At 44.1% G+C, this 144179-nt stretch overlaps 4 protein-coding genes and 2 pseudogenes across 8 annotated transcripts; 5 read left to right on the plus strand and 1 right to left on the minus strand.

Moving 5' to 3' along the window:
* The first annotated feature begins 25145 nt into the window (after positions 1-25145).
* LOC115174024 (cyclin-dependent kinase 6) lies at positions 25146-108710 on the plus strand. The gene is made up of 8 exons (XM_029732625.1): positions 25146-25901; positions 26696-27032; positions 34382-34517; positions 40040-40207; positions 78938-79047; positions 104575-104625; positions 104764-104899; positions 105449-108710. Exons 2-8 carry the CDS (start codon positions 26809-26811, stop codon positions 105596-105598), a joined length of 975 nt encoding a protein of 324 aa, XP_029588485.1. The 5' UTR covers positions 25146-25901; positions 26696-26808; the 3' UTR covers positions 105599-108710.
* Positions 108711-113398: 4688 nt separating this feature from the next.
* LOC115174025 (protein FAM133) lies at positions 113399-119302 on the plus strand. 4 transcript variants are annotated; one of them, XM_029732626.1, is made up of 10 exons: positions 113399-113811; positions 114905-115002; positions 115316-115394; positions 115499-115573; positions 115667-115717; positions 115895-115963; positions 116213-116299; positions 116788-116877; positions 117126-117198; positions 118399-119302. In XM_029732626.1, the coding sequence occupies exons 1-10, from the start codon at positions 113788-113790 to the stop codon at positions 118491-118493; spliced, it is 741 nt and encodes a 246-aa protein (XP_029588486.1). In that variant the 5' UTR covers positions 113399-113787; the 3' UTR covers positions 118494-119302. The 4 variants fall into 4 exon arrangements, with proteins under 4 accessions (XP_029588486.1, XP_029588487.1, XP_029588489.1 ...); XM_029732627.1 differs by having other exon boundaries at positions 117126-117189; XM_029732629.1 differs by having other exon boundaries at positions 117126-117185.
* A 7077-nt stretch (positions 119303-126379) lies between these two features.
* Positions 126380-128989, plus strand: LOC115174026 (progranulin). 2 transcript variants are annotated; one of them, XM_029732631.1, is made up of 4 exons: positions 126380-126502; positions 126881-127021; positions 128062-128208; positions 128467-128989. In XM_029732631.1, exons 2-4 carry the CDS (start codon positions 126881-126883, stop codon positions 128590-128592), a joined length of 414 nt encoding a protein of 137 aa, XP_029588491.1. In that variant the 5' UTR covers positions 126380-126502; the 3' UTR covers positions 128593-128989. The 2 variants fall into 2 exon arrangements, with proteins under 2 accessions (XP_029588491.1, XP_029588492.1); XM_029732632.1 differs by having other exon boundaries at positions 128065-128208.
* A 112-nt stretch (positions 128990-129101) lies between these two features.
* clxn (calaxin) lies at positions 129102-131041 on the plus strand. The gene is made up of 6 exons (XM_029732633.1): positions 129102-129267; positions 129859-130014; positions 130148-130252; positions 130366-130517; positions 130717-130821; positions 130929-131041. The coding sequence occupies exons 1-6, from the start codon at positions 129192-129194 to the stop codon at positions 130977-130979; spliced, it is 645 nt and encodes a 214-aa protein (XP_029588493.1). The 5' UTR covers positions 129102-129191; the 3' UTR covers positions 130980-131041.
* LOC115174029 (RNA-binding protein 48-like) lies at positions 130979-133486 on the minus strand (annotated as a pseudogene).
* A 96-nt stretch (positions 133487-133582) lies between these two features.
* Positions 133583-134866, plus strand: LOC115174030 (peroxisome biogenesis factor 1-like; annotated as a pseudogene).
* The last annotated feature ends 9313 nt before the right edge of the window (positions 134867-144179 follow it).

Consider the following 144179-nt stretch of genomic DNA (forward strand, 5'->3'; position numbering starts at 1 on the left):
CTCCCTTAGCTCCACAATGAAATAGGGTGCAGGCCAGGCAGCAGGCTGTTACCCATCCTGCCAGCTTAGTGGAGTCTGCCACTAGCACAGTCAGTGTAGTCAGCTCAGCTATCCCCATTGAGACAGTGTCTGTGCCTCGACCTAGGTTGGGCAAAACTTAACATGGCGGTGTTCGCCTTAGCAATCTCACTAGAATAAAGACCTCCTCCATTCCTGCCATTATTGAAAGAGATCGTGATACCTCACATCTCAAAATAGGGCTACTTAATGTTAGATCCCTCACTTCCAAGGCAGTTATAGTCAATTAACTAATCACTGATCATAATCTTGATGTGATTGGCCTGACTGAAACATGGCTTAAGCCTGATGAATTTACTGTGTTAAATGAGGCCTCTCCTCCTGATAACACTAGTGACCATATCCCCCGCGCATCCCGCAAAGGTGGGGGTGTTGCTAACATTTACGATAGCAAATTTCAATTTACAAAAAAAAACTATGTTTTCGTCTTTTGAGCGTCTAGTCATGAAATCTATGCAGCCTACTCAATCACTTTTTATAGCTACTGTTTACAGGCCTCCTGGGCCATATACAACGTTCTTCACTGAGTTCCCTGAATTCCTATCGGACCTTGTAGTCATAGCAGATAATATTATAATTTTTGGTGACTTTAATATTCACATGGAAAAGTCCACAGACCCACTCCAAAAGGCTTTCGGAGCCATCATCGACTCAGTGGGTTTTGTCCAACATGTCTCCGGACCTACTCACTGCCACAGTCATACTCTGGACCTAGTTTTGTCCCATGGAAAAAATGTTGTGGATCTTGATATTTTTCCTCATAATCCTGAACTATCGGACCACCGTTTTCTTACATTTGCAAATAATCTGCTCAGACCCCAACCAAGGAGCATCAAAAGTCATGCTATAAATTCTCAGATAACCTAAAGATTCCTTGATGCCCTTCCAGACTCCCTCTGCCTACCCAAGGACGTCAGAGGACAAAAATCAGTTAACCACCTAACTGAGGAACTCAATTTAACCTTGCGCAATACCCTAGATGCAGTTGCACCCCTAACAACTAAAAATATTTTTCATAAGAAACTAGCTCCCTGGTATACAGAAAATACCCGAGCTCTGAAGCAAGCTTCCAGAAAATTGGAACGGAAATGGCGCCACACCAAACTGGAAGTCTTCTGACTAGCTTGGAAAGACAGTACCGTGCAGTATCGAAGAGCCCTCACTGCTGCTCGATCATCCTATTTTTCCAACCTAATTGAGGAAAATAAGAACAATCCGAAGTTTCTTTTTGATACTGTCGCAAAGCTAACTAAAAAACAGCATTCCCCAAGAGAGGATGGCTTTCACTTCAGCAGTAATAAATTCATGAACTTCTTTGAGGAAAAGATCATGATCATTAGAAAGCAAATTATGGACTCCTCTTTAAATCTGCGTATTCCTCCAAAGCTCAGTTGTCCTGAGTCTGCACAACTCTGTCAGGACCTAGGATCAAGGGAGACACTCAAGTGTTTTAGTACTATATCTCTTGACACAATGATGAAAATAATCATGGTCTCTAAACCCTCAAGCTGCATACTGGACCCTATTCCAACTAAACTACTGAAAGAGCTGCTTCCTGTGCTTGTTCCTCCTATGTTGAACATAATAAACGGCTCTCTATCCACCGGATGTGTACCAAACTCACTAAAAGTGGCAGTAATAAAGCCTCTCTTGAAAAAGCCAAACCTTGACCCAGAAAATATAAAAAACTATCGGCCTATATCGAATCTCCCATTCCTCTCAAAAAAAATTGAAAAGCTGTTGCGCAGCAACTCACTGCCTTCCTAAAGACAAACAATGTATACGAAATGCTTCAGTCTGGTTTTAGACCCCATCATAGCACTGAGACTGCACTTGTGAAGGTGGTAAATTACCTTTTAATGGCATCAGACCGAGGCTCTGCATCTGTCCTTGTGCTCCTAGACCTTAGTGCTGCTTTTGATACCATCGATCACCACATTCTTTTGGAGAGATTGGAAACCCAAATTGGTCTACACGGACAAGTTCTGGCCTGGTTCAGATCTTATCTGTCGGAAAGATATCAGTTTGTCTCTGTGAATGGTTTGTCCTCTGACAAATCAACTGTAAATGTCGGTGTTCCTCAAGGTTCCGTTTTAGGACCAATATTGTTTTCACTATATATTTTACCTCTTGGGGATGTAATTCGAAAACATAATGTTAACTTTCACTGCTATGCGGATGACACACAGCTGTACATTTCAATGAAACATGGTGAAGCCTCAAAATTGCCCTCGCTGGAAGCCTGTGTTTCAGACATAAGGAAGTGGATGGCTGCAAACGTTCTACTTTTAAACTCGGACAAAACAGAGATGCTTGTTCTAGGTCCCAAGAAACAAAGTGATCTTCTGTTGAATTCTTCTGTCTGACAATTAATCTTGATGGTTGTACAGTTGTCTCAAATAAAACTGTGAAGGACCTCGGTGTTACTCTGGACCCTGATCTCTCTTTTGACGAACATATCAAAGATTGTTTCAAGGACAGCTTTTTTCCATCTGCGTAACATTGCAAAGATCAGAAATTTCTGTCCAAAATTGATTCAGAAAAATGAATCCATGCTTTTGTTACTTCTAGGTTAGACTACTGCAATGCTCTACTTTTCGGCTACCCGGATAAAGCACTAAATAAACTTCAGTTAGTGCTAAATACGGCTGCTAGAATCCTGACTAGAACCAAAAAATTGAATCATATCACTCCAGTGCAAGCCTCCCTACACTGGCTTCATGTTAAGGCAAGGGCTGATTTCAAGGTTTTACTGCTAACCTACAAAGCTTTACATGGGCTTGCTCCTACCTATCTTTCCGATTTGGTCCTGCCGTACATACCTACACGTACGCTACGGTCACAAGACGCAGGCCTCCTAATTGTCCCTAGAATTTCAAACAGCTGGAGGCAGGGCTTTCTCCTATAGAGCTCCGTTTTTATGGAATGGTCTGCCTACCCATGTGAGAGACGCAGACTCGGTCTCAAACTTTAAGTCTTTATTGAAGACTCATCTCTTCAGTAGATCCTATGATTGAGTGTAGTCTGGCCCAGGAGTGTGAAGGTGAACGGAAAGGCACTGGAGCAACGAAACGCCCTTGCTGTCTCTGCCTAGCCGGTTCCCCTCTCTCCACTGGGATTCTCTGCCTCTAACCCTATTACAGGGGCCGAGTCACTGGCTTACTGGTGCTCTTCCATGCCGTCCCTTGAGTGGGTTGAGTCACTGACGTGGTCTTCCTGTCTGGGTTGGCGCCCCCCCCCCTTGGGTTGTGCCGTGGTGGAGATCTTTGTGGGCTATACTCGGCCTTGTTTCAGGATGGTAAGTTGGTGGTTGAAGCTATCCCTCTAGTGGTGTGGGGGCTGTGCTTTGGCAAAGTGGGTGGGGTTATATCCTGCCTGTTTGGCCCTGTCCGGGGGTATCACCGGATGGGGCCACAGTGTCTCCTGACCCCTCCTGTCTCAGCCTCCAGTATTTATGCTGCAGTAGTTTATGTGTCGGGGGGCTAGGGTCAGTCTGTTATATCTGGAGTATTTCTCCAGTACCCTGTGTGAATTTAAGTATGCTCTCCCTAATTCTCTCTTTCTCTTTTTCTTTCTTTCTCTCTCTCGGGGGACCTGAGCCCTAGGACCATGCCTCAGGACTACCTGGTATGCTGTCCCCAGTCCACCTGGTCGTGCTGCTGCTCCAGTTTCAACTGTTCTGCCTGCGGCTATGGAACCCTGACCTGTTCACTGGACGTGCTACCTGTCCCAGACCTGCTGTTTTCAACTCTCTAGAGACAGCAAGACCGGTAGAGATACTCTCAATGATCGGCTATGAAAAGCCAACTGACATTTACTCCTGAGGTGCTGACCTGTTGCACCCTCGACAACTACTGTGATTATTATAATTTGACCATGCTGGTCATTTATGAACATTTGAACATCTTGGCCATGTTCTGTTATAATCTCCACCCAGCACAGCCAGAAGAGGACTAGCCACCCCTCATAGACTGGTTCCTCTCTAGGTTTCTTCCTAGGTTTTGGCCTTTCTAGGGAGTTTTTCCTAGCCACCGTGCTTCTACACCTGCATTGCTTGCTGTTGGGGGTTTTAGGCTGGGTTTCTGTACAGCACTTTGAGATATCAGCTGATGTAAGAAGGGCTATATAAATACATTTGATTTGATTTGATTTAGTGTATTTGAGGTTTAAAAAGGCTTGATTGTAATTTCCACTTTGAAAATAGACTTTTCCTGACAAAAAATGTATCAACTCCTACAAAAACGTCCATTAATTATAATACACATAATAATTCACATTCCCTGTTCCTTCCCGCTCTCCGTAGCCGATGTGAGGAAGACCTTTAAACATTCACAAGGCCACAGAGTCAGAGGAATTACCAGGACGTGTAATCTGAGCATGCGCTGACCAACTGGCAAGTGTCTTCACTGACATTTTCAACCTCTCCCTGACCCAGTCTGTAATACCAACATGTTTCAAGCAGACCACCATAGTCCCTGTACCAATAACACCAAGGTAACCTGCCTAAATGACTACCGACCTGTAGCAGGAGTCTTATGGCTTGGGGGTAGAAGCTGTTTAGGAGCCTCTTGGACCTAGACTTGGTGCTCCGGTACCGCTTGCTAGGCAGTAGCAGAGAGAACAGTCTATGATTAGGGTGGCTGGAGTCTTTGGCAATTTTTAGGGCCTTCCTCTGACACCGCCTGGTATAGAGGTCCTGGATGGCAGGAAGCTTGGCCCCGGTGATGTACTGGGCCGTACGCACTACCCTCTGTAGTGCCTTGTGGTCAGAGGCCAAGCCGTTGCCATACCAGGCTGTGATGCAACCCGTCAGGATGCTCTCGATGGTGCAGCTTTAAAATCTTTTGAGGATCTGAGGACCATTGCCAAATATTTTCAGTCTCCTGAGGGGAATAGGTTTTGTCGTGCTCTCTTCACGACTGTCTTGGTGTGCTTGGACCATGTTAGTTTGTTGGTGATGTGGACACCAAGGAACTTGAAGCTCTTAACCTGCTCCACTACAGCCCCGTCGATGAGAATGGGGGCATGCTCGGTCCTCTTTTCCTGTAGTCCACAATCATCTCCTTTGTCTTGATCACATTGAGGGAGAGGTTGTTGTCCTGGCACCACATTGTCAGGTCTCTGACCTCCTCCCTATAGGCTGTCTCATCGCTGTCGGTGATCAGGCCTATCACTGTTGTGTCATCAGCAAACTTAATGATGGTGTTGGAGTCGTGCCTGGCCGTGCAGTCATGAGTGAACAGGGAGTAGAGAAGGGGACTGAGCACGCACCCCTGAGGGGCTCCTGTGTTGAGGATCAGCATCGCGGGTGTGTTGTTACCTACCCTTACCACCTGGGGGCAGCCCATCAGGAAGTGCAGGATCCAGTTGCAGAGGGTGTTTAGCCCCAGGGTCCTTAGCTTAGTGATTTGAGGGCACTATGGTGTTGAACTCTGAGCTGTAGTCAATAAATAGCATTCTCACATAGGTGTTCCTATTGTCCAGGTGAGAAAGGGCAGTGTGGACTGCAATAGAGATTGCATCATCTGTGGATCTGTGGAGTTAAATAAAGGTTAAATAAAAATACAAAAAATAAAATATCTGTTGGGGCCGGTGTAGTACGATTTGATCTTAGTCCTGTATTGACGCTTTGCCTGTTTGATGGTTCGTCGGAGGGCATAGCGGGATTTCTTATAAGCTTCCGGGTTAGAGTCCCGCACCTTGAAAGCGGCATCTCTACCCTTTAGTTCAGTGCGAATGTTGCCTTAAATCCATGGCTTCTGGTTGGGGTATGTACATACAGTCACTGTGGGGACAACGTCCTCGATGCACTTATTGATATAGCCAGTGACTGATGTGGTGTATTCCTCAATGCCATTGGAAGAATCCCGGAACATATTCCAGTCTGTGCAAGCAAAGCAGTCCTGTATTTTAGCACCACTTTTTATGGACCGAGTCACTGGTGCTTCCTGATTATATTTTTGCTTGTAAACAGGAATCAGGAGGATAGAGTTATGGTCAGATTTGCCAAATGGAGGGCGGGGGAGAGCTTTGTACGCGTCTCTGTGTGCGGAGTAGAGGTGGTCTCAAAAATGTTTCCCTCTGGTTGCACATTTAACATGCTGATAGAAATTAGGTAAAACTGATTTAAGTTTCCATGCATTAAAGTCCCCGGCCACTAGGAGTGCCGCCTCTCGATGAGAGTTTTCTGTTTGCTTATGGAATACAGCTCATTGAGTGAGGTTTAAGTGCCAGCCTCGGTCTGTGGAATGGCAGATACAATATATGCGTCTGTCACTCCAAGCATGGCGGTGCCTTTCATGACCCAATCAAAGTCCCTTTCCTCTGGAAATATGATATGGCATTTTACTTCTTTACCACTTATATGACGTAACATGCCAGCATTCATTGATGACTTTACAATTAGACAAGGTTTGTTGATATGAAACACGTTCGCTTTAAAACGGTTGCTACAGATGGTGACATACAGATGTAGGATCTTAATTTGAGCCAGTTTGCCACAGCAGGAAATGGAATCCTGCTGCAACAGGAAATGTGAATTATTATGTGTATTATGGACATTTTTTGGAGGGATTGGTCCATTTTTCATTCGGGCATATCAAGTCTGACATTTCAAAGTGGAAATTACAAACTTTAGTAGCCTTTTCAAATCTTGAATACTCTACAAGTTTGCATTTCCTGCTGTATCAGCAATAAAAGGGTGATCAAATTAAGATCTTCATCTGTAACAATTACTGACAAAGACAAGGTGCTTTTTTCTTTCCAGTATGGCAACACTTAACTTCACAATATGTCATAACAACAAAGGGTTGCCATGCAACCAATCTGGATAACTTGCATGTGTTGGGTTATACTCTGAGAAAAATAGGGCATTTGTTTTTCTTGTAATGTCAGTGTTACTAGTCCCTGTTTTCTTACAGTATGACATAATCCAAAGGAAACTGAGCCCTGGATTCAATCTAGCTGTTCATTACAAAATAGACTGAGAAACATATTACAGCCGTATTGATCAAATGTTTTCATTAAAAGAGTGCACAACACAACCCCCCTTTAATCCTATCTATTTTGATATGAGTGACACCAATAACATAATTAGTTACGACATGAGGTACGAACTTGGTAAGGTAGCCAGCCTATAATCATCCTCTGACTATACCTACATATCACCCTTACTGCACCAGCAACCCTACACATAGTTTCTCGTGACTGCCTTAACATCCCTAGCTGATTTGGTGCTGTGTGCCCAGATTACTCTACAAGCCTTAAATGAACAAATCTGTCAATTATTATTTGTCAGTTTTTTCTGGGTCGTTGGTTAATTTTCAGAGGAATGTGAGGAGCAGCTGTCACCTTAACACATGAATGGAGCGATGAGGAGTGGGGAGGTCTGGGGAGGAGCGGGGAGGTCTGGAGAGGAGTGGGGAGGTCTGGGGAGGAGCGGGGAGGTCTGGAGAGGAGTGGGGAGGTCTGGAGAGGGGCAGGGAGGGGGGCATCAGACTGTATCAACAGTAGACAGCTGGGCTGAGAGGGGATAATGACAGACCAGTTAATCATTAATTAACCGTTAAGGAACAAAGACCACATCGAGAGAGAGAGAGAGAGAGAGAGAGAGAGAGAGATGACTGTTCCACTTGCTTTGGCAATGTAAACATAATGTTTTCCATGCCAATAAAGCACTTTGAATGTAATTTAATTTCATTGTGTGTGAGAGAGAGAGAGAGAGAGAGAGAGAGAGAGAGAGAGACGAGAGACAGAGAGATGAGAGACAGAGAGAGAGAGACAGAGAGAGAGAGAGAGAGAGAGACAGAGAGAGAGAGACAACTATCTAGTAGAACCATGTAGTCCTGAGCATTCCACTTCCAGTACACTCCTAGAACCTAAAAGGGTTATTCGACTGTCCCTATTGGAGAACCCTTTGAAGAACCCTTTTGGTCCCAAGTATAACCCTTTTGGGTTGAATGTATAGGTAGAACCCTTTCCACAGAGTGTTCTACATTGAACCCTATTATCTATTTATAAGGCGCTGGTCAAATTGTAGTAGTGCACTATAAATGGAATAGGGTACCATCGGGGACGCAGCCGAGAGCATAGCGCCTCTGGCAGGGCAGGCTAAAATGAGGCTGGGTGGGTGGCTGGGCTGGATGGATGATCCCTGCATGCCACTTGTTGATGAGAACTTTGATGTTTCGGGTGTGATTGTGTGTGTGAGGGCAAAGGTAAATACAATGGCTGAAATGTGAGGGACTCACTGTGGTGATAGTGTTGGTGGTTGGGGATGAGATCAGTTTGTTTATAGTCATTGTGATGCTTGAAGGAAATTTATTTGAATCACAAAAGCCGAACAGTTGATTACATTCCTGCATGACTACACACAGTATTTGTTGTTGTTCTCTAATGTTTGTTGGGAAACTGTTTGATCCCTGAACTCTGGAGAGTTAGGGCAATTAACCCAAAAAAGAGGGAGTGGCTAACAATCCCAGTAATGTCGGTGTGGTTAACGATGGCTGATAAATCAGCACTTGTTCCTTGCTTTTATTTCTGTTGTGGTTCTAAAAGTGTTAACGTGGGAGGTGGCAGTCCAACATCAGCTTTAGCTTTCACTGTGACAGCCAGGGGAAGGCTTGATGGTATCGCTACCAGATTATCCAGTTGCTGGATTTCCTTGGAACCTGTTTGTGTTTACAAACTACTGCCTACACAACCAAATATCTTACTTGCACACCATTCTGGGTTTGATGAATTTGAGCTCTCATACTTGATGCAGATTCCATAGTGATGTATATATCTTCAATCTATGAATGTTAAACAGTCCATATCAGTCATTACTGTACTGCAATCTGAACCAATACTCCTAATTGCCATCATGTGATTTACAGTAAATCTGGCTGTTTTAACAGATAAAATAATGAGTAGTCAGTGAACAAGTCACGGAGGATGAGCAGACGTTCGGGACGGGGACTCATTTAAATGTTACACAACCCTCTCTTCATTATGGGGTGGCAGTGTGTCAGTGTATTTTGCAGAGGTGGCAGGTGTTCCTTCAGTCCCTTAAAGAGCAGGTTTTTATGTCCCTCCTCAAGTTAGTTGCTTGGTTTCCATGGAGATCCCCAACAGAAAGAGGCTTGTTTTGAGGGGCCTGGGCCGGGAAAGGGAAGGCTTTACTAGCTGCCTGCTCTCTGGACTTCAGTTTGGCTTGGAAAAAAGGGAAAATCAAGCCAACACGGAAAACAACGTTGCATCGTCTCCTGGTGTTATGCTGGGTATATAACAGTGGTCTTCTCTGTAGATTACATTTTTTTGCCGATTGTTTACACACTGAAAGTGAACGCTTAGACAAAAGCATCAAAACCTTAACTTTTGTAACCATGCCTTAATCAAAGGCACCAAAAGTACAAACACATTTTCTGCTTTGCACTTTGTTTGCAATTCTGCAACAGACTTTGCACCTAGTTTGTAATTCTGCAACACACTTGCAAAACACTACACACTGTTTCTTACATTAGACACTTCAAGAATGAAATCTCTTGCAATCATTGGGAAAACACTTTTATTCAAAATGCAAAACATACCTGAAATTGGCAACACTCACACATGAAAACATTTATACAGTAATTGAACACCAATTAGTCTGAGCCTTAGCACTACAAATAGACCTCAGGTAAGCTCACCTCTTTTGTGAGAACTTTACATACATGGAGGCAGTGAGAGTGAGAGGAAGAGGAAGAGAGACGAGGAGGATGAGGACGAGGACAAGAACAAAGAAGGGGACCAGGCAATAGACAGAGACATATTTCCGACGACATTAGGGCCGCTTTGGTGTACCATGTCATAAATTATGGCCTGACGGTGAGGGAGGCTGGGCAGAGAGTCCAGCCCAACCTGAGTCGCTACACGGTAGCATCCATAATATGAACATTTAGACTGGAGAACAGGTATGTCTTCAACTTTCTACACTAGACTGTAACTATGTAATTGTTGCACATCATTCTGCATCACAGTACAATACAATGTAGTTTTACAATATTAGGTCTATGCTCCTCATAGAACAAAAAAATAGGTATAGTGCTGTGAAGTACATGTAATACAGTTCTGATGTTACTGTGGACAGTATGACAGTACAGTATGTAAAAAAGAACCTTACCAATGACATTATATTCTTACATTTTCTACAGAACTGCCAGACGGCCCCCTGAGGGTGGACGGCCACGTCTGTTCACCCATGAACAGGCTATTGTCAACCTAGTGTTGGCAAACAACACCATCCGCCTACATCAACTACGAGAGCAAATTATCACAGATCACACAACATTCCATAATATCAACCGTGTTAGTATGTCGACACTCTGCCGCGTCTTGAGTCATCACCAACTTACGATGAAGCAGCTGTACAGGGTTCCATTTGAGAGGAACAGTGTTAGAGTCAAAGACCTTCACTATGACTATGTGCAAGTAAGTGTCATTGTACTATACTGTAATACAGTAATGGCAGAGTATTGTGTGCTATTGGCACTGCATAGATACATTCAGGTACCCCCATTCGTAGCTTGTAGTTTTTACAGTATGTGACCTAGGCAGGTGCCTTGCATGTAGCTTGTAGTTTTGACTGAACGTGTCTGACCGAACCCACCCCCCACCTCCACCCCCACCCCCCACCCCCATCCTCGTGTGAAAATGTAGACATTGTGGTCCTGTGTTTTGAGTTACACCATATTCACGGTACAGTGTATGAATTTTTTGTTACAGAGAGTCCTGGACTTTGATGCAGCTGCACAGCCTCATGAGATAATTTTCATTGATGAAGCTGGATTCAATCTAGCTAAAACCAGGCGTCGGGGCCGAAATGTTATAGGACAAAGAGCCGTTGTGAATGTCCCTGGGCAGCGCGGGGGAAATATCCCCTTGTGTGCCGCCATTAGTCTGCAAGGAGTTCTCCATCACATAATGATATTTCTGGATGCACTACATAATGCAATTGTACAGGACGAACCAGAGCAGCCCTGGTTTGTTGTCATCTGGTATTATGTTAGTTTCCACCGGGCTGTTCTGGTCAGGGACTGGTTCACCAACCACAATAACTTCACAGTTGTATACTTACCCCCTTACTCCCCATTTCTCAATCCGATTGAGGAATTCTTTTTGGCTTGGTGTTGGAAAGTGTGCGACTGCCAACCACATGCCCGCCTGCCTCTTCTGAAAGCAATGGAAGAGGCATGCGGAGACATTGAGGTGAGGACAGTCCAGGGTTGGATACGGCACACAATGCAATATTTTCCCCGTTGCCTAGCCAGGGATGACATTGTTTGTGATGTGGGTGAGGTGATGTGATGTGGCCAGACCCTAACAGAAGACAGGATCCATAAACCATCCACCCCATCCTTTACAATCCCTTACAATACTTTTTTGCTTTTACCATTGCACTGTAATTTTACTGTCATTATTTTTGTTTCCGTGAGTTTACAGTAACATTTTGTATTGAGTACTGTAATTCTACTTTTCTTTGTGTTTTTTTGTTGTTGTAAAAACCTTCAATGGCAATAAAATAAGCTGTATATTGTTTTTTCTGAAGCCTTTCTATTTTTGTGTTCATTGAAATGGTGCCTGTGTGCATCATTCTGTTGCAAAAATGCCATTTTGAAAAAGGATTGTTAGGTGTTGATTGCAGAGTTTCATTTTGACATAGAAGTGAAATGTTTATCTCCAAGTGCTGTGTCTTATTTGGCTTGTGTGTAGAGTTTTGACACAATGAGCCAAATTCCGCAACAAGTGTGTAAGAAATCGCGAAAGATTGGACTGTCCCAACCTCATCAGCCATGCTTGGATGCCCTTAAATCCATTTTTTAAATAAACCCATTTGACATATAGCGTATGTGAAGATTTTACACCATCATTCAGCTAGGAAATCATGATTGTTTAATAAGAAGCTATGCAAATTGAAGACCATGAATACTAAGGAAAAGCCCTCTGCACTTACTGTATAATAGGCCAAGGTATCCAATATCTTTATGGGGTTCTTACCAGGTGTGAGTCAGTCTCATGGTGACAGGAGTGTTTCTTTACAATAAAGTCTCCAATCACTGCTGGACTTCCCCTTCAGTTGTCATACAGTAGATACACCCGTGTGTGTGTGTGTGTGTGTGTGTGTGTGTGTGTGTGTGTGTGTGTGTGTGTGTGTGTGTGTGTGTGTGTGTGTGTGTGTGTGTGTGTGTGTGTGTGTGTGTGTGTGTGTCTCTGCTTGTGTGTCGGTGTGAAAGCTGATCTGAGGGGCAGCAGTTCTGGAGTACAGGGCTTGTGTGTAGACGAATGGTCCTGTGTGTGGGTGTGTGTGTGGTCTGGGAATCGGCTATCATTCTCCCCTGGATGGTTGATCAGCAGCTGCTGCCCGCCCAAACCTCTCTTGGGGCCGTGGATCACACCGTTTAGGTGACAGTGTCCCAAATGTCACCATACAGTATCCCCTATGTAGTGCACTACTTTTCACATGTAGACCCTGGTCAAAAGTCTAAAATAGTGCACTATATAGCAAATAGGGAGCCATGTGGGACACATAAAGGGTTAAACACCTAAGGTGTCCCGTGGACAGCTACACCAGAATAGATAACCCATTCATACTTAGTTGCTCACCTGTTACTTTGGGCCAGATTTAATGGCATCTGCCAAAGCACTGCAGGGTCTTTGTGTACTAAATATGTCTGATTTCTGGAACGTTCTACCTGAGAGGAGAGTTTACCCACAACTATTATCAAACTCCCTTTAGTTGCAGCCTCGACACCCAGACAGGCAATAACATGACTTAACACATTCAAGCAAACATTTCTAATAATAGTACTTGTTTGAAATAGAAGCCTTACAATAATAGAAGGGTTGTCTTTTCAAACAGTCAAACATTTCATGGACCTCAAACAGGCATGGCTACATGATGTAAGCCCCATAATTAGTACAGCAGTCTCTCAAAATGTCTGATTACAGTTGTTTTAAAGCTGGAATCCTTAACGGGGAAACAGCCACTTCCTCTGACATCATTGCACAACCGATAGAAGAGAACAATATGTGCTGCAGGTCCCCCATTTGTACCATGCTGCGCGACTCTCCTCAGCTCAGCAACAAAAACAATAACTGTGGTGGTGGGGCAGCCATTAGCACTGTTTCCCCCTACTGCAGACTCCATCTTTAACCCGTAAGAGTCTAAGCCCTGTCTAAGCCGGGAGAGGGTGGGCTATACTAAACTATATAGAATTGTTTTAAGAAGGTCATAACAAGGATCATTTTGATATTTGATTTTAAATGTTAAGACCCCTTGAAGTATAAACAAATATATAGGGCCTCCCCAGTGGTGCATCGCAGTGCTAGAGGCATCACTACAGACACGGGTTCAATCCCGGGCTGTATCACAACCGGCAGCGATTGGGATTTCCATAGGGTGGCGCACAATTGGCCCAGCGTCATCCGGGTTATATAAAAAAACATGTTTATTAAACATTATTTTTGGCCTTACTGCCATTAGCCCATGCAAAGGCATTGAATAACAGATTCCCTACATGGAACAACAGATAGCGCCCTCCAAAAAATCTAAAGGATGTTTGATCTGAAGTGTCTGTCCTATATCTGAGAGATATAAGAAAGATCAGGAAACCTTTTATTTTTTTACCCCTTATTTTTGGCACTAAACAGTCTCTAAACTGTATATACACTATCGAGTGCATTCTGAAAGTATTCAGACCCCTTCCCTTTTTCCACATTTTGTTACGTTACAGCCTTATTCTAATAATGATTAAATAAATGTTTTTCCTCATCAATCTACACACAATACCCCATAATGATGAAGCAAAAACAGGTTTTTAGAAATGTTAAAGAACAGAAATACCTTATTTACATAAGTATTCAGACCCTTTGCTATGAGACCGAAATTGAGCTCAGGTGCATCCTGTTTCCATTGATCATCCTTGAGATGTTTATACAACTTGATTGGAGTCCACCAGTGGTAAATTCAATTGATTGGACATGATTTGGATAAGCATACACCTGTCTATATAAGGTCCCACAGTTGACAGTGCATGTCAGAGCAAAAACCAAGCGATGAGGTTGAAATATTTGTCCGTAGAGCTCCGAGACAGGATTGTGTCGAGGCACAGATCTGGGGAAGGGTAAAAAAAATGTCTGCAGCATGAAAACAGTGGCCTCCATCATTCTTAAATGGAAGAAGTTTGGAACCCGCCAAGTCTTACTATAGAGCTGGCCGCCAGGCCAAACTGAGCGATCGGGGTAGAAGGGCTTCGGAGTTCCTCTGTGGAGATGCGAGAACCTTCCAGAAGGACAACCATCTCTGCAGCATTCCACCAATTAGTGCTTTATGGTAGTGGCCAGACGGAAGCCACTCCTCAGTAAAAGGCACATGACAGCCTGCTTGGAGTTTGCCAAAAGGCACCTAAAGACTATTAGACCATGAGAAACAAGATTATCTGGTCTGATGAAACCAAGATTGAATAAACAAACATTGACAGTAGAATGACCTTACTGAAGAGCCCAGTGACTTTCAATGTGGCACCGTCATAGGATGCCACCTTTCCAACAAGTCAGTTTGTCAAATTTCTGCCCTGCTAGAGCTTCCCCGATCAACTGTAAGTTTTGTTATTGTAAAGTAGAAATGTTCAGGAGCAACAACGGCTCAGCTGTGAAGTAGTAGGCCACACAAGCTCACAGATCGGGACCACAAAGAGCTGAAGAGCGTAGTGTTTAAAAAATTGTCTGTCCTTGGTTGCAAAACTTACTACCGTGTTCCAAAAAACTGCCTCTGGAAGCAACATCAGCACAAGAACTGTTCGTTGGGAGTTTCATGAAATGGGTTTCCATGGCAGAGCAGCCGCACACAAAAGGCAGATCACCGTGCGCAATGCCAAGCGTCAGCTGGAGTGGTGTAAAGCTTGCCGCCATTGAACTCTGGAGCAGTGGAAATGCATTCTCTGGAGTGATGAATCATACTTCCCCATCTGGCAGTCCGACAGACGAATCTGGGTTTGGCGGATGCCAGGAGAAAGCTACCTGTCCCAAAGCATAATGCCAACTGTAAAGTTTGGTGGAGGAGGAATAATTGTCTGGGGCTGTTTTTCATGGTTCAAGCTAGGCCCCTTAGTTCCAGTGAAAGGAAATCTGAACTCTATAGCATACAATAACATTCTAGACAAGTCTGTGCTTCCAACTTTGTGGCAACAGTTTGGGGAAGGACCTTTCCTGTTTCAGCATGACAATGCCCCTGTGCACAAAGTGAGGGCCATACAGAAATGGTTTGTCGAGATTGAGGTGGAAGAACTTGACTGGCATGCACAGAGCCCTGACCTCAACCCCATCAAACGCCTTAGGGATGAATTGGAACGCCGGCTGCGAGCTAGGCTTAATCGCCCAACATCAGTTCCCGACCTCACTAATGCTTTTGAGGAAGCAAGTCCCCACAGCAATGTTCCAACATCTGGTGGAAACCCTTCACAGAAGAGTAGAGGCTGTTATGGCAGCAAAGAGGGGACCAACTCCATATTGTCCACACACTTTTGGTCATGTAGTTTACTTACACAAATTCTTTCAACTGGTGCCGGGGGACCTTCAGACGAGTCTTGTGAGGCCTGTGGCTATCCTAGACCAAATCAACGGACATGTACGTGTTCATGAGAGTTTCACCTTTCCACAGGGGGTCATATTAGTGTGTACTGTTCAGACTCTACATACAGAAGTTGGCAGATTGGCTGTACCAACCTCAGACGAGTCTCAAGACGCCTGTCACCTTTCACCGCAGATGCGGAAGTGTGACATCGGTGGATCAAATCTAATCAAATCAAATTATATTTGTCACATACACATATTTAGCAGATGTTATTGCAGATGTAGCTAAATGCTTGTGTTCCTAGCTCCAACAGTGCAGTAATATTTAACAATGCACAACAATACACAAACATTTTAAGTAAAAGAATGGAGTTAAGAAATATATCAATATTCGGACGAACAATGTCGGAGTGGCATTGACCATAATACAGTAGAATAGAATACAGTATATACATATGAAATGAGTAAAGCAGTATGTAAACATTATTAAAGTGACTAGTGTTCCATTATTAAAGTGACCAGTGATTCTATGTCTATGTACAGTATATTGGGCAGCAGCCTCTAAGGCGCAGGGTTGAGTAACCAGCTGGTAGCCGGCTAGTGATGGCTTTTTAACAGTCTGATGGCCTTGAGATAGAAGCTGTTTTACAGTCTCTCGGTTCCTCTTTGTTTTGAGCACGTAACGTATCGACATTTTTCTTGAGTTTTGTGTACATGTTTATTTCCAGTGTGTTGAATAAACATGTGTTCGCTCCCAGCTGCGTTTTGGTCCGCTTCCTCGTTACCAGGCGACGATCGTTACAGAACAACCCACCGAACCAGGACCAAGCAGCGGGAGGATAAGGAGCGCGAGAGATGGGCTCGCGAGGGGAAGGAGTTCTGGACCTGGGAGGAGATCATGTCGGGGAAAGGACCCTGGCGGAAGGATTCCCAGGTCGAGGAGGTGATGCCAGCCGGTGGAAGGAGTCGCAGGCGGCGGTCGAGGAGGCCCGGAAGACACCCCCAAGAAATTTTTTTGGGGGGGCTAATGGGGTGGTCCGGAAGGTCAGAGGAAGAGCCCAGACCACTGCTCTCGTGGGGGATAACGGCGAAGGAGGAGGCAGAGATGTGGCAGGTCCTGGAGGACCTGCGTAGGGACAGCGTGGAGGAAGAGCCTTGGGTGGCAGAGGTGCGCACGGTATCGCCAGTGCGCCTGCACAGCCCAGTGCGCTCTGTGCCAGCGCCCCACATTTGCCGGGCTAGGGGGAGTGTTCAGCGAGGACGTGTTGTGCCGGCTCAGCGCTCCTGGCCTCCGGTGCCCCTTCTCAGTCCGATGTATCCTGCGCCGAGGACGCGCACTGTGTCTCCGGTACGGCTGCACAGCCCAGTGCGTTCTGTGCCAGCGCTCCACACTTGCCAGGCTAAGGTGGGAGTTGAGCCAGAACGGGTGATGTCAGCTGTGCACTCCAGACCTCCAGTGCGCCTCCTCGGTCCAGGATATCCGGCGCCGCTTATGCGCACTGTGTCGCCGGTGTGCGGTCACGGTCCAGCACGTCCTGTGCCAGCACCTCGCCCTTGCCGGGCGAATGTGGTGCGTGTCCACAGTCCAGTCCGGCCCATCCCTGCTCCCCGCACCAAGCCAGTGGTGCGTGTCCCCAGTCCTGTCCCGCCAGTCCCTGCTCCCCGCACCAAGCCAGTGGTGCGTGTCCCCAGTCCAGTCCGGCCCGTCCCTGCTCCCCGCACCAAGCCAGTGGTGCGTGTCCCCAGTCCAGTCCGGCCCGTCCCTGCTCCCCGCACCAGGTTAGTGGTGCGTGTCCCCAGTCCAGTCCGGCCCGTCCCTGCTCCCCGCACCAAGCAAGTGGTGCGTGTCCCCAGTCCAGTCCGGCCCGTCCCTGCTCCCCGCACCAGGTTAGTGGTGCGTGTCCCCAGTCCAGTCCGGCCCGTCCCTGCTCCCCGCACCAAGCCAGTGGTGCGTGTCCCCAGTCCAGTCCGGCCCGTCCCTGCTCCCCGCACCAGGTTAGTGGTGCATGTCCCCAGTCCTGTCCGGCCCATTCCTGCTCCCCGCACCAGGTTAGTGGTGCGTGTCCACAGTCCTGTCCGGCCCATCCCGGCTCCCCGCACCAAGCCGGTGGTGCGTGTCCCCAGGCCAGTCCGGCCCGTCCCTGCTCCCCGCACCAGGTTGGTGGTGCGTGTCCCCGGTCCTGTCCGGCCCGTCCCTGTTCCCCGCACCAGGCCCACGGCGCGTGTCCACAGTCCGGCACGGCCTGTGTCCGGTCCACCGGTGACCAGTCCTGTTCCGGTCGGCGGCTCCGCTCCGGAGCCTGAGCATGCCGCTCCACCGTGGTCCAGTCCGGGCCAGAGGGGTAGGGCTAGGGTGGAGGCAGGGGGAGAAACACGCCCGGGGTCAGAGCCTCCACCGAGGGTGAGGCGCCCACCCGGGTCCCCCCCCAATAGACTTTAGGTTGGTGCGCCGGGAGTACGCACCGTTGGAGGGGGGGTACTGTCACGCCCTGACCAGGTGAACTCTGCTATTTTGGTCAGGGTGTGGCATTTCTATGGTTTATTTTCTATGTTTTGTTATAGCCTTTCTTTGTGGTTTATTTCTATGTTGGGCTCGGGGGTGATTTCCAATCAGACAGCTGTCGCTAGTTATGTCTGATTGGGAATCACATTTAAGTTCCTTTTCCCCCACGATGTTTGTGGGTTGTTGTCTCTTTGTTTTGAGCACGTAACGTATCTACATTTTTCTTGAGTTTTGTGTACATGTTTATTTCCAGTGTGTTGAATAAACATGTGTTCGCTCCCAGCTGCGTTTTGGTCCGCTTCCTCGTTACCAGGCGACGATCGTTACAGGTTGATGTCCTTGATTATGTTTTTGGCCTTCCTGTGACATCGGGTGCTGTCGGTGTCCTGGAGGGCAGGCAGTGTGCCCCCGGTGATTCGTTGGGCAGACCGCACCACCCTCTGGAGAGCCCTGCGGTTGCGGGCAGTGCAGTTGCCGTACCAGGCGGTGATACAGCCTGACAGGATGCTCTCAATTGTGCATCTGTAAAAGTTTGTGAGGGTCTTAGGGGCCAAGCCGAATTCTTCACCCTCCTGAGGTTGAGGAGACGCTGTTGCGCCTTCTTCACCACACTGTCTGTGTGGATGGACAATTTCAGATCATCTGTGATGTGTACGCCAAGGAACTTTAAGCTTTTCACATTCTCCACTGCGGTCCTGTCGATGTGGATGGGGCGGGCTCTCTCTGCTGTTTCCTGAAGTCCACGATCCTTTGTTTTGCTAACTTTGAGGGAGAGGTTATTTTCTGTCACTACTCCACCATGGCCCTCAAATCCTCCCTGTAGGCTGTCTCATCATTGTTGGTAATCAGGCCTACAACTGTTGTGTCGTCTGCAAACTTGATGATTGAGTTGCAGGCATGCGTGGCCACCTAGTCATGGGTGAACGGGGAGTACAGGAGGGGGCTGAGCACGTACCCTTGTGGGGCCCCTGTGTTGAGGATCAGCGAAGTGGAGGTGTTGTTTCCAACCTTCACCACCTGTTGCACAGGGTGGGGTTCAGACCCAGGGCCCTGAGCTTAATGATGAGCTTGGAGGGTACTATGGTGTTGAAAGCTGAGCTATAGTCAATGAACAGCATTCTTACATAGGTATTCCTCTTATCCAGATGGGAGAGAGCAGTGTGCAGTGCGATGGCGATTGCATCATTTAAATGTCTTACTCACGTTGGCCAGGGAGTACGAGGGCCCACTGCCCTTGGGAGCGGGCCGCATGGCTGGTTTTCTCTTTGTAATCCGTGATTCTCTGTAAACCCTGCAACATACGTCTCGTCTCTGAGGTTTTGAATTGCGACTCCACTTTGTCTCTATACTGACATTTTGCCTGTTTGATTGCCTTACGGAGGGAATAACTACACTGTTTGTATTCAACCATATTCACAGTGGTTCGCGCTTTCAGTTTTGCGTGAATGCTGCCATCTATCCACGGTTTCTGATTTGGGTAGGTTTAAATAGTCACAGTGGGAACAACATCCGCTATACACTTCCTGATGAACTCAGTCACCGTGTCAGTGTATACATCAATGTTATTCTCAGAGGCTTCCCAGAATATATCCCAGTCTGCGTGATCAAAACAATTATATTATATTATTATATTTGACCATAGGAAAAAAAGAATGACATTGTACTGCGATATGATACTGCAATGTGGATTTGAGTGAATTGCGCTCTCAGATGTTCAGATACACTAAGTTTGGTTATTACCAAAGCGTGAAAGTGGACTAATACAGTGACTGTATCAGTCAAAGAGAAGAGTGAAAGCTAGGGTGCTGGTACATAAGGGGGAGAACCACATGGCTAATAAATGCACTGAAATATATCTAGTGCGACAACAAGATTATTTTTATTCAGTCAACTTCACAAGTTATACAAACAATGCATAGTTATGCTGTAGGCTGTTAACCTGAGACCCAACCTTACAGTAGATCTCTAGTTTATCTCAACACAAGGCAGGAGCGATGATCATAGTTATACTGTAGGTCGTTGACCTGAGACCCAACCTTACAGTAGATCTCTAGTTTATCTCAACAGAAGGCAGGAGCGATGATCATAGTTATACTGTAGGTCGTTGACCTGAGACCCAACCTTACAGTTGATCTCTAGTTTATCTCAACAGAAGGCAGGAGCGATGATCATAGTTATACTGTAGGTTGTTAACCTGAGACCCAACCTTACAGTAGATCTCTAGTTTATCTCAACAGAAGGCAGGAGCGATGATCATAGTTATACTGTAGGCTGTTAACCTGAGACCCAACCTTACAGTAGATCTCTAGTTTATCTCAACAGAAGGCAGGAGCGATGATCATAGTTATACTGTAGGTTGTTAACCTGAGACCCAACCTTACAGTAGATCTCTAGTTTATTCCAACAGAAGGCAGGAGCGATGATCATAGTTATACTGTAGGTTGTTAACCTGAGACCCAACCTTACAGTAGATCTCTAGTTTATCTCAACAGAAGGCAGGAGCGATGATCATAGTTATACTGTAGGTTGTTAACCTGAGACCCAACCTTACAGTAGATCTCTAGTTTATTCCAACAGAAGGCAGGAGCGATGATCATAACATAAGCAGTAGAGCTGGTGAGTTTATAACTGTTGACGACTTTATCTCTCCAGCCAGGCTTATGATATCACTGTATCCATGCTAAGCCTCGGGTTAAAGAGACAAACGGTCTAATCACCACAACCTTCAGGCCGCTAGAAGGGTGTAAATGATGTTTTATCCATAACTACCTAACTCTCTTGCCAAGATTTGTCATAAGGTGACAGTGACAGGGATGGTGCTGTCTGAAAACAATAGACTTGTTTTTTCATAGTATATCTCATTGAGGGTCAAAATCCGAAAGGGTGTGTCTGGTTAACAAACTACATTCCACTTATTTCTGTGGAAACTACTTTCATTACAGATTATGTGGTATAGTGTACATGTTGGTACAAAGGTATTCACTGTGACTGATGTTGTGTTTGAACTGTCATGTGGGAGTATTTAAATGATTAACATGGCGGTAGAGAAGGCTTTTATCTTCTTCTTCTTGAGGGGACAACAGAGAAGTTATTGAGGTCTAAACTCAAGGAGCATATAAATCACCTATTTTGTTTATCAGCTTGTGTTCCACCGTTACTATTGTTCTACACCTCTGAGTTATTACACCTTTACCTGTGTGTTATAGCACAATTACCTCTGAGTTATAAGTATTTGTACTTAGGTAGTTTACACCACTGATAACACATTTACCTCTGAGTTATAACACATTTACCTCTGAGTTATTACACCTTTACCTCTGAGTTATTACACCTTTACCTGTGTTTTATAATACATTTACCTCTGAGTTATAACACATTTACCTCTGAGTTTTACCACCTTTACATGTGTTACAACACAATTACCTCTGAGTTATAAGACATTTACCTCTGAGTTATTACACCTTTACCTGTGTGTTATAACACATTTACCTCTGAGTTATAGGTATTTGTACTTAGGTAGTTTACACCACTGATAACACATTTACCTCTGAGTTATAACACATTTACCTCTGAGTTATTACACCTTTACCTCTGAGTTATTACACCTTTACCTGTGTTTTATAATACATTTACCTCTGAGTTATAACACATTTACCTCTGAGTTTTACCACCTTTACATGTGTTACAACACAATTACCTCTGAGTTATAAGACATTTACCTCTGAGTTATTACACCTTTACCTGTGTGTTATAACACCTTTACCTCTGAGTTATTACACCTTTACCTGTGTTTTATAATACATTTACCTCTGAGTTATAACACATTTACCTCTGAGTTTTACCACCTTTACATGTGTTACAACACAATTACCTCTGAGTTATAAGACATTTACCTCTGAGTTATTACACCTTTACCTGTGTGTTATAACACATTTACCTCTGAGTTATAGGTATTTGTACTTAGGTAGTTTACACCACTGATAACACATTTACCTCTGAGTTATAACACATTTACCTCTGAGTTATTACACCTTGACCTCTGAGTTACAACATGTTTACCTCTGAGTTATTACACATTTACCTCTGTTAAAGAATCTTTACGTCTCTGTTATAACACATTTACCTCTGAATTATACCACTTTCACCTCTGAGTTATAACACATTTACCTGTGCGTTATAACACATTTACCTCTGTGTTCTAACACATTTACCTCTGAGTTATAACACCTTGACCTCTGAGTTATGACACCTTGACCTCTGAGTTATAACATGTTTACCTCTGAGTTATTACACATTTACCTCTGTGTTAAAGAATCTTTACCTCTCTGTTATAACACATTTACCTCTGAATTATACCACTTTCACCTCTGAGTTATAACACATTTACCTGTGCGTTATAACACATTTACCTCTGAGTTATAGAATCTTACCTCTGAGTTATAATACCTTGAGCTCTGAGTTATAACACCTTGACCTCTGTGTTATATCCCCTTGACCTCTGTGTTATGCCTGAATCTATAGTAATAGAATAACCACAAACAACAAACGCATAGAAGTAGAACAGATGAATGCTGACGAATTATGAAATTAATATTCATAGATTTATAGATAGGAGATTCCCAAGCGTATGTGCCCTGTGTTTACAATTCATTTTTGCAGAGTATTCATTTTTGCAGAGAATAATGTGAGAACGTTATTAATGTTTCAACGTTACAATCGCAATGAGCATGGTTATGTGTGTGTTTGTGTGTGTGTGCATGTGTGTCTGTACTTACTTACCACACACAACAGAGGAATTTAATTGGTTTGTTTTTCAGCCCAAGGAGTATGCATTCTAATGTATTAAATCTGGGGGATGGCTCTCTCGGCGTTCATGTAAAGCAAACAATGATGATGCTACAATAGAAATGTCCACGTTTATAGTTATTGGTTCAGAATGCATTGCCTGTATTGTGTGCTTTCTTTGTAATGCTAGTGATGCATTTTGGATTGGCTAGGGTGGGTGGGATTGGCTACTTCAGATTCATTTTGCCCTCCAATCCCCCCACCCCCCCACCCCCTACTTTTTCCATTGAAATCAAATTATAATCAAAAGTCTTACATTCTTATACACACTTTATCAAAATGATAGCAGTACTCAAGAGAACTTTCTGAGGAAATGTTTGTTGGAACTTTCGTCTCCTGCTCTCCTTTAATGAAAGGTATGATACTAAGGCATCTTTCATGAGGATAATCTGACATCAAGTCTCGTCATGTTATGCTCCAGTCTAAACCATAAAGGTTCAGGTAGGACCAGGATCCAGAAAAAAGTTTTTATGGTTTTGACGAGAAAGGATACAGCTTTTGTCAGATTTTACTTTTTGTAGCAGCTTAAGAGAACTTACTCAGCAGGTTAGGATAATTAACATAGCAGGTTAGGATAATTAACATAGCAGGTTAGGATAATTAACATAGCAGGTTAGGATAATTAACATAGCAGGTTAAGAGAACTTACTCAGCAGGTTAGGATAATTAACATAGCAGGTTAGGATAATTAACGTAGCAGGTTAGGATAATTAACGTAGCAGGTTAGGATAATTAACGTAGCAGGTTAGGATAATTAACGTAGCAGGTTAGGATAATTAACGTAGCAGGTTAGGATAATTAACGTAGCAGGTTAGGATAATTAACATAGCAGGTTAGGATAATTAACATAGCAGGTTAGGATAATTAACATAGCAGGTTAGGATAATTAACGTAGCAGGTTAGGATAATTAACATAGCAGGTTAGGATAATTAACATAGCAGGTTAGGATAATTAACATAGCAGGTTAGGATAATTAACATAGCAGGTTAGGATAATTAACATAGCAGGTTAGGATAATTAACATAGCAGGTTAGGATAATTAACATAGCAGGTTAAGAGAACTTACTCAGCAGGTTAGGATAATTAACATAGCAGGTTAGGATAATTAACGTAGCAGGTTAGGATAATTAACGTAGCAGGTTAGGATAATTAACGTAGCAGGTTAGGATAATTAACGTAGCAGGTTAGGATAATTAACGTAGCAGGTTAGGATAATTAACGTAGCAGGTTAGGATAATTAACATAGCAGGTTAGGATAATTAACATAGCAGGTTAGGATAATTAACATAGCAGGTTAGGATAATTAACGTAGCAGGTTAGGATAATTAACATAGCAGGTTAGGATAATTAACGTAGCAGGTTAGGATAATTAACGTAGCAGGTTAGGATAATTAACGTAGCAGGTTAGGATAATTAACGTAGCAGGTTAGAATAATTAGGCTAAGGTTAGAAAAATGGTTAGGTTTAGCAAAAATAAAAATAACCAAAAACCTTTTGACGTAAATTTGACAAAAGCTGTATCCTTTCTAGCCATGACCCACAGCTATAGGTTACTTTGTGACACTTCAATAGATTTAGAAGAAAAAAAGGTTTATCAAAGTTATAAGCTACCAGATACTAAATCTATTGTCACTGATTGTCACAAAAGCCCATGGATTCATTCTAAAGAACATGTAATGAACAGAATATCCATTGACATGCATAACAAACCAAAAAGTTATTGTTGAATTAGTTTTTTATTATTCAATTATATATCGTATTATCACAACTGAAAGATGCCTAACAGAAATCTCATAACAATTTTGGATAAATCACTTTTCATCCCACTTTTGAAAGACATAACATATTTATGTTCCTCGATATTTTATGTGCCAAAATGATAATAATATACATATTTTAATTAGATAATTTACATACCGGTATTTTAAAAAAAATCTAAAATGACTATCACCTAGGCCAGGGATGGGCAACTTTGTTGGGGGTGGGGTCCACAAAAAAAACTCATGGGGGGCATCTCACGTGAAGATGAAGCATTGAAAACATTGAAAATGACCACCCTTGAAGGGGTGCGTTGCCAGAATCCATACAGTCATTGGGAGAATCACCCCCTGACACAACCCAAGTCACTAGTCCTTGAACCGAACCTGACCTTATGGGCCAAAGGCTTGCTTGTCACCCTTCTTCCCCGCTGGTGTATTGTCAATGGAATAGTTTTCAATGGCCCGGATAGATCGAATGTTCCATCAAATAAACGTTTCTTGCCGCCCAGATTTCCCCCCTGTCGTTCTGCTGGTTTTGACACCGAGACAAACCCGAGAGAGAACTATGAATGATAAAGAACCAAGGAGGGCAACATAACTTAAAAGGAGGCGGTTAGTCTTTGTAGTCGGGAGGAATGCGGAAATGTTCCTGCTCTGTGTCAAACTTATCTGAAGGGGGTCAAGGCACATTCAGCCAGCGTGGGAAAGCGAAGAAGAGACGGAGCTCACAGGCAAGCGTTGCATATCCCGGGATAAATGGGGAAAAGAGAGTTAAAACGGGGAAAAACGGAGAAAAGCGTGGCTTGGAGAATATATCACGCTTTTGTCCTATGAACCCCCCCTAAAAAAAAGGTTGCAGTAGGCACTGTGTTGTTGTGTAAGGCATACCCCCTCCCCCCGGTATTATAGTTGCTTTGCGTGAGCTGCAGTTGCAGAGGTGGGAAGCCTACTGCTGAGGGATGGGGGTTACAGAAGCGTGCACCATCCGACTACCTGTGTGGCCCGGCGTGACAGTGAGGGATCTGTGATGTGTTGTGTCTTAGTGTGAACATTTATCCAAAGGGGGCATGTTTCATAAATTCATGGACACGACCAATTGCGACTTTCACTGATAACATAAAATAAGGTAGGCTGAAATATTCATATTTTACTTTTTTGTGTAGAAAAATGTATGTTGCATGCATGTCCTTTATTGTGATATTTTAAAAGCACGAGTTGCCAATTACGATGCTCAATGTTTTAATTGTTGTAGGCTATTTTAAACGTTTATATATTTAAAAAAAGTTGCCGTGCACAAAACGCATAGCGAAAATGTTGCATTATTAAACCACAACACTATTAATGACATGGAAAATGAGAGATGTGGTTAAATGGACTATAGGAAGTTCAGACAATACAATCAGTAGACAACCACGTGCTCGCAAAAGTTTGTCGCCTATAATAAACCATAATAGACTGGACACATTTGGGAAAAGATATCGGAGGCTGGAAAAAATATTTGTATAATAATATATAATAATTTTACTGAGTTTGCAGAGTTTATATTGTATTCTTTCAAGTTGGTTTGCTTGTTTTTCTGACTCATTCGTCTACATATCTGTGATTACGCGTGAACATAAAGATGACCTTATTGTTGTAATATGTACTGCATTCTGCACTTAGAGAACTTATGTAAAATTGTTTTAAAAACTGTATTTTTTTTTTGAGATGCCAGATGTTGTGTGATGTGAGGTAACTAGGACAAGAGATTCATACGCGTAATGAAGTGGGAGTGGATCAAGTAGAACGCATCGGGGTTGTAGTGTTGATAGTCGGAATAAAACTAAACTTGATAACACAATGTTGTGGACCTCCGTTTGACCAAAAACAGACAGACATATACGATGTTACCTCTGCTACCTCTGTCTTCCTTTAATTTAGGCATTGCATTGCGCCAAAAACTATTTTCTGTGAGGATGGCTTTGTAATAACCCTGGCTCGTTACGTTCGTTGGGATTCTCCGCAATATTCTCAACAAGAAAAAAGACGCAAAAATGGACAAAGAAAGTGTAGCACAACAGTACGAGCCCGTCGCCGAGATTGGGGAAGGTGCGTATGGAAAGGTGTACAAGGCACGAGATTTGAAGAACGAGGGACGCTTTGTAGCCCTAAAACGAGTTCGGGTGCAGACGGAGGAGGAAGGGATGCCCCTCTCGACCATCCGTGAGGTGGCGGTACTGAGGCAACTGGAGGCATTCGAACACCCCAACGTGGTCAGGTAAGAAGAGATGGAGAGGGGGGTGCATCTAACAAGGTCCCAGATGTACATTATCTTTTCAACCATATGCTATTATAACCCATGATATGTATCTCTTTAAACAACCTAGTCTCAGAGCATTTAGTATGATCTGTACGTAATACCGAGACACTTCATTTAGTATGATATGTTACGTTTGATACTAAACTATATGGAATAGTTTTAAGCCAGGGGAGGGGTGGGGTGCAGGGGGGTTCTACTAAACTATATGGAATAGTTTTAAGCTGGGGGAGGGGTGGGGTGCAGGGGGGTTCTACTAAACTATATGGAATAGTTTTAAGCTGGGGGAGGGGGTGGGGTGTATGGGGGTTCTACTAAACTATATGGAATAGTTTTAAGCTGGGGGAGGGGTGGGGTGCAGGGGGTTCTACTAAACTATATGGAATAGTTTTAAGCTGGGGGAGGGGGTGGGGTGCAGGGGGGTTCTACTAAACTATATGGAATAGTTTTAAGCTGGGGGAGGGGGTGGGGCGCAGGGGGGTTCTACTAAACTATATGGAATAGTTTTAAGCTGGGGGAGGGGTGGGGTGCAGGGGGGTTCTACTAAACTATATGGAATAGTTTTAAGCTGGGGGAGGGGTGGGGTGCAGGGGGTTCTATTAAACTATATGGAATAGTTTTAAGCTGGGGGAGGGGTGGGGTGCAGGGGGGTTCTACTAAACTATATGGAATAGTTTTAAGCTGGGGGAGGGGTGGGGTGCAGGGGGGTTCTACTAAACTATATGGAATAGTTTTAAGCCAGGGGAGGGGTGGGGTGCAGGGGGGTTCTACTAAACTATATGGAATAGTTTTAAGCTGGGGGAGGGGTGGGGTGCAGGGGGGTTCTACTAAACAATATGGAATAGTTTTAAGAAGGTCATACCAAGGATCATTAACTATTTGATAAAGAATTTTAAGACCCTTTGAAGTATAAAAAAAAATATTTGATGAAAAAAATATTTTTGGCCTTACTGCTATTAGCCCATACAAACGCATTGAATAACAAATTCACTACATGGAACAATAGCTAGTCCCCCAAAAAAATCTGTAGGAAGTTTCTTCTGAAGTGTCTGTCCTATATCTGAGCGATATAAGAAAGATCAGGAAAGTTAGCATTTTTTGTTTGTACATTTTTGTAACCCCATATTTTTGGCACAAAACAGTCTCTATACTGTAAATACACTATATATATAAAACGTATGTGGACACCCCTTCAAATTAGTGGATTATTAGTGGACTATTTCAGCCACACCCATTGCTGACAGGTGTATAAATAACGTTTGCAATTTTTTTTTTTACATGTATTTAACCCCTTATTTTTGGTACTAAACAGTCTCCATATATACTTTACTTCTGTTACCGGGGGACCTTTAGTCAAGTCTTGTGAGGCCCGTGGTTGTCCTAGAGCAAAACTGGCATGTACGTGTTTGTGAGAGTCTCATCTTTCTGCAGAGGGGTCGTATTAATGTGTATCCCAAACTGTTCGGACTCTACAGACAGAAGTTGGCAGATTGGCTGTACCGACTTCAGATGAGTCCCAAGACGCTTGTGGGGGTTGTAGAGCAAACAGAGAACACCATCGTGTTCGTGATCTTTCCATAGAGGGGTCATAATAGTTTCTAGGCCACACTGTTCAGATGCTACATACAATTTTGTCGGAAGACCGATTTTCGGGATGCCTCATGGTCTAGCTCTGTCACCTTTCACCGCAGATGCTCTAGCTCTGTCACCTTTCACCGCAGATGCTCTAGCTCTGTCACCTTTCACCGCAGATGAGGAAGTGCGACATCGGCGGATGCGGTGGATTGAGACGCATCCAATGCAGAAACAGATATTTCTGGCTTAAACTGACAGATTTGTATGGGGATTTTTGTATTATGCTAATTCGATTTATGTGGGGCGCGGACATCGACTCTTGGGGTTAACCTCCTAAACTTAACCTTAACCCTAACCCTAAACCCTAGCCTAGCTAACGTTAGTGAGCTAGCTAATGTAAGCCACCTAGCCATAGGGCAGCAGGTAGCCTAGTGGTTAGAGTGTTGGGTCAGTAATCGAAAGGTTGCTGGCTCAAATCCCTGAGCTGACAAGGTAACAATCTGTCATTCTGCACCTGAACAAGGCAGTTAAACCACTGTTTCCCAGGTGCCGAAGACATGGATGTCAATTATGGCAGCCCCCCGCACCTCTCTGATTCAGAGGGGTTGGGTTGAATGCGTTCAGTTGTACAACTGACTAGGTATCCCCCTTTCCCTAGCCACCTAGCTAGAGTTTGTAACATATCATATGTTTTGCAAATTCATAACATATTGTACATTTAGCAAATTAGTAACATATTGTACATTTTGCAAATTCGTAACATATAATACAAATTGTAATTCCTAACATACATTATCAGATGAAATAGGTGATGGACATCCACAAATGAATACATACCATACGAAACATAATATATCATACTAAATGGAGTCTTTCAGATTTACATCGAGAATAATAAAAAATGCTCTGAGACCAGGTTGCAACCAACAAATTACTGCATAATGCCTTACAGCGGTTTATGGAGTTGCCTTATTGACCTTTGGAAAAGTTGTTGTTTTGTGATGTACAACTACAAACCCCATTTTGATCCTGGTGATACTATAGTGCCATACAGTAGACTGTACATTATGTTTAATACAGCTTGGTGTGTGGAAGGATTCTTTGTGTGCAGCACCTGTGACAGACATTCTTGGGTGATATCTGTTCACCAGATTAATAACCTAAATAAATCATGGGTAAAGTCATCCCCATCGCTGGTTAGAGTGGAATTTCACAGAAAAGTCAAGGAACTGCTGTTGGGAATGATAAGAAAGAACCATTTTGTGCATCGAGTCACACTAAGAGATACTGTATTGGGCTGATTTTGCCCCCATTCCAGTAGTCTACATATAAGATGTGTTGTTTTTAATCCTCCAGGCCACAAGACAACATACAGGGGTTGTTATGCTTTGCAGCTGTATACTCCCATGGTCCAATTTGGAGGTCAGTTCAGTTCGGCAGAGAAACCACGTCATTTACCGGCCCAGCTCAAGGTCTAACCTTGCCATTTAGCTTATAATGAGAGATTGAGTGCTTTTGGATTAAACTTTTTAATAATACTGTACAAATGTTATTCTAAGCCCTGCTGGTCACACTACAGCCTCTATTATTCTCTTCATCTGAATAAATTAATATATTCTTCATAGAGATTCCGTGTATCGAAGGTTCGACAGATTTAAATGATGACACAAAATGTGTCCTTACTCCCTATACTTTGTGGTATGCTAATTTCTCCCATTCTGTAAAATTCTGGTTCCTATACGTTAGCCCAAGCTCAAATCCACACCAAAGGGCGTCTGGTCTGGTCTCTCTGTAAAGCTAAACAGCGCGGGAGAGAGTGAGCACAGAGCAGTGTGCATTCTGGACCTACTGTGTAACTACAGGCCTGCCAACCCCTGGATGTTTAAGAATGACACCCATTAGTCATCCCATATGCTCAGTGTCTGGCGAGAGGCTGCATTGTAGTGGAACAATCACGGTTCTGAGGGGCGTTTAACCCCAAGTTTCCAACAGGGTGGCTCGCTCGTTCTGTGACATCATGGGCGTATGGCAATAATACCTTGAATCCTCAGTGCAGGATTTCCAAGCCTTTGTTAACAGGGGGTGTGGCACAGTGCATATTCCCTTTAGGCTACAAGGGAAAGAAGAAAAGGACTACCAGCTTTCCCATGCTTTACTTCAAGACAATTCACAGAGATTACACAGACATCAACTGCAATTTTACTGTTATTACTACAGACCCATTGACTCTTTTGAAATATTTGAAGCTATTGAAATACAGATTTCACTGTAAATATGACATATTTTAAAATAAATCTAAGAATTACTGCATAAAAGCTACGTGGGATAGGGACCTTATTGGCCCCATAGTGTCATTGAAGCAATGATAGAGCGATGTCAGTGAGTGGATAAATTCCATTCATGTTCTTGTCACACACACTGATTGGTTGCCATGGTGAGAGATGCTGCTCAACCACATCTAGTGGTCGGTCATGGGCAGTCCAGACTGCTTCAGTTGCCATGACTCATCACGCGTTGCCCTGGTGCTCCTGAAGGAATCTTTGTCGTCGTCCTCGGCTCTTTGAGGTTGACACTGGACGTCTTCTCTAGGCTTTCACCAACGCTTCCCCATGGCACAACTGCCCAAATAATCTGTATGTTTGGGCTCGGTTTGTCGCCTACAACCACAATGTTGATGTATTGTGTTGGATGCTCAGGAGTCGCCAAGGGTTTCCCTCTTAAAATAGATATAATGTAGCTACAACATTATTATTGGCGTTGTCAGGATGGAGGCTATAGGATACGGTTAGTGAGCAGGAGGCTAAATGATAGGGTTAGTGGGCAGGAGGCTAAAGGATAGGGTTAGGGGGCCGGAGGCTAAAGGATAGGGTTAGTGGGCAGGAGGCTAAAGGATAGGGTTAGTGAGCAGGAGGCTAAATGATAGGGTTAGTGGGCCGGAGGCTAAAGGATAGGGTTAGTGAGCAGGAGGCTGAAGGATAGGGTTAGTGAGCAGGAGGCTAAAGGATAGGGTTAGTGGGCAGGAGGCTAAAGGATAGGGTTAGTGAACAGGAGACTAAAGGATAGGGTTAGTGAGCAGGAGGCTAAAGGATAGGGTTAGTGAACAGGAGGCTGAAGGATAGGGTTAGTGGGCAGGAGGCTAAATGATAGGGTTAGTGGGCAGGAGACTAAAGGATAGGGTTAGTGAGCAGGAGGCTAAAGGATAGGGTTAGTGAACAGGAGGCTGAAGGATAGGGTTAGTGGGCAGGAGGCTAAATGATAGGGTTAGTGGGCAGGATGCTAAAGGATAGGGTTAGTGGGCAGGAGGCTAAAGGATAGGGTTAGTGAGCAGGAGGCTAAATGATAGGGTTAGTGAGCAGGAGGCTAAATTATAGGGTTAGTGAGCAGGAGGCTAAAGGATAGGGTTAGTGAGCAGGAGGCTAAATGATAGGGTTAGTGGGCAGGAGGCTAAAGGATAGGGTTAGTGAGCAGGAGGCTAAAGGATAGGGTTAGTGAGCAGGAGGCTAAAGGATAGGGTTAGTGGGCAGGAGGCTAAAGGATAGGGTTAGTGGGCAGGAGGCTAAAGGATAGGGTTAGTGGGCAGGAGGCTAAACATGCCTAAAGGAGATGGGTCGGAACTACACTACATGACCAAAAGTATGTGGACACCTGCTCGTCGAACATCTCATTCCAAAATCATGGGCATTAATATGGAATTGGCCTCCTCTTTGCTGCTATAACAGCCTCCACTCTTCTGGGAAGGCTTTCCACTAGATGTTGGAACATTGCTGCGGGGACTTGCTTCCATTCAGCCTCAAGACAATTAGTGAGGTCGGGCACTGATGTTGGGCGATTAGGCCTGGCTCGCAGTCGGTGTTCCAATTCATTCCAAAGATGTTTGATGGGTTTGAGGTCAGGGCTCTGTGTGGGCCAGTCAAGTTCTTCCACACCGATATCGACAAACCAGTTTTGTATGGACCTTGCTTTGTGCATGGGGGCATTGTCATGCTGAAGCAGGAAAGTGCCTTCCCCAAACTGTTGCCACAAAGTTGGAAGCACAGAATTGTCTGGAATGTCATTGTATGCTGTAGAGTTAAGATTTCCCTTCACTGGAACTAAGGGGCCTGAACCATGAAAAACAGCCCCATACCATTATTCCTCCTCCACCAAACTTTATTGTTGGCACTGTGCATTGGGATAGGTAGCGTTCTCCTGGCATTCGCCAAACCGAGATTAGTCCATCGGACTGTCAGATGGGGAAGCGTGATTCATCACTCCAGAGAATGTGTTTCCACTGCTCCAGAGTCCAATGGCGGCGAGTTTTATACCACTCCAGCCGACGCTTGGCATTGCGCACGGTGATCGTAGGCTTGTGTGCGGCTGCTCTGCCATGGAAACCCATTTCATGAGGCTCCCAACGAACAGTTATTGTGCTGATGTTGTTTCCAGAGGCAGTTTGGAACTCGGTAGTGAGTTTTGCAACCGAGGACAGAACTTCTACTTCACGGCTGAGCCGTTGTTGTTCCTAAACGTTTCCACCTGACAATAACAAAACTTACAGTTGACCGGGGAAGCTCTAGCAGGGCAGGAATTTGATGAACTGACGTGTTGGAAAGGTGGCATCCTATGACGGTGCCATGTTGAAAGTCACTGAGCTCTTCAGTAAGGCCATTCTACTGCCAATGTTTGTCTATGGAGATTGCATGGCTGTGTGCTCTATTTTATACACCTGTCAGCAACGGGTGTGGCTGAAATAGCAGAATCCACTAATTTGAAGGGGTGTCCACATACATTTGTACATTTAGTGTATGCTCTCTTGATGTGTGACCTTGTCTGAGACCTGAAGCGTTGCGTTTGCTCCCAGATATATTGCCTAGGCGTTTAGCTCAGTGGACTAAGGGGTCTTGTGGCATGCAGGAGACCTGGATTCAAGTTTCAAGTTTTAATGTCACGTGCACAAGCACAGTGAAATGCCTTTCTTGTAAACTCTAAACCCAACAATGCAGTAATCAGTATCAGCCTGGCCGGTTACAGTTACAGCATGTTTTTAATAATGCGAATGCCAAATCAATCACTCTGTCAAGGTGTTCAACTCTCAACTGATCCTATTGTGGCTACTGTACTGTGAAGTCCGCTATTGCACACATACTGGAATAAGGGCTAGGAGATCATGTTGCCAAAATGTCCATCAGTCACGAGTAAGGAATTTCAGATCGGTTCCTATCGTTTAGCTAACAAGGCCCAGTATGTGAAAGCATTGCTTGCATTCTTTCAAAACTGTCAGGAAAACTAGTCTGGGCCTGGTTTCCAAAAAGCATTGTAAGGTTAAGTTCATCTTAGAACCATAGGATCCTATGCTTTGGATGCTTTTGGGAAACCGGTCCCTGGACAGTTAACTGACACTATAAACACATTTCTCCCCCTAACTGAAGCTAGATTGTTTAAATAGATTAGATCTCTCTCAGGTTTTGAATTATGCTAGGGATCCTATCAAGTGTCTATCTATATTTCAGAAGCAAGTTTACACTGGAAAATATGGTTTGTCATAGATGGTGGTTATAAATGAAAATACTTTGTTATTCCTCTTAAATTAAAGACTGATGACTTTATAACCTCTATTTACTTGTGAACTATTTTATGGACTACTTGCGATCCTTTTACAAACCCTTTATAGATGATTTTATATAAGTGTTACCATGATATCTGACTGACATTAACCATGCTAAGCAGCAGTGTTCACTCTGCCTCTCTCTCTGCAGACTGTTTGATGTGTGTACTGTGTCTCGGAGCGACCGCGAGACCAAGCTGACCCTGGTCTTTGAGCACGTTGACCAGGACTTGACCACGTACCTGGAAAAAGCCCCTGATCCTGGGGTGCCACCTGAAACTATCAAAGTGAGTCTGTCTAGGGGCAACTTCTTAGTAAGTTTACACTAAATTGAAAATGCCCTACTGTACTTGTAAGGTCTATGAATATGTGGACCTTGTTTTTGCTAAGTATCCTGGCAATATTTCTTCCTGGCCCAGACAGGAACTGAGGATGGAACTCCCAAACATCAGACAGCATTCAGGCTTTTTGAAGGGCAGCACATGTGGCATATTGGGTCCTAATTAGAGGGCCTCGGCTTTTCTATTTTCATTCTGGTCCCTCACTTCACTGTGTATCTAAAGGAGGAGACGCTCTCTGTGTGTGTGTGTGTTTGTGTGTGCGTGTGTGTGTGTGTGCATCTGTGAGTGTGTGTAATCATATGGATTGACAGAACTAGGTGACACTGACAGAAGGCATTTCTTTATGTGCAGTGTCTCATCGTGTGTCAAACCTCAATTTCCTGTAGGCTAAAGAATTGCCTTCAGGGCCAAACACACTAACAAACCAGAAGTCATCCTGACTATCAGACTAATCCGGAAGTAATCCAGTTATTTGCTAGAGTGCATCTGAAATGTCACCCTATTCCATATATAGCGCACTACTTTTGACCAGGGCCTATGCACTATGTAGGGAATAGGGTGCCATTTGAAACACAGACCCAGTATCCACAAAAGGTAGGAAGCGGAAGTGATGGCAATCTCTTTCTCTCTCGACAGTTAGTCTCTCTCTGTATTTATTAACCTCTTTCCCTCTAGACAGTTAGTCTCTCTCTGTATTTATTAACCTCTTTCCCTCTAGACAGTTAGTCTCTCTCTGTATTTATTAACCTCTTTCCCTCTAGACAGTTAGTCTCTCTGTATTTATTAACCTCTTTCCCTCTAGACAGTTAGTCTCTCTCTGTATTTATTAACCTCTTTCCCTCTAGACAGTTAGTCTCTCTCTGTATTTATTAACCTCTTTCCCTCTAGACAGTTAGTCTCTCTCTGTATTTATTAACCTCTTTCCCTCTAGACAGTTAGTCTCTCTCTGTATTTATTAACCTCTTTCCCTCTAGACAGTTAGTCTCTCTCTGTATTTATTAACCTCTTTCCCTCTAGACAGTTAGTCTCTCTGTATTTATTAACCTCTTTCCCTCTAGACAGTTAGTCTCTCTCTGTATTTATTAACCTCTTTCCCTCTAGACAGTTAGTCTCTCTCTGTATTTATTCACCTCTTTCCCTCTAGACAGTTAGTCTCTCTCTGTATTTATTAACCTCTTTCCCTCTAGACAGTTAGTCTCTCTCTGTATTTATTCACCTCTTTCCCTCTAGACAGTTAGTCTCTCTCTATTTATTCACCTCACCTTAGCCAAATACATTTAAACTCAGTTTTCCACAATTCCTGACATTTAATCCTAGTAAAAATTCCCTGTCTTAGGTCAGTTAGGATCACCACTTTATTTTAAGAATGTGAAATGTCAGAATAATAGTAGAGAGAATGATTTATTTCAGCTTTTATTTCTTTCATCACATTCCCAGTGGGTCAGAAGTTTACATACACTCAATTAGTATTTGGTAGCGTTGCTTTAAATTGAAAAACGAGTTTTAATGACTCCAACCTAAGCGTATGTAAACTTCCGACTTCAACTGTACATACTACCTCAACTAACCGGTGCCCCCGCACATTGACTCTGCACCGGCACCCCCCTGTATCTATTGTTCTTTTTTACTGCTGCTCTTTAATTACTTGTTACTTTTATCTCTTATTCTTATCCGTATTTTTTGAAACTGCACTGTCAGTTAGGGGCTCATAAGTAAGCATTTCACTGTAAGGTCTACACCTGTTGTATTCGGCACATGTGACTAATCAAATTTGATTTGATTTGAAAGCAAGCATGGAAGACCACTTGTTGAGCGGGAGAGAGATCTCTCCCATTCATTTTCAACATCCAAACAGCAGCTGGAGCGATGACAGTGGCACCGTCCCTTTTATTTCCATGACAGTGGACACTGCACAGTAACACTCCTCCAGACCAGAGGACACCAGATTGCAGACCCCCACCCCCCACTGCCCCCTTTCAGACCTACAGTCAGACCCACCGTATGGTAATTGATCAAAGAGGCTCCGGGAATCAAATGAGCTGGAAGGACATCAAGCAGCCGGTCTCTGTCCCGCAGCCTCCCCCAGCCTTGGAGAGTGCGGCTGGGCTAACGCTGGGCTTCGTGCCCCTCCACCCCCAGATCCCCCATCCTTCCCCGTCTCCAGGCCTGGCCCTATCAAAGCCTGGTTAATGAAGCATTACACTAACTGGCAGATGTCCTGTATTGTCACACGGTTACAAAAAACAATATGACTGCGTGTTGCTTATTAGCATGACAAAAGGGACTGCACTAGGGGATGCCATGTTTTGACTGCTTTGTCTCTAGGCTGCTTTTTTATTTTTATTCTTGGGTATCGCCTGCCTTGTGTTTCCTAGCTAGCTATCTCTGGTCGAGGTGCTGTCATAGACAGTTAGGGTGTTGGGCAACTCGTTGCTCTGTGTCACCTCCTGTCACATTGGTTTGCAACAGGTCAGGTGTTTTCTCATACCATCTGCAGACTGGAGACTAGATATTAATTAATGTCAGTCTGATAGTTTGACATTATCTCCAGCCCTACAAACATTGTTATTAACAACAAACATCTATTAACTCTTGACAAGCAACGGCATCATTCATCTTCACCTGCATCATCTACTACTGAATGACTTTTATATGAATGAACTGAAGCAGGGAGGGGCGATGGAGCGCCATGGGGGCCTTGTTGTTGTTTGTATGTTTGTCCTCAAGTCACACTTCTGAGATAATTGGCGTTTTGTAGGAAATGCTGTTGAAAGGAAACATGTCGCAAATGGCCATTTAAAGCAGAGAGGAACTCATGGGGGCGATGCCATTGTATCAACTCCCTAAATAACTGCCTCTGCCGCTGTCTGTTGGCCTCCTAGGTTACGGGTGGATGGAGATGCAAAAAAGAAGGCCTGTTTACGCTCTCTGGCTGACCTGCGCAAGGCACCCTCACACACACTGCTTACGCATGCACACACACACACCACACGCACACACACCGCACACAGACACACACAGACACACACACACATTCCCTCTGCCCTGTCTCTTCTCTATTCCGTGCAGAGGCTCCTGTCCCCTCCCCTTAGCCCTGGTCAGCCCCGCCCGTTTGAAAATGTTTTCTGCTTGAGTGTGCAGACCATTGTTTCACCTCTTTTAATCACTCACCAGCTGCTAGGGTCAGAGAATGGAGCCCCTCCGCAAGCCCAGGTCCATGTCACTTGTGAGGTCTTGGTGATGTGGGGGGGGGGGGGGCACTGCTGCCTGCTGCAACCCCAGCAGTAGGTCGATTCATGTCGGGACTGTGAGAGAGAGTCCCTCTTTCTCTCTCTTTCTCTTTTAATCTTCCCCATCTCTCTGTCTCTATCACTCAAACAGCCCCCCTCCGATATCACCATCAGTTCAGTCCTTATGTTGTTGTGCAAGTTCCACCAGAGAGTAGAAATGGCCGTTGAGCCCTTTCAGTTTAGCCCTCCTCTTAGACTATTTCAGTCTCTCTCTTTTTACCTTTATTTCTCTCTCCCTGGACTGAGTGCTTGTGGGCATTAGGGCCACTGTGGGGCCGTTCCTGGCTGCAGCTGGAAAGAGTGGATCTCCAATGAACAATCCACCTCAGCTCCAGTCCAGCCAGATGCAGGAAGAGAGGGAGGGAGGCAGAGAGGCCCACCACCAACAGATCAAGGCAGTACCCAAATGGCACCCTATTCCCTATGTAGTGCACTACTTTTGGAACAGGGCCCAAAGATCAGAACTACACCCTCACAGCAACATGTATTTCCTGCTCTGCTCTCCCTCCACAATTGTGTCAGTTATCAACATCTGCCACACTTGGGCTTTAAAGGGATACGTTCTCTTTTCTTCCTAGTGGACAAGCTGCTGCACCGCATGCAAGGCCTCAGTGATTTCACTTCACTCTGGGACTTTTCATTTAGGTTTTCAGTGTTCTGAGACCCGTTGGCTGATTTAGAAGAGAAATAAATGTTTCTTACTATCGTTACCTTACAGATTACAGTGATATGCATACTGTACACACATGATAATGAACTGCATTAGTATTGGGGGAACCATCCAACACCAATGTGTAGCAACAAAACACACATTTTAAAAATGACCTTTTGTTTTAGTACCATTGAACCCTCTATACCAAGGATATCAGGTGTCTTTTTTCAGTGTCCATGTGTCTTGTATCCGTAAAATCATGACAAACTGTCAGTGTCCATGTGTGTTGTTGAACCTGTTAAGACTGTGTCTGTGTCCATGTGTCATGTTGTACCTGTTAAGACTGTGTCTGTGTCCATGTGTCATGTTGTACCTGTTAAGACTGTGTCTGTTTTCGAATACCCATACTAACATACTGTATACTACATACTTAATGAGTATATACTACATACTATATACTATTAGTTAATTTTAGTATACTGTAAACGAACGGTATCCTTGTAGTTGAGTGTACTAGTGCTTCGATGTGTCTACCGGAATTTGATACTGTTGCTATGCAACTTCTTGCTAGCTTGTTAGCATAGCTAACAAATTACGAGCTTGACATTTTACGACTTCTTTAACAATGTTCATTGAGAACGCACAACGACTATACCACTTAGCTAAGCTAAGAATTACTTGAAAAATCAAGTCAATAAATGTTGGGTTGTTTAGTTAGATAGCATATAGTTAATATACTGGCAAGTTTGAAGTATTAGTGGCCAACTAAAGTTAGGTAGCTAGCTAACATATGGTGCATATGTAACAGTGTAGGTTCCGTCCCTCTCTTCGCCCCAACCCGGGCTCGAACCAGGGACCCTTGCACACATCAACAACTGACACCCACCGAAGCATCGTTACCCATCGCGCCACAAAAGCCGCGGCCCTTGCAACGCAAGGGGAAACCCTACTTCAGGTCTCAGAGCGAGTGACGTCACTGATTGAAATGCTATTAGCGCGCACCACGGCTAACTAACTAGCCATTTCACATCGGTTACACATACAAGCAACTACTGTAATAAAATGCTATGCAGTTCGTAAGGCTAGCGCAGCTAACAAATTGTCAAATTACATTGCTCAACATTTTCTTAACATTTGTCATAATTAGTTAAAGCAATGAATTTGTATGCTCTCTCGTCAGACTTTGGCTGCATATTTTCCGCCATTTTCTTCAAATCTGAAAATGTTGTGAAGCCATGCCCATTTTCTGAAGAATTGCATTATGGGCCCTAAATGCACGGAAATAGTGTCCACTGCTAGAGTACTTTGTATTTTGACGAATGTAGTACGACGTCCGTAAACTTTTAGCATAATACATATATTCATACTATGACCAATAAGCATACTACATACTAAATGTATTCCACAAATAGTACGGTTAGTGCTGTTAGTGTGAGTATTCAAACACAGCTTGTGTCTGAGTGTCCATGTGTCATGTTGTACCTGTTAAGACTGTGTCTGAGTGCCCATGTGTGTTGTCCTAACAGGATATGATGTACCAACTGCTGCAGGGACTGGACTTCCTGCACTCACACCGTGTGGTTCACCGGGACCTGAAACCCCAGAACATTTTGGTCACCAGTGGAGGACAGATCAAACTGGCTGATTTTGGCCTCGCCAGGATATACAGCTTTCAGATGGCCCTGACCTCTGTGGTGAGAACCTTACTGTTATAAACCTGTTATAAACTGTTATAGCACAGATGACATACACATTTCAGATGGAACTGACTTGTGTGGTGAGAACCTTACTGATATAAACCTGTTATAGCACAGATGACATACACATTTCAGATGGAACTGACCTCTGTGGTGAGAACCTTACTGTTATAAACCTGTTATAAACTGTTATAGCACAGATTATGTACAGATTTCAGTTGGAACTGACCTGTGGTGAGAACCTTACTGTTATAAACCTGTTGTAAACTGTTATAGCACAGATGACATACACATTTCAGATGGAACTGACCTCTGTGGGGAGAACCTTACTGTTATTAACCTATTATAAACTGTTATAACACCGATAATATACACATTTTAGATGGAACTGACTTCTGTGGTGAGAACCTTACAGTTATAAACTACAACATAAACTCTTATATCACCCAATACTGATTATGTACTATATCACCCAATACTGATTATGTACTATATCACCCAATACTGATTATGTACTATATCACCCAATACAGATGATGTACTGAGTAGAGACTATGCCTGACCAGGATATTAGTGCTGAGCGATTAGTGCTTTTTGAGGTTGGTTCGATTTCAGTTAAATTATTAAAAAAATTATCACGGTTTTCAGTTTCGGTTCAATATATTTTTTTGCATGAAATGCGCTATGCGTTATGTGGATTGAATGCTGTGACAACACAGAATAAAACATGTAATAGTGACAGCACATTACTGCTTGTCACTTATTAACCATCGTTTATTCACATTATTTTAATAAAATATTTCAGTTGATTTGTATATTATATGTACATTTGTTTTATATGATGACTTTATTATTTAATTCCAAGTCATCTCATCTCTATAGAGCTGCTGCCTATGTTGTCTGACAAAATCACTATTTTAGTAGTTCTTCAAAGTAAATAAGGCATACATTTATGACTGCTGAATACCAACTATCAATCACTTAGATTAGATCATGTATTTTCAGGTAGAGATACTGTACCTCGCGAAGCAAATGCTCTTTATCTGTCTCGATAGCGCGTTCTCTTCTCTCCCTCTCCGTGTCTGCCCCACACCAGAGAGGAGGCGGAAAAGCGAGAGGTTTCACTCTCGACAAAATCTGTCCAATATAAACCCAATGTGTTTCTATGGGCTTATTTTGGACCTAGCTTCTGCTTTTCCGCCTTTGGGACAATGACTCCCATTGTTAGGGCGGAGATATGAGCGTCAATCAACACATTACCCAATAATGACAAAGCAAAAACAGGATTTTAGAAATGTTTGCAAATGTATTAAAAATATAACATTTACATAAGTATTCAGACCCTTTACTCAGTACTTTGTTGAAGGACCTTTTGGCAGCGATTACGTCCTTGAGTCTTCTTGGATATGACGCTACAAGCTTGGCACACCTGTATTTGGAGAGTTTCTCCCATTCTTCTTTGCAGATCCTCTCAAGCTCTGTCAGGTTGGATGGGGAGCGTTTGTCAGACGGTTGCTAGGAGTGGTGGTAGGAGTCAGGCGCAGAGAGCAGAGGTACGGAACTTTGTGTTTATTTAAACAAAAAACACAACACGATCGACGCCAACACAAACGGCGTGGAAAAAATGCCAAGTGCCCAAAACAGGTGCACAGCATGCATACAATATTACAGTAGTAAATCGCCAGCACATCCAACTACAAAAACACAGCCTGACGCTAAAATAATCCCGCACAACACTGGGCGGGCTAACCAGGCTTAAATAACCAAAATCAAAAGACCAAATGAGGAACAGGTGTAAACAATCAGACATACCAAACGAAAAGGAAAAAGGGATCAGCGGCGGCTAGTAGGTCGGTGACGACGACCGCCGAGCGCCGCCCGAGCAGGCAGGGGAGCCACCTTCGGTGGGATTCGTGACAGTACCCCCCTCCTGACGCGCGGCTCCCGCAGCGCGCCGCCACCGACCTCGAGGGCGACCCGGAGGACGAGGCGCAGGGCGATCCCCATGAAGGCGGTGGAACTCCCTCAGTAGTGGGGGGTCCAAAATGTCCCTCCTGGGTACCCAGCACCTCTCCTCCGCGCCGTACCCCTCCCAGTTGACGAGATACTGTAGGCCCCCCCCCCCCGAAGTCTGGAGTCCAGAATGGCGCGTATCTTATACGCCGGGGACCCCCCAATGTCCAGCGGGGGGGGAGGAACCTCCGGCACCTCAGATTCCTGCATGGGACCAGCCACCACCGGCCTGAGGAGAGACACATGAAACGAGGGGTTAATACGGTAGTGTGATGGAAGTTGTAACCGGTAACACACCTCGTTTATCCTCCTCAGGACTTTAAACAGCCCTACACACTGCGGGCCCAGCTTCCCGCAGGGCAAGCGGAGGGGCAGGTTTCTAGCCGAGAGCCAGACTCGATCCCCTGGTGCAAACACAGGGGTCTCACTGCGGTGCTGGTCAGCGCTCTTCTTCTGCCGTCCCTCGCCTTTGTGAGTGCATCTTGGACGGCTCTCCAGGTGTCCTTCGAGCGCTGCACCCAATCCTCCACCGCAGGAGCCTCGGTCTGGCTCTGGTGCCATGGAGCCAGGACCGGCTGGTAGCCCAACACGCACTGGAATGGTGACATGTTGGTTGATGAGTGCCAAAGAGAATTTTGGGCTATTTCTGCCCATGGCACGTATCTCGCCCATTCTCTGGGCCGGTCCTGGCAATACGTCCTTAGAAACCTACCCACCTCTTGGTTCACCCTCTCCACCTGCCCATTACTCTCGGGGTGGAAACCCGAGGTCAGGCTGACCGAGACCCCCAAACGTTCCATGAACGCCCTCCAAACTATGGACGTGAACTGGGGACCCCGATCAGAAACGATGTCCTCGGGCACCCCGTAGTGCCGGAAGACATGGGTAAACAGGGCCTCCGCAGTCTGCAGAGCCGTAGGGAGACCGGGCAACGGGATGAGACGACAGGACTTCGAGAACCGATCCACAACGACCAGGATAGTGGTGTTCCCCTGAGATACGGGAAGGTCAGTGAGGAAGTCCACTGACAAGTGTGACCACGGCCGCTGTGGAACGGGGAGGGGGTGTAATTTCCCTCTAGGCAGGTGTCGAGGAGCCTTGCTCTGAGCGCACACCGAGCAGGAGGAAACATAAAACCGCACGTCCTTACCCAAGGTGGGCCACCAGTACTTCCCCTTCAGGTTCCGCACTGTCCTCTCGATCCCAGGGTGACCCGAGGAGGGGAGATTATGGGCCCATCGAATCAATCGATCACGGAGACCAAGCGGTACGTACTGAACACCTGCCGGACACTGCGATGGTGCAGGTTCCGACCGTAACGCCCGCTCGATCTCCGCGTCGAACTCCCATACCACCGGAGCTACCAAACACGACGCCGGAAGAATGGGAGCCGGATCGATGGCCCTCTCCTCAGTGTCATATAGGCGGGACAGTGCGTCGGCCTTCGTGTTCCGTGAACCTGGCCGACAAGAGATCGTGAACCGGAAACGGGTAAAGAACATGGCCCACCTGGCCTGACACGGATTCAGTCTCCTAGCTGCCCGGATGTACTCAAGATTACGGTGGTCAGTCCAGATGAGGAAAGGGTGCTTAGCCCCCTCAAGCCAATGTTTCCACACCTTCAGAGCCTTGACCACAGCTAACAACTCCCTGTCCCCCACGTCATAGTTCTGCTCCGCCGGCCCTAGCTTCCTAGAAAAGAAGCGCACGGGCGGAGTTTGGATGGCGTGCCTGAGCGCTGTGATAGCACGGCCCCCACCCCAGTCTCGGACGCGTCCACCTCCACTATGAATGCCAAAGAGGGATCCGGATGAGCCAGCACTGGAGCGACGGTAAACAGCTCCTTCAGGCGACTGAACACTCTGTTCGCCTCTGCTGACCAGCGCAAGCGCGCCGGACCCCCCTTCAGCAGTGAGGTAATGGGAGCAGCAACTTGACCAAAGCCCCGGATAATTCTCCGGTAGTAATTGGCAAACCCTAAAAACCGCTGCACCTCCTTTACCGTGGTCGGAGTCGGCCAATTACGCACGGCTTTAACGCGGTCATCCTCCATCACCACCCCCGAGGTGGAAATGCGATACCCCAGGAAGGGAACGGCTCGTTTGAAAAACTCACATTTCTCAGCCTTGACGTACAGGTCATTCTCCAGCAGTCGCCCAAGCACCTTGCGCACCAGGGAGACATGCGCGGCGCGGGTGGCGGAATAAATCAGGATGTCGTCAATATACACCACCACCCCCTGCCCGTGCAGGTCCCTGAGAATCTCGTCAACAAAGGATTGAAAGACGGCTGGAGCATTCTTTAACCCGTACGGCATGACGAGGTACTCATAGTGGCCCGATGTGGTACTGAATGCGGTTTTCCACTCGTCTCCTCCCCGGATACGCACCAGATTGTAAGCGCTCCTGAGGTCCAGTTTTGTGAAAAAACGCGCGCCGTGAAATGATTCCACCGCCGTAGCGATGAGAGGTAGTGGGTAACTGAACCCTACTGTGATGGAATTTAGACCTCGATAATCAATGCACGGACGCAACCCTCCATCCTTTTTCTTCATGAAAAAGAAACTCGAGGAGACGGGTGACATGGAGGGCCGTATATACCCCTGTCTCAGAGATTCCGTGACATATGTCTCCATAGCCAACGTCTCCTCCTGTGACAATGGGTACACGTGACTCCTGGGAAGTGCAGCGTTTACCTGGAGATTTATCACGCAATCCCCTCGTCGATGAGGTGGTAATCGGTTCGCCCTCTTTTTACAGAAGGCGATAGCCAAATCGGCATATTCTGAGGGAATGCGCACAGTGGAAACCTGGTCTGGACTCTCCACCGTCGTCGCACCGATGGAAACTCCCTTACACCTGCCTGAGCACTCCTCTGACCACCCTCTGAGAGCCCCCTGTCTCCACGAAATATTGGGATTGTGATTGGCCAGCCAGGGAATCCCCAGCACCACCGGAAACGCAGGAGAATCAATGAGGAAGAGACTAATCCGTTCCCCATGATCCCCCTGCGTTACCATGTCCAGTGGCACCGTGGCCTCCCTGACCAGTCCTGACCCTAATAGTCGGCTATCTAAGGAGTGCACAGGGAAAGGTTGGTCCAACGACACCAGGGGAATCCCTAGCCTTAATGCGAGCCCACGATCCATAAAGTTTCCAGCTGCGCCTGAATCGACTAGTGCCTTATGCTGGAAAGAGGGAGAAAACAAGGGGAAAGTTACTAAAACGAACATGTGACCAACAGGGAGCTCTGGGTGAGGTTGGTGCTTACTCACCTGAGATGGACGAGGAGTGCTCCGCCTGCCATCCCGATTCCCAGAGGAGCTCCCCCAGCACCGGTCGGTAGTGTGTCCTCTCCGACCACACTGGGTACAAGGGGAGCCTCCTCCTCCGGTTCCCCTGGACGCGGCCCCCCCTAGCTCCATAGGTATGGGAGCTGGAGGACCTGGAGGTGGAACCAACAGGGCCCCGTCTGGACGCCCGCGCGCAGCCAGCAGATTGTCGAGACGAATGGACATGTCGATTAGTTCATCTAGTGACAGGGTGGTGTCCCGACAGGCTAGCTCACGGCGGACGTCCTCCCGGAGGCTACACCGATAGTGGTCCATCAGGGCCCTGTCGTTCCACCCCGCTCCAGCAGCCAAGGTCCGGAACTCCAGAGCAAAGTCCTGTGCGCTCCTCGTCTCCTGACGCAGGTGGAACAGCCGTTCACCCGCCGCCCGGCCTTCTGCTGGGTGGTCGAACATGGCCCGGAAACGGCGGGTGAACTCGGGGTAGTGATCCCTTGTCGAGTCTGGGCCATACCACACTGCGTTGGCCCACTCCAGGGCACGTCCCGTTAAGCAGGAGACGAGGACGCTTACGCTCTCCTCTCCCGAGGGAGCTGGATGAACGGTAGCCAGGTACAAATCCAACTGTAGCAGGAACCCCTGGCACCCAGCCGCCGCTCCATCGTACTCCCTGGGGAGAGCCAGGCGTAGGGCTCCGGGTCCGGACGTCGGTGGAGGGGTAGATGGTGGAGGGGGATTTGGTGCTGGGGATGCGGTAGGGAGGCCACTCCTCTCTCATCGGTCCATCCTTTCCATCATCTGCTCCATCGCTGAGCCGATTTGGTGGAGGATGGTGGTATGGTGAAGGACCCGTTCCTCCATCGATGGGAGAGGAGGGGAGGCTGCTCCTGCTGACTCCATAGCTGGTGCCAGATTCTGTCAGACGGTTGCTAGGAGTGGTGGTAGGAGTCAGGCGCAGAGAGCAGAGGTACGGAACTTTGTGTTTATTTAAACAAAAAACACAACACGATCGACGCCAACACAAACGGCGTGGAAAAAATGCCAAGTGCCCAAAACAGGTGCACAGCATGCATACAATATTACAGTAGTAAATCGCCAGCACATCCAACTACAAAAACACAGCCTGACGCTAAAATAATCCCGCACAACACTGGGCGGGCTAACCAGGCTTAAATAACCAAAATCAAAAGACCAAATGAGGAACAGGTGCAAACAATCAGACATACCAAACGAAAAGGAAAAAGGGATCAGCGGCGGCTAGTAGGTCGGTGACGACGACCGCCGAGCGCCGCCCGAGCAGGCAGGGGAGCCACCTTCGGTGGGATTCGTGACAGCGTTGCTGCACAGCTATTTTCAGGTCTCTCCAGAAATGTTAGATCGGGTTGAAGTCCGGGCTCTGTCTGGGCCACTCAAGGACATTCAGAGACTTGTCCCGAAGCCACTCCTGCATTGTCTTGGCTGTATGCTTAGGGTCGTTGTCCTGTTGGAAGGTGAACCTTCGCCCAGTCTGAGGTTCTGAGTGTTCTGGAGCAGGTTTTCATCAAGGATCTCTCTTTACTTTGCTCCGTTCATCTTTGTCTCAATCCTGACTATTCTCCCAGTCCCTGCCACTGAAAAACATCCCCACTGCATGATGCTGCCACCGATTATGGTCATTGTAGTTAATTACCACATTTTCTTCGCTAAACTATGTTGAATATTGGCCAATTGGAAACTACGACTCCCTACTACATCACACAGTTTTGGCGTGATCTGATTTCTTTCTAGAGAAAGTGCGTATTGAGCTCATAAAAAAATGTTTTTTTCAAAAAGTTGAACCGACGTTGGTCAGTTAGTTGTTTAAAAAACGAACCTCTGTGGCGAGCATCTTAAAGGAATAATCCACTTAAAACCACAAATTCCTATGATTTACATAAAAAACGCAAATATGTGAGAACAGTATATGTTGTGAAAAAAATATAGCATTTTGTCATTATAATAAGTTAGTAAGCAACATGTGTGAATTCGACTACAAAACCCACAATGCAATGTTCTCTCTAGAAAAGCTGTCTAGCTCACTAGGTAGCTATCAAGAAAACATAACTACATGCAATAATACCAAAGTCAATATCAGCATGTGAAGTAGTTAGCTAGTTGTAAATCTCTAAAACAAACTTCACTATCAATTTAGGAATTACAATATCACCATGTTCAACCTGGTAGTATAGATTGCGTTTCTAGAACAAAGCTGTGTGAATCAGGTTGCAATGGCAACGCTCAAGGGCCCTGAGCCTGCAAGCAGGGAGAGGAGAACACAGTTTTGCGTCATGGTAGTTTAAGGAAGAAAGGATATTAATGTGATGGCGCACTCTGCACTTTGGGGACATTTGAACAAAATATATACTGTGTTGTGATGATATAGACAGATGGATTTGTTCTAGAGAAGTTTGCCCATACCATCTATTGGCTTATTTGGCGATCTGGACAGCAGGTAATTGTTTTAAAAGCATTATGAAATGTGATAGTTTGTTATCCCCTGTATCCAGTGACGGGAACCTTGTCTTGATGACGTCTCACATCACATTTCATTTTTAGGCTGGATTATCCCTTTTATACCAGTCTGGGCTCCGTTTTTATGACAACCCCCAAAAAGTTCCTGGTTTAACGTTATGGTATAGAATAGACTATATCATGCCAAATACATAGTTCACATACTTAAAAAAAAAAAATCCTCAGTTGGCACTTTTGGGACTATTCCATTGGTTCAGTTTTACAGGGCAAACCAAAACCTGAAGGTATTTCACATACTGCTACATACTGTATAGCCAGACTGATTCCTCTTCCTACAGTTTCACTAGCCAGACTCCATAGTCTCAATCAGGATACGTCTGATTAAGCCAGACTACTCTTAATGACCAGGTATTTACTGTAGATGACAGATAGTCAAATGATGTATTGGGAGTTGGAATGTGTGCGGTACATTCCCAGTGAGACTACTCTCCCTTTGATATCAGGTATTTAGATAGATAAGAGATTAAATAACAGAGGTTATGAATTGAGACTGTGTATGTTACTTCCCAATGTAAAGCATCATTTTATAGACTCCTTATCTACCTCAGCCCACTTCAAAACAAAATACTTTCACCTGGTACAAACGACTGGCTTCAGGCCCTTACTCTGAAAACCTAATCTCTCTCTCTTTCACCTCCTCCTTCCTCTCTCTCTCTTTCACCTCCTCCCTCCTTCTCTCCTTCCCTCTCTCTGTCCATCTTTATCTAATTTTCTTCTCTGCTTTTGGTCGGTTAGTGCACTCTTTTTTTAACCAATTGGGTGAACTTCCACTTACTGTATGTGTGGGTGCGTCCCAAATGGCTCCCTATTCCACTTATAGTTGACCAGGGCCGATAAGGCCCATATTGCACTATAGACCTATAGTGAATAGGGTGCTATTTGGAATACAGACTATGTTTTACTGAGCTGGTCGACCAATGAGAAGAGAAGTATCCTGAGTGGGAGGTGAAAGGGAGACTATAAAACATTGGTACATGAGGCCACAGAAGGACAGAGAGCGAGAGAGAAGGCAGGACGGTCTCCTGAGACACAGATGAAAAGCAGCTAATGTGATGTAGCGGGCACTGAAAGGGCACCAGTCGGCAGGCAAGAGAGAAGAACAGTAAACGATATGGTGTAAAGTGAGAACGAAGGAAGGGCCGAAGAGAATCCCTGAAGTGAAGTGGACGTGACAAGGATGAAATGGATAAAGAAGGAGGGAGCTAGGGAGGACAGAGAGAGATTGAGTCAGAGAAGCCCTCCTCCTCCCACCTTTCTTCCATCAAGGCTTTGAAGTGGGACTGTCTTGCACAGCCAGATCGCTCCAAGTTGACTTTGAAATTGTCTTGAGGACGTCGGGAAAGGCATTCAAAATGAGCCACTAGGGGCAACAGTGAGCGATGTTACCTGGACAGGGGTGGCGGCTGGGTGTGGTCCCGTGACTTCAGATCTGAAGGTCACGTGTTCAATCCCAGTGGTAGACACTTGTTGTTTTAACCCTATCCCAAACCTTAACCCTTAATTTAACCATTCAGAATGAACACCTAAACTTAATGTTTAACTCTATCCCAAACCTTAACCCTTAATTTAACCATTCAGAATGAACACCTAAACTTAATGTTTAACCCTATCCCAAACCTTAACCCTTAACTTAACCATTCAGAATGAACACCTAAACTTAATGTTTAACCCTATCCCAAACCTTAACCCTTAACTTAACCATTCAGAATGAACACCTAAACTTAATGTTTAACTCTATCCCAAACCTTAACCCTTAATTTAACCATTCAGAATGAACACCTAAACTTAATGTTTAACCCTATCCCAAACCTTAACCCTTAACTTAACCATTCAGAATGAACACCTAAACTTAATGTTTAACTCTATCCCAAACCTTAACCCTTAATTTAACCATTCAGAATGAACACCTAAACTTAATGTTTAACCCTATCCCAAACCTTAACCCTTAATTTAACCATTCAGAATGAACACCTAAACTTAATGTTTAACTCTATCCCAAACCTTAACCCTTAATTTAACCATTCAGAATGAACACCTAAACTTAATGTTTAACCCTATCCCAAACCTTAACCCTTAATTTAACCATTCAGAATGAACACCTAAACTTAATGTTTAACCCTATCCCAAACCTTAACCCTTAACTTAACCATTCAGAATGAACACCTAAACTTAATGTTTAACTCTATCCCAAACCTTAACCCTTAATTTAACCATTCAGATTGAACACCTAAACTTAATGTTTAAACCTATCCCAAACCTTAACCCTTAACTTAACCATTCAGAATGAACACCTAAACTTAATGTTTAACTCTATCCCAAACCTTAACCCTTAATTTAACCATTCAGATTGAACACCTAAACTTAATGTTTAACTCTATCCCAAACCTTAACCCTTAAATTAACCATTCAGATTGAACACCTAAACATAATGTTTAACTCTATCCCAAACCTTAACCCTTAACTTAACCATTAAGAATGAATGCATAAACATAATGTTTAACTCTATCCCAAACCTTAACCCTTAACTTAACCATTCAGAATGAATGCATAAACATAATGTTTAACTCTATCCCAAACCTTAACCCTTAACTTAACCATTCAGATTGAACACCTAAACTTAATGTTTAACTCTATCCCAAACCTTAACCCTTAAATTAACCATTCAGAATGAATGCATAAACATAATGTTTAACTCTATCCCAAACCTTAACCCTTAACTTAACCATTAAGAATGAATGCATAAACATAATGTTTAACTCTATCCCAAACCTTAACCCTTAACTTAACCATTCAGAATGAATGCATAAACATAATGTTTAACTCTATCCCAAACCTTAACCCTTAACTTAACCATTCAGAATGAATGCATAAACATAATGTTTAACTCTATCCCAAACCTTAACCCTTAATTTAACCATTCAGAATGAATGCATAAACATAATGTTTAACTCTATCCCAAACCTTAACCCTTAATTTAACCATTCAGAATCCCATGACACCTGATCCGAAGGTTGCATGTTCATTATTAGTTTTTATCTGTATTGTTGTCACTTATTTTCTTTGGTGCAAATAAATTTAACCTAACCCTATTCCCAGTGATAGGAATAACCCTATTCCCAGTGATAGGAATAACCCTATTCCCAGTGATAGGAATAAACCTATTCCCAGTGATAGGAATAAACATATTCCCAGTGATAGGAATAACCCTATTCCCAGTGATAGGAATAACCCTATTCCCAGTGATAGGAATAACCCTATTCCCAGTGATAGGAATAACCCTATTCCCAGTGATAGGAATAACCCTATTCCCAGTGATAGGAATAACCCTATTCCCAGTGATAGGAATAAACCTATTCCCAGTGATAGGAATAACCCTATTCCCAGTGATAGGAATAACCCTATTCCCAGTGATAGGAATAACCCTATTCCCAGTGATAGGAATAACCTTATTCCCAGTGATAGGAATAACCCTATTCCCAGTGATAGGAATAACCCTATTCCCAGTGATAGGAATAACCCTATTCCCAGTGATAGGAATAACCCTATTCCCAGTGATAGGAATAACCTTATTCCCAGTGATAGGAATAACCTTATTCCCAGTGATAGGAATAACCTTATTCCCAGTGATAGGAATAACCCTATTCCCAGTGATAGGAATAACCCTATTCCCAGTGATAGGAATAACCCTATTCCCAGTGATAGGAATAACCTTATTCCCAGTGATAGGAATAACCTTATTCCCAGTGATAGGAATAACCTTATTCCCAGTGATAGGAATAACCCTATTCCCAGTGATAGGAATAACCTTATTCCCAGTGATAGGAATAACCCTATTCCCAGTGATAGGAATAACCTTATTCCCAGTGATAGGAATAACCCTATTCCCAGTGATAGGAATAACCCTATTACCAGTGATAGGAATAACCCTATTCCCAGTGATAGGAATAACCCTATTCCCAGTGATAGGAATAACCCTATTCCCAGTGATAGGAATAACCTTATTCCCAGTGATAGGAATAACCCTATTCCCAGTGATAGGAATAACCCTATTCCCAGTGATAGGAATAACCCTATTCCCAGTGATAGGAATAACCTTATTCCCAGTGATAGGAATAACCCTATTCCCAGTGATAGGAATAACCCTATTCCCAGTGATAGGAATAACCCTATTCCCAGTGATAGGAATAACCCTATTACCAGTGATAGGAATAACCTTATTCCCAGTGATAGGAATAACCCTATTCCCAGTGATAGGAATAACCCTATTCCCAGTGATAGGAATAACCCTATTCCCAGTGATAGGAATAACCCTATTCCCAGTGATAGGACTAACCCTATTCCCAGTGATAGGACTAACCCTATTCCCAGTGATAGGAATAACCCTATTCCCAGTGATAGGAATAACCTTATTCCCAGTGATAGGAATAACCCTATTTCCAGTGATAGGAATAACCCTATTCCCAGTGATAGGAATAACCTTATTCCCAGTGATAGGAATAACCCTATTCCCAGTGATAGGAATAACCTTATTCCCAGTGACATTTTTTTTTAAACCTTATCCCAAACCTTAATGATTAGTTGATTATTTGAATCAGCTTTGTAGGCCTAGGGCAAACACCAAAACGTTCACCCCCTTTGAGAAACCCTGACTTAACCATTCGGAATGATGCGGAGCAGGAGGAGGAAACCAGGGTGTCAAAATCTCCAACATTTGAGTTGGGAGCAACTTCGAAATTTGACGTTTGAAGAAACATGGAAAAATGTCAGAATCTGAAGTTAAATTGGTAAAACTGTGAAATCTTGTTGGTTGTGCACTGGGCTCTGATGTCCAGATGTAGCAGGACAGAGGAGTACATACAGAGAGGACTCTAAAAGGTCTGAAAGGGAGAGATGGGAGCAGGACAGAGGAGTACATACAGAGAGGACTCTAAAAGGTCTGAAAGGGAGAGATGGGAGCAGGACAGAGGAGTACATACAGAGAAGACTCTAAAAGGTCTGAAAGGGAGAGATGGGAGCAGGACAGAGGAGTACATACAGAGAAGACTCTAAAAGGTCTGAAAGGGAGAGATGGGAGCAGGACAGAGGAGTACATACAGAGAGGACTCTAAAAGGTCTGAAAGGGAGAGATGGGAGCAGGACAGAGGAGTACATACAGAGAAGACTCTAAAAGGTCTGAAAGGGAGAGATGGGAGCAGGACAGAGGAGTACATACAGAGAGGACTCTAAAAGGTCTGAAAGGGGAGCAGGACAGAGGAGTACATACAGAGAGGACTCTAAAAGGTCTGAAAGGGAGAGATGGGAGCAGGACAGAGGAGTACATACAGAGAGGACTCTAAAAGGTCTGAAAGGGAGAGATGGGAGCAGAACAGAGGAGTACATACAGAGAGGACTCTAAAAGGTCTGAAAGGGAGAGATGAGAGCAAGGAGAGATGAGACGTTTTAGATTAGCAGACCTTAAGGGTATTTCAGGACTAACTGAGGACATTCATTTGACATTATCTGTGGGAATTGTGATGTGAATATATACTGCTCAAAAAAATAAAGGGAACACTAAAATAACACATCCTAGATCTGAATGAATAAAATAATCTTATTAAATACTTTTTTCTTTACATAGTTGAATGTGCTGACAACAAAATCACACAAAAATAATCAATGGAAATCCAATTTATCAACCCATGGAGGTCTGGATTTGGAGTCACACTCAAAATTAAAGTGGAAAACCACACTACACTACAGGCTGATCCAACTTTGATGTGATGTCCTTAAAACAAGTCAAAATGAGGCTCAGTAGTGTGTGTGTGGCCTCCACGTGCCTGTATGACCTCCCTACAACGCCTGGGCATGCTCCTGATGAGGTGGCGGATGGTCTCCTGAGGGATCTCCTCCCAGACCTGGACTAAAGCATCCGCCAACTCCTGGACAGTCTGTGGTGCAACGTGGCGTTGGTGGATGGAGCGAGACATGATGTCCCAGATGTGCTCAATTGGATTCAGGTCTGGGGAACGGGCGGGCCAGTCCATAGCATCAATGCCTTCCTCTTGCAGGAACTGCTGACACACTCCAGCCACATGTCTAGCATTGTCTTGCATTAGGAGGAACCCAGGGCCAACCGCACCAGCATATGGTATCACAAGGGGTCTGAGGATCTCATCTCGGAACCTAATGGCAGTCAGGCTACCTCTGGCGAGCACATGGATGGCTGTGCGTCCCCCCAAAGAAATGCCACCCCACACCATGACTGACCCACTGCCAAACCGGTCATGCTGGAGGATGTTGCAGGCAGCAGAACGTTCTCCACGGCGTCTCCAGACTCTGTCACGTCTGTCACATGTGCTCAGTGTGAACCTGCTTCATCTGTGAAGAGCACAGGGCGCCAGTGGCGAATTTGACAATCTTGGATTTCTCTGGCAAATGCCAAACGTCCTGCACGGTGTAGGGCTGTAAGCACAACCCCCACCTGTGGACGTCGGGCCCTCATACCACCCTCATGGAGTCTGTTTCTGACCGTTTGAGCAGACACATGCACATTTGTGGCCTGCTGGAGGTCATTTTGCAGGGCTCTGGCAGTGCTCCTCCTGCTCCTCCTTGCACAAAGGCGGAGGTAGCGGTCCTGCTGCTGGGTTGTTGCCCTCCTACGGCCTCCTCCACGTCTCCTGATGTACTGGCCTGTCTCCTGGTAGTGCCTCCATGCTCTGGACACTACGCTGACAGACACAGCAAACCTTCTTGCCACAGCTCGCATTGATGTGCCATCCTGGATGAGCTGCACTACCTGAGCCACTTGTGTGGGTTGTAGACTCCGTCTCATGCTACCACTAGAGTGAAAGCACCGCCAGCATTCAAAAGTGACCAAAACATCAGTCAGGAAGCATAGGAAATGAGAAGTGGTCTGTGGTCACCACCTGCAGAACCACTCCTTTATTGGGGGTGTCTTGCTAATTGCCTATAATTTCCACCTGTTGTCTATTCCATTTGCACAACCGCATGTGAAATTTATTGTCAATCAGTGTTGCTTCCTAAGTGGACAGTTTGATTTCACAGAAGTGTGATTGACTTGGAGTTACATTGTGTTGTTTAAGTGTTCCCTTTATTTTTTTGAGCAGTGTATAATATATATATATATATATATATATATAGTATTATCACTAATACAAAATAATGTCTAGGGTAGACATGGTTTTTTTTCTAAATGTTTTAGCATCAACTTTGCTAAGCACTACCTAGAGAAGTAAACAAACAGACAGTCAAGTTAAGATCCAATGTACCTGCCTGGCGAGACTCAGTCATGCTGTCAGTCATGTGGTCTCCCGCTGTGGTTCTATTTGCTTGTCAGAAACTGCCGTTTGACTTGTTTTATGACTGATGAGACATGGCCACTTCATGTTCGTTTGCCAGTTAGAGCTTCTGTTCAGGAAATTCACCTGGGAATCCACCTTAGGCATCGGGGACAGAAATACTGACCCTCTGTGTGCGTGTGTGGTGTGGAGTGCAACGTGAGCACGGGACCTTTGTTCCAGATTGTGTGTGTGTTTGTGTGTGTGTGTGTGTCTGGAATCCCCCTATCTCTCTCCCCAGTGCTGTGTCTTCTCTGACACAGATAAAGAATGCACTGTGGTTACTGTACTCTCACTTAGTATGCAACAACACAACCCATTCACTGTGCTAGACGTACACACATACAGGCAGAAGGGGCAGCCAACAGCCCAGGAACATACAACTCATTACCACACCTGGCTTCCCTTAACTCATTCCAAACTACCAGGTCACTGAGAAATGCTGTCTCTGAATAGAAGAAGATATGACTATTCTGTCTCCATCACAGTCAGAATATGATTCATAGTCTACTTTCTAACAGAGTATATGAGAGCTGAACTTGCATAAGGTGCAAAAAAGGCCTGTTGGATTTTTCTTTCATCAACTGAAACTGGTCTAAAGGCAGTTGACGGTTTATGAGAATTTAACTTCTCTTTTATGTGTTGTATGCGTGTGTATGTGTGATGGTGTTGCTGCTTCCCTCAGAGGCCCCCTGATATTTCCTGCCATTGAGTCCCACCTCTACCCCTCCACCATCCCCCGCTGAGTGAAAGGGTGACTCATGGACCACCCATCGGGTGGCGCAGAGGTGCAGATCAGGCTGACCCTGGGAGTAGCCGGGGGTTCGATGTTTGGTTGATTGTTTTATTATTGACCTCAGCCTCCTGACACCTGATTGTCTGTCTCTGAGTGACAAGCTGATGTGTAAAGCTGTAGAGTTAAGCTGATGGCTTAGGAAAGAGGAAAAGAGATAACCAAGTGCTTTTTCCTCCCATCAAACTGAGGATTATCAACCTTTTGCTTTTGTCATAAGATACCTGCATAAGGAGCACATTGCGGGGGAAATGTTAAAAACCCCCCAAAATATTTTGGCTCCTAAATCAAAAGCTTTGACATCTTGTCCCCCCACCCCAGACCTAACCCTTAATGGTCTATTTCCTCAAAGCATATTTATAACAATATAGCGCCTCATCATTAGAATTTATTTGGCCAGTGGGGGTTTCCCTGACTGTCTGTCCATTCATACCACGGCCAGTCATTGTAATGGGAATCAGACTGATTGGATTGTCCCATGAAAGCCATTAAGCTAGGTCTCCTTCTCAGGCGTACACACACACACACACACACACACACACACACACACACACACACACACACACACACACACACACACACGTACACACGTTCTCACACACACACACACACACACACACACATATACACGTACTCACACACACACACACACAAATGCTCTCAGAGATGCATTGTGTGCGCTGCGTTGCTTCAGGGATAATTTATTCAGACTAATTGTTGTTACGTATTTGCAGCTACCAAGATGAACTGTGGTCGTTGTAATACCCAGGGTGAAGAGACATAGATACAGGTGATAGTGTGGGTTATGTTTCTCAACATAGGTGCTAATATTGGATCCTGTCAATGTGCCCTTATATTGAGTTACAGGTCACATTTTATGACTTTAACTTTCATCCCATAGTTTCCCCTTAAACCAGACTGAATAGGAATAATGTTTTCCAATGGAGCATAAACAAGGATGACACTACGCTGTCATTCTAATGATGCATCTATTAAGATACCTAAATATGAGCTCTTGCATAGCATGACATGAATGCGCTACAGATATGCTATGGATATAGTGTATTTCATTAACCTTTAATAATGTGGTTGGGACCTGTTCTAACATGTTCATCAAATGCTTCTAGATGTGTAATGAATGCGTTATGGACATGTAGTCAAAGTACATTTTTACCAATTCCTCTTTTCATTTTTCCTAGCCTGGTCCCAGATCTTTTTGGACTGTCTTGCCAACTCCTTTTGCTATTGTCACAGAGTTGGTAAGACAGCGAAAACAGATCTGGGACCAGGCTACACTTTTCCTGTCTGCCATGATTGTTGTGAGTAGCACGCCTCCACAACAAGTAGTGCCGTTGCCGTGGGAGTCATCTGGCCAATGAATTCCTCATGTTGGTATTGAATGAATTCCTCATGTTGGTAATGAATGAATTCCTCATGTTGGTAATGAATGAATTCCTCATGTTGGTAATGAATGAATTCCTCATGTTGGTAATGAATGAATTCCTCATGTTGGTATTGAATGAATTCCTCATGTTGGTAATGAATGAATTCCTCATGTTGGTAATGACTGAATTCCTCATATTGGTAATGAATGAATTCCTCATGTTGGTAATGAATGAATTCCTCATGTTGGTATTGAATGAATTCCTCATGTTGGTAATGAATGAATTCCTCATGTTGGTAATGAATGAATTCCTCATGTTGGTAATGAATGAATTCCTCATGTTGGTAATGAATGAATTCCTCATGTTGGTAATGAATGAATTCCTCCTCATGTTGGTAATGAATGAATTCCTCATGTTGGTAATGAATGAATTCCTCATGTTGGTAATGAATGAATTCCTCCTCATGTTGGTAATGAATGAATTCCTCCTCATGTTGGTAATGAATGAATTCCTCATGTTGGTAATGAATTAATTCCTCATGTTGGTAACACCTAGTGACCGACCAGCCGACCACCACTCGGGTCAGCTGGCTGCTTGCTGCTCCAACCCGCTGGCTTGCTCACTAGCCTGCCTCATTCTGAATGTTCTTTGAATGTTCCCTAAGGATGAAGTAGCCTGGTCTAAGATCTCTTCTGGTTATACAGCACAATAGGATCTGGGACCAGTCAACAGATAAATTATATCTGTGGCAGGAAGGTGTGATTACTGTTATTCGGTGATGAGTCATACAAGCAAGGATTCATTTATTTGACATTTTGCAGGATGAAATCTCTTGAGATGCACAATCTCGTTTTCAAGAGTGTCGAAAAAATAAATACAATTCTTAGCAACAAGAATAATATGGCATCTACTGTCTAATGATAACAATTAAATAATAATAATAATAATACAAATAAAAAAACTAGCATAAAAAAGTTGTACAACTACTAATAGGTCTACAACTAATAAAAACTACTGCTACTACAACTAATAAAACTACTGCTGCTACTACTAATACAACTAATAAAACTACTGCTGCTACTACTAATACAACTAATAAAACTACTGCTACTACTACTAATACAACTAATAAAACGACTGCTGCTACTACTAATACAACTAATAAAACTACTGCTGCTACTACTAATACAACTAATAAAACTACTGCTGCTACTACGAATACAACTAATAAAACTACTGCTGCTACTACTAATACAACTAATAAAACTACTGCTGCTACTACTAATACAACTAATAAAACTACTGCTGCTACTACTAATACAACTAATAAAACTACTGCTGCTACTACTAATACAACTAATAAAACGACTGCTGCTACTACTAATACAACTAATAAAACGACTGCTGCTACTACTAATACAACTAATAAAACTACTGCTGCTACTACTAATACAACTAATAAAACTACTGCTGCTACTACTAATACAACTAATAAAACTACTGCTGCTACTACTAATACAACTAATAAAACTACTGCTGCTACTACTAATACAACTAATAAAACTACTGCTGCTACTACTAATACAGCTAATAAAACTACTGCTGCTACTACTAATACAACTAATAAAACTACTGCTGCTACTACTAATACAACTAATAAAACTACTGCTACTACTACTAATACAACTAATAAAACTACTGCTGCTACTACTAATACAACTAATAAAACTACTGCTGCTACTACTAATACAACTAATAAAACTACTGCTGCTACTACTAATACAACTAATAAAACTACTGCTGCTACTACTAATACAACTAATAAAACTACTGCTGCTACTACTAATACAACTAATAAAACTACTGCTGCTACTACTAATACAACTAATAAAACTACTGCTGCTACTACTAATACAACTAATAAAACTACTACTAATACAACTAATAAAACTACTGCTGCTACTACTAATACAACTAATAAAACTACTGCTGCTACTACTAATACAACAAATAAAAACTGCTGCTACTACTAATACAACTAATAAAACTACTGCTGCTACTACTAATACAACAAATAAAAACTACTGCTGCTACTACTACTAATACAACTAATAAAACTACTGCTGCTACTACTAATACAACTAATAAAAACTACTGTTACTACTACTACTAATACAAAAAATAAAACTACTGCTACTACTACTAATACAACAAATAAAAACTACTGCGACTACAACAAAGAAAACAATGTACATTTTACATTTAATAGACGCTCTTATCCAGAGCGACTTACATTTCATACATTTTTTTTCTGGCCTGGCCCCCCGTGGGAATCGAACCCACAACCCTGGCGTTGCAAACACCATGCTCTACCAAGTGAGCTACAGGGAAGGCTATGAATGCATGGGTATGGAATCCCCATACAAGCTGTGATAGAGAATTATATTTTCTACTAGTACCGTACGATTGGCAGCACTCATACAACACTTGAAGAAAATTAGATTTGGGTCAGTTTAAGTGTGATTTGAATATCCCTAAATGAGCATGATTGCACGTCTTTCAGTTCAAGTATGAGTTGAATGTTGTTGGTGGGGAACACCATTACATTTTTTTCAAGGAATAGAATCAAAACCGGGAACGAAAGTGACCTATACTGTTCCGGAACAGAACCGTCATTTTAAAAGCATGGGAACCGGTATCAGACCTCAGGAAAAGACCCAGATGCAGACAGTTCAAAGTAACAAGAGTTTATTACAACAACAGGGGGCAGGCAAGCGACAGGTCAAGGGCAGGCAGAGGTCAGTAATCCAAAGCAGAGTCTGAAAGGAACAGAACGGCAGGCAGGGTCAGGGCAGGCAGAATGGTCAAAACCGGGGAAACTAGAAAACAGGGACTATAGAAAACAGGGACTATAGAGAAAACAGGAGTACGGGAAAATGCTGGTAGGCTTGACGAGACAAGACAAACTGGCAACAGACAAACAGAGAACACAGGTATAAATGCACATGTGATAAGGAGGAAAATGGGCGACACCTGGAGGTGGGTGGAGACAAGCACAAGACAGGTGAAACAGATCAGGGTGTGACAACCAGTTAATACTGTTCTTTTACGTTCTGGGCTTTTTTTCCAGTCCCACAAAAAACACAACAAAGCGCCTATGCAAAGCCCTCTTTCTGTCAATCAGAAACTTCTTCCAGTGTCTGCCTGCCAGCTGAAAATGTTCACCAGTGCATGTAGGCTACCTGCCCCTCCTAGCTGTAGCCTACTGATGTTACAAGTGTGATTCAGAAGATAGGGAGTGAGATTTTTTATTAGAGAAGAATGGATCAACTTTTTCAATATTATGTGGTTAGGAATACTATAGTTATCACATTTCACATTGGATATATTAACTACAGAAACGTAAGACAGGTTTTTAATTCTGGTGTCACTCTGCACACACAAGCTTATTAGCTAGCTAGCTTCTCTGGTCCAACGTTAAGCCAACTCTGAAGTTCAAAGTTATTAAAAGTTCCTCCATAGAAGCCGCTCCTCCAAAGAATAATTCCGTGGGCCTAATTCCGATAATGCATGTCATCACAAGATGCCCAAAGCATCAAGCCAAGCCTCCTCTGCACCCTCTCTCGATCTCTCCCCACCTGCAAAATGTCAGTTGCATCTCACACCTTACACGTGTCTTTCCATCACGCATGTAAACAACTCACTCTGTAGCCAGCTCTATAGCAAGCTGCTCTATCCGTTCTGCATGATTGGTGAAGTAGTTTAATGTCCAGCTAAATGTAAAAAAAATACAATTTCAGAGGTTTATATTGTTCCTTTTGAAACCTCTGTAATCAGATGTTTTGTACATTTAGCTCGACATTAAATTACTTTTAACCGGTTCAGAACATTATTTTGCTGGTCGGAAAAGTGGAATGGAACGAAGAAATTGATGATTCTTTTCAGAACGAAACCGTTGGAAAATAATTTTGGTTCCAACCCCTGGTACTTTGTCTTGTTACGATCCAGACTTTGATTAGAAGCCAGTCGGATGCCCCTTTTGCTTATGAAATTATTGGTTTCTATTTCTCCATCTTGAATTGCATGGCCATGCAAGTAATGATAAGAAATCAATGCCTGTGTCTCTCTTGAGACCCAATAACAGCTCATTTTGGTTTGTGAGGAATAAAGAAAAGCTTTAAGAATTTCTCAGTCATAGCTGAGGATGAATCTCATGGAGGGTTTTGTCGGAATCCAGTCCTTCGTGTTCTCACTGCCAGACAATGTGCAGACAGACACTCAGGCAGCAACTCTGCTCAGTTTGGAAAGGGAAAACCCCACACAGCACGCAGGAGAGCACGTGCATCCCTCTCTGGGAATGTTTAGATATCTCCTCAACGGTTCGAGGGGGGGTGACTTCCCTCTCTCTCTCTCCATGCTCCCAACTGCAGCGGGAGAAAGGGGTTGTCTCCAAACACACACACACGGATATGAACACATGTACACACACACACACACACACACACACACAGACGGATATGCACAATGCACAGTGAACATCTTATTTGGTATTTCCTGTGTAACCCCTACCAGGCAGCGCACGTCCTGCACTTCAGGCCCTGTCTCTATTAATTGTTGACGTGCTCCTGGCCATGTTCCAGGTGGGGAAAAGGGGGACTGATTGGGGGTGAGGGAGTCAGGAGTGGTAGGGGGGATATTAAAGCCGTGCCTGTACCAGCATTGAATAAAAGAAAATGACAGCATATATGAGGAATTTTCCGACTAATGATGTGCGGATGTGGTAGCTAGGCTGGAGGAAAGAGGCTGACTGTGCTGTCTTTGTTCGGTGAGAGAGGGCCCCATGCAGCATTCCTGTACGCTGTGCATACTTTGGCAACTGTTGCACTCTGTTTTTTAACTGTATACAGTTTATGCTGCTGCTCTCTACTGTAAGCTTGTAGTCATAAGCTGTATACAGTTAAAACTCTGACTTTAAATCTTCTTCTTCTTCCCTTTCATGGCCTGCTGTCAGGGTATTGTTGTTGTCTTTCTTGGCCTGCTGTCAGGGTATTGTTGATGTCTTTATTGGCCTGCTGTCAGGGTATTGTTGTCTTTATTGGCCTGCTGTCAGGGTATTGTTGTTGTCTTTATTGGCCTGCTGTCAGGGTATTGTTGTTGTCTTTATTGGCCTGCTGTCAGGGTATTGTTGATGTCTTTATTGGTCTGCTGTCAGGGTATTGTTGATGTCTTTATTGGCCTGCTGTCAGGGTATTGTTGATGTCTTTATTGGCCTGCTGTCAGGGTATTGTTGTTGTCTTTCTTGGCCTGCTGTCAGGGTATTGTTGATGTCTTTATTGGCCTGCTGTCAGGGTATTGTTGTTGTCTTTCTTGGCCTGCTGTCAGGGTATTGTTGATGTCTTTATTGGCCTGCTGTCAGGGTATTGTTGATGTCTTTATTGGCCTGCTGTCAGGGTATTGTTGTGTTCTTTATTGGCCTGCTGTCAGGGTATTGTTGTTGTCTTTCTTGGCCTGCTGTCAGGGTATTGTTGTTGTCTTTATTGGCCTGCTGTCAGGGTATTGTTGTTGTCTTTCTTGGTCTGCTGTCAGGGTATTGTTGTTGTCTTTCTTGGCCTGCTGTCAGGGTATTGTTGATGTCTTTATTGGCCTGCTGTCAGGGTATTGTTGATGTCTTTATTGGCCTGCTGTCAGGGTATTGTTGATGTCTTTCTTGGTCTGCTGTCAGGGTATTGTTGATGTCTTTATTGGCCTGCTGTCAGGGTATTGTTGATGTCTTTATTGGCCTGCTGTCAGGGTATTGTTGATGTCTTTATTGGCCTGCTGTCAGGGTATTGTTGATGTCTTTATTGGCCTGCTGTCAGGGTATTGTTGTGTTCTTTCTTGGTCTGCTGTCAGGGTATTGTTGATGTCTTTATTGGCCTGCTGTCAGGGTATTGTGTTCTTTATTGGCCTGCTGTCAGGGTATTGTTGTTGTCTTTATTGGCCTGCTGTCAGGGTATTGTTGTGTTCTTTATTGGCCTGCTGTCAGGGTATTGTTGATGTCTTTATTGGCCTGCTGTCAGGGTATTGTGTTCTTTCTTGGTCTGCTGTCAGGGTATTGTTGATGTCTTTATTGGCCTGCTGTCAGGGTATTGTTGATGTCTTTATTGGTCTGCTGTCAGGGTATTGTTGTGTTCTTTATTGGCCTGCTGTCAGGGTATTGTTGTTGTCTTTCCTGGCCTGCTGTCAGGGTATTGTTGATGTCTTTATTGGCCTGCTGTCAGGGTATTGTTGTTGTCTTTATTGGCCTGCTGTCAGGGTATTGTTGTGTTCTTTATTGGCCTGCTGTCAGGGTATTGTTGTTGTCTTTCTTGGCCTGCTGTCAGGGTATTGTTGATGTCTTTATTGGCCTGCTGTCAGGGTATTGTTGTTGTCTTTCTTGGCCTGCTGTCAGGGTATTGTTGATGTCTTTATTGGCCTGCTGTCAGGGTATTGTTGATGTCTTTATTGGCCTGCTGTCAGGGTATTGTTGTGTTCTTTATTGGCCTGCTGTCAGGGTATTGTTGTTGTCTTTCTTGGCCTGCTGTCAGGGTATTGTTGATGTCTTTATTGGCCTGCTGTCAGGGTATTGTTGTTGTCTTTATTGGCCTGCTGTCAGGGTATTGTTGTTGTCTTTCTTGGTCTGCTGTCAGGGTATTGTTGTTGTCTTTCTTGGCCTGCTGTCAGGGTATTGTTGATGTCTTTATTGGCCTGCTGTCAGGGTATTGTTGATGTCTTTATTGGCCTGCTGTCAGGGTATTGTTGATGTCTTTCTTGGTCTGCTGTCAGGGTATTGTTGATGTCTTTATTGGCCTGCTGTCAGGGTATTGTTGATGTCTTTATTGGCCTGCTGTCAGGGTATTGTTGATGTCTTTATTGGCCTGCTGTCAGGGTATTGTTGATGTCTTTATTGGCCTGCTGTCAGGGTATTGTTGTGTTCTTTCTTGGTCTGCTGTCAGGGTATTGTTGATGTCTTTATTGGCCTGCTGTCAGGGTATTGTGTTCTTTATTGGCCTGCTGTCAGGGTATTGTTGTTGTCTTTATTGGCCTGCTGTCAGGGTATTGTTGTGTTCTTTATTGGCCTGCTGTCAGGGTATTGTTGATGTCTTTATTGGCCTGCTGTCAGGGTATTGTGTTCTTTCTTGGTCTGCTGTCAGGGTATTGTTGATGTCTTTATTGGCCTGCTGTCAGGGTATTGTTGATGTCTTTATTGGTCTGCTGTCAGGGTATTGTTGTGTTCTTTATTGGCCTGCTGTCAGGGTATTGTTGTTGTCTTTCCTGGCCTGCTGTCAGGGTATTGTTGATGTCTTTATTGGCCTGCTGTCAGGGTATTGTTGTTGTCTTTATTGGCCTGCTGTCAGGGTATTGTTGTGTTCTTTATTGGCCTGCTGTCAGGGTATTGTTGTTGTCTTTATTGGCCTGCTGTCAGGGTATTGTTGTTGTCTTTATTGGCCTGCTGTCAGGGTATTGTTGATGTCTTTATTGGCCTGCTGTCAGGGTATTGTTGTTGTCTTTCTTGGCCTGCTGTCAGGGTATTGTTGATGTCTTTATTGGCCTGCTGTCAGGGTATTGTTGTTGTCTTTCTTGGTCTGCTGTCAGGGTATTGTTGTTGTCTTTCTTGGCCTGCTGTCAGGGTATTGTTGTTGTCTTTCTTGGCCTGCTGTCAGGGTATTGTTGTTGTCTTTCTTGGTCTGCTGTCAGGGTATTGTTGATGTCTTTATTGGCCTGCTGTCAGGGTATTGTTGTTGTCTTTATTGGTCTGCTGTCAGGGTATTGTTGATGTCTTTATTGGCCTGCTGTCAGGGTATTGTTGTTGTCTTTATTGGCCTGCTGTCAGGGTATTGTTGTTGTCTTTCTTGGCCTGCTGTCAGGGTATTGTTGTTGTCTTTATTGGCCTGCTGTCAGGGTATTGTTGATGTCTTTATTGGCCTGCTGTCAGGGTATTGTTGTTGTCTTTCTTGGCCTGCTGTCAGGGTATTGTTGTTGTCTTTCTTGGTCTGCTGTCAGGGTATTGTTGATGTCTTTATTGGCCTGCTGTCAGGGTATTGTTGTTGTCTTTCTTGGCCTGCTGTCAGGGTATTGTTGTTGTCTTTCTTGGTCTGCTGTCAGGGTATTGTTGATGTCTTTATTGGCCTGCTGTCAGGGTATTGTTGTTGTCTTTCTTGGCCTGCTGTCAGGGTATTGTTGATGTCTTTATTGGCCTGCTGTCAGGGTATTGTTGTTGTCTTTCTTGGTCTGCTGTCAGGGTATTGTTGTTGTCTTTCTTGGCCTGCTGTCAGGGTATTGTTGTTGTCTTTCTTGGCCTGCTGTCAGGGTATTGTTGTTGTCTTTCTTGGTCTGCTGTCAGGGTATTGTTGATGTCTTTATTGGCCTGCTGTCAGGGTATTGTTGTTGTCTTTATTGGTCTGCTGTCAGGGTATTGTTGATGTCTTTATTGGCCTGCTGTCAGGGTATTGTTGTTGTCTTTATTGGCCTGCTGTCAGGGTATTGTTGTTGTCTTTCTTGGCCTGCTGTCAGGGTATTGTTGTTGTCTTTATTGGCCTGCTGTCAGGGTATTGTTGATGTCTTTATTGGCCTGCTGTCAGGGTATTGTTGTTGTCTTTCTTGGCCTGCTGTCAGGGTATTGTTGTTGTCTTTCTTGGTCTGCTGTCAGGGTATTGTTGATGTCTTTATTGGCCTGCTGTCAGGGTATTGTTGTTGTCTTTCTTGGCCTGCTGTCAGGGTATTGTTGATGTCTTTATTGGCCTGCTGTCAGGGTATTGTTGTTGTCTTTCTTGGTCTGCTGTCAGGGTATTGTTGTTGTCTTTCTTGGCCTGCTGTCAGGGTATTGTTGTTGTCTTTCTTGGCCTGCTGTCAGGGTATTGTTGTTGTCTTTCTTGGTCTGCTGTCAGGGTATTGTTGATGTCTTTATTGGCCTGCTGTCAGGGTATTGTTGTTGTCTTTATTGGTCTGCTGTCAGGGTATTGTTGATGTCTTTATTGGCCTGCTGTCAGGGTATTGTTGTTGTCTTTATTGGCCTGCTGTCAGGGTATTGTTGTTGTCTTTATTGGCCTGCTGTCAGGGTATTGTTGTTGTCTTTATTGGCCTGCTGTCAGGGTATTGTTGATGTCTTTCTTGGTCTGCTGTCAGGGTATTGTTGATGTCTTTATTGGCCTGCTGTCAGGGTATTGTTGATGTCTTTATTGGCCTGCTGTCAGGGTGTTGTTGATGTCTTTATTGGCCTGCTGTCAGGGTATTGTTGTGTTCTTTATTGGCCTGCTGTCAGGGTATTGTTGTTGTCTTTATTGGCCTGCTGTCAGGGTATTGTTGTTGTCTTTATTGGCCTGCTGTCAGGGTATTGTTGATGTCTTTATTGGCCTGCTGTCAGGGTATTGTTGTGTTCTTTATTGGCCTGCTGTCAGGGTATTGTTGATGTCTTTCTTGGTCTGCTGTCAGGGTATTGTTGATGTCTTTATTGGCCTGCTGTCAGGGTATTGTTGTTGTCTTTATTGGCCTGCTGTCAGGGTATTGTTGATGTCTTTATTGGCCTGCTGTCAGGGTATTGTTGATGTCTTTATTGGCCTGCTGTCAGGGTATTGTTGATGTCTTTATTGGTCTGCTGTCAGGGTATTGTTGTTGTCTTTCTTGGCCTGCTGTCAGGGTATTGTTGTGTTCTTTATTGGCCTGCTGTCAGGGTATTGTTGTTGTCTTTCTTGGCCTGCTGTCAGGGTATTGTTGTGTTCTTTCTTGGTCTGCTGTCAGGGTATTGTTGATGTCTTTCTTGGCCTGCTGTCAGGGTATTGTTGTGTTCTTTCTTGGTCTGCTGTCAGGGTATTGTTGATGTCTTTATTGGCCTGCTGTCAGGGTATTGTTGTTGTCTTTCTTGGTCTGCTGTCAGGGTATTGTTGTGTTCTTTATTGGCCTGCTGTCAGGGTATTGTTGATGTCTTTATTGGCCTGCTGTCAGGGTATTGTTGTTGTCTTTCTTGGCCTGCTGTCAGGGTATTGTTGATGTCTTTATTGGCCTGCTGTCAGGGTATTGTTGATGTCTTTATTGGCCTGCTGTCAGGGTATTGTTGATGTCTTTATTGGCCTGCTGTCAGGGTATTGTTGATGTCTTTATTGGCCTGCTGTCAGGGTATTGTTGTTGTCTTTCTTGGTCTGCTGTCAGGGTATTGTTGATGTCTTTATTGGTCTGCTGTCAGGGTATTGTTGTTGTCTTTCTTGGCCTGCTGTCAGGGTATTGTTGTGTTCTTTCTTGGTCTGCTGTCAGGGTATTGTTGATGTCTTTCTTGGTCTGCTGTCAGGGTATTGTTGTGTTCTTTATTGGCCTGCTGTCAGGGTATTGTTGATGTCTTTCTTGGCCTGCTGTCAGGGTATTGTTGTGTTCTTTATTGGCCTGCTGTCAGGGTATTGTTGTGTTCTTTATTGGCCTGCTGTCAGGGTATTGTTGTGTTCTTTATTGGCCTGCTGTCAGGGTATTGTTGTCTTTCTTGGCCTGCTGTCAGGGTATTGTTGTCTTTATTGGCCTGCTGTCAGGGTATTGTTGTGTTCTTTATTGGCCTGCTGTCAGGGTATTGTTGTGTTCTTTATTGGCCTGCTGTCAGGGTATTGTTGATGTCTTTCTTGGCCTGCTGTAGGGTATTGTTGTGTTCTTTATTGGCCTGCTGTCAGGGTATTGTTGTTTTCTTTCTTGGCCTGCTGTCAGGGTATTGTTGTTGTCTTTCTTGGTCTGCTGTCAGGGTATTGTTGATGTCTTTATTGGCCTGCTGTCAGGGTATTGTTGTTGTCTTTCTTGGCCTGCTGTCAGGGTATTGTTGTTGTCTTTATTGGCCTGCTGTCAGGGTATTGTTGTTGTCTTTCTTGGTCTGCTGTCAGGGTATTGTTGTTGTCTTTCTTGGCCTGCTGTCAGGGTATTGTTGATGTCTTTCTTGGCCTGCTGTCAGGGTATTGTTGATGTCTTTCTTGGCCTGCTGTCAGGGTATTGTTGTTGTCTTTCCTGGCCTGCTGCCAAGGGTATTGTTGATGTCTTTCTTGGCCTGCTGTCAGGGTATTGTTGAGGTCTTTCTTGGCCTGCTGTCAGGGTATTGTTGTCTTTCTTGGCCTGCTGTCAGGGTATTGTTGATTTCTTTATTGGCCTGCTGTCAGGGTATTGTTGATGTCTTTCTTGGCCTGCTGTCAGGGTTTTTTTGTTGTCTTTATTGGCCTGCTGTCAGGGTATTGTTGATGTCTTTCTTGGCCTGCTGTCAGGGTATTGTTGTTGTCTTTTGTGTAAATTGTCTCTTGAAAGAGCAAAAGGGAAAAGGCGAAGTGACTCTGGGGCCTGCTGTAAATAAGGGTGTTTACAGGCCAACAGTGGTGCACGAGCTGGAACCCCCTCCGGTCTCCCTGCGCACCGCCCCTCCCAGCTCCGTATAGTTTGGTCTGGAATTCTGTAAGGGGTGCGTATTGGCGGCAGAGAAGTCAGACGCAGGAGAGCAAAAACTGTGTTTACAACGGCGTAGATTAATAATAAAAACCACAACATAACACAACAATATATAAATGGGTACAAAACCTGTCGCACACCAGACATAACGTGCACAAGCACTTACAATAAACAATTCCGGATAAGGACATGGGGGGAAAACAGAGGGTTAAATACACAACATGTAATGATGGAATTGAAACCAGGTGTGTGGGAAAACAAGACAAAACAAATGGAAAATGAAAAGTGGATTGATTATGGCTAGAAGACCGGCGATGCCGAACGCCGCCCGAACAAGGAGAGGAACCAACTTCGGCGTAAGTCGTGACAGTACCCCCCCTTGACGTACGGCTCCAGCTGTGCGCCGACACCGGCCTCGGGGACGACCCGGAGTGGCCTATCTTGGCTAAGGACGTGAGGGTTTATGTTTCCTCCTGCTCAGTGTGCGCCCAGTGTAAGCACGTAACACCGGAGCTTCTTCGAGAAGAAGGCACAGGGGCGGAGCTTCGGTGGCGTTCCCGATCGCTGAGAGAGCACAGTTCCAATCCCAGCCTTGGACGTGTCCACCTCCACTATAAACGCCAAAGAGGGATCCGGATGGGCCAGCATGGGAGCCAAAGTAAACAGAGCCCTCAGGTGACCAAAAGCCCTGTCCGCCTCAGCCGACCACTGCAAACGTACCGGGCCCCCCTTCAGCAGTGGGGTAATGGGAGCCGCTACCTGACCAAAACCCCGGATGAACCTCCGGTAGTAGTTGGCAAACCCTAAGAACCGCTGCATCTCCTTTACTGTGGTGGGAGTCAGCCAATTACGCACGGCTGAAATGCGGTCACTCTCCATCTCCACCCCTGAGGTAGAAATGCGGTACCCTAGGAAGGAGACGGACTGCTGGAAGAACAAGCATTTCTCAGCCTTGACGCACAGGTCATGCTCCAACAGTCGCCCAAGCACCCTGCGCACCAGGGACACATGCTCGGCGAGTGTAGCGGAGTATATCAGAATATCATCAATATACACCACTACACCCTGCCGGTGCAGGTCCCTGAAAATCTTGTCTACAAAGGCTTGGAAGACTGATGGCGCATTCATGAACCCTTACGGCATGACGAGGTACTCATAGTGCCCTGAGGTGGTACTGAAAGCCGTCTTCTACTCGTCTCCCTCCCGGATACGCACCAGGTTGTAAGTGCTCCTGAGATCTAGTTTGGTGAAGAAGCGCGCCCCGTGCATTGAGTCAATCGCTGTGGCTATGAGCGGTAGCGGGTAACTATACCTCACAGTGATCTGGTTCAGACCCCGATAGTCAATACACGGGCGCAGACCTCCCTCCTTCTTCTTCACAAAAAAGAAACTCGAGGAGGCGTGTGAAGTGGAGGACCGAATGTACCCCTGACGCAGGGATTCGGAGACATATGTTTCCATAGCCTCCGTCTCCGCCTGTGAGAGGGGATACACATGACTCCTGGGAGGTGCAGCGTCTACCAGGAGATTTATCGCACAATCGCCCCATCGATGGGGTGGTAATTGAGTCGCCTTCTTTTTGGAGAAGGCAAGAGCCAAATCGGCATACTCAGGGGGAATGTGCACGGTGGAGACCTGTTCTGGACTTTCCACCGTAGTAGCACCAATGGAAACCCCTAAACACCTCCCCGAGCACTCTCGCGACCACCCCGTGAGAGCCCTCTGTTGCCAAGAAACAGTGGGGTCATGACACGCTAACCAGGGTAGGCCTAGCACCACGGGAAACGCAGGAGAGTCAATAAGGAAGAGACTAATTCTCTCCTTATGACCCTGCGTCACCATGCCCAGAGGTGCGGTGGCCTCCCTAATCAACCCTGACCCTAATGGTCGACTCTCTAAGGCGTGAACGGGGAAGGGCACGGCCACGGGAACTACAAGCGAACGATCTCTCTCTAAAATTCCCAGCCGCGCCTGAATCGACGAGCGCCTTATGCGGGGAAAACTCAGGGAAAGTGACATACAAAAACATATGTGCAACAGAGGGCTCTGGGTCACCTGGGGTGACACCAGAGTGCCCTGCCTGCTGCCTCGATCCCCAGAGGAACCAACCTGGCACCGACCGGCAGTGTGACCTCTGCGGTCACAGATGGTGCATGAGCTGGAACCCCCTCCGGTCTCCCTGCGCACCGCCCCTCCCAGCTCCATATAGTTTGGTCTGGAATTATGTAAGGGGTGCGTACTGGCGGCAGAGAAGTCAGGCGCAGGAGAGCAAAAACTGTGTTTACAGCGGCGTAGTTTAATAATAAAAACCACCGGAAAACAGAACAATATATAAATGGGTACAAAACCCGTCGCACACCAGACATAACGTGCACAAGCACTTACAATAAATAATTCCGGACAAGGACATGGGGGGGAAAACAGAGGGTTAACCTCTTACATCTAGATGTGCCGCTAGCGGAAAGCCTCGCCAATATCCAATGATAGAGCGTGGCGCGAACTCCTCAAAAATCCCAAAACTTCAATTTTTCAAACATATGACTATTTTACACCATTTTAAAGACAAGACTCTCCTTTATCTAACCACATTGTCCGATTTCAAAAAGGCTTTACAACGAAAGCAAAACATTAGATTATGTCAGGAGAGTACCCAGCCAGAAATAATCAGACACCCATTTTTCAAGCTAGCATATAATGTCACAAAAACCAAAACCACAGCTAAATGCAGCACTAACCTTTGATGATCTTCATCAGATGACACTCCTAGAACATTATGTTATACAATACATGTATGTTTTGTTCAATCAAGTTCATATTTATATAAAAAAACAGCTTTTTACATAAAACTTCCGGTGAATTTACTAAATTACTCACGATAAACGTTCACAAAAAACATAACAATTATTTTAAGAATTATAGATACAGAACTCCTTTATGCAATCGCGGTGTCCGATTTTAAAATAGCTTTTCGGTGAAAGCACATTTTGCAATATTCTGAGTAGATAGCCCGGTCATCATGGCTAACTATTTTGACACCCACCAAGTTTGGCACTCACCAAACTGATTTACTATAAGAAAAATTGGATTACCTTTGCTGTTCTTCGTCAGAATGCACTCCCAGGACTTCTACTTCATCACCCAATGTTGTTTTGGTTCCAAATAATCCATAGTTATATTCAAATAGCAGCGTTTTGTTCTTGCGTTCAAGACACTATCCGAAGGGTGACTCGCCGGCGCGTATCGTGACAAAAAAATGCTAAATATTCCATTACCGTACTTCGAAGCATGTCAAACGCTGTTTAAAATCAATTTTTATGCGATTTTTCTCGTAAAATAGCGATAATATTCTGACACTGAAAATAGAAAATGGAGTCTTCACATGCATGTGCGCACCCGTGTCATTGTTCTCAGAACGACCACTTTCCAAAAGCCCTACTGTTTTTCGCCCAGGGACTGCAGAGTCATCATTCCCCGTTCTGGCGCCTTCTGAGAGCCTATGGGAGCCTTAGAAAATGTCACGTTACAGCAGAGATCCTCTATTTTCCATAAAGAGGCTATAGCAGGACAAGAAATGGTCAGAGAGGGCACTTCCTGTATGGAATCTTCTCAGGTTTTGGCCTGCCATATGAGTTCTGTTATACTCACAGACACCATTCAAACAGTTTTAGAAACTTTAGGGTGTTTTCTATCCACATCTACTAATTATATGCATATTCTAGTTTCTGGGCAGGAGTAATAACCAGATTAAATAGGGTACGTTTTTTATCCGGCCGTGAAAATACTGCCCCCTAGCCCCTAGAGGTTATTTAGTATCAAAAGTAAATGTAATTGCTCAAATATACTTACACTCAGACATAATTTACAAATTAAGCATTTGTGTTTAGTGAGTCCGCCAGATCAGAGGCAGATGACCTGGGATGTTCTCTTGATAAGTGTGTGAATTGGACCATTTTCTGTCCTGCTAAGCATTCAAAATGTAACAAGCACTTTTGGGTGTCGGGGTCAAATGTAAAAAGTACATTATTTGCTTTAGGAATGTAGTGGAGTAAAAGTACTTTAAAGTATTTTTTACCTAAGTACTTTACACCACTGGAGAGGGGGGGGTGGCAACAAGAGAGAGAGAAGGAGAGAGAGAGAGAGAGAGGGAGAGAGAGGGAGGTAGGCGGATGTGCTTGGTCATTGAGGCTTGCCTTGGAGGATCCACTGTTCTGCCTTCCTGCCTGCTCTCTGTTCTGCCTTCCTGCCTGCTCTCTGTTCTGCCTTCCTGCCTGCTCTCTGTGCTTCCTGTTCTGCCTTCCTGCCTGCTCTCTGTGCTGCCTGTTCTACCTTCCTGCCTGCTCTCTGTGCTTCCTGTTCTACCTTCCTGCCTGCTCTCTGTGCTGCCTGTTCTGCCTTCCTGCCTGCTCTCTGTGCTGCCTGTTCTGCCTTTCTGCCTGCTCTCTGTTCTGCCTGTTCTACCTTCCTGCCTGTTCTCTGTGCTTCCTGTTCTACCTTCCTGCCTGCTCTCTGTGCTTCCTGTTCTGCCTTCTTGCCTGCTCTCTGTTCTGTCTTCCTGCCTGCTCTCTGTGCTTCCTGTTCTGCCTTCCTGCCTGCTCTCTGTGCTGCCTGTTCTGCCTTCCTGCCTGCTCTCTGTTCTGCCTGCCTGCCATTTATTATCCAGTGTGCAGCAGAGAGAGAGAGAGTTGGGCCGGATGGGATGAATACTTTCAGCAGAAAGGAATGCCCAGAATGTTGTCCTTTAATCTGGAGTCAGCCAGCCAGGCCATGGCTGCTTTATCTGACCGCCTCTGTTCTGTTAGCAGGCAAGCAGCAGCTCCACACAAGCAGAGCTAAACGAGAGGCCTGCCTACCTATCTGTCAGTCAGGCTAGGGAGGGAGGGAGGGAGGGAGGGAGGGAGGGAGGGAGGGAGGAGGGACAGAGGGGAGAAAAATAGTGGCTACAGAGGGAGGAAAGGAGAGAAAGTGAGATGGGGGATTTTTTATGAGTTTGATAAAAAAATGTACCAAGTTAAATGAGTATCATAATAGCCTTGATTCATGTTTTTTCTTAAAGGAGCAATCTGGTATTCAATCAACAATCAAATCAATCAATCAAATGTATTTTATAAAGCCATTTTTACATCAACAGTTGTCACAAAGTGCTTTACCGATACCCAGCCTAGAACCCCAAACAGCAAGCAATGCAGAGGCAGAAGCACAGTGGCTAGGAAAACTCCCTAGAAAGGCAGGAACATAGGAAGAAACCTAGAGAGGAACCAGAATCCGAGGGGTGGCAAGTCCTCTTCTGGCTGTGCTGGGTGGAGATTATAAGAGTACATGGCCATTAAGGCCAGATCATTCTTCAAGACGTTCAAACGTTCATAGATGACCAGCAGGGTCAAATTATAACCACAGTGGATATACAGGGTGCAACAGGTCAGCACCTCAGGAGTAAATGTCAGTTGGCTTCTCATAGCAGAGCATTCAAAGGTCGAGACAGCAGGTCCACAGGAAGGAGAGCGAGAGGGAGTGAGGGAGAAAGAGAGAGAGGAGAAACAGCAGGTCCACAGGATGGAGAGGGAGGGAGTGAGGGAGAAAGAGAGAGGAGAAACAGCAGGTCCACATGAAGGAGAGGGAGTGAGGGAGAAAGAGAGAGAGGAGAAACAGCAGGTCCACAGGAAGGAGAGGGAGTGAGGGAGAAAGAGAGAGGAGAAACAGCAGGTCCACAGGAAGGAGAGGGAGTGAGGGAGAAAGAGAGGGGAGAATCAGCAGGTCCGGGACGAAGTAGTAGGTCCTGTGAAACAGGGCAGACTTCCATAGCTGCAGGCAGAGCAGCAGAACTTGACCGGCATCCCGACCGGTTGGACTGGGGACAGGGACAACCAGGCGTTGTCAGGCCAGGTAGTCCTGAGGCATGGTCCTAGGGTTCAGGTCCTCCAGCTGCTCTGTTGTTTCACAGAGTGAAGCCTGATTTATATAGAGAGGCCAATGTGTTTTATGGAGAGAGAGAGTGAAACGTATATGTGCTATAGTGAGCGAGACATAGGAATGTGTGTTATGGGGGACTCGGACAGAGGTCTATACTGGAATAGAGAGGGAATAGAGAGGGACAGACACATATAAGGGTTATATAGAGAGATGTTCAGATATTTTATAGAATGAGGGAGGAAGAGGAGAAACAGAGGAAGAGGTATGTGCTTAGCTTAGCAGCACTGACAGTGGCCAGAAGAAAAAACACCTTTTCTGGGTCTGCATAGGACCATAGGCCAAGGAGGCTTGGAAAGGGAAAGACTTTATAAATCCCCTTCGATTGGTACATGCAGCATATGTAATTTGTTCATGAATACCAAATGATGGTCCTTTAACCATTATAATGTATTTAGCCAACTCCTCTGACTATAATTGCCATGGAATGCCCTACATGCCATACCAAACACATCAATATCTGGGACGCGGCTATAGCTCTCTAACCGAAATCATTACTGTATGTTTCAGGAAGTCTTCCCCGCGCTAATTCTGCATGGTAACAACACTTACTTCACTTCCTGCTGTGTCTATCTGTGGCCTGGCCTTCAAATAACGACGCATATACTTAAGCCCTCACATCAGTTAGTGTAGACTTCGTGGTTCTTCCTAGAAGTCTGCTGGAGTGCAGTCTAGTTGTGTTGTGGTGTTTGAGAAAGATGCAATGGAAAATAGACACATGCGTATAACAGCAGGCGTCTGTCTCTCTCGAAGAGATGTAACCACAGGAAAGCGTTTGATTGGGTTTGATATGGCATACATGCGTCTATCCACGTGTTATATAGTGATATCTGTCTCTCGGTTTGTGGTGGTATTTTCCCCTGAGTGCTCGACAATTTCATTTTGAGGTGTCCTTTTGGTCTGAAATATGGATGCTCACATCAACACTCAGTTCAGTTCAAGGGTTTGTATAGAACATAGTTATGATTTAGGGCTGCGACAAGAGAGAGAGAGAGAGAGAGTTAGATATAAGATATATGAGAGTTAGATATATGAGATACCTCATCCCCATATTGTTATTTATGTATTTATTTTTTGCTCCTTTGCACCCCAGTATCTCTACTTGCACATTCATCTTCTGCACATCTATCACTCCAGTGTTTAATTGCTAAATTGTAATTACTTCGCCACTACGGCCTATTTATTGCCTTACCTCCTTAATCTTACCTCATTTGCACACACTGTATGTAGATTGTTTCCCCTATTATGTTATTGACTGTACGTTTGTTTATCCCATGTGTAACTCTGTGTTGTTGTTTGTGTCGCACTGCTTTGCTTTATCTTGGCCAGGTCGCAGTTGTAAATGAGAACTTGTTCTCAACTGGCCTACCTGGTTAAATAAAGGTGAAGTGAAATAAAATTTAAAAAATTAAAATTAAATAAGGAACCAAAGAAATCGAATGAAACTTCACAAGATGACAGCGATGACATTTAATGATCCTGTCAATTAGGCAGTACAACGACCACTTCATTCATGCTTTTTATAAACTCAACTCCCCCACACATGAAAATAGGTTTCAGTGCTCTAAAAGCTTCAATGGCCTGCCTGAGTTCTTTTTTAGAATGAGTCATGTGCATCTCATCTCGGGTCACGTGACACGAGCTAACCAACACTGTTCACAGCTTCAACTTCCTCTATGTTTCCACTTAGCCAGGAAGAATGAACTGAGAAAGTGTCATCTTAGCACATGTGGCTGTAAAAATAGCATCTGACCATTCTATCAGTTCGCAAGAAGAACATGAGGTTTTGTCGTGTACTTTAATCAACCTCGTCACACACCCAACACCAGTGAACTCTGTCTTTCAGATACCCGATGATAGTCTGCTAGATAACTGAATTACTTAAAGTTATTTATGATTTGCCAGCATTGTACCACCCTGCATCCCACTACTGACTTGCTTCTGAAGCTAAGCAGAGTTGGTCCTGGTCAGTCCCTGGATGGGAGACCAGATGCTGCTGGAAGTGGTGTTGGAGGGCCAGTAGGAGGCACCCTTTCCTCTGGTCTAAAAAGAATATCCCAATGTTTCAAGGACATTGATTAGGGACATTGCCCAGTGTATGGTGCTGTCTTTCAGATGGAACGTTAAACAGGTGTCCTGACTCTCTGTGGTCACTAAAGATCCCATGGCGCTTATTTTAAGAGTAGGGGTGTTAACCCTGGTGCCCTGGCTAAATTCCCAATCTGGCCTTCATACCATCATGGCCACCTAATCATCCCCAGTTTCCAACTGGCTCATTCATCCCCCTCCCCTCCACCTCTCCCCTGTAACTCTTCCCCAGGTTGCTGCTGTAAATGGGAATGTGTTCTCTGTCAACTTACCTGGTAAAATAAATAAAATAAAACATTTCCATTCAGACTAGGAGTTGGATAAGTCTATAAACCAAACAGAATCTACTAAACCTAATTGAGTGATCATATTATTTGACCCAAAGTCAACCCTCAACACAGCTACTGCATAATTATCATACACTTGCACACTCTCATGGGATGGCATTGTCCCAAAGGTACAGTCCACATTAGTAAGGCCAAAGGTGAACATGCAACCCTGTAGTAACTGGTCTGTTACCAAACTGCAGAGCAGGCTTAGTTTTGTTCATAATTCTCTCACTGTGTTGGACAAACATGCAAGGCATTTGGAAAACATTGGTCTTTGCTAACACGGTGATAAGCAGAGAGAGAGCGAGGGAGAGAGAGAGAGAGAGAGCAGCAGCGGCTGCCAGGGCCTCGGGCCAAACGACCGCCGTAGGAAAAACTGGAGAGGGACAGCACCTGGAAGCAGTCCACGTTCTCGCGAGGGGTCACTGAGTTTTGTCTGGTGGTTTTCCCTACTGTAGCTGTTAACAATGCTGCTTTTCCTGTGGGCTAACAGTCAGTCGACACAGCTCCCAGCAGAGTACAAGCACAGGGTTAGAAACTGGGAGACATGTGGGGAGCAGCTCTGGCTCTGGCACAAAATGGCTGCCTGCCTGCTTATTTCCCAAGTGGGCGCTGCTACACGTTAGTAGAGCAAGAGGTGTTCCACACTCTGTCCTCGAGCATCGCAAAGCACTTTCAAACCTGATGTCTGCGGGGGAAACACAATATGAATACAATGTAGTAGCAGTATTCTAAGAGCTAAGTTGTACTGGGGTTTGTTTGAGTATGACAGCTGAGTCCTGTGAAAGCAGTGGATCTTGTTGTAATAGACACACACACACACACACGCCCACGCCCACACACACACACACACACACACACACACACACACACACACACACACACACACACACACACACACACACACACACACACACACACACACACACAGGGACCAGTGCTGAGTTCCCTGATGGCTCACTATGGAAACACTGTGTGATCTGGGCATACCAAAATGGGAGCGCTCCCAGAGACCTGCCCTGCCAGATATGATTTCATACCTTATGTAACCCTGAGACAGGGGCACAGAAACGCGTGTGTGTGTGTGTGTGTGTGTGTGTGTGTCATTTGGCATTCTCAGGTAAAACACTTAAAGAGAGAGGACTGTGAGGGAGGAATGAGGAATGTGTCTCAGGTATCAGGAGTGCTCTGGTCTCAGCATCTCCTCCTGTCCTCCTCTTCTCCTCCTCTTCTCCTCCTCCTTTCTTCCTCCTCTCCTCCTCTTCTCCTCCTCATCTCCTCTCCTCCTCCTCTTCTCCTCCTTTCTTCCTCCTCTCCTCCTCCTCCTCTCCTCCTCCTCTTCTCCTCCTCATCTCCTCTCCTCCTTTCATAGTGTGGGTGAAGCCTGTGGTAGAGGACGTAACCTAATGCATACCAGAGGGTCACTTTTTATGTCTGTGTATTGGAAGAACATGTAAGAGAAGGGTGTGTGTGTGTGTGTGTGTATGTTGTGTGTGTGTGCGTTTTTACAGTATGTGTATTATGTGTGTATTAATGTGTTGATTGTGTGTGTGTGTAGGTGGTGACATTGTGGTACAGAGCCCCAGAGGTGTTGCTCCAGTCCAGCTATGCCACCCCAGTTGACCTGTGGAGTGTGGGCTGTATCTTCGCTGAGATGTTCAGGAGAAGGTGAGTGGTCCTGGTACACACACACACACACACACACATACTGGGAGACACTGCACATTGACCTTATGTCATCTGTGACATCTTTTCAGTCCCTCTAGACCACACATGTCAAACTCATTCCACGGAGGGCAGAGAGTCTGTGGCTTTTCACTCCTCCCTTGTACTTGATTGATTAACTAAGGTCAGTGATTAGTAAGGAACTCCCCTCACCTGGTTGTCTATGTCTTAATTGGACACAAATTAAAAAGAGAAACCAGAAACCAGCAGACACTCGGCCCTCCATGGAATGAGTTTGACACCTCTGCTACACTCTTAGAAAAAATATGCTATCTAGAACCTAGGGATGCACCGATATGGCATGTTTGGCCGATACCGATATCCAATATTTTCCTTGCCAAAAAAAAACAATACCGATAACTACAATTTGAGCGGCCTTATAAGCATTCTAGTAGTTAACACACACACACACACAGCGGTCTAAGGCACTGCATCTCAGTGCAAGAGGCATCACTACAGTCCCTGGTTCGAATCCAGGCTGTATCACATCCAGCCGTGATTGAGAGTCCCATAGGGCGGCGCACAATTGGCCCAGCCTCATCCGGGTTCGGACGGTGTAGACCGTCATTGTAAATAAGAATTTGTTCGTTTTTTTTATTTTACCTTTATTTAACAAGGCAAGTCAGTTAAGAACAAATTCTTATTTACAATGAGGGCCTAGGAACAGTGGGTTAACTGTCTTCTTCAGGAGCAGAACGACAAGTTTTTACCTTGTCAGCTCAGGGATTCGATCTAGCAACCTTTCGGTTACTGGCCCAACGCTCTAACCACTAGACTACCTGCCGCCGCAGTTCTTAACTGACTTGCCTAGCTAAATAAATGTTACACACACTCACCACACTGACCAAAAAGTTATTTTGTTGGCATTTACGTATGTCCCCATTACCAGTAAAACATAATCAAAACCTATTTCTTTCACTTACTTGCTGTGCTGTTTCATTGTTCATTTGTTCAGTCGTTTCATTCTCAACCAGGATTTCATCATACATGTCAAGCAGTGAAGTTTCAGCTCTGTCTGTCGATGGCCTCTCTTCCTTGGTGTGCACTGTCACTCTGTCTGTTTCTGTCTTGTCCAGCTGTCTATGTAACATTTCACGTAAAACCTGTTTCTTGTCTGCATCGAAGTATTCTTTCAAATGACTGCTGGACTTGTTGACTGCTGGACTTGTTGACTGCTCAACCACACAGCAGACATTGTGGGCTATGTTAGGAATGCTGTGTGCAACATTTTATGTGGCGTCATAGCGTCATGTACCTACGTTATATATAGGTATGCACGTCAGCTTTGACATCGGTTTTACACATCGGCGTTAAACTAGACATCGGGCAGATGCCGATGTTGGCATTTTTAGCTAATATCGTCCGATTCCGATATGCTCACCGATATATCGTGCATCCCTACCTAAAAGGGTTCTTCAGCTGTTCCCATAGGAAATACAAGCTTGGCACACCTGTATTTGGGGAGTTTCTCCCATTCTTCTCTGCAGATCCTCTCAAGCTCTGTCAGGTTGGATGGGGAACGTCGCTGCACAGCTATTTTCAGGTCTCTCCAGAGATGTTTGAACGGGTTCAAGTCTGGGCTCTGGCTTGGCCACTCAAGGACATTCAGAGACTTGTCCCAAAGCCATTCCTGCTTTGTCTTGGCTGTGGTTTTAGGGTCATTGTCCTGTTGGAAGGTGAACCTTTACCCCAGTCTGAGGTCCTGAGCGCTCTGGAGCAGGTTATCATCAAGGATCTCTCTGTACTTTGCTCTGTACATCTTTTCCTCGATCCTGACTAGTCTCCCAGTCCCTGCCACTGATAAACATCCCCACAGCATGATGCTGCCACCACCATGCTGCACCGTGGAGATGGTGCCAGGTTTCCTCCGGACGTGACGCTTGGCATTCAGGCCCAAGAGTTCAATCTTGGTTTCATCAGACCAGAGAATCTTGTTTCTCATTTTCTGAGAGTCCTTTAGGTGCCTTTTGGCAAAGTCGAAGTGGGTTGTCGTGCCTTTTACTGAAGAGTGGCTTCTGTATGACCACTCTACCATAAAGTCCTGATTGGTGGAGTGCTGCAGAGATGGTTGTCCTTCTGGAAGGTTCTCCCATCTCCACAGAGGAACTCTGGAGCTCTGTCAGAGTGACCATTGGGTTCTTTGTCACCTCCCTGACCGAGGCCCTTCTCCCCTGATTGCTCAGTTTGGCCGGGCGGCCAGCTCTAGGAAGAGTCTTGGTGGTTCCAAACTTTTTCCATTTAAGAATGATGGAGGCCACTGTGTTCTTGCGGACTTTCAATGCTGCATAAATGTTTTGGTATCCTTCCCCAGACTGTGCCTCAACACATTCCTTCGACCACATGGCTTGGTTTTTGCTCTTATGTGCACTGTCAACTGTGGGACTGTATATAGACAGGTGTGTGCCTTTCCAAATCATGTCCAATCATTTACATTTACATTTAAGTCATTTAGCAGACGCTCTTATCCAGAGCGACTTACAAATTGGTGCATTCACCTTATGATATCCAGTGGAACAACAACTTTACAATAGTGCATCTAAATCTTTTAGGGGGGGTTAGAAGGATTACTTTATCCTATCCCAGGTATTCCTTAAAGAGGTGGGGTTTCAGGTGTCTCCGGAAGGTGGTGATTGACTCCGCTGTCCTGGCGTCGTGAGGGAGCTTGTTCCACCATTGGGGTGCCAGAGCAGCGAACAGTTTTGACTGGGCTGAGCGGGAACTGTGCTTCCTCAGAGGTAGGGAGGCGAGCAGGCCAGAGGTGGATGAACGCAGTGCCCTTGTTTGGGTGTAGGGCCTGATCAGAGCCTGAAGGTACGGAGGTGCCGTTCCCCTCACAGCTCCGTAGGCAAGCACCATGGACTTGTAGCGGATGCGAGCTTCAACTGGAAGCCAGTGGAGAGAGCGGAGGAGCGGGGTGACGTGAGAGAACTTGGGAAGGTTGAACACCAGACGGGCTGCGGCATTCTGGATGAGTTGTAGGGGTTTAATGGCACAGGCAGGGAGCCCAGCCAACAGCGAGTTGCAGTAATCCAGACGGGAGATGACAAGTGCCTGGACTAGGACCTGCGCCGCTTCCTGTGTGAGGCAGGGTCGTACCAGAAACTATAGGAGCATAACGACTGCTGGTGTAGCCTATTACCAGAAACTATAGGAGCATAACGACTGCTGGTGTAGCCTATTACCAGAAACTATAGGAGCATAACGACTGCTGGTGTAGCCTATTACCAGAAACTATAGGAGCATAACGACTGCTGGTGTAGCCTATTACCAGAAACTATAGGAGCATAACGACTGCTGGTGTAGTCTATTACCAGGTGGACTCCAATCAAGTTGTAGAAACATCTCTAGGATGATCAATGGAAACAGGATGCACCTGAGCTCAATTTCAAGTTTCATAGCAAAGGGTCTGAATACTTATGTAAATAAGGTATTTCTGTTTTTCATTTTTAATATGTTTACATTGTGGGTTATTTTGTGTAGAGTGATGAAGGAAAACATTTATTAAATACATTTTAGAATAATGCTGGAACGTAACAAAATGTGGAAAAGGGGAAGGGGTCTGAATACTTTCCGAATGCACTGTATAACTCTATTTACATAGGGTTCTATATGGAACCCAAAAGGGTTTTACCTGGAACCCAAAAGGGTTCTACCGGGAACCAAAAAGGGTTCTCCTATGGGGACATCCAAAGAACTGTAAGGGAAATGTGTAAGAATTTCCACAGTAGAACTCTTTTGGAACCCTTTTTTTAAGAGTATAGCGCAGCATTTGCCAAAGTCAGTCCTCAGGACCCCAAAGGGTGCACGTTTAGTTTTTTGCCCTAACACTAAAGTTGATTATTTGAATCACTTGTGTAGTTCTTGGGCAAAAACCAAAACATCCACCCCTTGGCGTCCCGAGGACCGAGTTTGGGAAGACATGGTGTAGACAGACCAGTTGCTTCCGGAAATGTACCAATGCTCCTACTTAACAACGTCTGTACGTAACAGATCGTCAGTTTGGCATAGAGGAACTATGCTGCCCACATCCCCCTGAAACTAAATAGTAGCTATCAAGATGAAGATCATGGAGGATGTTTTTAATGGGTGCATTTCTCAAGTGGCTTGTAAGAATCAACTACCTTCACTAAAACCACTGCAAAGGTTTTGTCTGCAAACGTTGGTTTTGAGGCATGTCTGCCTTGTGATTGGTTGGGATAGTTGTCTGTCTGAAGAGGACCCTCCCCAGATTTTTTGTTGTTGTTGCCTTTTCAAAGTTACCAAGACAGTCCGTCAGACCAAGCAGTTCCCAGACCCTAGTCACTGCTGTTGCCTAGTGTCTGGTTTCCAAGACTACCATCTTTCTGCCTTAAGACTTTGTTAGACCACTGAGCTAAAGCCTGGGGCGACATTATTACTGGGAGCTAACAGGACACACCTGAAGATAACACACGTGCGCGCACACACACACACACACACACACCACAGTGGTGTTTGAGGTCATTCACCATTTACAGTAAACACCACTCTCTCTAATGGTCAACATGGTGTTTGTGTAGACGTCATCAAGAAAGGTAATGTATACATTTAGGCCACAGCACACAACAACCTGTGTAACATTGATTAGTGGCGGTTCATGCATTGCCTTGTGTATGAGGCTAAATGAAGAGACATATCTCAGATGTCATCAGGACCAATGTGCCTGCCTAGTTCTTTTTTCCCATGACAAAATAGCCAGCACCTTGTTCTCACCAAGCCTGCCTGTCATGCAATCTGAGTCCCAAATGACACCCTATTACCTTTATAGTAAATTACTTTCAACCAGGGCCAATAGGGCTCTGGTCAAAAGTAGTGCACTATGTAGGGAATAGGGTGCCATTTGCAACAGACTTATACTTTCATTGTGAAGCCACATACACTACATGGCCAAAAGTATGTGAACACCCCTTCAAATTAGTGGACTCGGCTATTTCAGCCACACCCATTACTGACAGGTGTATAAAATTGAGCAATCTCCATAGATTGCTCTATCTATGCAATCTCCATAGACAAACATTGGCAGTGGAATGGAGTCACTGAAAAGCTCAGTGACTTTCAACGTGGCACCGTCATAGGATGCCACCTTTCCAAGAAGTCAGTTTGTCAAGTTTCTGCCCTGCTAGAGCTGTCCTGGTAAACTGTAAGTGCTTTTATTGTGAAGTGGATATGTCTAGGAGCGAAACCGGCTCAGCCGCGAAGTATTCGTCGGGAGCTTCATATGGGTTTCCATGGCCGAGCAGCCGCACACAAGCCTAAGATCACCATGCGCAACGCCATGCGTTGGCTGGAGTGGTGTAAAGCTCGCCGCCATTGGACTCTGAAGCAGTAGAAATGCGTTTTCTGGAGTGCTGAATCACACTTCACCATCTGTCAGTCCGACAAATCTGGGTTTGGCGCATGCCAGGAGAACGCTACCTGCCTGAATGCATAGTTCCAACTATAAAGTTAGGTGGAGGAGGAATAATGGTAGGGGGCTGTTTTTCATGGTTCAGGCTAGGCCCCTTAGTTCAAGTGAAGGGAAATCTTAATGCTACATTGTGCAATGACATTCTAGACAATTCTGTGCTTCCAACTTTCGGGCAACAGTTTGGGGAAGGCCCTTTCCTATTTCAGCATGAAAATGCCCCCTTGCACAAAGCGAGGTCCGTACAGAAATGGTTTGTCGAGATCGGTGTGGAAGAACTTGACTGGCCTGCACAGAGCCCTGACCTCAACCCCATCAAATACCTTTGGGAACGAATTGGAACGCACACTGCGAGCCAGGCCTAATCGCCCAACATCAGTGCCGACTTCACTAATGCTCTTGTGGTTGAATGGAAGCAAGTCCCTGCAGCATTGTTCCAACATCTAGTGGAAAGCCTTCCCAGAAGAGTGGAGGCTGTTATAGCAGCAAAGGGTGGACCAACTCCATATTAATGCCCATGATTTTGGAATGAGATGTTCGATGAGCAGGTGTCCACATACTTTTGACCATTTAGTGTTTCTCTGACCACAGGTACAGAAACCCATGGGCACTTTTTGTAATGTTGATCTCCAGACCTAGTGCAGTGATTTCATAAAACTGGAAAAGTAAAATGTACGCAAAAATGACTGTCAGCTGCGTTTATTTTCAGCAAACTTAACATGTGTAAATGATTGTATGAACATAGCAACATTCAACAACTGAGACATAAACTGAGCAAGTTCCACAGACATGTGACTAACAGAAATGGAAAAATGTGTCCCTGAACAAAGGGGGGGGTCAAAAGTCTGGTGTGGCCACCAGCTGCATTAAGTACTGCAGTGCATCTCCTCCTCATGGACTGCATCAGATTTGCCAGTTCTTGCTGTGAGATGTTACCCGACTCTTCCACCAAGGCACCTGCAAGTTCACGGACATTTCTGGGGGGAATGGCCCTAACCCTCACCCTCCGATCCAACAGGTCCCAGACGTGCTCAATGGGATTGAGATCCGGGCTCTTCGTTGGCCATGGCAGAACACTGACATTCCTGTCTTGCAGGAAATCATGCACAGAACGAGCAGTATGGCTGGTGGCATTGTCATGCTGGAGGGTCATGTCAGGATGAGCCTGCAAGAAGGGTACCACATGAGGGAGGAGGATGTCTTCCCTGTAACGCACAGCGTTGAGATTGCCTGCAATGACAGCAAGCTCAGTCCGATGATGCTGTGACACACCGCCCCAGACCATGGACCACGGACCCGCCACCTCCAAACCGATCTCGCTCCAGAGTGCAGGCTTCGGTGTAACGCTCATTCCTTCGACGATAAACGCGAATCCGACCATCACCCCTGGTGAGACAAAACCGTGATTCGTTAATGAAGAGCACTTTTTGCCAGTCCTGTCTGGTCCAGTGACGGTGGATTTGTGCCCATAGGCGACGTTGTTGCCAGTGATGTCTGGTGAGGACCTACCTTACAACAGGCCTACAAGCCCTCAGTCCAGCCTCTCTCAGCCTATTGCGGACAGTCTGAACACTGATGGAGGGATTGTGCGTTCCTGGTGTAACTCGGGTCAGTTGTTGTTGCCATCCTGTACCTGTCCCACAGGTGTGATGTTCGGATGTACCGCTCCTGTGCAGGTGTTGTTACACGTGGTCTGCCACTGCGAGGACGATCAGCTGTCCGTCCTGTCTCCCTGTAGCGCTGTCTTAGGCATCTCACAGTACGGATATTGCAATTTATTGCCCTGGCCACATCTGCAGTCCTCATGCCTCCTTGCAGCATGCCTAAGGCACGTTCACGCAGATGACCAGGGACCCGGGGCATCTTTCTTTTGGTGTTTTTCAGAGTCAGTAGAAAGGCCTCTTTAGTGTCCTAAGTTTTCATAACTGTGGCCTTAATTGCCTACCGTCTGTAAGCTGTTAGTGTCTTAACGACCGTTCCACAGGTGCATGTTCATTAATTGTTTATGGTTCATTGAACAAGCATGGAAAACAGTGTTTAAACAGGGTCCTGAAAAAGGGACATTTCTTTTTTTCCTGAGTTTATAAAGTTTGAAATGTAAGGGATAGTGCATTTACGAGTTATATGAAAAATCCAACTGCTGTATGTTTTTCATGGAATTAGTCAACTTGGGGGTTTCCTCACTAATATTGACTGGAAATATGATTTCAACTGGTGTTACATTTTTTTGTCAGTTTGGTTATCAAACCGTAATAAAATTCCGCCACAGTTGGCTGTGGTTGCAGGCAACAGAGGATTCACTTTCTTGATATAGGTATTTGTCAGTTTGTGGTGTAACATACTTCTTCTACTGAAATCCCAAGATGTTAATCAATCCTCCCTCACATCAGAAAAATAAATGCAATGATAAAGAGTCAAGTTGCAGCCTCTTTCTGTAATACAATGTATATTTCTATGCTGTAGGGTTTACTTATATATTACTGTTTTGTGTTTGTGATGAATATGAGAGAGAGTCACTGGTGTAAAAGATAAGCTTTCAATAGTAGTGCACTAAATAGGAAATAGGATGCCATTTGGGACATAGTCGTTGTTGTGGTTAGGGAGCAGTGCCAACAGGGAGGGATCTGTCTGTAATTTATGTTTCCTTTCCCAACCGTCCGTTTACAACGAGACACACGTCTCCCCCTCTCACTAACGACGGATATGTGTGTGTGTGTGTGTGTGTGAGTCCGTTCATTATTGTGTGGATGCATGCATGTGTTTGGCATGTGTGTGGCGTGTGTGTTTTGTACAGTATGTGTGTGTACAGTACGTGTGTGTTTTGTACAGTATGTGTGTGTGTACAGTACATGTGTGTGTGCTTTGTACAGTATGTGTGTGTGTTTTGTACAGTATGTGTGTGTACAGTACGTGTGTGTTTTGTACAGTATGTGTGTGTGTGTGCAGTACACGTGTGTGTGATTTGTACAGTATGTGTGTTTTGTACATGTGTGTGTGTGTGTGTGTGTGTGTGTGTGTGTGTGTTTTGATTTTCCCGCTGTAGCCCGATGACTGATTATGGCTGATAATTCCCCATTGTCCTGGAGAGGATGTGGTGGGCTGTGTTTTCCCATAACACTGATGTCACAGGCAGGACACTGAGGACGGACGAATGGACAGATGGGATGGAGGAGAGGACAGATCTCTGTCTTGGGATGACGATATCCTGTCTCTCTCTCCGACAGCATCCTGAGTGATATTGCAAACCCTGTGGCTATGTCCCAAAATAGGGCTCTGGTCAGAAATAGTACACTATTGTATAATAGGGTGCCATTCAGGACATGGCCAATGTTTCATGTAGTTGGGAATTATCATGGTCATTGAAGGGGAATTATTATGGTCATTGAAGGGGAATTATCATGGTCATTGAAGGGGAATTATCATGGTCATTGAAGGGGAATTATCATGGTCATTGAAGGGGAATTATCATGGTCATTGAAGGGGAATTATCATGGTCATTGAAGGGGGAATTATCATGGTCATTGAAGGGGAATTATCATGGTCATTGAAGGGGGAATTATCATGGTCATTGAAGGGGAATTATCATGGTCATTGAAGGGGGAATTATCATGGTCATTGAAGGGGAATTATCATGGTCATTGAAGGGGGAATTATCATGGTCATTGAAGGGGGAATTATCATGGTCATTGAAGGGGAATTGTCATGGTCATTGAAGGAAACTCAGGAAAATGCATTGGTTGTTCATGCCAAACCTGTAGTTGTAACCAGCTCCATAGCGATTCTCTTTTACTCTCTCTGACTTCACTCCAGTCAGACAGCACTTTAGCAAGTATTTACAGTGTATCTGACAATGGATACATTCATAGATTGTCCATAGATTGACCCATAGATGGATCGTAGATGGATCATAGATGGACCATAGATTAGAGTATAGATGGACCATAGATTAGAGCATAGATTGGACCATAGATGGACCATAGTGTGGCGTACAGCAGGTCAGCCACCAGGGGGAGACTCGTCGATGCCTGGTAACAGATGGAGTATACATCACAAGGCGGTGGCTCCATCTGCTGGACGTGCCAGGTCTCGACGGGCTCTCCGGACAGGACTAATTGGGGCTGATTAGGAGCTGGTGAGTAATCAAGGGCGGATTGCTCACCAGCTGTGCGAGGCCCATAAAGCAGCCAGAAGGGCAGCACACAGCGAGAGGACTAGGGTAAGTGAGGTGACTTCCATGTGGTTGGATACGGTTACCCGAGCTAAGCCGAGGGAGTTGAGTTTGTGTGCCCGAACGAGATCCTGACAGACCAAGGTACGGAGTTTATGTCCCGCTTCATAAAAGAGTTGTGTGCCCTCCTGCAGATCAAGCAGATCCGGACCTCCGTTTTTCACCCGCAGACGGATGGGCTCGTCGAGCGCTTTAATAAAACGCTCAAACAAATGCTGCGGAAGGTCATCGAGCAGGACGGGAAGAACTGGGACCAGCTACTACCCCACCTAATGTTCTCAATCCGAGAAGTACCCCAATCCTCCACTGGGTTTTCCCCGTTCGAACTAGGCCACGCGGCCTACTGGACCTCGCCAAGGAGGTGTGGGAAGCCCAACCAACCCCTTACGCAGCGTGGTAGAGCACGTGGAGACGATGCGGAAGCGGATGACAGCCATATGGCCAGTCGTGAGGGAAGATATGGAGAAGGCCTAACGCGCCCAAGCCCAGGTCTACAATCGGGGAGCCCAGCCCCGAAAATTCCAGGTGGGAGACAGGGTGTTGGTCTTGATCCCCACGGCCGAAAGTAAGTTCCTGGCAACATGGCACGGACCATATGAGGTGATCGAGAAGCTGGGACCTGTCAATTACCGCATTCGGCAACCGGGGAGACGGAAACCCCAACAGATTTACCACGTGAACCTGTTGAAGAAGTGGCACGAGAGGACAGCCTTGGCCGTGTTATGGTCGGGACCAGGACACCAACAGTACCAGTGGAGGTCCTGAGCAATGAGGACCTCGACCCGGCCCAGAAGCAAGAGCTCAGGGAGCTTGTCGATCGGAACACGGGGGTTTTCTCCGAGAAGCCGGGCGGCCATATCGGATTCCGGAGGCCTGAAGGGAGGCCGTGAAACAGGAAGTGGAGGCTATGCTGAGGATGGGGGTCGTGGAAGAGTCCCACAGTGCAGTGGTGCAGCCCCATCGTGTTGGTGCCCAAACTGGATGGTAGCCTCCGCTTCTGTAATGATTTCCGGGGGGTGAACGAGATCAGGTTGTTCGACGCATATCCCATGCCGAGGGTGGACGAGCTCATCGACTGATTGGGAAAGGCCCGGTACATCAGCACCCTTGACCTGACCAAAGGTTATTGGCAGGTATGGTTGGCAGCCTCCTCTCGGGAGAAGACAGCGTTTTCGACACCAGAAGGGTTGTATCAGTAGCGGGTGCTCCCGTTCGGTCTCCACGGATCCCTGCCCACATTCCAACGGCTGATGAACAGAGTGCTTCGACCCCACCAGCAGTACGCAGCGCCATATCTGGATGATATCATCATCCACAGCCAAGTTTGGGAAGAGCACCTGACGCGCCTCCAGGCAGTGCTGGATGCACTCAGACAAGCCGGGTTGACCGCAACCCCTCCTCGAGGAGGTGGAGTACCTAGGGTATTTGATCGGACGGGGGAACGTCAAGCCCCAGGAGAGGAAGGTTCACGCGGTGCGTGACTGGCCCGTTCCACGCACCAAGACACAGGTCAAGTCCTTCCTGGGACTGGCAGGATACTATAGCCAGTTTATCCCCTCACTGATCTAACCAGGGCCCGCCTCCCGAAAACAGTGAAATGGACGGACGAGACAGAAGCGGCGTTCAACAGTCTGAAGGAAGCGCTGTGCTCACATCCGATTCTCGTAACGCCCGATTTCCAGGTGCCAATGGTGGTCCAGACGGACGCATGTGATACGGGACTAGGGGCCAATCTGTCCCAGGTACACGAGGGGGAGGAGCACCCCATCATGTACATCAGCCAAAAGCTGATGCCTAGGGAAAAGAAATACTCTATCGTTGAGAAAGAGTGTCTAGCGGTGAAGTGGGCGCTAGACACTCTCAAGTATTACCTGTTAGGTACCCACTTCACCCTGGTCACGGACCATGCTCCCCTGGTCTGGATGGCCATGCTCCCCCGGACCATGCTCCCCTGGTCTGGATGGCCAGGTAATACTTGAGAGTGTCTAGCGCCCACTTCACCGCTGGTCTGGATGGCCAGGGGAAAGGACACAAACGATCGGGTCACCAGGTGGTTCTTGTCCCTTCAACGCGTCTCTTTTTCTGTAGTGGACAGGTCAGGGGCGAAGCATGGAAACGCGGATGCCCTATCGAGAAGGGAGACAGACGTTGCACTGATGACCGTCCCCTCCCAGACAGAGCTAAGGTGGTGGTGGGGGGGTTGCGTACAGCAGGTCAGCCACCAGGGGGAGACTTGTCGAGGCCTGGTAACAAATGGAGCATACTGTTCCCGCTCAGCCCAGTCAAAACTGTTCGCTGCTCTGGCACCCCAATGGTGGAACAAGCTCCCTCACGACGCCAGGACAGCGGAGTCAATCACCACCTTCCGGAGACACCTGAAACCCCACCTCTTTAAGGAATACCTGGGATAGGATAAAGTAATCCTTCTAACCCCCCCAAAAAAATATATATAGATGTACTATTGTAAAGTGGTTGTTCCACTGGATATCATAAGGTGAATGCACCAATTTGTAAGTCGCTCTGGATAAGAGTGTCTGCTAAATGACGTAAATGTAAATGTAAACATCACGGGGCGGTGGCTTCATCTGCTGGACGTGCCAGGTCTCGACGGGCTCTCCGGACAGGACTAATTGGGGCTGATTGGGAGCTGGTGAGTAATCAAGGGCGGATTGCTCACCAGCTGTGCGAGGCCCATAAAGCTGCCAGCACACAGGGAGAGGACTAGGGGAAGTGAGGTGACTTCCATGTGGTTGGATACGGTTACCCGAGCTAAGCCGGGGGAGTTGAGTTTGTGTGCCCAACAGGATACAGGAAGACCAGGAGCCCAGGAGATGGTATCCCGGAGAGGGTCTCATGGGGGAGACCTGTTCTTTTCTTTTTGATTTATTATTTAATAAACACCCTTGAAACCGAGCTAATCATACTCTGTCCGTGTCTGATCTATGTAAACGTCTTGACCAAACCCCCTGGTCTGCCACAATAGATTGGATGTGACCATGACCATGTATAGCCCCCGTTGTCTGTCTTTCTCTCTCTCTCTCCGTCGCGCTCTCTTTATCTCTCTCTCTGTCTCTCTCTCTTTATCTCTCTCTCCGTCTCTCTCTCTTTATCTCTCTCCGTCTCTCTCTCTTCGTCTCGCTCTCTTTATCTCTCTCTCTCTGTTTCTCTCTCATCTCTCTCTGTCTGTCTCTCTTTCATCTCTCTGTCTCTCTCTCTTTATCTCTCTTTTGTTTAATTCAAATTTCTACATGTTTCAATGGATAGAGATATCCTCTATGGCATCGTCAACTTTAGGAGCGTTGCTTTAGCAGCTGTGTGCGTGTGTGCGTGGTTGTGTACATGCATGAGTACGCAGTTTCAGGGGGCCCTGCGACTTCCTACAATTCTACATATTTTGCTATAAGGCTGAGAGAATTTTGTATTTTAAAAGTTTATTTCCTGCTATTCTACACATTTTTCAATGAGGCTGAGAAAACGTTGTATTTTAAAAGTTTATTTCCTGCTATTCTACACATTTTTCAATGAGGCTGAGAAAACGTTGTATTTTTAAAAGTTTATTTTCTACAATTTTACACATTTTGCCATGAGGCTGAAATAAGCAGTTTTACAGTAAATGTTCTGTATTTCATATGCTACCTGGGGGGTGGGGGGGTGCCAGTGGCGTGCGTACATGCTTGTGTGTGTGCGGTTTTGTGTGTGTGTGTGTGTGTGTGTGTGTGTGTGTGTGTGGTTCAGAGCCCCAAGTTGTGGTCAGGAGGGTTATGAAGGGAGCACAAAAACATAATCCATTTAATGACCTGGGGGGAAAATAATATTCAAATGCGTTGTTGTAGGTTAAACCTTCACCTGGGAAATTTGTGGTGAGGTTTCAGTCTGTTTTGTTTGTATGTAATTACTTTATGACGTTTAATGTTGGCACCAAAAACATAAAGGTCTATCGTGGTTTGACAGTAGCTTGGTAGATTTAACTACACCCACCCATGGCTTAACCTTTGTGTGTCCCAAATGGCACCCTATTCTCTATATAGTACACTACTTTTAACCAGAGCCCTATTGGGGGGAATAGGGTGCCATTTGGGACACAAGCCTTTCCTCACAGTACCTTACTAACACATCAATGAGTGTTCTCGCAATGCTACTCTAACTATGCTAACACACCTATGGCTCCCTTCACACTATTCATCTGTAATCACACTCACGCACTAACACACCTACAGTGTGTACGTTTGTGTGTGTGCGTTTGTGGGTGTATGTGTGTGTGTGTGTGTATGCATGTGTGTGCATGCATGTGTGTGCGTGTGCGTGCGTGTGTGCGTATGTGCGTGTGTGTGTGTGTGTGTGTGTGCGTGCGTGCCAGTAGAGGCTAGGTGGGGGCACTTGTGATTCTCCCTGTGACACAATGAGCTGTAAAAGCATGTGTGTTCAGGACCTGGCTCCTGGCCAACTTTGCCTGGAGGTAGACGGTAGGCCCTTTGATGTCTATGAACAGCACCCCTCATTCTCTCTAGCTCTCTCTCTCTCTCGGCTCTCTTTCTCTCTCGCGCGCTCTCTCTCTTTCACTCTGTCTATCCTGCAGGTTATTAAGGTGGCTTTTTTTAAAGGCCACCTGTTACAGATTAAAGGGCACCTGGGAACTGCCTCTGACTGAGTCAGAGAGAGAGAGAGATCATGGGCTCCTGAGTTCTTCTGCAAAAAATGTAATTATAGTTGGATAAATGCCATGGACTTAAACAGGAAACTACCATCTACATCAAAACCTTCAAACCAAATCAAAATTCCTTACCTAAAACCTTGATTTTTGGACAAAATGACCTGAATGGACTATTACTACCAAGGACTATCAAGAAAATGTTTCTAACAAACCAAAACCTGCAGAAGAAAGAAAACTGGGTGAGTAATGCTCAGTCTGAACCTACTTTCTGAAGCCAAAAAGTAAAAGACAATAATCTCTAGGTAATTTTGTTATATAAAGCTAAGTAAATAAGTATACTGAGCTACCAAGCTGCTAGGAAAGAACAGAATTGCTGCAACTTCAATTAGCACTGAAGTGTGAAGTGAAAGGTGTGAAAGCTCTTATTAAGCCCAACAATGGAAAACCCTTGAGCCCAACAATGGCAGCAGAGTTTCACAGCTTCTCCCACCCAAATACAGAGACCTTTGAAGCCCCCTGCGCCATGGCGTATCCCTGTGCAGATGTCATCACAGTACAGTACCCCTTGGCTATTAAAAATAACACTGCGCGGAATAAGTACAAAAAAATGCCCCTCAAGGACAATCTAGAGACACTGTTTGCTGCCTGCTACATAGAGGGGAACGTAAGCAACTTAATTTTCCACACAGACCATCCTCTGGCATGGCACAGTGCTATAAGAGCACACTAGCTCTATGTCAAGTGAGAGGGTATTGGCCCAGGGTGGAAACTCAGAATACTAGACATTCAGGAAATTGGAACAACCTCTGTCAACGTGAACAAGTCTGGGGCAGTAATGGTGCAGGGCATCCTCAAGCAGTTCCAGCAGGACTTTTACAGGATCAAAGAGAGAGCACAGCAGGAAAAGCTCTCTCTCGGTGACGACTGCCCCATCCTGAGTGAGTCTGATCCCACCTCTTCAAACTGTCCTGGAGACGAAGATAGTCACCCCCCCGGCACTGAACACACCCAGGTCCCACAACTGGACTGTTCCTCTATCATTGAGAGGGATCAATTCTCAGAGCTGGAGAGAAACATGGTGGTCCACACAATCCAGACAGAACAGACCCAAACACAAAGTTCCCCAACGCACAAGTGGTTATCTCCACCCTGCTACCACCATACAGCGAGCGGGTGAACGCAAGCATTTCCCAGGACTGTGCCTCAAAACCTAATGTCTACCTGGCCCTCCACCCTGGACTTGAACACCTTTTACAACTAGGTCCTTCTCTACAAGGCAGCAATCCCAACTTTTGCCAGGACCCTGAAGGACGTCACCCTCAACCGTAGCCCCAGCACCTCACACAGGAGCAACAGAACAACATACACTCCGCCCAGATCAGCGAGACACCCTCCCTGACCTGCAACACCCCTTCCCGAAGGACCTGCACCGAGAGAACCCACACCAAGGGGACCTACACCCAGACCACAGCTTTACCAGCCACACCCCAACCTGCTGAGACCACCCCAAACAAACCCTGGCCACACCCTATATAGGCGCCCCTAGATCAGACCTATGCCCCTTCTGCCCCATGCCCTCCGCCCCGCAGCAAGGACCTCAACATGACAGCCGCACATATGCCCAGGCTGTGAGCAGAGTAACAGGCCCAACCCCCACTAATACACCACCCCCAAGCCCCATCCTGTGACCTAAGAGGTATGTATCAGATGCTCAACATGCTCTGCTCACACCTACTGTAATGGTCCGGACCTAAACCACACAACAACAACACTAGACGCTATGGAAGACAAAGCTTTTACTATCTCATCCTGGAATATACAAGGTCTGAGGTCATCTGCCTTTGGCCTAAAGAGCAGGAACCTGGACTTCATCAAAGAAATTGGAAATACAGCCAATGTCATCCTACAAGAAACATGGTATAGAGGAGACAGACCCACTGGTTGCCCTCTAGGTTACAGAGAGCTGGTTGTCCCATCCACCAAACTACCAGGTGTGAAACAGGGAAGATACTCGGGGGGTATGCTAATTTGGTATAGAGCAGATCTAACCCACTCTATTAAATTAGTCAAAACAGGAACATTTTACATCTGTCTAGAAATTAATAAGGAAATTATTTCAACAGAGATAAATGCTCTTATGTGTGCTACCCATATCCCCACAATAGAATTCCCATACTTCTCCATCCTAAAGGGGGAGATCAACCATTTCCAGGCCCAGGGACATGTACAAGTCTGTGGCGACCTAAATGCCAGAACTGGACAAGAACCTGACTCTCAGCACACAAGGGGACAAACGCCTACCTGGAGGTGACAGTACTCCCTCCCAAATATGCCCCCCTAGACACAACTATGACAAAACAATCAACAAAAATGGGTCACAGCTCCTGCAGCTCTGTCGCACGCTGGGTCTGTACATAGTCAATGGTAGGCTTCAAGGAGACTCATATGGTAGGTACATCTACAGCTCATCTCTTGGCAGTAGTACTGTAGACTACTTTGTCACTGGCCTCAACCCAGAGTCTCTCAGAGTGTTCACAGTCAGCCCACTAACACCCCTATCAGATCACAGTGAAGGTGTAATAGTGAAGGTGTAAACTTGCCAGTAGAAAGCCTAAACAGTATATTTGACCTCTCAGCTTCTCTATCAAATCTAAACATTTCAAGCAGACAACCTAAGAAAATAAACAATAATGACAAATGACCAAATCATGATTTGACAAATCAAATCATGACAAATGACCAAATCAATAATGACCAAATCATAATAAAACAAAAAGATAATTACTTGACACATTGGAAAGAATTAACAAAAAAACAGAGCAAACTAGAATGCTCTGGGCCTAAGCAGAGAGTACATAGTAGCAGAATACCTGACCACTGTGACTGACCCAAAATTAAGAAAATCCTTGACTATGTAGAGACTCAGTGAGCATGGTCTTGCTATTGAGAGAGCCCGCCATAGGCAGACAGGCTATGTGTCGAGAGAGATGACAGTATGTGCACACTGCCCACAAAATTAGGTGGAAACTGAGCTACACTTCCTAACCTGCCAAATGTGTGACCACATTAGAGACACAAATTTACTACAGATTACACAGACCCACAAATAATTTTAAAACAAAATCCAACATTAATAAACTCCCATATCTGTTAGGCGAAATACTGCAGTGTGCAGTCACAGCAGCAAGATATATGACCTGTTACCATGGAAATCACAGGGCAGGTATCATCAAATTAGAAATATTTATATACAGTCATTCAAAAATAAACATTAGTGATATTTTTGGTATAGTTAGTAGTTTTACTCACATTCACATGCCTGGCAGCTACTGTAGTAGGGCCCCCCCCATGATGTGGCAATCTAATGTCAATGCCACCTCATTCAGTAGACAGAAGTCCCCAGTATCCAGTCCCCAGTCTCCAGTCCCCAGTCTCCAGTCCCCAGTATCCAGTCCCCAGTCCCCTGTCTCTCACTGTTGACAGTTGTCCTTCACTACCATTACTCTACTGTAGTAGACAGAGAAGTCCCCAGTCCCCAGTCTCTCACTGTTGACAGTTGTCCTTCACTACCATTACTCTACTGTAGTAGACAGAGAAGTCCCCAGTCCTCAGTCTCTCACTGTTGACTTTTGTGTTTCACTACCATTACTCTACTGTAGTAGACAGAGAAGTCCCCAGTCCCCTGTCTCTCACTGTTGACTTTTGTGTTTCACTACCATTACTCTACTGTAGTAGACAGAGAAGTCCCCAGTCCCCTGTCTCTCACTGTTGACTGTTGTCCTTCACTACCATTACTCTACTGTAGTAGACAGAGAAGTCCCTAGTCCCCTGTCTCTCACTGTTGACTCATCAAAGGTTTTCCCCCAAATGCTACCATCTTTTATTCATAGCTTTTTGAAGAAAGAAAAATCTAGTTTCACACTGACTGACTCACACTGACAGCCCTGTAAGTACAATTTGTTTCAGGAATTTGAAGCAAATATCATGCAGGTGTGCATCTGCATGGTTTAGATGGAAAAGTGAATGACACAGAGAGAGGTGTTGACATTCCGCTAATCTAAAGGTTGGACGTGTTATGTTAATGCGGTCAACACAGGAGGGGACTCACATCCTTGTTTACGTTCTCATAGTGCGCTGGCACATTGACAAACCAAACTCAAAGACATAACCTCACACGCACACACACACGGATTTCACTCACAGACACATGTGCACGTGAACACACATGCACTCCCTCCCAAACTCACACACACATAATCTCACTCTCCCACACACACAGAATCTCACTCTCCCACAGACACATAATCTCACTCTCCCACACACACACACAGACAGGCAGATACACATTCCAGAGGTTGTGTGGAATGTGGGACAGAATGGTTGGCCCAGTCCTATCCCTATATCACCTCCTTGTCTAGTGCTGGCAGTCTCCTGACTGTGTAATTATGTTAAACCCATTTTCTCCCCACAGTCACCTGGCACTACCTTGTCATGTCTGCACCTTTATGTAATGTGTTCCTAATGTTTCCATTTTGTATCTCCCTTCCAGACCACTATATCCAATCCTTTCTCCAAGGCCTTACCTCCATATTCACCTCCATCCAAACCCTTTCCCCATATTCCTCTGTGTGTGTTCATGTTCCTCTGTGTGTGTTCATGTTCCTATGTGTGTGTCCATGTTCCTCTGTATGTGTTCATGTTCCTCTGTGTGTGTTCATGTTCCTATGTGTGTGTCCATGTTCCTCTGTGTGTGTTCATGTTCCTCTGTGTGTGTTCATGTTCCTCTCTGTGTGTCCATGTTCCTCTGTATGTGTTCATGTTCCTCTGTGTTCCTCTGTGTGTGTCCATGTTCCTCTGTGTGTGTTCATGTTCCTATGTGTGTGTCCATGTTCCTCTGTATGTGTTCATGTTCCTCTGTGTGTGTTCATGTTCCTATGTGTGTGTCCATGTTCCTCTGTATGTGTTCATGTTCCTCTGTGTGTGTCCATGTTCCTCTGTGTGTGTCCATGTTCCTCTGTGTGTGTCCATGTTCCTCTGTGTGTTCATGTTCCTCTGTGTGTGTCCATGTTCCTCTGTGTGTGTCCATGTTCCTCTGTGTGTGTTCATGTTCCTCTGTGTGTGTCCATGTTCCTCTGTGTGTGTCCATGTTCCTCTGTGTGTGTCCATGTTCCTCTGTGTGTGTCCATGTTCCTCTGTGTGTGTCCATGTTCCTCTGTGTGTGTCCATGTTCCTCTGTGTGTCCATGTTCCTCTGTGTGTGTCCATGTTCCTCTGTGTGTGTCCATGTTCCTCTGTGTGTGTCCATGTTCCTCTGTGTGTTCATGTTCCTCTGTGTGTTCCTCTGTGTGTGTCCATGTTCCTCTGTGTGTGTCCATGTTCCTCTGTGTGTGTTCATGTTCCTCTGTGTGTGTCCATGTTCCTCTGTGTGTCCATGTTCCTCTGTGTGTTCATGTTCCTCTGTGTGTGTCCATGTTCCTCTGTGTGTCCATGTTCCTCTGTGTGTGTTCATGTTCCTCTGTGTGTGTCCATGTTCCTCTGTGTGTGTTCATGTTCCTCTGTGTGTGTCCATGTTCCTCTGTGTGTCCATGTTCCTCTGTGTGTTCATGTTCCTCTGTGTGTGTCCATGTTCCTCTGTGTGTCCATGTTCCTCTGTGTGTGTTCATGTTCCTCTGTGTGTGTCCATGTTCCTCTGTGTGTCCATGTTCCTCTGTGTGTGTTCATGTTCCTCTGTGTGTGTCCATGTTCCTCTGTGTGTGTTCATGTTCCTCTGTGTGTGTCCATGTTCCTCTGTGTGTCCATGTTCCTCTGTGTGTCCATGTTCCTCTGTGTGTCCATGTTCCTCTGTGTGTGTTCATGTTCCTTCCTCATCTTCATTTCCTCGTTGCATTCTGACCGATACTCCATGGTGGCAGCAGAAATCCTAAACCAGCCAGTCCTTCAGAAAACATCCTCACACAGTCCTTCATTTTATAAGTTTGTGTGTGTATGTGCGTGTGTGTGTGTGTGTGCCTGTGTGCTCCCGTGTGTTTGTTTGCAGTGTCAGCCCTGTGAGAAGCCAGTCATCCATTCAAACCAACAAACCACTCCTGGTTTAAAAATGGACCTCTTGGAAATATCTGTCATACTTGTTTTGGCATGATGACATTGTTTTAGGTGATGTTTTCCATCTAAAGGCAGAGAACTGGTTTGGTCTGATCTTTATGGTTCAACCCTCAGACTCTCAACATGCCCACCAAGTATTTGACGCCTTACAGTAACAGCATACAGGAATACCAGTGTAGTGAGCCATTGAGGTAGGTGTGGTTAGAGGGGGTGTATTGGTCAGGATGGCATCTACTTGGTGAAATAGGGCATAGTTCAGTTCCAACATTTTTGCTGCTAGGTTTGTATAGCGTGCTATGGAGCACCCTTAACCCATCAAAGTATGTGACAACACAATTGCTGTCACTGTAAAATGTGCAAACTACCATCAAATCGTTCTGCCTGTGTTTAATCTTCAATGTCTTAGCATGTAGGGGAAATGTGGGTGTTCAACTATGCAAAGATTATAGCAGTTTTTCTGTTCAGTGAAGTACTGTAGCTACAGAATACAGCAATAACTACACCGTCACTACCTCATTTCACAACATGCTGCATTACATTAACATACAGAGTACTCTCTCTCTCCTTCTCTCTCTCCCTCTCGCTCTCTCTCTCTCTCTCTCCTTCTCTCTCCCTCTCGCTCTCTCTCTCCCTCTCTCTCTCTCCCTCTCGCTCGCTCTCTCTCTCCCTCTCTCTCTCTCCTTCTCCCTCTCTCTCTCAATCCCAAGGAGCAGTGCAGTCATTACTTATTCATGTGTAATTACTGTTAAAGAACTACTTTTGCAGTAGCACTGTGTGTTATTTTGTCTGTCATTGCATGATAGCACATGTGAAGTGCCTTTGAGCACATTCTCTCACGACAGAGAGATTCTTTGCCTCTTTGAAGGCTGGAGCGGAGGGTTTAGGTTTATATTGCTCTCCCAGCTAGTCTCTGTTAGAATGATTCAATCGTTCTTTCACACGATACGGCACAGCTCGCACACCCCCTACCTACCACCGCACAGACATACACACACACAGACATACACACACACACACACAGACATACACACACACACACACACACAGACACACACAGACACACACACACACACACAGACACACACACACACACACACACACACACACACACACAGACACACACACACAGACACACAGACACACACACAGACACACACACACACACACACACACACACACACACCACCAGGCCCACAGAGAGCTAAGGCAGACACACATGAGGCTGAGAGATAAATAGGCTTTTTTTCTACCCGTTGCTTGGTTGGGAGCAGCGGTCGTTTGAGTTGAGAGCAGGCCTGTATGTGGGAATGAAGACTGTTGGAATTTGTGTGGGTGCCAGGGGAAGCATGCCCGCCCACGGCCGGCCAGGACGGCCCAAAGCCACAGGAACCACCAGCAGGCCTGCTCCTTCCCTTCATCCCCAGCCTCTCCACCTCCTCCCTCCATCTTCTCACACACGTTAAAAAAAAAATCTTGGCCCAAACTTAGCTCCAACTTGAGAAAACATATGCAAAAACTTAAAATGATGCGTTTTCTCACTTTGTCTCAAATGTTTATTCAGCAAGAAACTATCAGGGCATCTTATCTAAAGAATGGCTGCAGAACGAGTTACACACACATACTGCTTTTTCAACTTACATATTTGACACACTATACATGATTACATTGTGCATGTTCATTTATACAGTAATTAACATTTCCTCACCTAGGATTTGAACTCTCAACCTCCTGGTTCGCAGCATTCCAATCGTCCAATTGATTTCCCTTGCATTGCACACGTGGCACTTCAAAGTAAATATCAGCTCTGTTAAAAATACACCCAAGAAAAACTATTTGATTTCTCATAGTGATTAAGGAGTACCATTAAAACAGAGTAATATGTCCCACCAAGATTAGACAACTATACAGAAAAAGTCAATCAAATAATTGATGAGAGAATAGTCAGATGAACTGATAATTGTCACAGACATGGTGGCATTGCAGGAAGATTGAAATGCTGTGAATCAAGAGGTTGTGAGTTCAAATCCCAGATGAGGACATGTTGAATAATAATGACTGTATAAATCAACATGCACAATGTAATTGTGTGTCAAATACTGTATGTAAGTTGAAAACATTGGAGCTAGGTTTGGGACAACAAGTCTATTTTTCAGGTAGAGTTGAGTAAAAAGAATCATGTGGAACCAGTTACTCAATAATACTTTTTTTTACAGTGCAGACTTACGCTGCTGGGCCTTGAGCATGCCTTCCTCCCATGTGCTGCTGGGCCTTGAGCATGCCTTCCTCCCATGTGCTGCTGGGCCTTGAGCATGCCTTCCTCCCATGTGCTGCTGGGCCTTGAGCATGCCTTCCTCCCATGTGCTGCTGGGCCTTGAGCATGCCTTCCTCCCATGTGCTGCTGGGCCTTGAGCATGCCTTCCTCCCATGTGCTGCTGGGCCTTGAGCATGCCTTCCTCCCATGTGCTGCTGGGCCTTGAGCATGCCTTCCTCCCATGTGCTGCTGAAACAGTCCTCTGTACTCTCTTGTCTGCTCTGCTAGTACCTATTTATCCTGCTACTGGTCACTATTACTCCTGTTTACATGTATAATTTACCACTAGTATATCACCATCAGTATTTATATATTCCTGCTACCAGTCATTTCCAGCCTCCTTTACATGTACATCTGCCTATCACGCCTGCTCTGACACACTCACACTAACACCCTCACACACACACTCACCACCACACACATACCCCCACCCACCACTTATGCTGCTGTCATACTGTTTACTATTATTATTATTATTTCTCCAACTATTAGTCACTTTCTCCTAATCCCCCTCCTACATGTCCATATCTACAGTTGAAGTTGGAATTGTACATACACTTAGGTTGGAGTCATTAAAACTGGTTTTTCAACCACTCCACAAATTTCTTGTTAACAAACTATAGTCTTGGCAAGTCGGTTAGGACATCTACTTTGTGCATGACAAGTAATTTTTCCAACAATTGTTTAGAGACAGATTGTTTCACTTATAATTCACTGTGTCACAATTCCAGTGGGTCAGAAGTTTACATACACTAGGTTGACTGTGCCTTTAAACAGCTTGGAAAATTGCAGAAAAGTATGTCTTGGCTTTAGAAGCTTCTGATAGGCTAATTGACATAATTTGAGTCAATTCGAGGTGTACCTGTGGATGTATTTCAAGGCCTACCATTGCTTGACATCATGGGAAAATCAAAAGAAATCAGCCAAGAACTCAGAAAAAAATTGTGGACCTCCACAAGTCTGGTTCATCCTTAGGAGCGATTTCCAAATGCCTGAAGGTACCACGTTCATCTGTACAAACAATAGTACGCAAGTATAAACACCATGGGACCACGCAGCCGTCATACCGCTCAGGAAGGAGACGCGTTCTGTCTCCTAGAGATGTACATACTTCGGTGCGAAAAGTGCAAATCAATCCCAGAACAACAGCAAAGGACCTTGTGAAGATGCTGGAGGAAACAGGTACAAACGTATCTATATCCACAGTAAAACGAGTCCTATATCGACATAACCTGAAAGGCAGCTCAGCAAGGAAGAAGCCACTGCTCCAAAACCGCCATAAAAAAGCCAGACTACGGTTTGCAACTGCACATGGGGACAAAGATCGTACTTTTTGGAGAAATGTCCTCTGGTCTGATGAAACAAAAATAGAACTGTTTGGCCATAATGACCATCGTTATGTTTGGAGGAAAAATGGGGAGGCTTGCAAGCCGAAGAACACCATCCCAACCGTGAAGCACGGGGGTGGCAGCATCGTGTTGTGGGGGTGCTTTGCTGCAGGAGGGACTGGTGCACTTCACAAAATAGATGGCATCATGAGGGAGGAAAAGTATGTGGATATATTGAAGCAACATCACAAGACATCAGTCAGGAAGTTAAAGCTTGATCGCAAAGGGGTCTTCCAAATGTACAATGACCCCAAGCATACTTCCAAAATTGTGGCAAAATGGCTTAAGGACAACAAAGTCAAGGTATTGGAGTGGCCTCACAAAGCCCTGACCTCAATCCTATAGAAAATTTGCGGGCAGAACTGAAAAAGCATGTGCGAGCAACGAGGCCTACAAACCTGACTCAGTTACACCAGCTCTGTCAGGAGGAATGGTCCAAAATTCACCCAACTTATTGTGGGAAGCTTGTGGAAGGCTACCCAAAACGTTTGACCCAAGTTAAACAATTTAAAGGCAATGCTACCAAATACTAATTGAGTGTATGTAAACTTCTGGACTTCTGGGAATGTGATGAAAGAAATAAAAGCTGAAATAAATCATTCTCTGTACTATTATTCTGACATTTCACATTCTTAAAATAAAGTGGTGATCCTAACTGACCTAAGACAGGGAATTTTTTACTAGGATTAAATGTCAGGAATTGTGGAAAACTGAGTTTAAATGTATTTGGCTAAGGTGTATGTAAACTTTCGACTTCAACTGTATATCGACTTGTACATTTTTTTGGTTACTACATGATTCCAAATGTGTTATTTCATAGTTTTGCTGTCTTCACTATCATTCAACAATGTAGAAAATAGTAAAAATAAAGAAAAAACCTTGAATGAGTAGCTGTGTCCAAACTTTTGACTGGTACTGTAGGTCCCTCTCTTATTTATTATTTATCGTGTTTTCTTTATCATATATCATTTTTTATTGGTTATTATTTTGATATTGATTACTGCACTGTTGGATAGAGCATTCAAGGTAAGCATTTCACTGTACTTGAACATGTGACAATAAAACTTGAACTTGGTCACAACAGCCAGGAAAGCCAATTCTTTACAGTAGACCGAGTGAGGGTTGGACTGGTTATGTCCGTTATCACTGATGTCTGCTCAGTAGGAATGTGTCATTTTGTGTTGAGGAGATGGAAACAGCATGAAGGCTGCCTGCATCACCGCCACAGCTCCCATGGATTTATGAAGGACAAATTAGGATTGATGAAGTTTAACTGGGGATATTTTTTTTAAACTAATTTATCTGATTCATTGAACACAGTTTGTTACTTCAACTTCAGTTATATTGACATGTGCTCTTCCTCTCCCAGACCTTTGTTTCGAGGAAACTCAGATGTTGATCAGCTGGGCAAGATTTTAGAGTAAGTACCATGTTGTACGTCATATTTACAGTTTTAACAATCAATTGGCAAATAATGAGGATTGTTATTATGATGATAACGGTAATGATGATGATGAAAATAGTGGTGGTGATGACGATGATGATAATGATCCTTCAGTGTGGTCGGGGTGCCCTCGGTGGAGGACTGGCCCCAGGAAGTAGCCCTACCACAGAGTGCCTTCTCCCCACGACCCCCTCAGCCAATCGGAGAACTTGTCCCTGACATGGAGGAGCTGGGGAAATCCCTTTTACTCGTGAGTATCAGATACACACACACACACACACACACACTCTCTCTCTCTCTCTCTCTCTCTCTCTCTCTCTCTCTCTCTCTCTGTCTGTCCTGTCTGTCTGTCCTGTCTGTCTGTCCTGTCTGTCTGTCCTGTCTGTCTGTCCTGTCTGTCCTGTCTGTCTGTCTGTCTGTCTGTCTGTCCTGTCTGTCTGTCCTGTCTGTCTGTCTGTCCGTCCGTCTGTCCTGTCTGTCTGTCCTGTCTGTCTGTCCTGTCTGTCTGTCTGTCTGTCTGTCTGTCTGTCTGTCTGTCTGTCTGTCTGTCTGTCTGTCTGTCTGTCTGTCTGTCTGTCTGTCTGTCTGTCTGTCTGTCTGTCTGTCTGTCTGTCTGTCTGTCTGTCTGTCTGTCTGTCTGTCTGTCTGTCTGTCTGTCTGACTGACTGACTGACTGACTGACTGACTGACTATACATACTGGTTCAAATGGATTTGTCCGAAAGGAATGAAACTCACACTTTTCTTTTTGTTAAGGAAATGTTATAATAATAATATTTGTTTTATCTTTCTCCATGCAGCAATTCCTGGCTTTTAATCCCTCCAGAAGGATATCAGCGTTTGCTGCTCTGACCCACCCCTACTTCCAGAGTGTGGATAGTGACACTAAGAGTGTGTACGCCCAGCCCATCGGCAGCAACAAGCCCACCCTGGAGGAGAGAGCTGCCTGACAGCCCCCCAGCCCAGGACTGGACTGGCCTGACAGAGAGGGAGAGAAAGAGAGGGATGGACACAAAGACTGAGAAAGAGAGCAATAAACAGAGACATTTGATTCCAAAAGGCAACAGCCCTGTCTTCCACAATTTACCGATTTGAATGCTGCTTTTTAGAATACTTTAAAAAAAAGTTTAAACAATGCAAGGAGCCCTGAAGCTGAGATGTACTGCCACCAGGAGAGAACCTCTGGATGTCCAGGAGCTGCTGCCTCTTGTCTCTCCTTCCTTAGCTTGAGAAAAGGCTCCTTGGTGGGGGAGCACCAAGGGTAGGTCGGCATGGACCTCACCTGGAGCTCACCTTCACAACAACCCGAGAGAGATGACACACACACACACACACATTTTAATCCAATGCAGGAGGACCTCACATACTGCCTAGTGCTACTTCTGGTCCAAACAAACGTGTTTTTATATCACTGCCACCTACAGGTTGTCCTGTGTTACTGCAGGCCAGAGCAGGATTTCTGATGGGCTTCATCTTATAAGACTTTGACTGGTGCGATCAGGAAAGACTGAAAAAGTGTCACTTTGAGTTCCTCTTATGGCATCCGTACTTCAGTGTCATAAACTGTGATGAAATCTGATTGACTCCATTCGAGACTCTATGTATGACCTGATGCACAGGGCATAGTAAAGTGACTGTTGAATGAGAATAAGGTCGATGTACGCACTATTCAGCACAATTACATTTGGCATAAAGGCATGATTCTGTATTTCCTAACTTAATTTTAAAGTTATTGACAGTTGATGTCTTATTTTCTATTTTGTCTTAATTTTATTGGACTTTAACAACATGTGGGGATTGAAATGTAAATCTCTGGTAAGATCTAGAAAGAATACAAGGTAATATCCAAGGGAGGAAAGGTTTGACAATGTGAGGCATGTAGAATGGTATAGAGCTAGATACTGCACTAATACTGTCAGTAGTGGGGAATAGCTGGTTTTACTTGCATATCCAGCACACTGACATGTGTAGCAGGATAGTAGTAAGGTCAGTGTAGGTGTGGGTCAGTGAAATGTTCTTCGTTGGGAGATTGTTTAGAGAGAAAAGGCAGGCTGATATGTCGGATTCAGAGGAGGTTCAACATTGTACCTGCTTCATTTAGACTGAGTCTCTAAGGGTTACATAGAAACATACAGTGGTTCATGTTGAAACACACAGCTGTTCTGTGTTAAGAATGGTTGTTTTAATACCCTACGTATTATGCTCACTTTGATTCAATATGACTAGCTAGAGTGCTTTCAGAGTTGCTCCCTCCTTGGGATTGGCTGAAAACTAGTCAAGGAAAATAATTAGTTTGTTTGAAAAACTTCTTACTGCACAGTAATACATCTAGACCATAACTTTCCCTCTGGTATATCTAGTGCTGCTAGCACACAAATACACTCAGGATCTTATTAGAAATCAAATCAGAAATCATTCTGACACACTTTGCACATTCATGATTAGGCTGCATCAACTGTTTCATTGGATGATGTTAATTGATCAACTGTTTCATTGGATGATGTTAATTGATCAACTGTTTCATTAGATGTTAATTGATCAACTGTTTCATTGGATGATGTTAATTGATCAACTGTTTCATTGGATGATGTTAATTGATCAACTGTTTCATTGGATGATGTTAATTGATCAACTGTTTCATTGGATGATGTTAATTGATCAACTGTTTCATTGGATGATGTTAATTGATCAACTGTTTCATTGGATGATGTTAATTGATCAACTGTTTCATTGGATGATGTTAATTGATCAACTGTTTCATTGGATGATGTTAATTGGTCAACTGTTTCATTGGATGATGTTAATGGGTCAACTGTTTCATTGGATGATGTTAATTGATCAACTGTTTCATTGGATGATGTTAATTGATCAACTGTTTCATTGGATGATGTTAATTGATCAACTGTTTCATTGGATGATGTTAATTGATCAACTGTTTCATTGGATGATGTTAATGGGTCAACTGTTTCATTGGATGATGTTAATGGCTCAACTGTTTCATTGGATGATGTTAATTGATCAACTGTTTCATTGGATGATGTTAATTGATCAACTGTTTCATTGGATGATGTTAATTGATCAACTGTTTCATTGGATGATGTTAATTGATCAACTGTTTCATTGGATGATGTTAATGGGTCAACTGTTTCATTGGATGATGTTAATGGATCAACTGTTTCATTGGATGATGATAATGGGTCAACTGTTTCATTGGATGATGTTAATTGATCAACTGTTTCATTGGATGATGTTAATGCTACAACATGATTGTGCTTCTATACTCATATTACAGAACTCCTGACCGTGTGAATCAAACTGCACGTTTGCTACGATACAGTATGTTTGATATCTTAATTGTTTTTCAGTGTCGGGGCGCATATGGTTTAATCTAATACATGATAAAATAAAAAACCACATGAAAGAATTTTGGACGTAGCTCCCTTCTCCATGTAGATGTAGAGTTGTTTTTACTCATCCTTGTCCTGTCAGATGATTCATGCCATTGATGGATACATTGCAGACTTCATATTACAACTCTCTAGAAATAGGGATTGTCAAGCTTTCTTGGTATCAGTCAGTTCAACGTCAACTGCCCTAATAAGTAGACTGTCATCATTGTAGTCTACATTATATAAACTTGAAGCAATCAATGTATGTTTTTGTTTGGTTTAAGAGGTTTATTGGTCATTTGTAACTTAAAACATGGGACAGGAATACTTTTGTCTATGTAATATAAAATAATAAAAGTATACTTTTTTACAGCCACCTACATGGGGTCTGCCATAGATTTCCTATGATTGCAGAAATGCACCTATGATAGCTCTGTATTGTAAATACCCTTTAGCCAATGAACAGTAAAGAAACATGTAGTATTTTAGCACATTTTCTAAGCTCCAAGGATGAAAGTAAAGGCCACAAATGTATTTGAAATGCCCACTTGTGACATGGTAACTTAATTTACAATGATGATATGGAGGTAATGGGCATTATGTTTACATGAATAAATGCCACCAGTGGTGATTGCTTCATGTTGCACCATTTGAATAAAAAATATGCTTTGTATATGAGAGTGTTCTTTGTTGGGATTCATGCAAATAACAAAATAATATTGTGATTAATATTGAATTGGGTTGTATTAGGCTGTGGAATGTATGGATATTTTGTGTTTTTTAAATGTTAACAAGTGAAGCTGTAAAAAATGCTGAAAAAGCACATTTTTCTGTAATAGTTTCTGATGTACAATCTGTAAAGAATGTGTATATTTATATTTTACATTACAAGACAAAAGATGTAAGTGCCTTTGAACGGGGTATGGTAGTAGGTGCAATGCGCACCGGTTTGAGTGTGTCAAGAACTGCAAAACTGCAAAGTTTTTCATGCTCAACAGTTTCCTGTGTGTATAAAAATGGTCCACCACCCAAAGGACATCCTGCCAACTTGACACAACTGTGGGAAGCATTGGAGTCAATATGGACCAGCATCCCTGTGGAATGCTTTCGACACCTTGTAGAGTCCATGCCCCGACAAATTGAGGCAGTTCTGAGGGCAAAAGGGGGTGCAACTCAATATTAGGAAGGTGTTCCTAATGTTTTCGTGTGTATAGACAGTATGGACAGTATATGAATATAAAAGGTGTGTACAGTAGTTATATAGGATGAGCCTTAACTAGAATACAGTATATACATATGAAGTGTGTAAAACAGGATGTAAACATTATTAAAGTGACCAGTGTTCCATGACTACAGCTGAAGTCGGAAGCTTACATACACGTTTTCCAAATACATTTAAACTCAGATTTTCACAATTCCTGACATTTAATCCGAGTAACAAGTCCCTGTCTTAGGTCAGTTAGGTTCACCACTTTATTTTAAGAATGTGAAATGTCAGAATAATAGTAGAGAGAATGATTTATTTCAGCTTTTATTTCTTTCATGCATTCCCAGTGGGTCAGAAGTTGACATACACTCAATTTGAATTTGGTAGCATTGCCTTTAAATTGTTTAACTTGGGTCAAACGTTTTGGGTAGCCTTCCACAAGCTTCCCACAATAAGTTGGGTGAATTTTGGCCCATTCCTCCTGACAGAGCTGGTGTAACTGAGTTGGGTTTGTAGGCCTCCTTGCTCGCACACAATTTTTCAGTTCTGGCCATACATTTTCTATAGGATTGAGGTCAGGGCTTTGTGATGGCCACTCCAATACCTTGACTTTGTTGTCCTTAAGCCATTTTGCCACAACTTTAGAAGTATGCTTGGGGTCATTGTCCATTTGGAAGACCCCTTTGCGACCAAGCTTTAACTTCCTGACTGATGTCTTGAGATGTTGCTTCAATATAGCCACAGTATTTTCCTACCTCAAGATGCCATCTATTTTGTGAAGTGCACCAGTCCCTCCTGCAGCAAAGCACCCCCACAACATGATGCTGCCACCCCCGTGCTTCACGGTTGGGATGGTGTTCTTCGGCTTGCAAGCCCCCCCCCTTTTTCCTCCAAACATAACGATGGTCATTATGGCCAAACAGTTCTATTTTTGTTTCATCAGACCAGAGGACATTTCTCCAAAAAGTACAATCTTTGTCCCCATGTGCAGTTGCAAACCATAGTCTGGCTTTTTTATGGCAGTTTTGGAGCAGTGGCTTCTTCCTTGCTGTGCAGCCTTTCAGGTTATGTCGATATAGGACTCGTTTTACTACAACAACAAAAATCTGAGGTCTTGCTGATTTCTTTAGATTTTCCCATGATGTCAAGCAAAGAGGCACTGAGTTTGAAGGTAGGCCTTGAAATACATCCACAGGTACACCTCCAACTGACTCAAAGATGTCCATTAGCCTATCAGAAGCTTCTAAAGCCATGACATCCTTTTTTCTGGAATTTTCCAAGCTTTTTAAAGGCACAGTCAACTTAGTGTTTGTAAACTTCTGGATTCTGAATTATAAGTGAAATAATATGTCTGTAAACAATTGTTGGAAAAATTACTTGTGTCATGCACAAAGTGGATGTCCTGACCGACTTTCCAAAACTATAGTTTGTTAACAAGACATTTGTGAAGTGGTTGAAAAACGAGTTTTAATGACTCCAACCTAAGTGTATGTAAACTTCCGACTTCAACTGTATGTATATAGGACAGCAGTCTCTAAGGTGCAGGGTAGTAACCGTGACCAAGGTTCAGGACAGAGTACTGGGGGGCGGAGGCCAGCTAGTGGTGACTGTTTAACAGTCTGATGGCCTGGAGATAGAAGCTGTTTTTCAGTCTCTCTGTCCTAGCTTTGATGCACCTGTACTGTCTACGCCTTCTAGATGGTAGAAGGGTGAACAGGCCGTGGCTCGGTGGCTGGGGTTTTTGATTATATTCTTGGCCTTCCTTTGACACCAGGTGCTGTAGATGTCCTGGAGGGCAGGCAATGTGACCCCGGTGATGCATTGGGCTGACCACACCACTCTCAGTTGCCGTACCAGGCAGAGATACAGCCCGACAGAATGCTCTCGATGGTGCATCTGTAGAAGTTTGTGAGGGTCTTAGGGGCCAAACCAAATTTATTTAGCCTCCTGAGGATGAAGACGCACTGCTGTGCTTTCTTCACCCTGCTGTCGGTGTGGAGTGAACATTTCAGGTCCTCAGTGACCTTGGCCAGGGCTGTCACCTCCTCCCTGTAGGCTGTCTCATTGTTGTTGTTAATCAGGCCTACCACTGTTGTATCGTCAGCAAACTTGATGATTTAGTTGGCAACGTGCATGGCAATGCAGTCATGAGTGAACAGGGACTACAGGAGGCGGCTGAGCATGCACCACTGTGGGGCCCCCTTGTTGAGGATCAGTGTGGTGTAGGTGTTGTTCCCTACCTTCACCACTTGGGGTCAGCCCGTCAGGAAGTCTAGGACCCAGTTACACAGGGCGGGGTTCAGATCCAGGGCCCTGAGCTTAGTGCTGAGCTTGGAGGGCACTATGATGTTGAAGGCTGAGCTCTGAAGTCGATGAACAGCATTGATACATTTAACATTGTAAGCTAATCTCTTCTATACTGCATATCAAAACAACAACGCATGATATAGTACAACATAACACATTTTATTATTCATAAACATTTTAATTTACTTCTCTCACTACTGCTTATTTAATTACCACCAGATGGTCTTATTTTGAAATAGACTCAATATATCACGTTTAAGATGTGTTATTGTAAAGTATGCTTCCAGTCTGTTCAGGTGGGATTCTGAGTTCCTAACTTCAGAGTAGTTCCTCTACATGCTGCCTGAATAGGGTCCTGAGACCCAGATGGCACCCTATTCCCTAGTGTTCTTCTTTTGACTTGGGCCCATAGAGCTGTGGTCAAAAGAGTGCACTACTGTATATATATGTTACCACTTGGGACGAATCCAGCGAGACAAAGCACTGATAGCAGGCTGATATCCCCAGTAAATGCAGATCACACCATCTAGTGTAAACATAGGAGAAGCCTATCCAGTTTTTATTGTGATGTCTTCTGTACTTCAGCTACAGATGTTTTATATGTTGTTGTAAAAGGACATGCTCAATGACTCCAATGAAACCCTTATCTTGATTTAAAGGATTTAGGCATTAGTGTTTTTTCAATTATAGCTAATTGTTCATGAGGTGCTGTTTGTGCAGTTTACTTGTCTTGTGTTTCTCTATTATTTGTGGTGTTCTCTCTTGAAATTATGTTTGGTGTACAATACAATGATGATATGTGTTTTTCAGGTGAAACAGCTACTGGTTTTGGGGTACTGAGCATTGATGGTCACCATTTTCACCATATTACTACTTTTCTAGCGAATTATTGGTTTTGCTACATAACATCATGTCTAGTCTATGTTCATTATGTAGTCTGCCCTTACATTTGTTCAGTACCACTTTTAAAATAAAATGCATTTGATATATTGTGATTCAAAGCTGGTCTGAAGCAGGTTGTTGATGCATAAGCATGAATCATAATTTTCCCAATGCCCTTTTTTGAGAATATGGTAGTGTTTCGAAGAACCACATTTTAGATAACATAGTTTGGTACTATTCTATCTTGGAGGGATGGAGGATATTTCTATTAAAAAAAAACATATTTTAGGTTTTCTCTAAGCTGATTTTGCTACTATGTAGTTTCTGCTATTGTATTCACAACTGCCTGACATTTTTATTTTTGTAAAATAAATATTTTGTGTGTTAAATGTGTTTCCACTGGCATTATTGTGTATAATCTTAACAACACAATTACTGTTATTTTATAAAGGTAAATGTCTACCTGTGTTTTTTATGATGGTGTTTGTATTTATTTATCTATTTACCGCTATGAGGCAGTAATTTCCTTAGCGCAACTGTACGAAAGAATGTACCAAGAATGTTTTACTAAACCAAGATAGACGACATCCGACCCGATGGGAACAAAATTAGTCTAGTGGGCAGAGCCAAGCACGAACTAGCAAGATCCTATTGGCGCGATGGAGCATCATCTGCATATTTCCGTTTAGGGATTGCTTACTTTATGAAGTGCGCGTGTGCGAATAACTCAATTCGCATTTGCACTCCTAAACATCGCGATTAAAAAAAAAAAAAACTTCTGCAAAGAGTCAAGTCTACCAAACTTAGTCCACTTTTTTCATAACATATTCTAGTTTAGGGAACAGAAAACTGTATTGAGATCAAATTTTTAATCGATGAGAAAATTGCAGAACGTCGGCCAAAATCAATCTCGTTCCAGTGGGCTTCCTCTCTGTTTTGGTAGTGAGTGTTTTGGTAGTGAGTGTTTTGGTAGTGAGTGGAAACGCCAAGCAGACGCTTCACATTTCTCCTTGTTCTATCTGTGATTGTACTGCATGTCTGTGTCCGTCGTCAGAGACCGGTCGTCACTAGTTAAAACAGCCACAAAGTCTGAATTATGGCTAAACCCCGCCATTTCAACAATTTATCTTGTTAAAATCGGATTTAAAACCCAACCACAATACTAACCGAATACCTTACCCTAGCCTTAAATTAAGGCCAAAAAGCTAAATGTTGTAGACAATTTTGACTCTGTGGTTGTGTTACCTAGTGTGGAAACCAGCTACATGCTATAGCCACGAAACGTATTTAAATCATCTCCGTTTTTGTAGTGGATTGATTGATATTAGCTCGATCGTAGGCTAAATCTACCGAAATGGGGAAGAGGGACAATAGAGTGGTAAGCAATGTGCTAAATAATCCCAGTTGTGTGGATATTTAGCTTTTTACGATTAATGGTATGCATGAAAACAAACAAACGTGTTGGCTATAGCTAAAAGCGGGCACTGACAAATGTTAGCTAGGCCATCTAAGCTGGTTATTGTAGCTACGTGTGCAGGCAAATTGAATTTCAGTTAAACTAGCCATATCAAAGAAGCACAAATTGTAGTTATTTTAACATACGCTATGTTTAATGAACGAATATAGCTAACCAGCTAGGCAAACTAACCTGGTAGATACAGAATAAAAAGTTAGCAGGTAGCTAACAAGAAGGACCGATATCCGTGCCAGAAGAGAATTAAACGTATCTATTTAGGTCGAAATGTCAGTTTGTTTATTATAATAATATAGGTAGATAGCTAACACATCCTGTCTGCTAACATAATCCAAAGAACTCGGACAAACAAACTAATGTTACAGTAGCTAGCGCAACCTGCCAAGTAGCCTCGAGTTCATCAGTTAGCTATCTGCTACTAATTTACTGTATGAATTTGTAAACATATTTTTACGGAAAGGCCATAGAGTTGGCATTGACCGCCTTGGACTTGTTTGACCCTAATAAAAGTTACTGATCGTACCAAGCTAATAAATTATGGTTCGTTCGTAAATCTACTCCGATTTTTACAGCACAATTACTTTGGGTGTTATGACCGGTGTAAGTAAACGTCGGCAAAAGAAACGGAACAAAATTGTTGCCATAAGTTTGTCACTAACCCTCATAACATGAAAGCACTCTAACCAGCTCTGCTAGGGCGAGTAACATTTTCAGTAAGGTGTTTTTTCAGTTGTCTGGAAGTAGCTAGCAAACTAGCCAACTTTTGCCAGTTAGCTTGGGTGCTTGACTGCGGTTGAGATCAGAACGCACTCTGGCACTCCAGAGTTAATTTACGAACGCACCCTTTCCAATTCCTGTCTCGCTAGTGTTGTTGTCTAAGCCAGGAACACACCGAATGTTTATCTGCTGTTTGTTCGGCAAGGTGTGTTTTAGGGATGGTAGCCAGATGTCAATGTTGAGGTGTCTGGTCTGACTGCCTCCCTTTTTGTGTTTTCAGTCTTATGTGAACCCAATAGCTGCATCACGTGCCAGTGGACCCCCACCCAATGCAGGACCCTCTATCCAGGATTACCTGAGCAGACCACGGCCAACATGGTAAGCATTAAGATGACACATAAGGACTCGGGCGTTGTGCCTGAAAAGCTCTCCAGGTTATACAGCTGGCGAGTTGAACATCCGTCATTGATATTGCCGAAGTGTCCACAGGTAAATGGTGGATCCCTATTACCTTCTATGTGTGTAAATCGGGGTGATAAAGCATTGCTCTCTTTATAATACTAGGCTACACAGTGTGAAATGCTCCCTGCATATCACAAGAAATTGTGGCCATGCCCTTGAATGTTTGGGCCTACATCACCATCAGTTGTGATCCATTGTTGAGGGATGATGGTTTTTCTTCTGTCATCAGGGAAGAGGTGAAGGAGATCATAGACAGGAAGAAGAAAGGCTCCAGAGCCCTGGCGGACTTTGAGGACCAAATGAACGAGGTATTGTTCAAATGTGTGTTCTTCATTTGACTGTTATTATACTGTACAAATTCAGTGTTTTTTATATTTAGCTTACATAAAACATCGCTATTTGCTTTTTATAGAATTGGAAGAAGGAGCTGGCGAAGAACAGAGAGAAGTTACTAGGTGGTGTTGACAAAGAGAAGGAGAAGAAAGAGGTATGCTTCCAGTTCCATCCATGTTTAACAGTTGAATACAACCATTTTGTTTTACTGTATCTACCTCACACCAAATCTCTGTTTTGTGTTTAGAAAAAGAAGAGAGTGAAAGGAAGGAAAGAAAAAGGAAAGAAATCCAACAGGGTGAGGAAAGCTGTCTTCAATGTTTTGTTGAAGACTGGTGGTAGATATACTGGTGGTAGATATACTGGTGGTAGTGTTATCTGCCCTTTAAAAATGGAAGCTTTCCACTAATATATTTTTTGTGTCAGCTACTGTCTTCAAATCTAATGAGCTCTGCTTTCATTGTGTTTGGTCAAGCATTCCTCTCCATCCTCCTCATCAAGTTCTGATTCCTCTAGCAGCTCTTCCTCAGACTCTGAAGACGAGGTATGTACCATAGTAGTTAGTGACAAGTCTGTCAGCTTGTCCTACCGTTTACCCTATGTCACCCTATGGGTACCATAGAAATATAATTAATTAGACGTAATGATATTTCTATGGTGGGCACAAAGAGCAGTGTGAAGTACTGTGAATTACTTTTCCTGGAACTATTTTGATTTGGTTGGTTAATGAATATTGAGAAACATTATTGTCCTACTGTTACTAATTGTTTTTATCTGATGTCTGTGTGGTCAGAATGAAAAGAGCGCCAAGAGGAAAAAGAAGCGGTCCTCCAAGAAAGCATCAGATGACTCTACTGTAGAATTGGAGCCCGACGGCAAGGTTAGTTTGATATGGAGAATATTCCACCTTTATCCTTTTTAGTTTCAGACATGTCTGCACTCTTAGAAATGTATTTGAATCACATCCATCTGGATACTTCTGGTCTAGGCCTTATGTTTTGGTTGGTGAGCACTATTCAACATTCACTTCTCAACGTTCCATCTTTATCTTAGCCCTCACCGTCATTGGGTTCGTTCAGCCATTGTTTGATTTCTGTTCATTCATTTGCAATCTTTAACTTTTTTGTTACGTGAGTTCTTCACTAAATCTAAATGTTTTTATATGCAAAAAATGTCTCCTTCCCTCATTTTGTTTCTCTCCAAGAAGATGGAGAAGACAAAATATGAGAAAGAAAAGGTGCTATAACATTTATGTGGCCGTTAGTCCTATTTCTGTATTTCTGCCTGAATGTGTGTTTGAACATGCTGAGCTGTAAATGAACTTGCCGGGCTGCAGGGAACTGAGGCCTGTAAATGTTTGCCCTTCAGGGTGAGAAGAGCCGCAGGAAGAAGAGGAAAGCTGAGCGAAGTCGTAAAGACTGCTCCTCAGAGTTGTCCGCTGACTCCGACGTGGAGGGTGTAAGTGTTTTTACTCTGTTCATTTGCCATGTTTAATGAAAATGTGTTATGTATTGATTAAGATGACTGCTTATATGATTTAAATTATTTTGCTCTAGGGAAAACTATAAGTCATCCAAAGTTGCTGGGAATTGTTTTGTATCCTATATCATTGTGAAATACTATACTTTGTGATTGGATGTTAGGAAGCTGTCACTGGAATCTCCCAGCCATTGTGGTTTTGTCAATTTTTGTCATGTCTCCTGTAGGGTGAACCCAAGAAGAGGAAGAGAAGTAGTGAAGAGAAGGAGAAAGACAAAATGACAGCAGTAGGTGATTTAAGTCAGTCAAGCATACAGTAACCACAGGATGATGACGGCCACTGCCTTTTTATTTTTGCCAGACAGATGTTTACTGGTGGGGTGTCCGGCATGTCAGAAATGGGGACTAAATTATGTAAAAAAATATATCTACTTTTTTTTTTTTTTAACCCCTTTGTTCTCCCCAATTTCGTGGTATCCAATTGGTAGTAGTTAGTCTTGTCTCATCGCTGCAACTCCCGTACGGACTCGGGAGAGGCGACGGTCGAGAGCCACGCGTCCTCCGAAACACAACTAACCGAGCCACGCGTCCTCCGAAACACAACTAACCAAGCCGCACTGCTTCTTGACACAACGCACATCCAACCCGGAAGCCAGCCACACCAATGTGTCGGAGGAAACACCGTACACCTGGTCAGCGTGCACTGCGCCAGGCCTGCCACAGGAGTCGCTAGTATGCGATGAGACAAGGATATCCCTGCCAGGCAAACCCTTCCTAACCCGGATGACGCTGGGCCAATTGTGCACCGCCCCATGGGCCTCCCGGTCGGCTGCGACAGAGCTTGGGCTCGAACACAGAATCTCTGGTGGCACAGCCTTAGACCACTGCGCCACCCGGGAGGCCCATTTTCAGCAAACTTAACATGAGTAAATATTTGTATGGACATAACAAGATTCAACAACTGAGACATAAACTGAACAAGTTCCACAGAAATGGAATAATGTGTCCCTGAACAAAGGGGGGGGGGGGTCAAAAGTAACAGTCAGTATCTGGTGTGGCTACCAGCTACATTAAGTACTGCAGTGCATCTCCTCCTCATGGACTGCACCAGTCATGGACTACTTGTGTCATCGTCCTCTGGTGACTCCTTGTGGCGGGCCGGGGAACCTGCAGGCTGACTTCAGTAGTCAGTTGAATAGTGTTTCCTCCAACACTTTGGTGCAGTTGGCTTTCAGGTTAAGCGAGCGGTTTGGCGGGTCATGTTTCGGAGGATGTATGACTTGACCTTTGACTCTCCTGAGCCGGTTGGGGAGTTGCAGTAATGAAGCAAGATCGTAATCATGAAAAATGGGGTAAAAAAAAACCCGTATACATTTGTAATAATGTATTACATTTTGACATGTAATACTGCCTGATAAATATATTTTTCTGCACAGATTGTAAATAAGAACAGAATGGAAGCCTAACACTTCCCTGTCTAACTGTTGTAAATGTTAACAGGACAAATCAAAGAAGAGGAAAAAGAAGCACAAGAAACACGAAGGAAGAAGAAAAAAACAAGAAAAAAACAATCTTCTGACACAGAGTTAGACTAGCAGTGTGGTTCTGTCCACTAGTAGAGAGCTTCTGCCTTCCAACTATCAACAAATCCCACCTGGGCTGCCCCCCCATGACTGAGGTAGTTGGTGCACTATGGGAACTGCTGGCTTGAGAGTATTAAACTAATACTGCGTTCAAAACAACTGGGAACCTGGGGAAAAAACAAGCTCCGACTGGGGAAAAATCGTTTTGAACGGTCATCCAACTCAGAATTCCAAGTCGGAAACTTGGGCATCTTTCTAGAACTGACTTTCCGACCTGAAGATCACGGACGTCATGATTTGACCTCGTTTATTTTCCGAGTTCCCTGTTGTCTTGAAAGCAACATAAGGACTGGTGAACTAGAATCAAACCCTCTGTGAAAACGTAATGTTTATTTTTTATTTTTTTTTAGCAGAGTTTTTATTCAATCTAAATAATAAGGAAACCACAAGTCAAGTGTGGCCCAACTGAACTACAAAATGTGCCTATGAAAATGTACTTCCATTTTGTACACCCTTGGTGTGCTGGCCTTCTATGTATAATTTTTACTTCTTGACAATCTCATCTTTCTAAAACTGCATCGCTAGCTACACAATGAGGTAATTTTGGGACTTTCATGCTAGTGCCATGATGTGTGTGTGTAATCTGATATGATGGACACTTCTCTTGTCATCCTCATGTAAATTGGGATTGTAAAAATGCAAGTCAAATGGTCATAATCACAAGGGACAATCTGTTAAATGTAATGAGTTATACAACTATGAATGATATCTATAAATGAATCTGGTTTCATTATTAAAGTGTTAATGTTTAAGCCATGATAATATTGGGATTTTTAGTGGATGATGAATGATTCACATTTACACTTATCCAGGACGCATCATGAAATACTGTACAATTTTGTTAAGGAAAGTCCCTAAATGCATGACTTAATGTACAGTACCAGTCAAAGGTTTAGACACACCTACTCATTCCAGGGTTTTTCTTTATTTTTACTTTTTTCCACATTGTAGAATAATAGTGAAGACATCAAAACTAGGAAATACCAAAAATATTTTTGAGATTCTTCAAAGTAGCCACCCTTTGCCTTGACAGCTTTGCATACTCTTGGCATTTTCTCAACCAGCTTCATGAGGTAGTCACCTGGAATGCATTTCAATTAACAGGTGTGCCTTGTTAAATTAATTTGTGGAATTTATTTCCTCAATGTGTTTGAGCCAATCAGTTGTGTTGTGACAATGTAGAGGTGGCACACTCAGACATAATTTACAAATGAAGTATTTGTGTTTAGTTAGTCCGCCAGATCAGAGGCCGTAGGGATGACCGGGGATGTTCTGATAAGTGTGTGAATTGGACCATTTTCCTGTCAAAATGTAACGAGTACTTTTGGGTGTCAGGTAAAATGTATGGAGTAAAAATAACAATTTTCTTTAGGAATGTAGTACAGTAAAAGTTAGCAAAATATAAGTAGTAAAGTACAAATACCCCCAAAACCTACTTAAGTAGTACTTTAAAGTATTTTTACTTAAGTACTTTACACCACTGTAAAAGACCAAGTCCATATTATGGCAAGTACAGCTCAAAAAAGCAAAGAGGAATGACAGTCCATCATTACTTTAAAACATGAAGGTCAAGTCAATAGCCTCAAATTGCAACCCAAATAAATGCTTCAGAGTTCAAGTAACAGACATCTCCACATCAACTGTTCAGAGGAGACTGCGTGAATCAGGCCTTCATGGTCAAATTGCTGCAAAGAAACCACTCCTAAAGAACACCAATAATAAGAAGAGACTTGCTTGGGTCATGAAACACAAGCAATGGACATCTGTCCAAATTTGAGATTTTTGGTTCCAACCGCTGTGTATTTGTGAGACAGAGTAGGTGAACGGATGATTTCCGCAGGTGTGATGGTGTGGGGGTGCTTTGCTGGTGACACTGTGATTTATTTAGAATTCAAGAGACACTTAACCAGCATGGCTACCACAGCAATACGCCATCCCATCTGGTTTGCGCTTAGTGGGACTGTCATTTGTTTTTCAACAGGACAATGACCTAACACAGCTCCAGGCTGTGTAAGGGCTATTTGACCAAGAAGGAGAGTGATGGAGTTCTGCATCAGATGACCTGGCCTCCACAATCACTCAACCCAATTGAGATGGTTTGGGATGAGTTGGACCGCAGAGTGAAGAAAAAGCAGCCAACAAGTGCTCAGCATTTGTGGGAACTCCTTAAAGAATGCCAAGAGTGGGCAAAGCTGTCATCAAGGCAAACGGTGGCTACTTTGAAGAATATAAAATGTATTTTGATTTGTTTAACACGTTTTTGGTTGCTACATGATTCCATGTTTGTTATTTCATAGTTTTGATGTCTTCACTTTGATGTCTTCACAATATAGAAAATAGTAAAAATAAAGAAAAACCCTTGAATGAGTAGGTGTCCAAACTTTTGAATGATACTGTATGCCAATGCAACATCATTTGGCTAGGGTCATGAAATATACAGTTCCTTCAGAAAGTATTCACACCCCTTGACTTTTTTCATATTTTGTGGTGTTATTCCTGAATTTAAAATTATTTAATTCAGATTTTGTGTCACTGGCCTACATTATTACCCCATAATGTCAAAGTGGAATGATTTTACTCAAGTGTTCAACCCCTTTGTTATGGCAAGCCTAAATAAGTTCAAGAGTTGCGTGGACTCTGTGTGCAATACTAGTGTTTAACATGATTTTTGAATGACTACCTCATCTCTGTACCCCACACACACAATTATCTGTAAGGTCCCTTAGTCGGGCAGTGAATTTCAAACACAGATTCAACCACAACGACCAGGGAGGTTTTCCAAAGCCTCGCAAAGAAGGGCACCTATTTGTAGATGGGTAAAAAAAAAAGCAGACATTGAATATCCATTTTGAGCATGAAGTTATTAATTACACTTTGGATGGTTTATCAATACCCCCTGTCACTACAACGATACAGGCATCCTTCCTAACTCAGTTGCCGGAGAGGAAGAAAATGGTGAGTTTAAAACAGTTACAAAGTTTAATGGCTGTGATAGGAGGATGGATCAACAACATTGTAGTTACTCCACAATACTAACCTAAATGATAGAGTGAAAAGAAGGAAGCCTGTACAGAATACAAATATTCCTGTTTGCATTAAGGCAAAGAAAGGAACTTTGTGTCCTGAATACAAAGCGTTATGTTTGGGGCAAATCCAACACATCACTGAATACCACATATTTTCAAGCATGGTGGATGCATCATGTTATGGGTATGCTTGTCACCAGCAAGGACTAGGGAGGTTTTTTGTTGTTGATAAAAATGAATGGAATAGAGCTAAGCATAGGCAAAATCCTAGGGGAAAACCTGGTTGTCTGCTTTCTAAATTCACAATTCAGCAGGACAATAACCTAAAACACAAGGCCAAATATACATTGGAGAAGCTTACCAAGATGACATTGAATGTTCCTGAGTGGCCTAGTTACAGTTTTGACTTAAATCGGCTTGAAAATCTATGGCAAGACTTGAAAATGGCTGTCTAGCAATGATCAACAACATAGCGACAGAGCTTGAAGCTTAGAAAGAATGTGCAAATATTGTACAATCCAGGTGTGCAAAGCTCTTAGAGCAGGGGTGTCAAACACATTCCACAGAGAGCCGATTAGAGCACAGGGCGCCAGTGGCAAATTTGCCAATCTTGGTGTTCTCTGGCAAATGCCAAACGTCCTGCACGGTGTTAGGCTGTAAGCACAACCCCCACCTGTGGACGTTGGGCCCTCATACCACCCTCATGGAGTCTGTTTCTGACCGTTTGAGCAGACAAATGCACATTTGTGGCCTGCTGGAGGTCATTTTGCAGGGCTCTGGCAGTGCTCCTCCTGCTCCTCCTTCCACAAAGGCGGAGGTAGCGGTCCTGCTGCTGGGTTGTTGCCCTCCTACGGCCTCCTCCACGTCTCCTGATGTACTGGCCTGTCTCCTGGTAGCGCCTCCATGCTCTGGACACTACGCTGACAGACACAGCAAACCTTCTTGCCACAGCTCGCATTGATGTGCCATCCTGGATGAGCTGCACTACCTGAGCCACTTGTGTGGGTTGTAGACTCCGTCTCATGCTACCACTAGAGTGAAAGCACCACCAGCATTCAAAAGTGACCAAAACATCAGCCAGGAAGCATAGGAACTAAGAAGTGGTCTGTGGTCCCCACCTGCAGAACCACTCCTTTATTGGGGGTGTCTTGCTAATTGCCTATAATTTCCACCTGTTGTCTATTCCATTTGCACAACAGCATGTGAAATTTATTGTCAATCAGTGTTGCTTCCTAAGTGGACAGTTTGATTTCACAGAAGTGTGATTGACTTGGAGTTACATTGTGTTGTTTAAGTGTTCCCTTTATTTTTTTGAGCAGTGTATAATTATTCACTCTTTCCTTCCCAATATTCCACATTTCTCTGAATATGATTAGTGGTTGAAATAACTCCTAGACCTATAAAACAAGTGTTGTGATGAACACAGTTAAATCAAAATGTAACGCCCTGGCCATAGAGAGGGTTTTTTGTTCTCTATTTTTTGGTTAGGCTAGGGTGTGACATGGGTGGGCGTTCTAGGTTTCTTTTTCTATGTTGGTGGTTTTCTTTGTTTCGGCCGTGTATGGCTCTCAATCAGGAACAGGTGTAGATTGTTGTTGCTGATTGAGAGTCATACATAGGCAGCCTGTTTTTCCTTTGGGGTTTGTGGGTGAATGTTTTCTGTCTAGTGTTTTGTTATTTGTCATTTTCGTGTTTTCTTTTGCAAGTGTTCATTCGGTCATTAAAATCATTTAAGATGAACACATCCTCTGCTGCACCTTGGTCTCATTCTGACGACGGCCGTTACACAAAATCAATTTTGTTTTGTCACATGCACCGAATACAACCTCACCGTGAAATGATTGCTTACAAGCCCTTAACAACAATGCAGTTCAAGAAATAGAGTTAAGAAATATTTACTAAATAAACTAAAGAGAAAAAATAATAATATAAAAGTAACAAGAAAATTACATGAATTTTTTAATTTACCTAGACAAGTAAGTTAAGACGGCAAACCCCAACAACGCTGGGCCAATTGTCCGCTGTCCAATCACAGCTGGTTGTGATACAGCCTGGAATTGAACCAGGGTCTATAGTAACGCCTCTCGCACTGAGATGCAGTGCCTTAGACCGCTGCGCCACTCGGGAGTCAATTACTTTGTCACATAGGGCCATGAAGGTTCGGATAGCTTTTTTCCCTTAATAAATAAAATTATCACTTAACTGCATTTTGTGTTTACTTGGGTTATCTTTGTGTAATATTAAAAATTGTTTGATGATCTGAACCATTTAAGTGTGACAAATGTGCATAAAAATAAGAAATCAGGAAGGGGGCAAATACTTTTCACAGCACTGTAAACACCATGGGACCACGCAGTCGTCATACCGCTCAGGAAGGAGACACGCTCTGTCTCCTAGAGATAAACGTACTTTGGTGCGAAAATTGCAACTCAATCCCAGAACAACAGCTTGTGAAGATGCTGGAGGAAATAGGTACAAACGTATCTATATCCACAGTAAAACGAGTCCTGAAAGGCCGCTCAGCAAGAAAGAAGCCACTGCTCCAAAATGTCCTCTGGTCTGATGAAACAAAAATATAACTGTTTGGCCATAATGACCATCGTTATGTTTGGAGGAAAAAGGGGGAGGCTTGCAAGCCGTAGGACACCATCCCAACCGTGAAGCACTGGGGTGGCAGCATCATGTTGTGGGGGTGCTTTGCTGCAGGAGGGACTGGTGCCCTTCACAAAATAGATGGCATCATGAGGGTGGAAAATTATGTGGATATATTAAAGCAACATCTCAAGACATCAGTCAGGAAGTTAAAGCTTGGTCGCAAATGGTTCTTCCAAATGAACAATGACCCCAAGCATGCTTCCAAAGTTGTGGCAAAATGGCTTAAGGACAACAAAGTCAAGGTATTGGAGTGGCCATCACAAAGCCCTGACCTAAATCCTAAAGAAAATTTGCGGGCAGAACTGAGAAAGCATTGTGTGCGAGCAAGGAGGCCTACAAACCTGACTCAGTTACACCAGCTCTGTCAGGAGCAATGGGCCACAATTCACTCAACTTATTGTGGGAAGCTTGTGGAAGGCTACCCAAAACATTTGACCCAAGTTAAACAATTTAAAGGCACTGCTACCAAATACTAATTGAGTGTATGTAAACTTCTGACCCACTGGGAATGTGATGAAAGAAATAAACGCTGAGAAAAAATCATTCTCTCTATTCTTAAAATAAAGTGGTGATCCTAACTGACCTAAGACAGGGAATTTTTTACTCTGATTAAATGTCAGGAATTGTGAAAAACTGAGTTTACATTTATTTGGCTAAGGTGTATGTAAACTTCCGACTTCAGCTGTAGGTCTTGGATGGATGCAACCGGTCAGGATGCTCTCGAGGGTGCAGCTGTATAACTTTTTGAGGATCTGTGGACCCATGCCAAATCTTTTCAGTCTCCTGAGGGGGAAAGGGCATTGTTGTGCCCTCTTCACAACTTTCTTGGTGTGTTTGGACCATGATAATTCATTGGTGATGTGGACACCAATGAACTTGAAATTCTTGACCCACTCCACTTCAGCCCCATCAATGTTAATGGAGGCCTGTTCGGCCTACCCTTACCACCAGGGGAGGCCCGTCAGGAAGTCTAGGACCCAGTTGCAGAGGGAGGTGTTAAGTCCCAGGTTCTTTAGCTTAGTGATGAGCTTTGTGGGCACTATGGTGTTGAACGCTTAGCTGTAGTCAATGAACAGCATTCTCACATAGGTGTTCCTTTTGTCCAGGTGGGAAAGGGCAGTGTGGAGTGCGGTTGAGATTGTGTCATCTGTGGATCTGTTGGGGCGGTATGGGAATTCGAGTGGGTCTAGGGTTTCCGGCATGGTGGTGTTGATGTGAGCCATGACCAGCCATTCAAAGCACTTCATGGCTACCGACGTGAGTGCTACGGGGCGGTAAACATTTAGGCAGGTTACCTTTGCTTTCTTGGGCACAGGGACTATGGTGGTCTGTTTGAAACATGTAGGTGTTACAGACTCAGTCAGGGAGAGGTTGAAAATGTCAGTGAAGACACTTGCCAGTTGGTCCGCGCATGCTTTGAGTACACGTCCATGTAATCCATCTGGCCCCACAGCTTTGTGAATGTTAACCTGTTTAAAGGTCTTGCTCACATCAGCTACAGAGACTGTGATCACACAGTCATCCGTAACAGCTGGTGCTCTTATTCATGCTTCAGTGTTGCTTGCCTCGAAGCGAGCATAAATGGCATTTAGCTCATCTGGTAGACTCGCATCACTGGGCAGCTCGTGGCTAGGTTTCCCTTTTAGTAGTTAATATTTTTCAAACCCTGCCACATCCGACGAGCGTCAGAGCCAGTGTAGTAGGATTCAATCTTAGTCCTGTATTGATGCTTTGCCTGTTTGATGGTTCGTCTGAGGGCATAGCGGGATTTCTTATAAGCATCCGGATTAGTGTCCCGGTCCTTGAAAGCGGCAGCTCTAGCCTGTAGCTCGGTGCGGATGTTACCTGTAATCCATGGCTTCTAGTTGGAAAGAGTACGCACGATCACTGTGGGGAGGGGTCAGTGAGGAGTGAAGAATGTGTAATGGGAAAGATTGGTATCAAAGACTAAAGAGGAAAGCCTATTTAAGTCCTTTATGAAGTTTGAGCTGTAAGGCACTGTGATCATGGCATTGATGTACATGCAGACTCACATAATGATTAACAAAGGGTCTATAAAGCCAGCTGGTGCTATTGGCAAACTACTTCTGGATTCGTCATTGACCTAAGTTTCTGTTCATGAAGACATGAGATAAAGTTACTTCCTCATTATTAAAAGTGGGAGTATCAAACCTAATGTGTACAGAGCAGCGTTTCGGTTAAGGAGTCTGTCACCCCATTGTGCTGTGTGTAACCCCATGACAGGAAGTTTTAAATCCCTGAGCTGAGACTAACTACAGGGTAAGTGAGATTTTAAAAAGGATAAATAATTTAATATTAAACAATGAAATTAGAAATCACTCCGTCACAAACTAAGAAGAATTAGTACACAACAAATTCATAACATTTTTAAAATTTTAGTCAAAGTTTAAATCATCTGAATTTAGATGCATTTGAAACTGAAAGTGAACTAAGACACTCATATTAGTGCTGTGACTGTGTCTCAGCTTCCTTTCAATCATATACGGTAAGATATATTGTTAGAAATTCCCTTAGCGTGTGATGTTCAAGTAAACATCTTAGATTATGTACTATTACAAAGAATCTTCAGAAAATACATTTAGAACTCAATCTACTCGAAAAAGCCTCTAAACCCTTTGTTTATTCTCCATCCTTTAGATGTGGAACATAGCTGCATTGGTGTTAGTGGTGGCAGGGTCTGCCTCTTGCTACATCACCTGCCCTGATGGGAAGGTCTGCTCTGATCAATCAACCTGCTGTTTGACTAAAGAAGGATACACCTGCTGTCCAGTTACCCTTGTGAGTAAACAGGGTTCACATGAGGGAAATTTGTAGCCTGGTCCCAGATCTGTTTGTCATGCCAACAACCGTAGCAGTTGGCAGCCCAAACAGATCTGGAATCAGGCAATTTGACATCCCTAGTAAATGGGATTCTCAGTAGCACAACGGTTGTAAAGACGGGAAAAAGAAACCAGCCTAATAGTACTGTTGTTTCCTTCACCGTTGGATGACACAACCAATGTTTCAGTTAAAAGACCTTGGGTTTAGAGAGCTGTGCGAGCAAAGATCCCACAACAGGTATTCGGGTGCATATGAGGTACCACAATATGCATCACAGGGCACACGCATTGGTTGCCTGTGATGCATATTGTGGTACCTGATCGTGGACCTTGTTTTCCGGTTTGAAGACCTTGATGGCTTCGATCATTGAAGGGGCCTGCATCGATCATTGAAGGGGCCTGCATCGGTCATTGAAGGGGCCTGCATCGATCATTGAAGGGGCCTGCATCGATCATGGAAGGGGCCTGCATCGGTCATGGAAGGGGCCTGCATCGGTCATTGAAGGGGCCTGCATCGATCATTGAAGGGGCCTGCATCGATCATTGAAGGGGCCTGCATCGATCATGGAAGGGGCCTGCATCGGTCATGGAAGGGGCCTGCATCGGTCATTGAAGGGGCCTGCATCGATCATTGAAGGGGCCTGCATCGATCATTGAAGGGGCCTGCATCGATCATGGAAGGGGCCTGCATCGGTCATGGAAGGGGCCTGCATCGGTCATTGAAGGGGCCTGCATCGATCATTGAAGGGGCCTGCATCGATCATTGAAGGGGCCTGCATCGGAGCAAAAGGATACCTCAGTTTGCCAGACCTCACACACTTACTTACAGTGGGCACTGTTCTCTTTCTGTAAAAGTCAAAGGCCTTCTTGATGCCCACCTTATGGCCATAAAAAAGAATGAATAGAGAAATATTTCCTGCACACTGGTATGCTATTACATTTTAACCTAAGAGTATGACATTGATGGTGTGGTTTTCTGTTATTTTTCTCTTATTTTAGCAGGTTCCGTGGACAGCACTAGTTCAGGCCTCTGACAGCACCCCACAGGCTGGAGTCATTCGCTGTGACACAACATTCTACTGCCCTCCTGGAACCAGCTGCTGCAAGGGACTGACTGGCAAATGGGGCTGCTGCCCATTCCCACTGGTAAATATACTGAAACTGATGGAGACAAGGTTTCGAGGGGATTTGATAAAACTGTTCTTAAATACCACTGAGCTATCATTTGATAAAGTAGTAGTATCAATGTTGCATGTTTATTAACATAATGAAATCTGAAACCTAATATAATCAGTAATGCATATACAGAGCAGTGTGACATATTTAAATGACATTAAGATCATGTGCAATATAATGCAGATTTTATATTACTGTCATGTTCTGAGACCTATTTCTTATTTTTAGGGCACGTGCTGTGCAGATGGCCAGCATTGCTGTGAATATGGATACACCTGTGACTCCTCATTCAAGTGCAGGAAAGGTTACTCTCAGATTCCTTCAGGTCTGAGGGATGATGCTAAGCAGGACTGACAAGATGTCTTATTAATTATAATGTTGTCACTGTACTGGTATTGGATTGAAGAAACAGATTTGCTAGTTTAGCTAACCAAACCATCAGTCCTAGCTTGCTATTATGAAAATCGAATGAAACAATGTTTTCAATTCTAATTTTGCTTTCAAAAGCTACTCAAACATTAAACATGTAAAAATGAACTATAACCTTTGAATTCTACCCTGCAGATATACCATGCTTTATAGGGAAATAATGCCCGCTCTAGAATGCCCTTCATGACAATCAGAAACGAGTGTTCAACAATGTCACGGTATAACATTACATGTTGAAAGAATGTTGAATCATGTCACCCACTCATTCATTGCATAAAAGACAGATCAATACACATGAAATAAATGACATTCTAAGAAAAAACTGTTTTTCTTTGTTCAGTAATCTATGTATCATTCATTGTATCAATCTCTACCGGCTATATATTGTACCATTACTCACTATTACTCACTATCTGGGCACGTGGAATGGAGTTACTATGGTAACCGGGTGTCAACATCAAGTAGTTGTGTTTTCGTTTAGCCACTGCTAGCTAACCTGTGAGCAATCCTGCATCCTATCAACAATGGCTGAAATGTCTGCTATGAATAGAAAATTGATTCAGAATCTCGCTGAAACTCTTTCTAAACAAGTCAAACACTGTAAGTATCTGTTTGGATAGTTGTGGCAGAAATAGTCAAAGTTTATGTCCTGACTAGTTAGCTAGCTAACGTTAGCTGAACTTTAACAATACATGCTTATTAACTAACTAGTTCCCAACTCGGCAGTTATCTAGATACAGTAGCCAACGTTAGCTATTAACAAAACTTGAAAACTAAAAAAAGTTATAGCTCCTCCAACCAAAACTGTGCTGCCCCATACATTTAACCTGACAACACTGCTTTTTTTAATGGAACATGGTAGGCGCTATAACCTGGCTTTGTTGGGATCATTTTTATTTTATTTATTTAACCTCTATTTAACAAGGCAAGTCAGTTAAGAACATTCTTATTTACAATGACGGCCTAGGAACAGTGGGTTAACTGCCTTGTTCAGGGGCATAACGTTAGATGTTTACCTTGTCAGCTCGGGGTTTTGATCAAGCAACCTTTCAGTTACTGGCCATGTCAAAGTTTGTTCTGTGTTCTATTCTTTGCTGTGTGTTTAGCAAGTTAATGAAATCCTACACCAGTCTATCTATGCAAATGGAATTGTGCATATGGAAGGAGTACAAACACAATTTTTGTCTGCAGTTAACAAAACAGAAGCAGAGTGTCTGATCCGACTGTTCAATGGTCTCCTGGGGGATCAGAGTGACAGGAGGGTAGGGAATGGCCTGGACAGAGGAAAATTCAGGAATATTCTACACAACACCTTTGGAATGACTGATGATATGATCATGGATAGAGGTAGGCTTGTCTCTTTTGTTACATTTCTGCATGTCACATGAAACGGAATAAACCAAAAAGATGATGATACTGATGACATACTGTGGTGGGTATAGTTAAGAATCTCAACTTTTGCGTTGCATTTATATTCTAGTCTTTCGTGCATTCGACAAAGACAACGACAGCTACGTCAGTGTGAAAGAGTGGATCGAGGGACTGTCAATCTTTCTCCGTGGGACATTGGATGAAAAAATTAAGTGTAAGAAAGATTTAAAGTGTATTATTAAGGCTTATACCCCATGTAGGCTATTTGACCATTATCTACTTTATTAACTATCCATACTAACACAGTCCCACTTTTGACCCGTTCAGACTGCTTCGATGTTTATGACTTGAATGGAGATGGGTACATTTCCCGGGAAGAGATGTTCCACATGCTGAAGAACAGCCTGATCAGACAGCCCACAGAGGAGGACCCAGACGAGGGCATCAAAGACCTGGTGGAGATCACACTCAAGAAGATGGTAATTACAAAAATGGTATCTTCATTGTAGCTGGTTAAACCAGACTGAATGCTGCACTACCCATGGTTTGATTTGCCAGGCTATCTTCATTGTACCCTGTGTTAACAATCCCTGTTTAACTCAGTCACAATTGACTAATTCATGCATCAGATTAAATATACTGTATGAACATAAAAGACCAATGAGTTGTTTACATCAGGACCATGACCACGACAGCAGACTGTCCTATGCAGACTTTGAAAAGGCAGTGAGAGATGAGAATCTATTGCTTGAAGCTTTTGGAACCTGCCTTCCCGATGCCAAGGTGACCATTTAAGTTAAGATTGTAAAAACAGTCTAATGACTTGTCTGTCTTGACTGGACAATATTTACCCTTTGTCTAACATGTTTTTTTTAAATGTTGTGTTACAGAGCATATTGGCATTTGAGCAGCATGCATTCCAGGATACACTTGAGCATTAAGGACAACACTACTTTATTCATTTTCATGAAACTGCAAATATATATAAACAAATAAAAATATATAAAAAAAACTTCTTATACTCTGATGGGAAATATAAAAATAAAACATGTTGAGAAAAGATGAAGTACCGTCTAATTGGTGTAAAGTCTAGGAACTTGATAAAATGTATGCATTATCTTCTGTGTGATGCTGTCCGTTTCGGAACATGGAGTCTGTTCTGTCGTTCTGCCCCTGAGCAAGGCAGTTAACCCACTGTTCCCCAGGCGGCGAAGACGTGGATGTCGATTAAGGCAGCCCCCCGCACCTCTTTGATTCAGAGGGGTTGGGTTAAATGCGGAAGACACATTTCAGTTGAATACATTCAGTTGGACAACTGACTGGGTATCCCCCTTTCCCTTTCCCTGTTAGATTCTCTTCCGAGGCTTTCCTGGCTTTATCTTTTCTGTTGGCTTGACTTCAGGAACTGATGCTACCTGAAAACAAGGAAAGAAATGAATTTACTGAAGTATCACTCACACTTGAATTGGAATACTGTATGAAGTTGTGACTGAGTGACCAATTTTGGGAGGCAAATGACCACGAATATACCGTTTTCAGTGTATTTCTGACCATGTTGGCTGTTGTGTTCAATGACTCATCCGCCATATCCATCTTAGGCTACTCTGGTAGTTTGGTCCAATGAGGGTTTCATTTTTGTCCACAATGCCAAAAAGTCTTTACTCGTTTCTACCATTTTCCGTTTTCTGTTCTCCAAATGTGTGGTCCTTGGTATGAATCTGGAGGGTACTGCAGGGGGTGGATTCTTACTCAGTCTTTTCACCATCCCTCTGTTTCCCCTAGAAGAGGAGGGCGTGCCACTTACATTGGGTGCCTTCTACGGTTTATTATGGAATTATGCAATGACCCCATTTTATCCTCTGTTGGAATAGTCCTGCATTGGTTTGCCTGATAACTATAAGACCGATCATAAAATGGGGCACAAGGCCAGCAGCATACCACCCTGCATACCACTGCTGGCTTGCTTCTGAAGCTAAGCAGGGTTGGTCCTGGTCAGTCCCTGGATGGGAGACCAGATGCTGCTGGAAGTGGTGTTGGAGGGCCATTAGGAGGCACTCTTTCCTCTGGTCTAAAAACAATATCCCAATGCCCCAGGGCAATGACTGGGGACATTGCTCTGTGTAGGGGGATGTTGAACGGGTGTCCTGACTCTCTGTGGTCACAAAAAAAAAATCCCATGGCACTTATTGTAAGAGTAGGGGTGTTAATCCCGGTGTCCTGGCTAAATTCCCAACCTGGCTCTTGTATGATCATGGTCACCTAATTATCCCCAGCTTACAATTGGCTCAAGAGTCAAAGTCTCTTCCTGATTACTGGATCTCTGATCATCACCTAAGGAAATCCTGGCTATGGTAGCAACTGTATCTGAAGACATGGGCTTTTTGCTCTCTTCATCCCCCTGGTCCTGTTCTTTTGCTCCACAACCAAACAAGAAAAATTGAGAATCATACAGTATGTGTCAACTAACTTCATCATAATAGTCATGCTTATGTTGTGAATGACAGATATAGTTCTGATAATACTCTACTAACACAGCATCTGTACCTTTATTTTGAGCCGTACTATTCACATATCGTCTCCTGTCTTGCAGCTTTAATCTGGTGTCCTCCACTGTCTCATACTCAGGGGCATAGCACATGTAGTAAACCTCCAAAGAAACTCTCTCATCCATATACCGTTTGGCTGCCCTGAAACAGAATGACATCAAAGTATAACTGGTATAACTTAGACACTCCGTTTGCAGATATGACAGTACTGTATAACTACTAGAGCCTAGTAATACCAAGGGCCTCATAGTTAGTTACTATGAACTAGGGCCTAGAGTTTTTTCCTGGTCAGTGTTACAAATGCACATTCTTAAAGCAACAGCATTCAATACTCAACTGAGCTGGAACCCCACGTTACTGAACACAACATTCAGGTTACATGGTCACTGAGAAAACTCCCAGCTCTAGTTATGTATCACTCATCATGATCAACTGGATGGAACCTGTCCTGACCTTGAACTGGTGAGTTTCTGCAACTTGATGAGGTAGACCTCTGAATTCCTCTGCAGGGTACTCATCCAGCCCAAACCTGTACAGCGCAGAGAGCTGGATTAGTTCTGTCATCACCCCGATGGCTGGGACTCCTTACACCATCAGGTAACGAGACTCCAAGTTGATGGTGTACACCTGCAGAGGCAATATAGCATGAGAGTAAGATAAAGAAATACAAAACAAGAAATTACACAGTGGCAACCGAGCTAAGTTGCTAGCCAAGTATTGAGCATGGATACTGAATATTCTTACCTTAACTTCTTTAGGTCTCCTTCCTTTTCTATAATTTGGTTGAGAGGGGCACATATTGTGTTGCTCATGGTGTTTATAAACCTCTGGAGTGCTCAAACTTGAGCTGTTGATGGGCGCCGCCATGTTTGCTAATGACAACAAAACCCAAACCTGATGTAGTTTCCCAGACAAAAATAATCGGATCTGAGGTAATTGATGTGAGCGTCTCAGTGTGAAAGAAAATCGGATCAGCTACTTTTGCCTGCACAGAATGCATAACCGAATGCGACCCGCAAGATCATGTACAAGTAATCTAGCTAATTAGCTAGCTACTTCAGTTGCCAACATATTTAGTTATGTTGGGAAATAATGGCATCTAATCTGTCCCATTGGTTTTTAACAACACGAAAAACTGCTTTCTTCAACTTCTTTCAAACTTGGTAACACAGCTCTCTCTTCACCAGGTAAGCTACAAGCTAGCTACTGTATGTAGCTTGCTAGTGTTGTTTTCTTTTTAGTTGTGTCAAGTTTTAATTATGCCAAACTATCAGCAAACTACCGGTAGCTAACTTGCACTTGTGACCATTTTGTGCCATGTCTTCTAGTTAGTCTGATAGTTTTTTTGTGGAATGCCATGTTTCCTATTTTTGTTCATGTAATTATCTTCTGTTATACAGAACCTGGCTCTGGAGCTGTCCTGGGGTCATGATGCCCATGTGTTCCTCAGCTGGACCAGAAGCCCTGCCAACCAGGAGGACCATAAAGTAGAGTTGAGCAGGCAACTGGGAGAGAAGCTTGGACTCAAAGATGGAGAGTAGGTAATGATGTCCCACTCTTCACTAATTCTCTTGTTGCCCATTCCCCAAACTCATATCTTTACAACCTCTTCCGCTTAGTAACTCGTGTTCTATGGTTTCAGGGCTTCTTGCAGCTATGCCAGCAGGTCCTGTCTGTACAGCAGGTGTTTGTGGACCCACTCACCTCTCACAACTTGGAGATCCTGGTGAGTACCTGTGTTTAGAGTGGTCTTTATGTTATTGACATTGTTGAAGGAGACTAAATCAACCCTGTCGTGTCCTCAGGAGCTCCACAGTGCAGCACTGGAGCAGCAGCTCCTGGAGCAGAATAGAGTGGTGTTTCCTGATGCAGTGTTTCCTGTGTGGGTGGACCAGAGAACACTCATCTACATCCGAATCGGGTCAGCACTGATTTTCACTTTGTAATTTTTTTCAACATCTACCAGCTATGAACTCAACAGCTCATGCAAAGAAAGAGTTGATGTAATACTATCCTCCATAATCTTCTTCTTCTGCAGCTTCACTCTCCCCAACTGTACCGTACAGTCAATTATAGCAGTTCACAGAGCTGCATGTCTCTCCTAAAATCCGTGCTGGAACTGAGGACCGCTTCGGCACTCTTTTTGGAACATTCTTACTCAATCAGAACCAGCCCCTCCACAGGCAGCTGAACGTTGACCTCTCACCCTAATCAAATGAACTTTTCTCAATTTTGTAATTTTTTACATTTTATTTAACCTTTATTTAACTAGGCAAGTCAGTTAAGAACAAATTCTTATTTACAATGAAGGCCTAGCAGAAGGCAAAAGGCCTCCTGCAGGGCTGGGATTTAAAAAATTATAATATAGGACAAAACACACATCACAAAAAGAGAGACAACACTACATAAATAGTGACCTAAGACAACAACATAGCATGGCAGCAACACATGACAACATAGCATGGTAGCAAAGCATGGTAGCAACACAACATGGTAGCAGCACAGAACATTATTGAGCAAAATCAAACTACCCAATCATACTACCCATAGTTGTTTAAAGGTTTGTGTAAATTGATTCATATTGTAAACTGATTTATATTGAAGCTATATGTATTCAAGCATAATTGTATGTCTCAGGTCCCACAATCCCTGGGAACTAGGCTCCATATCGACCCACACTCATCAGTGGGAATCAAGCCAATCAAATCAACTCCTAAAGTAACCACCAGTATCTACCTGCAGCCTTTACAACCACTGGTGAGTAACATTTACAGTTGACATCATATGTAATTCTATTGAATGTAGTGTTCTGATCATCCTAACCTTGTACTTTCCATTTCATGAGGTAAATAGAATGGTGTAAATCAGGGGTATCAAACTCCATGGAGGGCCAAGTGTCTGCAGTTTTTTTTGTTTGTCTTTTCAATTAAGACCTAGACAACCAGGTAAGGGGAGTTCTTGACTAATTATTGACCTTAATTAATCAATCAAGTACAAGGGAGGAGTGAAAACCCACAGATACTTGGCCCTCCGTGGAATGAGTTTGACACGTGGTGTAAATGTATAGGTCTTTGGCAGCTGGTTGTATTGAAGGCCATGTTGCTGTTTGACCCCTGCCCTGATGTCCTCCTAGCCTGCAGCAGAGAGTGAGGTGAAGATTCAGACTGCCTTACTGGGTAGGCTGCACACCCAGAGCCACGAACCGCTAGCCTGTCTGACGGGCCGCTCCAACACAATCCTCCTACATTACCTGCAATTGAAGCTACACACAGCTTGTGTCCCAAATGGCACGCTGTTCCCTTTATTGTCCTATAGGGTTCTGTACAATAGTAGTGCACTATTAAGAGAATAGAGTGCCATTTGGGACACACACATGAAGCTCTGTGACGGTTGGCAGCAGGACATTCAATCTCACCTAAAGAGTATGGAGTGCAGTGTAAATGTAATACAGTCTTGATCTTCTCCCTTCAGGGAAGGTGGAGTTTGCTCTGACTGTGAAGTCAGAACCTGAGCCAGAGAGTGAAGAGCCTGACCAGTTGTTTCTATTAGCTCTTAGTGGGATACAGACATACAGGTACAAGTTTATCTCATCAGACTTAATATCTTCAAATCAACACATTAAATGTCCATAACTGTGTGAGGGAAATGTTATGTTTCTGTGTCAAATCAATTATACTTTTCAATTAGATGAGTTCATGCAGGTGACTGACTGATCGTGTATGGAGGAATCCTCACTATCACTGATAAGCAACTTGGCAGTACGCCCAGAATGTTGCTATGGGAACAACCAAGGTATCTCAGTTTCAAGGTCTCAACTTGGAGAGAGAAGGCCTTGTGAGGTATTGGTCAGTCACATATGCGAGCAACCGGTAATGATGAATGAATTATGCTAAATCATGCAAATATAACCTCTCTGTATAGCCGTATATAAGACAACTGCTGGGACTGCCACAGCGAAGCTTCTGATGTAACCTCTCCAATAAAGCTTGTGATTCATTTAAGGTTGACTTCAGGTGTCCCTGGTGTTGAATTTCCACCACAATCTTGGCGTCACTGACAATCGTCTGTAGGCATTTATATGAGAAGTGTCTATGTGGTCTGAGAACCACTGATAATAGCATAAGGTGTTATTTTAGGAATTTATGAGAAGTTGTCGGGGAACCACTAGGAATAGCATAAGTTGCACAAGATGCTATTCTATATGTATGGGAATTTTTAATTTTTTTATTTCACCTTTATTTAACCAGGTAGGCTAGTTGAGAACAAGTTCTCATTTGCAACTGCGACCTGGCCAAGATAAAGCGTAGCAATTCGACACATACAACAACGCAGAGTTACACATGGAATAAACAAAACATACAGTCAATAATACAGTAGAACAAAAGAAAACAAAAAGTCTATATACAGTGAGTGCAAATGAGGTAAGTTAAGGCAATAAATAGGCCATGGTGGCGAAGTAATTACAATATAGCAATTAAACACTGGAATGGTAGATGTGCAGAAGATGAATGTGCAAGTAGAGATACTGGGGTGCAAAGGAGCAAGATAAATAAATACAGTATGGGGATGAGGTAGGTAGATACAGTGGGGGGGAAAAGTATTTGATCCCCTGCTGATTTTGTACGTTTGCCCACTTACAAAGAAATGATCAGTCTATAATTTTAATGGTAGGTTTATTTGAACAGTGAGAGACAGAATAACAACAAAAAAATCCAGAAAAACGCATGTCAAAAATGTTATAAAATGATTGCATTTTAATGAGGGAAATAAGTATTTGACCCCCTCTCAATCAGAGAGATTTCTGGCTCCCAGGTGTCTTTTATACAGGTATACAGTTCGTTCCAGTCATTGGCAGCAGAGAACTGAAAGGAAAGACGACCAAAGGAGGAATTGGCTTTGGGGTGACCAGTGAGATATACCTGCTGGAACGCGTGCTACGAGTGGGTGCTGCTATGGTGACCAGTGAGCTGAGATAAGGCGGGGCTTTACCTAGCAGAGACTTGTAGATGACCTGGAGCCAGTGGGTTTGGCGACAAGTATGAAGCGAGGGCCAACCAACGAGAGCGTACAGGTCGCAATGGTGGGTAGTGTATGGGGCTTTGGTGACAAAACAGATGGCACTGTGATAGACTGCATCCAGTTTGTTGAGTAGGTGTTGGAGGCTATTTTATAGATGACATCACCGAAGTCGAGGATTGGTAGGATGGTCAGTTTTACGAGGGTGTGTTTGGCAGCATGAGTGAAGGATGCTTTGTTGTGATATAGGAAGCCAATTCTAGATGTAATTTTGGATTAGAGATGCTTAATGTGAGTCTGGAAGGAGAGTTTATAGTCTAACCAGACACCCAGGTATTTGTAGTTGTCCATGTATTCTAAGTCAGAGCCGTCCAGAGTAGTGATGCTGGACGGGCGAGCAGGTGCGGGCAGTGATCGATTGAATAGCATGCATTTAGTTTTACCTGCGTTTAAGAGCAGTTGGAGGCCACGGAAGGAGAGTTGTATGGCAAGACAATAGAGTCTATAGAGACCATAGCAGTTATGACTATATAAACTATTGATACTATGGATGCTGAGGGACTGTAGATGCTGAGGGACTATAGATGCTTTAAGGACCATAGATGCTATAACAATAGGGACTATGGATGCTATTGGAACTGTAGATGTTGTAGGGACCATAGATGCTATAACTATAGGGACTATAGATGCTTTAAGGACCATAGATGCTATAACAATAGGGACTATGGATGCTGTAGGGACCATAGATGCTATAACTATAGGGACTATAGATGCTGTAGGGACCGTAGATGCTATAACTATATGGACTATAGACGCTGAGGGACTATAGATGCTGTAGGGACCATAGATGCTATAACTATAGGGACTATGGATGCTATTGGGACTATAGATGCTCAGGGACTATAGATACTATGGAGACGATAGAGCTGGGGTGGGCAATTCCAGTTCTTGACGGCCTGATTGGTGTCACAGTTTTGCCCCAGCTAACACACCTGACTCCAATAATCACCTAATCATGATCTTCAGTTTAGAATGCAATTTGATTTATCAGCTGTGTTTGCTAGGGATGGAGAAAAAGTGTGACACCAATCAGGCCCCAGACGACTGGGGTTGCCCACCCCTGCTATAGAGGAACCGCAGAAGATACATATGTATGCATAGGAGGTAACAACAAGTAATAAGGGATATTACTGAGTGTGTTTGGGAATAGTACTAAGTGAATGTGGATGAGAGTATTGTATATTTCACTAATTAACTGAACAGGGTTTTAGCCCCGGTGAGTGTGGGATGACGTGTTAAGCTGGAAGTTTTTTTTCCCCGAAAGAGTTCAACATAGGGTTTAAGTATGGGAAAGGGAAATAGTAAAAGTAGGATGGAGGATCCGTGCTTGGAACCAAAAGGGCCGTGTAGTATAATGGCAAAAAAATTGGTAGGTGGGTACTGAACCAAACAGAAGACTGGACAAGATGAACATATGGACATTTCCCTGTTGATGGGAAACTGAGCACAGAAAGACGGGAGTCTGTGAGAGGCCAACTTGAAAGGAAACAAAATAAAGTTAAAGTGAAGGGAAGTGGGACGATTTTCAGGAAGTGTCACGGTCGTCGTATGAATGACACCAAAGCGCAGCGTGTGTATCGTTCCACATCTTTATTCAACTGTGAAACTATGCAAGACATACAATAAACTAATAAACAAAAACAACAAACCGTGACGAAGAGGTGCAACATACACTAACTCAAAATAATCTCCCACAAACGCTAGTGGGAAAAACAACTACTTAAATATGATCCCCAATTAGAGTCAACGATGACCCACTGCCTCTAATTGGGAATCATACGCAAACCCCAACCTAGAAAAAAGAACCTAGAACACAACATAGAAAATTTAAACTAGACAAAAACCCCAACATAGAAAAAAGAACCTAGAACACAACATAGAAAATTCAACTAGACAAAAACCCCAACATAGAAAAAAGAAACTAGAACCAACATAGAAATAAACTAGACCAAACCCCCCCTAGACCAAGCAGAAAAGACCAACAGGATAGAAAGAAAACCCCCAAAAAGAAGCTTGAGGGAATGTTTCCACTAATACGCTACCCCAACCCCAATGGAGGCGGGATGTTGGAAATGGAGAAACCTTGGGATGTTGACGAAGTAAAAGCAATAGTGGACGATGTCATTGAACCAGCAAAGGATGCTGTGAGGTTTGAGGAAGAGGTAAAAGCAATCATATCCATGTACAACCCCACCACCAGAGAAATTGAAGAAATACTCTGCCGCTGCTTGAAATTTAAATGAAAGGCCTATAAACACGTGGGACTGCAATGTACCAGTTGCTGACCGTGGTGACCAGCTGGATGCAGATTTTACAGCTATAAAGGCTGCTTTCCCCAAACGTACAGACTGGCGGAAAATCCATTCCACCAAACAGGCAATGGATGAAACAGTCTTCCTCCAACACTCAGGTCTGATGCCTGACCAAGACTCATACAGCAGCTTATTGTGCCATGCTATGGTGACAAGCCTGAGACAAGATCTGAAGACAGCTGCAACTACAACTTGTATTTCATGGGAAACAAAACCACTGTCTGTCGTAAAGCCGTATATCACCAATGCGGAAAGACAGTTGAAGAAAAATAAACTAAGGACAAAAAGACACTGAAGAAGGCACAGCTGATGTATTACTCTGGAGGAGGAAAAGGACATAGAGAAAATGGTGGCAACCGTGGAAGTCAAAGAGGCAGAGGTAGAGTCTGAGGGGCCCCTGCTGGAGCTTACGGAGGGCGAGACTGGAGTTAGAGCATTTTTCAAGACATTGTCCTGGGGTGGGCCCTGGAGCTTACGGAGAGCGAGACTGGAGTTAGAGCATTTTTCAAGACATTGTCCTGGGGTGGGTCCTGGAGCTGACGGAGGGCGAGACTGGAGTTAGAGCATTTTTCAAGACATTGTCCTGGGGTGGGTCCTGGAGCTGACGGAGGGCGAGACTGGAGCTGCTACAACTGTGGGAAGGTAGGGCATCTTTCAATACACTGTCCTGGAGCAGGAGAAGGCCAAGGAAAGTGGCAGTCCCAAACTGTGGGCGTGCAGGTGAACAACCCATTTGGAAGAGGAGGAGGTCGAGGGGGCTACCAACCATAGGATGAGGCGGAAAAAGAAGAAACGAATGAAGAAAACAATGATGAAGAACCAGAAACCTGTCAAATGCTAAAATTGACCACCTTGTCAACCCAAAACCCCCTTATTGATATTTTAGTTAATAAACATAAAATTCTATTTTTGGTGGACACTGGGGCCGCAGTCTCAGTGTTAAATGTCTGCACTGTCTGCCTACCTCTCAATGAAAACAATGCACAAAGTTGGAGCGTCTGGAATTCCCTCTGAAGAATGTTTTACTTTTCACCTGGACGTGGAGTGGGGAGAGGGCAAATGGAGACACCGATTACTGTACTCCTCCGCCTGCCCAGTACATTTATTAGGAAGAGATTTGATGTGTAAAATTAATTTATCTGATGCCTGTATTGAAGAAGGATTGTCATTGGGTTCGAGACAAAACTGAATCTTCCCGTGCCTGATGAACTGTTACTATGCTTGGCACCTGAATGATCAACATGTTGAGGGACAGCTGAGAGAGCAATCCCTCTCTTCCCTATTGCATGGTAACTGGGAAGTGTCTGAATACCTACATTGTACTGCTGCTGTTCCCTCATGCGAAGAGGACCCTGAATACCAACAGAGATGGTCAAAACAAAAAGAGGAAGTTGAGATAATGAATGGGATATACAGAGGAGAAGACTTCGTAGCAGCTGGAGTGTTGATGGATACTAAGATGAGTTTGTATGAAGTCCCTAGTTCTGTTCCTCATTGTAGCTTATCAAAAGCTCCTGGAACACAATGGAAAGATGTGAGTATTTGGATGAAGAAAGTGATGGAAGCAACTGATTGGGTGGCCTGGAAAGGGGAAGGAAAGTGTTCAGCTTCAACAGCAACTTTCTATTCCCCATTCTGGGCTACTGTGATGACAACACCAAGAAAATAACCAATTCCTGTTTAAACCACGCCTGTGGTATTACAAGATAATTCACACATTGATTGGCTAAAGGATATACCTGAAGAACTGTGGGGTAAATCAAAGACCGACATTAGACGTATGAAAGGAGCAGCACCAGTTGTGGTCGTTCCAAAAAGCCCCCACAGACCTTACAAAGCTCAGTATCCTCTTAGCATAGAAGCTGGTGCCTAACACTGTTACCATTTTATCCCAGGTGCCTCCAGGTAGTTGTTGTTTTTCAGTGAATGATTTAGTCTAATGCTTTCTTTAGCACCCCTGTGCCTGAAGAGTCACATTACTGGTTCTCGTTTCCGTTTGTCGGGGGAAAAAATTGAAACGTTTGCCCAAGAAATGTCTCGAAACCTAGAGGGTTTTGGTTCAGTATGTTGACGATTTGTTGGTTTGCTCACAATCAGAGGAGAGATGTCACGAGGACACTCAAGCATTGTTGATTTTCCCCCAGTAAAATGCAGTTATGCCGGAGCTCCGTTAAATATTTACAGTGGCAAGAAAAAGTTTGTGAACCCTTTGGAATTACCTGGATTTATGCATAAATTGGTCATCAAATTTGATTTGATCTTCATCTAAGTCACAACAATAGACAAACATAGTGTGCTTAAACTAATAACACACAGATTATTGTATTTTTACATCATTTAATCATTCACAGTTGTCGTGTCTTTGGCTATGCCGGATTAAGTGATATGACATGCTAACTTATAAAATTATTTCTCTGTAATTAATATTACCTGATTAAGCTAATCATGTAAATGTAATTAACTAGAAAGTCGGGGCACCACAGAAGAACGTTTATAGAGCCGTTATCTTCCGAATAAACTCTTAAAATACTTAGTAATATTTTACATCGATAGCAGTCAATATTAACCCTTATCTTATTTTCAGTCTCATAATGAAAGTTGTCAATTCTTGGTTATCTTCACGAACCCTGGCTAACAAGTTGAATCAGCAATACAAAATTGGGTTTAATTATTTATTTACTAAATACCTAACTAATCACACAGAATTACAAATACACAGAATACAAATGATGTCATACAGAAAACGTCCTGGTGGACGGAGCCTGTATCATGGCTGGTTACACAAAGAAAAGGGGGTTGGGCTTGAATGAAATAGCGGGAAGACTTAGGAACAAAGAAACAGCAGCTATGCTATCGTAAATACATTATCTTATGCATTCTAAATTACCACCCATTTGGAAAAGGAAAATGCAATAAATATTTACTCTGAGCTGCGCTTCGGTAGATTGGTCGTAGATGTTGGCCGAGTTGGCCAACAGATCTTCCTGTAGTGGAAGAATGTCAATGGTGGCAAATTGGATACGTGGTGGTCTCTTCGTCTGGTTGTTAGACTAGATCCGTCGTCCGTCCTTTCCTAGCCCACGTTAGCAGCGGCTAACTCAACGGCTAGGAAGTATCACTTCTGTAGTGAATAAGCTCAAAGTTCATACCATTCGCCATCAAAGCTCACGCCGAGGTTGGCTTAGTTCTGTCCTTGATATGGTTTAGTTAACATGTGTGTCCTTCTGACGCAGAGGCTGCAGACCTCCCGTACTAATCCTTCTAACCCCCCCCCCCCCCTTAAAAGATTTAGATGCACTATTGTAAAGTGGTTGTTCTACTGGATATTATAGGTGAATGCACCAATTTGTAAGTCGCTCTGGATAAGAGCGTCTGCTAAATGACTTAAATGTAAATGTAAATGTACTGGAACATACTGGTTATCTTTTCGTCAAAGGCTTATATAGTGGAGAGGGGGGAAGGAGGCGCCCCATTGTTTATAACCCCATGTCTCTTCACAGGGTTGGGCCACTGATCGGGCAGGGCACCTTCCTTATGAAAACCCAATTCTCTCATTTGGAAGCTAAAATTACATTTAATCTCCTAACAAACAATTTCAATATCAAACATTTCAATTGCATAACAATTCCATGTGACTCTGATAACTAGAGGGTGTATACTTTCTCAGGTACAGTTTATGTCGTCCTGTCATCAATCATACTGTCAGATAACAATGAACTGACATACATACTCATTACGTTATCAAGCATATTTCCAACTGGTTTTATTATCAAAATATGGTTCCTTTTCCCCTTTTTGTTTGATATTCCCAGACTCTCTATATTTAACACAGGCTATTCAAGTCCTTCAGTAGGGTCAGAGAGAGAGGGGAAGGGAGAAAGGTATTTATTGGGGGGTCATAAACCTTACCCACAGGCCAACGTCATGACACAGTATAGGTTGGGAAAAGTATGTGAACCCCTTGGCTAATGACTTCTCCAAAAGCTAATTGGAGTCAGCTAACCTGGAGTCGAATCAGTGAGACGAGATTGGAGATGTTGGTTAGAGCTGCCTTGCCCTATAAAAAACACTCACAAAATTTGAGTTTGCTATTCACAAGAAGCATTGCCTGATGTGAACCATGCATCAAACAAAATAGATCTCAGATTAATAATTATTGACTTGCATAAAGCTGGAAAGGTTTACAAAAGTATCTCTAAAAGCCTTG

Source organism: Salmo trutta, chromosome 34, assembly GCF_901001165.1.
Source record: "Salmo trutta chromosome 34, fSalTru1.1, whole genome shotgun sequence".
Taxonomy (NCBI): Eukaryota; Metazoa; Chordata; class Actinopteri; order Salmoniformes; family Salmonidae; genus Salmo; species Salmo trutta.

What these genes read in the sequence shown, in the direction of transcription:
- LOC115174026 (XM_029732631.1), top strand. Translation starts at nt 126,881, where the DNA reads ATGTGGAACATAGCTGCATTGGTGTTAGTGGTGGCAGGGTCTGCCTCT. An exon ending in CCTGCTGTCCAGTTACCCTT is followed by an intron (nt 127,022 to 128,061) that starts GTGAGTAAACAG and finishes CTCTTATTTTAG; the next exon opens with CAGGTTCCGTGGACAGCACT. An exon ending in GCTGCTGCCCATTCCCACTG is followed by an intron (nt 128,209 to 128,466) that starts GTAAATATACTG and finishes TCTTATTTTTAG; the next exon opens with GGCACGTGCTGTGCAGATGG.
- clxn (XM_029732633.1), top strand. Translation starts at nt 129,192, where the DNA reads ATGGCTGAAATGTCTGCTATGAATAGAAAATTGATTCAGAATCTCGCT. An exon ending in ATTGGATGAAAAAATTAAGT is followed by an intron (nt 130,253 to 130,365) that starts GTAAGAAAGATT and finishes TGACCCGTTCAG; the next exon opens with ACTGCTTCGATGTTTATGAC. An exon ending in CCTGCCTTCCCGATGCCAAG is followed by an intron (nt 130,822 to 130,928) that starts GTGACCATTTAA and finishes GTTGTGTTACAG; the next exon opens with AGCATATTGGCATTTGAGCA.
- LOC115174024 (XM_029732625.1), top strand. Translation starts at nt 26,809, where the DNA reads ATGGACAAAGAAAGTGTAGCACAACAGTACGAGCCCGTCGCCGAGATT. An exon ending in TGCCACCTGAAACTATCAAA is followed by an intron (nt 34,518 to 40,039) that starts GTGAGTCTGTCT and finishes TTGTCCTAACAG; the next exon opens with GATATGATGTACCAACTGCT. An exon ending in AGATGGCCCTGACCTCTGTG is followed by an intron (nt 40,208 to 78,937) that starts GTGAGAACCTTA and finishes GTGTGTGTGTAG; the next exon opens with GTGGTGACATTGTGGTACAG.
- LOC115174025 (XM_029732626.1), top strand. Translation starts at nt 113,788, where the DNA reads ATGGGGAAGAGGGACAATAGAGTG. An exon ending in GGAAGAGGGACAATAGAGTG is followed by an intron (nt 113,812 to 114,904) that starts GTAAGCAATGTG and finishes TTGTGTTTTCAG; the next exon opens with TCTTATGTGAACCCAATAGC. An exon ending in GACAGCAGTAGGTGATTTAA is followed by an intron (nt 117,199 to 118,398) that starts GTCAGTCAAGCA and finishes AAATGTTAACAG; the next exon opens with GACAAATCAAAGAAGAGGAA.